Source organism: Palaemon carinicauda, chromosome 1, assembly GCF_036898095.1.
Source record: "Palaemon carinicauda isolate YSFRI2023 chromosome 1, ASM3689809v2, whole genome shotgun sequence".
Taxonomy (NCBI): Eukaryota; Metazoa; Arthropoda; class Malacostraca; order Decapoda; family Palaemonidae; genus Palaemon; species Palaemon carinicauda.
In genome coordinates, this window is record NC_090725.1 from 240,356,031 (window position 1) to 240,500,209 (window position 144,179).

The 144,179-nt window shown below is 44.0% G+C and overlaps 2 protein-coding genes and 1 long non-coding RNA gene across 4 annotated transcripts; 2 read left to right on the forward strand and 1 right to left on the reverse strand.

The window, feature by feature from the left end:
* Positions 1-29,449: 29,449 nt before the first annotated feature.
* On the reverse strand, positions 29,450-83,038 carry LOC137644394 (uncharacterized). Of its 2 annotated transcripts, none has more exons than XR_011045151.1 (3): positions 82,868-83,038; positions 29,816-29,998; positions 29,450-29,517 (listed from the first exon to the last, which is right to left on the reverse strand). It is a non-coding gene; the product is annotated as an uncharacterized lncRNA (long non-coding RNA). The 2 variants fall into 2 exon arrangements; XR_011045152.1 differs by having other exon boundaries at positions 29,712-29,998.
* Positions 83,039-95,003: 11,965 nt separating this feature from the next.
* Positions 95,004-97,335, forward strand: LOC137638576 (KRAB-A domain-containing protein 2-like). The gene is made up of 2 exons (XM_068370760.1): positions 95,004-95,259; positions 96,572-97,335. The coding sequence occupies exons 1-2, from the start codon at positions 95,004-95,006 to the stop codon at positions 97,333-97,335; spliced, it is 1,020 nt and encodes a 339-aa protein (XP_068226861.1).
* Positions 97,336-97,488: 153 nt separating this feature from the next.
* LOC137638582 (uncharacterized) lies at positions 97,489-98,679 on the forward strand. Its single transcript, XM_068370773.1, has one exon. It carries the CDS (start codon positions 97,489-97,491, stop codon positions 98,677-98,679), a length of 1,191 nt encoding a protein of 396 aa, XP_068226874.1.
* The last annotated feature ends 45,500 nt before the right edge of the window (positions 98,680-144,179 follow it).

Here is a 144,179-nt window from a genome sequence, read left to right on the forward strand (position 1 = left end):
TCCGACACATTGAACAAGAGGTGTGGAGCACACCAGGGGGGCCAAGGCTCTCAGGAGTGTTTAGAGCCTGTTATTCTTCCTTTCATTCTAGGTTAATACAGGAATGCTACTGTAGACAAAATGCTTCTCAGTTTCCTTAAGGAAGCTGGAGAAACTACACAAGCAGTTAATAAGCCACCACAGGACCATAGAAAAGAAATATTGTCCTAGAACCTGTGGACAACTTTATTAAAATAGCGGTTAATGAAGGTGGTCTAGCATTTATAGACTCCCCTTCATCATTCGATATACTGACAGGTTTGTTTTGAAGGCTAATAATGAGGCAATGCCCCGAATTTGAGTTAGCACCCAAACTAAGCATTTGATTTCCTCATCAGATTAAGTTTCATGAGGCCAGAAGGATACGGTTGTTCTTGGAAACTTTCTTCTTATTCCAGCTAGAGCAAAAAAAATAGAATCTATGTCATTCAGGCTAAGTTGCAGAGTACTCGGCACTGCAGGGCCTCACTAGGTACTAAAGCATCTCATTGTGATCCCCACCGGCAAAATCTCAGAGGGAGGTGAATAAGGGCGACTTGAACCCAGTCATGGAAAGGGGGAATTTTTATCCATCATAAAGATCTCTGACACAGAGTGGCCAACTTGGTAACAGTCTGTGAAGCTCGCCTACCCTCTTCACCAATGCTGAGGCTAGCAAGAAGACATTCTTGGAGGAGATCCCTGTTTGATGATCCTCTCAGAAGCTCGAAAGGCAAGTGCACCATAGGACGAAGGATACATCTCACAAAGGAGGTCTTCAGTTCCTGGGGAGAATAAAATTATCTTGAAAAACCTCACAAGCATGGACAACTTCCTCAAGAAAAAGAGGTCTAAGTCCTAAGCCTGAACACCTAGCTCAAGGATGAGCGATAGCCTGTCACTTTCGAGAATCAGGGGTTTCTCCTGGCAGATGTAGACAAGGAAGTCCATGATCTGCTGAAGAGTAGCTTCAACTTGGAAGACAATTTTTCATGACACTAGTTAAAGAATATGACCCTCTTTCCCTGGTAGACAACTGCGGAAGACCATCACAGGTATCTAAACATTACCACAAAATCCTGTCTCTTAGAGGAGACGTATAAGTCTCCAAGTGTGAAGTGATAGTGATGCAGCTGACACAGAAGAGTTAGTCTCTATGACATCTGGGGCCAGCCAACTAACACTTAAATTAACTGTAATAGACTGAACAAGGAAAAGGATGTATCTAGATTGTCCTATTGATACTAAACACTGTGAGCTTCCTGTTTAGCCAGATGGTTAACAGGTCAATCACAAGTGATACCCACAGCACAAAAATCCTTTCTGCCATGCAATGATATTCCTCCTGTCCAGAATGTACCTTACTGTCAACTTTGTCGACTAAATGGTGTGGTAAACTTTATAGGCATTCACCTGCCTCATGAATTGGTTGAGGGACAAAAAAGCATGCATTCTGGCTTGTTGATATTAGCCACTATTATTGTTGTTCATCAGCACCATCGAGTAGCCAATATGCCATTCCTGGAATACTTCAAAGGCACAAAACTGCAAGAATTTCCAAAGGTGTGTGCCACATCTCATGTTAGAAGTGTTGGAGAAGAGAAGTATCTCTTATTAGTGGAAAGTTCAGGGAAACTACCCTGGTGAGGGTCCTGTTGTCAGCTACCTGATGAGATTGTACCACACCACCTGATGCAATGGAACCGGATGGGAGGTAGAATCCATAGCAGATGACCAATTCCTCTTCAGACACCACCGAAGAGACCTATGGTGCCATGAGGCACGAGCTTTTCCAGAGATGGCAAGTGACAGAACTTTCTACCACCAAGTGGAGAATTCTTACCAGGAAAGGAACAGTTGCATCATCTACCTGAGCATGCTGAGGCGGAAGTCCCGAGGAAAGACACTCCTGCCATGTCAATATACATGCCTTGGTAGCTTGTCATCTGGTTTGGCATGAGATCAGATTTCTCCCAGTTCATCACTACTCCCAGATTGCAACAAAAGTGATTATGAAGCAGCTGCACCTCCGATGATGACAAAATCAACCAATTGTTGAAATGTATCAACCAATTTGGAGCATCAGCACAGGGCCTTGAACTGGTACACAAATCCTTTGAATACAAAGGGGGTTTACTTCTAGGAGGACAGATGAATGGAATTCTAGAAAGACCTTAAGTCCATTGAATAGTCTTATTCTCTGACTGAAGATAGTAAGGAAAAAACGGTCTCCGTCCTAAACAAAGTTTGACCAATAAAGATTGAATGGCGAGGGATAAAAAGCCCACGCCATTCCCCTACTTTGTTTCTCAGTCAGGAAGAGATAACTATAGGAACCTGGAGACTGGTTGTCAATGATATTTTGCATATTCTTTACCATCAATGCTTCCACATCTATCAACTAGGTCAGAGCTTTACAAAATCCTTTAAGTTAGACCCAGGACTGAATCAGCATAGGTGATAAGATAAGTTGGACAAATGTGGTAACTACCTTGAAGGACACTCATTACTCACGGCTCGGCACTGCATCACTGCCACGTACCCAATGGCACAACAGGAACCCCCTACTTATGGCCACTAGTAGATGGTCTACCTCAATGTTCCCATCTCTTCTTCCCCATACCACCTTTTCTGGACTGAGCCAGCCTGGAAGGGAAGAGCAGTGTCCAATGCCCTCCATGAAAAAGATGCTGAATTTCCTTACTGAGGTTGGGAGAAATCTGGAGCCCCCCTATCTGAACTAGAAGGCATTGCCCCCCCCCCCCTCCCCCTGTCTTGGTTGCAATACCTTTCAAAGACCCTTAAATACTAGGAGGAACTGCACAGTGAATAAGGATGAGAACCCCGCAAATACTCAGTTGCAACCTCTACACTCTGGGAAGAGTGATGGAGGATTTACTATTATTATTACCAACCTATGTATTCTGAAGAGCAGTACCACTCTAAAGAGCTGACTTGCTGAGGGAAAGTAATGCATTCCTTCTTTTCAATACAGTTGGCTCACTGATTTGCTCTCTAGTGAATGGAAACACTTTCCTCTTGACAAAAGCCAAATGAAACTTTGCTTTATCCCTTGAAGCTTACTTACCTCAAATTAACAAATTCTACCATAGTAAACGACCACTGGTCTACTCACGATATTATCTGGAAAGGAGCCATGGCATTGGTCTCCATGGCCATCAAATCTACAAGTGAAAAACAAACATCTTGCTCTGATCCAATCCAGTAATGACCCATCTTCAGTGTACTGACTAACAGATCAATCAATGTACAGAAGAGCAGTACCACTACCCTCTAGGCCTAGGGCATAGAACCCACTCTTCCAAGTGGATGCCGTAAGCGAGAGCTTTCCAGATTGGTTAGTAAATTCTCTGAAGTGCTCCTTAATGGTCAAAATCAACCTGGATAAAGACAACTTGGTTGCATCTTATAACCTCCAAAAAAATGTCATTTCTTCTAAGGCCAGGGTACCACCCAGCCCCTCAGTTTCAAAATTCCTGAGGGGCTTTATTGTTCCCTTCTGAACTGTCTCTCGTATCCCCCAATCCAACTTAAGACAGAAGCTGTACAAAGTTTGCTTCCCTCTAGGGAGGGGTGAATATATTCAGCACTGCTCAATGTACAAGAGCACTGCCTAATGTTAACTGATGACAAAGGCCTAGGACTTCACTCCCATTGCATCATGGAAATGCTTTGCCATCAACATTGAAGCAGATAGGGGTTGGAGACATTAGGTCTTGCCAGCCCCCTTCATGATTCCGAAGACCTATGAGACATAAAAGTAGCAGGGGCATTCCACTTAAAACAAGAACAAAGATGGTGTGCACTCATAATCTATCCTTACCTGCCTACAGTGTCAGTATTCTGACTAGGGAGGAAACAGAGACTGACAACCCATGCACCAGAATCTACAAGAAGTCCACTCTGTGGTAGACAAGACTTCAAGGGTACCTGTTACCAGGTAAGCAATTATGCCTACTCCCTTACAAGAAAGGAGGTTGTCAGAAACAAGCTTTCTTATAGTACTTGTCCTTATCACAATCATCTTCCAACAGTAAGAAGTGTAAGAGTTAAAAGAGGAGGAAGAGGTATCAGACTGGTAGAGAAGGAAGAAGGAAAGCAAGCTCACTGCTTCTTCCCCTTACAAACTGTACTCTTATCTACAATCACCAGAGGCGTTAAGTTCTGCAGAGCCAATGATGAAGGTTCTATCTTGGAGGGGTTAACAGTAAGGGAATCTATGCCTGCAACTATAGCCAAAGGAGAACTTTGAATACTCACTGGAAGCACCGACACGGACGATATAGGAATCCTGGCCAATGCACTGACAGATGATTTCCTGGAACAGTACACCAAATGAAGGCCACTTAGGATAAACATTGTCATCAACAATGGACAGATCAGATACAGGTATTTCTTGGGCTTAAAAAAAACCATAAAAGTTAATTTCCATGCAAGGTTGGTGGCAAATACTTCTTAACATTCTTCCTTTCCCACTAGGTAGGAAACCATGGCATTTACTCATCAGTGGGTGGAAAATTGCTCACAAGAATCCCCCAATAACTATTTCAAAGAGAATGGGGATCAACAGACATCAAACATAAACCTTCCACATGCCTTATATTCACCCATTGTGAAGTCCAAAGCATAAAGTCTACGGTAAAAAGAAAAAATCCAACCGCAGAAAGTTAAAGAGAGCATGGCCTAATTTGGTGTGGCCAAAGACAAAAGTGGCTTAATTCACTAAGACAGACTAGTGAGTGGGTCTCCATCATTTTCCAGTCATTACTCAACTAACTTTTTAATAATTCAATAGCTATATTATCTTGTACTAGACAATATTCCTAATTAAAAGGACTCTGGTTTTCTTCAAATAGGAACAATTTGCTTTTACTACATATAGTAGTGTGATAGGTACAATGTGACAACACTAGTTGTGAACTGATAAATATATACTCTCATAAGTGAAATGACATTGCTTTTTGGTTTATTTAAAATATATGATGTATCCAAGGTCTTGTGAGAACTAAACTGTAGTATAGTATATTGCATTATTTGTGTTCGAAGTAACCTTAAACTTTTTGTATAGTTTTGATGATACTTTATCATGATCCTTATTCAAGTCTAGTTGATGACTTGAGTTTAGCGAGTGTAAGACTGCCAGTGATTTTACATGAAATTTTGAACTGCACATTTATAGCTGTTCTATTCCAACTCTAACTGGGTGAAAATTTATAGAAAAAAAAAATGTGGTTACTATATTTTCAAATACGTATGATTCAGTCCAGGTAATTATTAAAGTTCATCAAATTATTTTTTTCAGTTAAGTAAACTAAGATTTTGCTATTACATGCCAAAATATATTAAGATGAGGGATTGGTAGGAGACCAATAGAAACCTGCTTAGCAAATTCAGGGCACACAATGCCTTTAATATAGCAAAATTAGTAAATTTAAAAAACTAAATACTGTACCAAAGAGAGCATATCACTAAATGCAAAGCTTAATCCTAATTAATTTGTTTGGTTTATTGGGAATTTCTATTTTTTCTTGATTAAAATTTAAAAGTACAAGCACGAGTAGTTGACAATCCAGGTTAAGATCTAATATATATTGAGATTATTAGTTAAACTGAAACTAACTAGTATTATAGTTGTGTAAAACTAAAAATAATTAAAAAAAGCTTTACCTAATAACATCATCCAAAATATTTTTCATATATTTTTAAAATTTACCGTTTAATTTTTACATTTTTACTGTCCTTGGGAAAGACTGTTAAATATGAGAACAGCACTAAGAAGGCTATGAGGAGAAATCAAACCTTCAGTGCATAAATTTTGCTACTGTTTTACTTCAATATTTTAATGGCCAATTAAAATGCTTTATTGTATTTCATATATGCTAATACAGTAGGGATCCCCAATTATGTGAGAATTTGGTAGATCCACGGCCTTGCAGAAATTGAAAATTGCATATTTCTAAACACAATGAAAATAACTCCATTCTAACATTTAGCAAGTTTTTATTATCTTGTCTAACTTATTCTTGAATTTATTTACCGTGTTAACTATTCACAACATCCACTAGAGATCTGTTCGATGTATCTGCTATTTCATATATAAAGAAATTACCACATTGAGTGTGTGCGGCAGTGTATCTTGTCAATATGAGAGAGAGAGAGAGAGAGAGAGAGAGAGAGAGAGAGAGAGAGAGAGAGAGAGAGAGAGAGAGAGAGAGAGAGAGAGTGTGTGTGTGTGTGTGTGTAAGATTTTTCAGTCGGGACAAAATACATCACCCAACTATTGAAAAAATTTATAATTTTTGTCCACAAGTTGTTTGCAAGAATGGTATATCAAATAACCCAACAAATAGACTGCAAATTTATAAATCAAAATCTTTATAATGATAGAATTAGCAACAAATAATAATATATTGAATTTACCTTCATACATAATTTTCCCTGCTTCCTCTACCATCACACCTCTTACAGCTCTAACAAGTACTCCTACCCCAGTCTCCCTTCGCCCTAACAACCAGATATGCACTTTTTTTACAACTGAAATTCTGGAATCTATAGATATTAAGGCTTACTGTCGAGTACCGGATATGACAGGACATTTGTATTGTACAAAGTTTCTAAAGCCTATGTTAAGATTGCAATTAAATTCTTGGATACATTCCGCATTTTCCCATTCATTTAATTTTTTTTTATTAAACCAAATCATAAATGCTGTACCTAACAATATACTGATCATTTTCCTTACGGTATTCATAAATTTCAAATACATACTGTAGTTTAGTTATTTCACATACATGATTGAACTATGCAATAATCTTAAGGGTGTACATTTTGTGATATCAGTTGCAAAAAAGTGTAGACATTGTACTGTACTACATTTTTTTTAAGAGGATTTATTTAAAATAATACTATCCACTAGGTTGTGTTTGAAGCATTAAAATGTAGTGTACAAATAAAAGTATGTTGACTATGTTTAATATTGTTTAACTTGAAATCCATTCTAACTATTTTGGTAGATTTGTAAAATCCAGTAATTAACAGGCTAATTAACAGCATTTACATGTAAATAAATACAAAGATAAAACATCAACTAATATATAAAACTCATATTTTGTCTTTAATTTGACAGTCAGGGTAGACCATCCTAGCAGGTAAAATATAAAAGGTCAGAAAGGAGAATGGAGGGCAGTAGGACCATAAAGGTTCATAAATAATGTTGCGCATGTTCCTTAACCAGTTCAGACAAGATTTGTAACAATAATACTATGAAGAATATTTTCATCTCAAGTGACCCAACTGTTATGAGGCCAATTTTACATGTAAAAATATATGAAGCAGAGAAAGCTACTAGGAATGAAAGAACTAAGACATGATCAAGATATGGTGAAAAAATAAAATAAAACATGGACAATTGTCCTGAGATAAAATTATTCATTCACCAGTGCTTTCAAACTATTATGGTTGGGATAAAAATCAGAAGTAAAACCGATTATCTTGGATGAAGTAATAAGCTAACCTTTCTTTCAGGTTAGAATATTTAAAATCAACATCAATTTATGGATTTATGAGGTAGCCAATGACTAGTAAATGGCAAGCTCAACTGGTTGGCTGAAAGTTCATTGTGCTTGTCTCAACTTCTTAAGAGAAACTGACCATACACACACATGATCAGTGCTCTTGCCTCCTCTCCAAGCACAGGACACGTAATGGCTACTGCCGATTGACTGATATAATACTTAGTTTATCCAAGTGGCATCAAAACAATAAAAAGGTTAGCATATCACATGTACAAGCTTATCATATTAATTTTATACAGACATTATAATCCTACCAATAGATTTTTGCTGACCATACATGCCTGATAAAATCTTCTGCTGGTCTCGCACACCAATACATATATTCAAAACCAACATCTTCAAACTGATATTGTGATTTAAAGGTCTCTGGCATCATGCCATTCAAAGTCATTGACACTAATATTCGTTAAAAAAATAATAAAATGCAAAATTTCATAAAAAAAAAAAAAAATTTTCCTAGCTATACAAACCAGAGTGGCTTAAATAAGAGAGAGCATAGAATAAGGTTGAATGACTTGATTCATTAACAAGTTGATCAATCACACCTTGGTAGGTGGCAGTCTCTTAAAAATAAACCGGGATGTTCTCATTCTTTTTAGTAATGGCATCTTTCCTTGTTACATACTGAAACAAGAAAGCCAACTCCAACAACCTCATAACAGCTAATCAATGCCATGTAAGGGAATATTGTCAGGAATGTGATACTAGGCATATTAAAAAAAAAAAAAAAAAAAAAAAAAAAAAAAAAAAAAAAAAAAAAAAAAAAAGATATATTCAACCATCCTCACTCTTGTTAAGAGGAACAGGGGAACAGAGGAGATAGATTTCCTCTATGAAGAACAGTTGTTCAGTTATGAAGCTCATGAGCTTTAGATGTCCTCATCATGTAATATTTGTGGCTGCTGCCACCAAGAGTGAGGTAAGAAAGGAGGCGACAAAAAAGTCAAATCGTTTAACCTCTCAATATCAAATTATGCCAAAAGTGGTAACTTCAATAAATGGTTTTCTATCATGTGTTGAACAGCCAAAGGCTCAAGGTGTCCAAGGATGTATGGGTATACAGTACTCCCAAAGGCAAAAGGTAGTGAAGATGGTCTGACATTATCTGCTTTCATCACCTGATAAATCAACAATTTCTTCTTTAAGGGGTCCGGCCGTACGCCTATTTATGGGGGTATTAGGACGAGATTGTTTAATGTGTTTTGTGTTGTCAATGGTACCAGTAGATTGGGTTTGTGCGTGTATTGTACCACTATATAAGGGTAAGGGAGATGTGCATGAGTGTTGTAATTCAAGAGATATTAGTTTGTTGAGTGTAGTTGGAAAAGTGTATGGTAGAGTATTGATTAATAGGATTAAGGATAAAACAGAGAATGCAATCTTGGAAGTACAGGGTGGTTTTAGAAGAGGTAGGGGTTGTATGAATCAGATTTTTACAGTTAGGCAGATATGCATGAAAAATTTAGCAAAAGGTAAGGAGGTATATGTTGCGTTTATGGATCTGGAGAAAGCATATGATAGAGTTGATAGGGAAGCAATGTGGAATGTGATGAGGTTATATGGAGTTGGTGGAAGGTTGTTGCAAGCAGTGAAAAGTTTCTACAAAGGTAGTAAAGCATGTGTTAGAATAGGAAATGAAGTGAGCGATTGGTTTCCGGTGAGAGTGGGGCTGAGACAGGGATGTGTGATGTCGCCGTGGTTGTTTAACTTGTATGTTGATGGAGTGGTGAGAGAGGTGAATGCTCGAGTGCTTGGACGAGGATTAAAACTGGTAGACGAAAATGATCATGAATGGGAGGTAAATCAGTTGTTGTTTGCGGATGATACTGTACTGGTAGCAGACACAGAAGAGAAGCTTGACCGACTAGTGACAGAATTTGGAAGGGTGTGTGAGAGAAGGAAGTTGAGAGTTAATGTGGGTAAGAGTAAGGTTATGAGATGTACGAGAAGGGAAGGTGGTGCAAGGTTGAATGTCATGTTGAATGGAGAGTTACTTGAGGAGGTGGATCAGTTTAAGTACTTGGGGTCTGTTGTTGCAGCAAATGGTGGAGTGGAAGCAGATGTACGTCAGAGAGTGAATGAAGGATGCAAAGTGTTGGGGGCAGTTAAGGGAGTAGTAAAAAATAGAGGGTTGGGCATGAATGTAAAGAGAGTTCTATATGAGAAAGTGATTGTACCAACTGTGATGTATGGATCGGAGTTGTGGGGAATGAAAGTGATGGAGAGACAGAAATTGAATGTGTTTGAGATGAAGTGTCTAAGGAGTATGGCTGGTGTATCTCGAGTAGATAGGGTTAGGAACGAAGTGGTGAGGGTGAGAACGGGTGTAAGAAATGAGTTAGCGGCTAGAGTGGATATGAATGTGTTGAGGTGGTTTGGCCATGTTGAGAGAATGGAAAATGGCTGTCTGCTAAAGAAGGTGATGAATGCAAGAGTTGATGGGAGAAGTACAAGAGGAAGGCCAAGGTTTGGGTGGATGGATGGTGTGAAGAAAGCTCTGGGTGATAGGAGGATAGATGTGAGAGAGGCAAGAGAGCGTGCTAGAAATAGGAATGAATGGCGAGCGATTGTGACGCAGTTCCGGTAGGCCCTGCTGCTTCCTCCGGTGCCTTAGATGACCGCGGAGGTAGCAGCAGTAGGGGATTCAGCATTATGAAGCTTCATCTGTGGAGGAATTGTGGGAGTTTAGGCTGTGGCACCCTAGCAGTACCAGCTGAACTCGGCTGAGTCCCTGGTTAGGCTGGAGGAATGTAGAGAGTAGTCCCCTTTTTGTTTTGTTTCTTTGTTGATGTCGGCTACCCCCCAAAATTGGGGGAAGTGCCTTGGTATATGGATGGATTAGGACGAAAAACTTAAAATCCTGAAAAAATTAACCGAGCTTCATATGGCAATGGAGAATGCACATATGAAATATTTTGTCAAAATTCCTCTTACCTTCATAGTTACAGGGTAATCAGTAAAATTAACTCAATAAGCCAAAAAAATTGATCCCAACAAGACGCAGTATTTCTTCTGTTATTGTAAATTTTTATAATTATTACATTTTAATATAGAACAAATTGTGAGAAATGGGATCTGTATAGATTCCCGGAGTCACAAAACAGGAAGTTATGATTACACCCTTCAGTGCTAGCACAAACCTCAGAGAGAGTACACGTTTGAGTTTGACCTCTGACATTCGCTTGCTTTTAAATATTTTTCTTGGTTTCAGCAAGAATTTCATCATGTCAAAGAGGAAAGAATTTTAACATCTCGCTAACATAAGGAAGAAGAAATTTTGCTCTAATAAGAATTCAGAAGTTCTCTCCAAGTATTGCTGTACGTACAGCAATAGCAGTGAACAAAAGCATTTCATCTCAATCTGTCAGAGGTGTATGGCTGGGAGGGGATGGAGAAGGTCATAAACCTGTATCATGGACCAACATTCAAGAAATGTAGCCACAAAACTGCCCACAAAACTGAGGGAATCCTCTCTCCATTCATAGAAGTGTTAAGACGATGGTACACTCTTTGCCAATGCATAGGTTAGCAAGAAGTTAGTCTTGAGGATCAAATCCTGGTCAGAATGGGACTTTTTCAGGTGCCCAAGGATGGGAACTGTAGAGAGGCCAAAGATTGGCAAAGCCTTGGCATTCAACCAGCAAATGGCTCCCAGTCAGGGAGAGCTAACAGATTTTACAAAACTGTTTTTGATTTCCAGCCATCAAGTCCTTATGAGTTAGGCAAGTATGACCAGTACTCTAATCAGCATAGTGCAGTTGCTCATCTTCAGGGCATCCTGCAATAAGGAATGGCTGATTGGCCAGCCCTCTCACCTTATGTTCATATCCCCAATTGAAGGAGGGCAAGAACAATCCTTCCCCACAATATTTAGTATTCCAAGACATTCATGCACGTGAGAATACTGTCTAATTAATAGGTTATCACTTTCATAATCAAGTACCCGATTAAGTTCTAAAATCTCACCATAGTTAGAACTAACAGGCTACAATTAGGAAACACTGTTTGGGTTTGAGATTCAACTAACATTAAACTGGTAAACTAATGCAGTTTCAATTAGATTTAAAAATATTCACCATGTAACCCCTCAGACAACCTCCAATGAGGTTATGCTAGCCTAATAGTTATAGATGCCACAAAGTTAACCTTCCTTCAAATTTCATACGAGACTAATAATTGGGGTCGGCAATTAAAACGACCCAACCTTTAGTAGTTACTTTATGAATTAAGATAAAATGGCTAGGCCAGTTACGGTATAAACAATCTAATTATGAACTAATTAAGAAAAGTAAACTAACATTTGGAAGGGGAATTAAGGGCCTTACTTGAAGAAAAGTTAAGACATGCATGAAAGCTAACGCCACCAATCAAGCAGGTGACCAACCAAACAATCTAATAAAGACAATTATTCAACTGCTGGCAGTTTAACCTAAAGCATGCTTTATAGTCATTGATTAAGCTGCAATAAGCATTTTCCTTTCAAATAGTGGTAAAAATTAATAAATTTGGAAATAATTTGTAATTTTCCTAACATACAAACTTGGAGCTATTTATAGGGTATTCTTTCGGCAACGCTGAAAACCAGCCAAGACAATTTTAGAGAGGGATAATTACCCCATCCGTTAGTTAGCGGGAGGGGTTGGGGTAGACTAGCTATCCTGCTCACTCACACCTGTCGGTTGAGTAACCACTTTTGCTTTCTGGCAGGACTTCTAGGGGGACAGGGTGGTGGGCCAATTTGTATAAATAACTCCAGGTTTGTATGTTAGGAAAAATACAAATTATTTCCAAATTTGTTATTTGTTCCGACACATACAAACCTTCGCTATTTATAGGGTGACTTACTCTTAGGAGGGAGGAAGTTCTACCAACTGACCTTGGTCATGACCCGGGGTTCCTTCTAATTGATTTTGATCTAATTAGTAGGAACCCTACCCTCACTAAAATCAAAGTAGTTACCAGTTAACTCACTGATAGCGGCCTGCAGAAGCTTGTGTGAGAGAGACTCGTGGCTTGTCTTTACGTAGGGACTCGAGGATTCTAAGACATATCCAATACCCTCCCTCATGAGGTATTGGTGACGTAACAAAGTATTCATTCATACTCAGGATGCACAAGGGAAATAAATCTTACCTGCAGAGTTGCGAGGTCAGCTATGCTTTGGTCTTGCAGAGCTGTTTCCCCAGGGGGGGAGAAGGAGAAAGAAAGAAGTGAGCCAGACATACTTTTTAATCACCCCAGACTAACCCGGGTAACCTCAGCCTTCAACCCTCTGCTACTTGTCCATCAAGGAGCCTGAGGCATTAGATCACTTGTTGTGCAGCCACCACAGGACCAATGGAGAAGGTTTCCATGCTCATGTGGGTTACGTCTTTCAGGTAGTGGGCTGTGAAGGTCGTCTGATGCTTCCACACGCCCACTTGCAATACCTGTGCCACAGAAAAATTCTTCTTGAACGCCAGAGACGTTGCAATGCCTCTGACGTCGTGAGCTCTGGGTCGGTTGAACAGAGGAGGATCTGGATATAGAGCGTATTCAATTACTTTCCTTTTCCAGGAGGAAATAGTATTCCTCGTGACCCTACTCTTGACCTTCCCCGTGCTAACAAAAAGTGCTCGTACATGGGGGCGAGCTTTTGCTGTTATTTTTAAGTAACACCTCTGACTCCTTACTGGACATAGTAACAGTTGGTCTGGATCTTCGGTTACAGAACGAAGACTCTCTATCCGAAATGGGCCGAACCTTGAGTCCGGCACACCCGGATTTTGAGTCTTGGCTACAAACTCAGGGACGTAGTTGAGAATTACTTCCCCCATCTCCTAGAGTGGGAGACATCAGCAGATAGACCATGAAGTTCGCAGACTCTCTTGGCCGAAGCCAGAGCGAGCAGGAACACCGTCTTCCATTTGAGGTGGCAATCTGAGGCCTGGCGTAGTGGTTTATAGGGGAAGCCCTTCAGAGACCTGAGGACCCGAACCACGTTCCAAAGGGGAGGTCTTAGCTCTGCCTAGGGACAAGTAAGCTCGTAACTGCGTATGAGGAAAGAAAGTTCCGAGGAGGAAATATCGACTCCTTTCAGTCTAAAGGCGAGACTCAAGGCTGAGCGGTAGCCTTTGACTGCCGAGACCGAGAGAAGCATTTCTTCCCGAAGGTATACAAGAAACTCCACTATAGTTGGAACAGAGGCATCTAGGGAAGAGATACCCCTTCCACTACACCAACCACAGAAAACTGACCACTTTGCCTGGTAGACTGCCTCTGTGGATCTCCTGAGGTGTCCAGCCATTCTTTTCGCAAGCGGTTGCGAAAAGCCTCTCTGTGTGAGGAGGTGCTGGATAGTTTCCAGGCGTGAAGTCGAAGCGAGGCTACGGCTTTGTGGAAGATGTTGGCATGAGGTTGTTTGAGGAGGTCGTGCTGTGGAGGAAGCTCCCTCGGGATCTCCGTGAGGAGATGCAGAAGGTCCAGGAACCATTCTGCGTGATGCCATAGCGGAGCTGTGAGGGTCATTTGCAAGTTGTTGCTTGCTCGTACCTGGTTGAGGACTTTTCTCATCAGACAGAACGGGGGAAACGCATAAGCGTACAGGTTTATCCACCGTTGTTGGAAAGCATCTTGCCAAAGAGCTTGGGGATCCAGGACTGGGGAGCAGTACAACGGGAGCCTGAAATTCAGGGCTGTTACGAACAGATCCGCAGTTGGGGAACCCCACAAAGTCAGGACTTTGTTGGCTATCAGAGGATTCAAAGACCACTCGGTGCCAACTATCCAAGTCCCTCTGCTCAGCTTGTCTGCTAGCACATTCCGCTTGCCCGGAATGAAGTGAGCTGATAGAGTCACCGAGTTGTCCCCTGCCCATCTGAGTATCTCTACTGCAAGATGGCACAGCTGCTGCGAAAAGGTACCGCCCCGTTTGCTTAGATAAGCTACTACCGTGGTGTTGTCACTCATCAGCATGACGGAGTGCCCCGCCAGGACCTAGTGGAACTCTTTGAGGGCCAGAAAGGCTGCCCTCATCTCTAAGATATTTATGTGCTGGTATCTTTCTGATTCGGACCATTGCCCAGAGAAAAAAGCATCAATTCCGGGGGAGAGATGAGAAGATCGACCCCTTTGCAGAGGTTCGGCTCCGCCAGCCACCACCTGAGGTCCGACTGTTCCTCTAGCCCTATGCAGACTAGGTGATCCCGGGAATCGGAGTGTTGGTTCCACTGGGATTTTAGTTGCCACTGGAGGGATCTCATCCTGAGGCCACTGTTGGGACCAGTCGGGTCAGGGAAGAGAGGTGACCGAGAAGGCGAAGCCAATACTGCGCCGGGAGCTCTTCCCGACTGAGGAAGACCTGTGCTACCTCCCTCAGTCTCTGGATCCTTTCGTCTGATGGAAACACTTTGTGCCTTAGGGTGTCTAATTGCATGCCTAGGTATATCAGTTCTTGAGAGGGGAGCAGTTGAGACTTTGAGGTTTACCACGATTCCCACATCCTGGCAAAACCTTAGAAGCTCGTCTCGGTGGCGGAGAAGGGCCGCCTCCGAGTCTCCCAGAATCAGCCAGTCGTCCAAGTATCTTAGGAGACTGATGCCGACTCTGTGAGCCCAAGATGATACTAGGGCGAATACTCTCGTGAATACCTGGGGTGCTGTGGAAAGACCGAAACACAGTACCCTGAACTGGTAATGCTTCCGATTGAACATTAATCTCAGAAGAAGGGCGAATTGAGATCTGGAAGTATGCGTCCTTCAGATCTAGAGTGCACATGAAGTCCTGGGGTCTTATCGCTTGTCTGTGACGGCCGTCTCCATCTTGAAAGGTGTCTGTTCGACAAACCTGTTCAGGGGCGAGAGGTCGATGACTGGTCTCCAGCCTCCAGATGCCTTTTTCACAAGAAAGAGTCGATTGTAGAAGCCTGGGGACCCGTCGAGGACCTCCTGGAGAGCGTCTTTCTCCAACATGGTCTGGACTTCTGCCCTGGGGGCAAACTCCTGTGCGGATCCCTTCACACAGGTGTTCGATGGAATCGGGACTCGAGTTAGTGGAGGGGGAGAGCGTGTGAACGGGATACGATACCCTGAACGAATCACCTCGACTGTCCAGGGTTCGGCCCCGTGGTGAAGCCACCTCTGCCAGCGGCTTTGCAGGCATCCCCCCACCGGGGGGCAATGGGAGGATTGCCTGTCTAATTGGGACCGGCCTCTGCTAGATCCCTTTCCTCCACGAAAGGACTTTTTGCTGTGAAAGGCCTGTTTTGCACCCTTTTTACCCCGCTGTTTTGGGTCTCTAGCCCTTTTCGGCTGCGGGTTTTGCTGTGCTTTCCGCTGTGGCTGAGAGGGGTAAGGTCTAGCTGTTAAGACCTTTTGGATGAGGGAGTCCTGACTGGACTTCCTCCACCTCTCTGCCATCCGCTCGACATCCTCGGGATGGAACAAAGAATTGCCCTCGAAAGGAGCATTTCTCAGTCTCGCTACTTCGGCCTGAGGGAGATGTCTATAGAGCTTGCCTATGACGGCATTTCTCCTCTTAAGGATAGTGTTGGCCCAAAGGTTCACTACCTGATGGGAGAGGAACTCGATGGCCCTTGTGCCAGACAATAGGAAAGTCCCCAAAGACTTCCTGGAGGACTCCCGAGACAGGTCTTTAGACCACATCAGTTGTCCTAAAGCTCCTAACCAGAAATCCAGCCACAAAGTAGCCTGCATGGCGTACTTCGCCACCTTTTCATGGTTTAGGATGTCAGAGGCCGAAAAGGAGACTGGAAGTCCCGTAAGTTTCTCGAATGGGGTGGCCTTCGAGAGTGGCTCTATAGAGTGGTCGAGAGGCAGCGTTGGAAGAGATTCCCCAAGGATCTCGTAGTGCCTCCTATGAAACACATACGGAGGAGGTAGGAGCTTGGAGGACGAGTTGGAGCGGAGAGAAGAGGTGGACCCAGTTGCCTGGGACACTGCCTTCTGTTGGGCACTCTTCAATCCCTTTGACCAGGGCAAAGCTGCATTGGTCCTAAGAGGTTTCTGAGTGCCATAGAACTGGTCAAGGACTGTTTCTTTTCCATACAGAGGGGCTGTCGATGGAGCTGGAAGTCCATTGATGGAACGGATGCAGGCTAAGACCTGCCAGAAGGGGTGTTCCGACTCCTTCCTCTCATCCTCTGGAAGATTAGGGCTAGCGGCTGCTGGCAGAGCGTCGTCCTCAAGATCGCTCTACCCTTCCAAGTCCGAGCTCTCATCCATAGGAGCCTGGCGTGGGTCGAAGTCGTCAACTGTATAGACTGGGGATAGGGAGACTACCGGGAAGGTGCTCGCTTCCGGCTGCCTGGGAGGCAGTGAGGAAGGAAGCCTGGCCGAGGATTTGGGGTTGGTGAACAAATCCTTCGGTTCCCTCCCACGAGGCCGGAGGTCCTCTGTCCCCAAGGGCCTAGTGGACTCCGTCGGCTAAGGTGGAATGTAAGACCATTGCCGTACGGGTCCAGTTACAGGTCATGCCTCCTTAGACACCATCTCGACCGGTAAAGGACGGAAGGAGTCTCCATAGGAAGTAACCCTATCCTCCTTAGGGGGCCAAGGACAAATCCTTTTCCTTTTCCCCTTTGGCCTAGCCTGTGGTGCCTTGAACTGCAAGGGGCTACCCTGAGGTTCATGCCTAATCTCCTCCAGAGGTTTTTTGCAAGGGGATAACCGTCTCGCCTTGCCTGAAGGACCCGCCTGTGCGGGAATAACCGTCTCACCTTGCCTGAAGGACCCGCCTGTGCGGGGATAACCGTCTCGCCTTGCCTGAAGGACCCGCCTGTGCGGGAACTTCCGAACTCCTCCTAGGACCGGAGGGAGGAGAGGACCCTGGGAAGAGAGGAGGTGACAAGGGAATCCTAGGTGTCACCTAAGGACTGGGAGTGGGGAATGACTCCCTTCAGGGCTTGGCGCATTACATTGAAAAAGGTGCTAAGCCTCGGGGGGGTCACGGGCTCCTTAGGAACTAAGGGGAAGGTCCTTAGGAAAGAACTGCTTCCTGGGTTTAGGAACCTTGGCAGGTTTCCTAACCCTCTTGTCTGATGGAGGCTTCCCTACAGGCAAGATCGGCACAGGCCTACCCTTCGGGATAGGGTCTGGGCTCGGTCGCGCAGGCGACTGTTGTCTCTGTTGAGGCCTAAGGGGCTCGAGAGACTGATTGTGAGCACCAAGATGGTCGTGCGCCCTTGCGCCGAACTGTTGGTAGGCGGAAGGAAGCTCGTGCGCGCGCCCTCCCCGATTGCGTGCACCTTTTTCGCGCTCGTGGAGCGCATGAGGTTGTTCGCGCTCGGGGAGCGCATGAGGTTGTTCGCGCACCTGCCGCGCATAAGGTTGCTCGCACGCATGGCGTGCAGTGTGTTTTTCGCGCACATGGCGCGCAGTGTGTTGTTCGCGCGCATGGCGCGCAACAGGATGTTCGCGTATAGAGCGTGCCATGATCGCCATTTTGTTTGCGTGCGCCAAGACGGTCGTGCGCGCCAAGTCGATCGTGCACGCCGATTCGGTCATGCGCGCCAAGTCGTCGTGCACGCCGATTCGGTCATGCGCGCCAAGTCGGTCGTGCGCGCCAATTTGGCCGTGCGCGCCAACTTTGTCGTGAGCATGAGAGCTCTCAGGTTGGTGAGAGAACTCACTGCTACGCTCATCCAAGGGTTCACGATAGCTTGTGTTGTGTGAGCGCGAACGATCAACACGAGAGTTTGAAAACTCTCTGTCATAAAAAGAATGACTCTGGTCACGAGAACCGAAAAGTTCATCGTGAACTGTGTTGCGCGAACCTGAAGGATCAACGCAACGAGAAACCGGAGTTTCTCCGTTACGATACACCAAAGTGTTACTGCAACTAGAGTTACGAGAGCCCAAGGGTTCAGCGTAACTCAGGTTACGAGAGCCCGAAAGGTCAACATAACGAGGAATCGGGGTTCCTCTGTCACGAGATCTCGAAGGATCAACGTGACATGACAGTACGAGAACCCGGAGGTTCAACGTTACCGTCGTTACGAAAACCCGAGGGTTCAGCGTAACAGAAACCCAAAGGTTTCAAGTCGTGAGAGCCCGAAGGTTCAGCGCGACAGAGACCCGAAGGACTCCTACTGTCATGAGAACCCGCAGGATCAACATGATTAGAACCCGAAGACTCACGATCACGCCAGCCCAAAGGGTGATCGTCACGAGACCCCGAAGCGTCAATGTGAGGAGAACCAGCAGGTTCAAAAAGACATCTCCTCACAGCCCGAGGAGGAGAACGTCCGGGATGGAGAGGGGTTACCCACCCCTCCACTCTACGAACCTCCAGAGAGGAGCGTTCAACAAACTCCACCCGAGGGGGAGACTGATTAAGGTCAACAGATAATTCCTCCGCAGGGGAGGAGAGCTCGCCCGAAGGAGAACTGCGCTTATAACTAGTTTCTCTTTCCGCCCCTGGCGGAGAACCTAAAGCGTAAGGTGATTGCCGACGCACAGGCAATCTTCTCTCGCGATCAAGAGATATGTTCCCCGGAATGGGAAGCTTGCCTTGGAGAGAGCCCTGCCACCACCCCTGGTGGGTTAGCTAACTCCTCGGCGTCGGAACCAGACTCTCGGCCTGACCGACAGGCAACAACGCCTGCGCCCAGAAGAGGAGGATCGACCTCCGCAGAGGAAGGAGATGACCGCCTTCTCTCTGCTCCCCTTTGGAGGAGTTCGAGGAGAACTTCCTTCGTAGGGGGACCATCGACGCCCAGCGATGGCCATAAAGACACAAGGTCTGGAAAAGAACAGGCGCTCCCTGGGGGAAGAGAAGGAGCAGACTCACTAGGGGCACCGCCGCCCTCGTCTATCCCACAGGGTTGACCTGGAGTCACAAGCCCTGCGCTACTGCTCGACCGTGCCCCAGAAGGGCCTGGTTGAGGATTAGCATCGGGCAGAGATTTGGGTGTAGAGGAAGCAGAAGCCCGCGATTTCTTCAATTTCGAGGAAGACCCCGAAAGCGAAGATTTGCATTTAGAAATCATCATCATCTTACGCGCAAACCTCTCCCACTGGGAGGCAGGCCACTCCCTACACTCTGAACAGGTGTTGTCCCGCGAACACCGAGTTCCCCGGCAAGCCGGGCATAAAGGGTGTGGGTCCGTCTCCACGGATGACATGAAAGTGCCGCAGCGGCGGCCTTCAATCCCTGGACATGTCCACATAGCGGGACAATAACCATACACACACCGATACACACAAAAGAAAAAGGAAAAGTAAAAAAGTCAAGGCAGTTTGTTTAACGGGAGAGAGAGTCTGCACTCTACCGAGCCCAAAGCAAAAAGTGGTTACTCAACCGACAGGTGTGAGTGAGCGGGGTAGCTAGTCTACCCCAACCCCCTTTCCGCTAACTAGCGGATGGGGTAATTATCCCTCACTAAAATTGTCTTGGCTGGTTTTCAGCGTTACCTAAAGTAATACCCCATAAATAGCGAAGGTTTGTATATGTGTCGGAACAAATGGTGATTGAGGATTTGTAGTGGCATAGGGATACTGGCAGTCAACAGAGAGGATGGTTCCATTCTAGGACACCGTGCATGACTATACTATTTCTAACTAGTGTGGTGCTGTGAAAGCCTGAACTTATGGGTCTCCTACATACCAAGTAGATATATTTCTTTGGTATTTATGTCTTATTGATTCCATGCTCTAGCATATTATCATTATCATCATTAATAGCTAGCTAAACTATAATTCTACTTGGAAAAGCAGGATTCTATAAGCCCAAGGGCTCCTTTGAAGACCACATCACTTTAACCAAAAAAATTATTAAAAAGACATACCATGGATTTCTGTATCTACTGTACTTTGTAGTTTATTCCTATGCGGATACAAACTTCTTAAGTCCTTTAATATGGTCACTTCTGGTTTTATTTCTTATGGCCAGAAAAAAAAAGAAAAAAAAAATAATGGTAGATTGCACTATGCTATGCTATGACGGGTTACGCTTGTCCCAAGTGTTTAGTCACACCACTTCTGGCAGTGGAGGTAGTAGGACGTCCCTGCCTTCACTCCTACGATCAGACAATCGCATCACCCACTCATCACCCTTATTTTTGTTTATGCTTGTGTCAGGACATTGTCACTTAAATGGTAAATATTTCCCATATAGAATGGGTACCTTTCGACTATGTCAACCTCAATGCGTTCCTGTCCGGGCCGTAATGGTCACCCTTGAGGAACCTTTATGAGTAGGATAGATGCAGATCCTCACCCCGGTATGCCCGGGTGTAGAGGTAAGAGATGTTCAGTAGAATCTCCATGCGAGTATTGTATGGTCATCCTCCCAATGGGATAGATATTCTTGTAGGAAGAAGCAAGCCAAGAGCGATCATTCACCTTCATTTCTCTCGCAAAGTGGCGAGAAGAAACACAAGGTGTGTGTGGCATTAAACGTTCTCCCCCATCCAAATTCTGTGTCAGAATCCCTCTGAGGTTTCTGTCACAGAGGACTATGGCCCTAATTTCATGAACATATTTTCTCCCAGTGTCAGTAATGAGCATTACGAAATTGAACCTGTTCTTATTGCTGATCCCCTGACTAAGGCAGTTGCGCTCCCTGAGCCAGATACACAAGATGCTTCTACTGTATTTCAAACTATGCTGCCTAGTCTAGATCCCCCTCAGCCCCACAATTGCACAGAGTGAGGAGTTATACCTTTCTGATTATGCAGACAAGATGTTACCATTAAAAGTGTTTCCAATAAAAACAGTAGAAGCATCTCTGATAGGAACAGTAGAAGCATCTTAGAGTTGAGCCTGTCATTTCTCCCTGTATTGAGGTGGCCTTATTGGCAGATCCTGATTACCAATCGCCAACTCATTCTACCGATAAAGGTTTGCCTTGTATGCTTACAGGTCTTCGCCATAGAGATCTCCCGGGATGAATCAAGAGATTCGTCATCTATGTACTATGACGGTGGTAGGACTGCTTCAGCAGTGTCCCCTCTCACCAGATTTGACAGTACCTTCATGGTCCAAGAGGCCTCTCCTCCCAAGCTTCCTAATGCTGGAGAGTGGAGTGTAACTATTTCTGCCAACCCTAGAATTTCGTCCAAGAATGCCGTCCAACCAAACGTTCAGATTCTTAAATCTGAATGTGCAGACAAATCAAAACATGATGACATCACTGAATGTGCCACCTTCGCTGTGCAGGAGGTTCTAGAATAGGCAGGCCGACAGGTCCAAGCAAGTTGTCACTCCCGAGTGTCATGACGTCACTGAACACGTCATCTTGATGCGAGTGTGTATTCCTCCATGTCATAATGATGCTAAGAAAATGGCTATCGGATAGTAAAAAACAAACCATAGAGAGTCCCACAAGAGTTTTATAAACTCTCAGCCATGGACCGAAGAGATAGAACCTCTCCCTACGCAGATAAGAAACCCTGTCTTAAGCTAGAGACAAAACCTTAATTGTCCGGATAGACTCCGTTCTTTCAATCTGTCTGATGATTAAAACTACTAGGACAGGCGTTCTTCAGAACGCTATTCTTTAATGGGAAATTCTTTTAGGCACAGAAAGCAGATTCAGGGTGCAGAAAATTCCTTTCCAAGAATTACCCCTACATCAGATGTAGATGAATGATCTGGCAGATGACAGACGTGGTCCTCGCCGCAGACGTTCAGAAGAACAGGGTACCAAGTACTCTCTCGCGCCTCATAGAACGAGTTCTGAGAGAGATTTCACCTCCTCTGTCTCTCGATCTAGGCATAGAAAAGACCGGAAAAGACCGCTTTTACGATAGGAGTAATCTAGACTCCTACTATTCCCATTATCACTCAAGGGAAAGGAAGGATAAATAAGAAAATCACCTACAGGACATTATCATGATTGATGATTCTCCTCAGGATAATGTGGTGCGTGCAAGTACAAGCTCTGCTAATGTAACCCCACATAAGGCCCTAGTACAGTGATACCTCTAGATAGTCTGTACTAAATACAAAAATTCATGGTTCAAAAAGAGATAAGATTTTTTCCCTTAATACAGTACTACTTAAAAACCCTCATGATACGAAGCGACACTCGCCTGGCCACCAAGAAACTAATTCTAAAATTCCCGTGACGTAAAACTGTATCCTATAGGTCAGTATTTTTTATATCATGCATCTAGTATCGGTGTTCGTCAAACATTTTGTTTCAGCAGCACTTTTGTTCACATTGAATTCATGTTGACGATTTCCCTTTTGTGCTTATAATTATCCAGTTGCATTATTCAACTCAGGCAGCATTAGTCATGGGTCCCAAGAATGTTATTGATGTTGAAGAAAAGAGGAGGTGACTTTCAATAGAGACGAAGCTTGAAAAAAACCGAGACATATGAGGCTGGCATGCGGTTAATGATTGCTAAGAAATAGCAATACCTCTTGATACGGATGTATCTGCATACAAAATTTTCATGATGCGAAACGAGATTATTTTTTTTGCCTCGTATTACGAAAACATTTTCCCAATACAAAGAGATTTGCCAGCTAGCCTGAAAACAAAAGAGATTTTGACAAAGGAAAAATCTATTTCTGGGGAGAGACCTGTGACGCCCGGTGAAAAGTCCTTCTTTCTACCTTTTCTGATATAAAACTTCCAAATATACCAGAGAAAAATAAAAGCATGGAATGCTGAGGTTACTACCCTCGCACGAGCACCTCGTGAGTGTCGTGTATACATCAGGGGCGTGTGAAACCCACTATTCACAGGCTGTCTTCCAATTAGATAACTCCTTCATCAAAGGGAAGGGCCGTAACAAAGAGCCCAGAAACCACACTTGTACCACGCCCCCATCACCCACACGAACGCCTTCTAGGTCATCCTTCTGCAAGAACATATGGCTTGGCAAGGAAAGGGTGGGTCCGTACAAAAATAATCGGGAAGGGTTTCACCGGGCGTCACAAGTCTCTTCCCAGAAATAGATTTTTCCTTCGTCAAAATCCCTTTTCTGGGTCGACCTGTGACGGCCGGTGAAAATGTACCAGAGAATGCCTTCCAAGCCCAATAAAGTAATAACATAATGAGGAGAATACAATCACCATGTACGACAATAATATAATACCTGTATAATAATGTAAGTAAACGTCCAATTACCAACTAGCCAAATGACATAGGGAACGTAAGGCTAAATAACTATGACGACAAGGAATCAATTGAGTGTCGAATCGCAAAAGACATCAAACCTTACATGTCTAAGCATATCTAAACATTAAAGGAACGGTAACTACAATAACAGTTAAACCATAGGAATTAAACCTGGCAAATATCATAGGGCTAACAAACTACCCAGGAGAGTGGCGACGTGGTGTAAGTGGCGGGTAGTAGGGAGAAGAGAAGAGAAGAGATGGAAGAAAGGAAGAAGGGCCTGTAAGATCTTTAGATAGTGGCGTTTGACAACCATAGGGGATTGCCAACCCGTATATTTTTTTTTTTTTTTTTTTTTTTAAATCATCAAAGTCCCTGTTTTGGAAGTAATTGATGGAGGTATCTACTGTCCGTATATCATGAGCCTGGGGAAATGATTCCGGATTAGTATGTTTAAAGAAGTAGAGGATTTGTTGCCCGATACCGTGAATGGAAATACAGTAGTACCTCCTTGTTCCCTGATAACCAAGGGGCCAGGCGAGCGGGTGGCAGTTCTAGTTAAAAAGGCCTTGAGAGTAGTGACTGGACACGGAGAAAAGATCCTGGTTAAGAAGAATAATCTTCCGAGGGGAGCACCTACTTTGCGGATCCTCATTTTTTAGCTAGGAAAGCTTTGTCTGGAGAAAGGAGTACTGCGGCTGAAGGGAGGAAATCTATGTTTTCCGGGTTTCGTGAGAGAGCTGCTAGTTCTGATATTCCATCACCTGAGGCCAAAGCCGTTAGAAATAAAGTCTTCCTAAGAAGAGTGATATAAGAGCAGGATTCATTGTCCGTGTTCGTCGCAAGTTTGAGGACACCGTTCAGAGACCAAGAGTCCTTTTGTGGCCGAACCGAAGGTTGAAGCAAGCACATGTTTTTGGAACAGATGAGAAATAGGAATCAGCTAGGTTAATGTTAAACCCAACAAGGAAGATCTTCTTCAAAGCTGACTTGATGGTGGTTAAAGTGCTAACTGTTAGGCCTTTGCCAAATAGGAACCTCAAGAAAGAGATGGCTATATTTGGAGACATACGAGTATGGTCTGAACTCTTAGGGAATCTGCTAGTTGTTAACGGCCGAATCATATTGGCGACTTGTCGAGTCCCTTTTGTCTGATTCGATAAAGAGATCGTTTTCCGGTTCAATGTTCGCGTCTCTACGAGCTGCAAACTTCCTGTAGTCCACAAAGTTAGAGTTTTGGCTATCCTTGAGTAATCTGACACAGTGAGTTTGGATTACTTGGGTCAGTTTGGGGAACGGGATCCGGAAGGGACGGAGTTTCAACTCGAGGAGGAGAGGAAACCAACTGTTCTTTGGCCAGTGAGGTGGTACTAAAGCCACTGCCCCTCAGAAGGAGCGTAGTTAGTGTAAAAGTTTCATTAGAAGATTCACTGGGGGAAATAGGTAAATCTTCTAATGGTTCCAATCCCGGGATAATGTGTCCATGGCATAAGTCTGAGGGTCCAGGGTTGGGGTCACATAACAAGGAAGTTTGTGATTCATCTGAGTTGCGAATAGATCTACCTGGAGGCCCGGAACCAGCCTGAGTATCCACCGGAATGAGATTATGTCTAGAGACCATTCTGACTCCAGTGGTTTCGTCCTGGCTAGTGAGTCCGCTCTCACATTCTGGACTCCCGCTGGGTGAGGTGCTGACAGGAACCATTTCTTTTCTGTTGCCCAGGAGAAGATAGTGCCCAGGATCCGATTCAGGTTGGGTGACTTGGATCCTCCCCTGTTGACGCAGTGTACTACGTCTGTGCTGTCTGACACTACTCTGATGTGGGTCGACCTCGGAGGAGAAAGTCTCTTCAGGGTCAAGAACACTGCCATGGCTTCGGGAACATTGATATGGGACTGTTTCATGGCGGGTAACCAAGAGCCCTGAAACATCTGATGTTCGGAGTAATCCCCCCATCCACTTAGAGACGCGGCTGTATGGAATGTCACTTGTGGAGGTGGGAATTGTAGAAGAACCGATTTGGAGAGGTTCTTCGGTTCAGACCATGGGCGTAGTCTCATTTTCAAGACAAGAGGGGATCTTCGAGACCTTGTCTCTTAAAGGTACTGTAGCTCTCTTTCTCCAAACTCGATTGATGTCTTTGTGTTTGGCTTTTAATAGGAGATCTGTTACTGAAGTGAATTGGAGAAGGCCGATGATACTTTCTAAGGCTCTTCTGGACACCTATTTGTGTTTGAGAAAATTCTTGATCTTGGAAGCTATTCCTCTTACCTTTTTGGAAGGGAGAGACAACGTGTGCTTCGAAAGGTCCCACTGAATGGCTAACCATTCTAAGTGGCCTGATGGTTGCAGGCGAGACTTTTGGAGATTGACCCGAAATCACAGGTTGTCGAGAAATCGAAGTACTTCCTTCGTAGCTCTGTTGCCTTCTATGGCCGACCGGGCCCAAATGAGCCAACTGTCCAGATAAGCAATGATCTGTAACTCTTGGTTCCCGAGTTGTTCTAACACTGTCTCTCCCAGTTTCGTGAATATCCTGGGATCAATGTTAAGGCCGAAGGGCATGTCTTGAACGCAAAGGCTTTCCTGCCTAGGCAGAAACCCAGATAAGAAGAGAAGTTTCGAGCTATAGGCACATGATAATAGTCGTCGGTAAGATCGACAGAGGTGGTGACGGCCCCACGGGGAAGTAAGGTCCGTACCTGAGAGATAGTCAACATCCGGAACTTGTCGCAGAGAATGTAAGAGTTTGTTCCAGAGAATGTAAGAGTTTAGCTTTGACAAGTCCAGGTCCACTCTTAATGCCGACGAGCCTTTCTTCGGAATTGTGAACAGGCGGCCTTGGAACTTCAGTGATCGGTCCCGTTTGATTGCTTTCTTCTTGAGTAACCCTGTGGTGTACTCTTTCAGGATGGGAGTGGATTTCTGGGAGAAGGTCACTGGTGGAGGAGGAGGACCTTGTGGCCATTTCCACCCCAAACCTTTAGAGATTATGCTATGAGCCTACGGACCGAAGGTCCAATGGTCTCGAAAGTTGTAAAGTCTCTCTCCTACCGGGACCACCCCGTTGTGAGGGAGTGAATCTAGGTTCTTTCCTTTCCCGAGCCCCCTTTTTTCTAGGTCCGCCTCGATGGCAGAACTGTCTTCTACTCCTGTAGCTTCCTCTCTGGTGTCCACGAGAGGAACCTGAGGGTTCGGAGCTAGGGCTGTATGCAGGCGAGGACATCCAAACGGGGTTGGGCTGTGTACCTGGGGAATCAGTGAGGTAGACCACCTGATGAGGGGGATTCGGATGCATAGACGTCGAATCAGAGGAAGACTGTGATGACGAGTGGGTAACTGACTATTAATGGCAGTGACCCTGGTTCGTTTTGTAGAGGGTAACTCTCTGCTTCTTCTTGAAGAAAGCTTGCTTTTGGTCTTCGACCTTCTTTTTAGCAGTGAGGCCCCGCCTCACCTGCAATTTTGGTTTGCTCTCGTATCATCTTGTAGAACCTTGTTCACCTCCTGAGGGAAGAGGGTTTTACCCCAGCAGGAGGAAGCTATCAGCCTGTTCGGTTCATGTCTTATAGAGGCCTTAGACAGAACTTATTTCCTACAACTAACCCGAGCAGACCACAAAGCGTGTAGGTCGAATTGGTAGGACAGAGATTGGTTCTTCGTGAATATCCGAAACAAAGTCTCAGTGGGATAAATCGAGGCTAGGGACTCCCCGAGGTGGGGTCCGTCTCTTTAAGAGCCAGCATGGCCGAACCTTCTTTGTCAGCTTGAATAGTAAGACCTGTCAATTTATCTGTAATAGTCAAGGTGAGAGCAGTTGTAGATATGGCGTAGGCCCCATTGTGTGGGGTGAGCTTGGAATTAGCGTACCCCCAGACCGACAACATCCTGGTCCAGACAGATTGGGACTGCTCTTTAGGAAATATTACCGTTACCTTCGGTACTTTGTCTAACCTAACCAAGGCATGCTCTTTCAATCGAACGAATCCGTTGAATGGGAATTCTAGTCCCCGGGAGTAAATTCTAGGACCTCCAGAGTTATGGTACCATCTATATATGGGACATGTATGGCAAATTTCTGTGTTGTTTTTATCGAAGGAGGTTACTTCGATGCGTCTGGGGCTGTAGGGGGAGACATCCGAGTTCCTGAACGGATCAGATTCGCCACCATATCTTTGAGCTCCGTCATAGCTCCTTGGCTTGCCCTAGAATGTGTTGTATCTGCTCTTTAACCCTATCCCTGACTTTTAGCAGTCACGGTTTTATGCAAGGTAATATGAACATCAGGATCCTTTGAGGGTCCTAGGCCGGTGACGCAGATAATGGCAAAGCTGAAGGCTCAAAATTCATCACCACCTACCTGCCCGTCCATGGGGTCGACGTCCAACCCTAGAGAGGACACGCCGAGGAGATAGGGTCCGCCAGATAGAGCATTCCTTCCAAAACTTGATACCCAAGGGCGGAGAGCCGCTCTTGCAGGCCGGAGAGATTCATCATCATCCTGAAAGAAGTGAGGGGATTAGTGATGAAGGAGAAGACCGTTCTCCTCAATAAGCAATGTATACATAAATCCAGAACAAATTAAATCATCGCCAAAGGATCCCAAAAAGAAACAAATTAGAACCAAATTACATCATTGGTCAGGAGTAGGGAGGATAGCTCGTAGCAGAGCGTGCATGACTCCGGGAACCATACCATGTAGACGGACCTTCTGTAAAAGAAAAGAGACATAAGTCTGGATGTTCCTTGAAACACTGGTTAGTGATCCTATTCACAGGCTGGGATCAACCAACTTATCTATAAATAATAATATATATGTTCATGTATATATTTGTACATGTATATAATACATATGTCTATATTTATGCATATATTTAATTATAAATATGTAAATATATGGATAAATATCCATACAACATCGTGTTCAAATAGAAATAAATTTCTACTCAGTACTTGGGATCGAACGCTAGCCCCTTCTAATGAAAAGCCAGGTTGAAACCAACCATGCCATGAGAGGCCATTTACTGTTCCTTGAGACTGGTCAGTGAACAGATGAATCAATAGAAATAAATAACATTAATTATGTGTGACTAATATGATTTTCAAAATTGTTAGCTAGAGCTACAAACTAATATACTAATATCCAGTAACCACGTAACATGTAACTATAAACCTCATCGGTAAAATAATGTTAACCCCGGTTCTGAACGTCTGAGTGATCTCTGTTGCCACCGGAGATCCGGTGACAAAGGTCCGTCATAGTGAAAACGTGAACAACAGCGGTAAGCTAATATTAACCTCAATGCTGAACGTCTGTGTGATATCCGGTGAAGCCGGAGATTCGGTGAAAAAGGACCATAATAATGAAATTGTGATTATTCATGAAAAAAGGTTCGTGTGCATAAGGCCGCAGCTGGAGTCTGAGTGCCGGATTTCTCCATTGCACTCCAAATATCTGACTAGTTTCCAACCCAATGAGTATCCATTATAGCGGAGTATAACTCAAGGCGGTGATTAATCATGAAAAAAGGTTCGCGTGTATAAGGCCGAAGCCGGAGTCTGAGCGCCGGGTTTCACCGTTGCACTCCATATAATTGACTAGTTCCCAACCCAATGAGTATCCATTATAGCGGAGTATAACTCAAGGCGGTGAACGTTCCGAAGAGAACGGAGCTACGGGTGTCGGCATAAAGCGATCCCAAAATAATGACTTGTACACTAACGGAACCTATTAATAATGCTAGCTATATTAACAGTAACCACATCGTTGTTGACGTGATAAAAATTTTGAGTATTTAGAGCTGTTGAGAATATTCAAGTTTCCAAGTGTACCTGAAACAAGTTTGCAGCTGTTAACTACCAACAAACATCGAATATACGGCTTAATAAAGCACCTTAGGCTTTGCAAATCAATACTCTAAACACACAAGAGTAAACAGCTATGTTCATGGTATCTTTCAAAGGAATTAAACACTTTATCAACATATCTGAAGGAGTGGTGATATGAAGAAAATAATTATATTTACCTTTTGTTGCAGTTTCATTCTTTTGAAATAAACTACTCTATCTTCAAATTATTACATCAGCTTATGATTTTGACAAAAATTAACTGTACATTAAAGCACTGTACCTGTATCCCTCTTGGAACTGGCTCCTTGACAAGTACTAACACATCGTGGCTCAGCACAAGATACATGCAAGCCTAGCTCTTGAAAGCAAGTCTTTCAAATGGACATAACCGTTTGTGGCAGAGATATCTGCATATAGCTTGGAAGAGCCTTCGAGAATGCCCAAACTGAGAAAGTCTTCATCCCTGGAATCAAAACAGTACTGAACATTTACTGTATATGAAAGCAAAGTTCTTTATCTCAAGAAAAACTAAATATGCTTTCATAATAATCATACATTTCATAATGAGCTACATATATTATGTATGTTTAATAGAGAAACTTAATGAGACTATACACCAAAATTTCTCACTGCTATGAATTTATTTGCATAAAAATCAATGGTTTTCAGACAAAAAAACTTATAAGGCAATCTAGGTACAATAGAATAGGACTAAAATGGAGAAGATTTGGGTATGCTCTTCGCTCTCCCTAAGAGATTAATTCACAAAACTTTTAACTGGGCTCCGCAAGGCACTAGAAGAGTTGGAAGACCCAGACATACATGGCTGAGAAGTATGAAGTGTGAAGTAGATGATGAATGGGGAAGTATTGATTTAAAAGCTCAAAATATGAGAACTGGCAAAATCTAACAGAGGTCCCTATCGTCAATAGGCGTAGGAGGAGATGATGATGAAAGATTTTAAATAACATTATCTCTATTCATAGAACAAAATGTGGAAAGAATTGACCAGACTATTCAGTGTATGTGTAGGCAAAGCAAAATTTAGTCGTAACCAGAGGGATCCAATGTAGTACAGTACTGTCTGGCCAATCAAAGGACCCAATAACACACTAGGGGAAAGGGATAACTCTATACCAGCTCAACTCGGTGCAGCATACCAAGTGCCAAGAAAACTAAGTGCCAGGCACTACATGTTGAGAACCATTTATTTTCACTTGACTATTACATTCCATATTTTCCTTTAAACTAATGACAAATGACCTAAGATGGAAAATCTTTAAAATGGTAACTTAAGAATACTTGATAACCAGATTTCTGGGTCGACCTGTGACGGCCGGTGAAAAGGTCCTTCTTTACACTTTTCTGATATGAATCTTCCAAAAATACCAGAGAAAGATAAAAGCACGGAATGCAGAGGTTACTACCCTCGCGCGAGCACCTTGTGGGTGTCGTGTATACATCAGGGGCATGTGAAAACCACTATTCACAGGCTGTCTTCCATTTAGATAATTCCTTCATCAAAGGGAAGGGCCGTAACAGAGGCCCTAGAAACCACACTTGGACCACGCCACCGACACCTAACACGAGCGCACCTCTAGGATATCCTTCTGTTTTGGACTTGCTCGCTAATTCGTTTTTGTTTGTGCTCTTGGTGTTTTTTCCCGTGTTTGGCATTAATTCATCATGACTGACGCTGCTACTTCACCTTTACCAATGTTAAGTACCATAGTTTGTTTTGACAGCTTTTTACAGTACCGGGCATTTGTTCTCTTTCCAGTAATGTGGATTTTAATTTTGGGAGCAGCTTGGCCTTCCTCGGTGTCGGCAGCCATTTTGGCGTTGTTCGCTTCGCTAGTATTTCAAGTTAATATTGCCCATCTGGTACGCTGTCATCTAGGTTATATCACTTACGATTTATGACCATTATTATTATCATTATTTTATTATTGTTTTTACACTATGGTATTTTTTTGCTAGCAAGTCCAATTTGGACGAACGAAGAATAAAGTTCTTGGCTTTGTTATAGTTTAAGTACCCGCCTCGGGAAGGTGGTCGTTTTTAGACTATATCTTTATATTTATTTGTTTTGCTGTCGTTATTCTTCGTTCTTGGTTTTTACAATTTTATTATTATTCTTATAACATATTATTGTGTGCTTTTGGTTCTTTATAATGTAACCATGAGAGCGTGAGCATGGAGTTCTCGTGTTCTGTTACTACAGTTACGAGTTACCCTTTCTCGTTTTCTTTCTTAATCTAGAGTAAGAAGAGGTGGATTTCGCGTTTTCCGTTTTATACGATCACGAGTTATCCCTTCCCCCTCTCCTTCTACGGGTTTATGATATTACGTTTGATGATATTTACATTTTATTGATGTGGTTACTGTTAATATAGCTAGCATTATTAATAGGTTCCGTTCGTGTATGAGTCATTACTTTGGGCTCGCTTTATGCCGCCACCCGTGTTCCGTTCTCTTCGGAACGTTCACCCTCTCCGCCTTGAGTTCTACTCCGCTATAATGGATACTCATTGGTTTGGAAACTAATCAGATATTTGGAGTGCAACGGTGAAACCCGGCACTCAGACTCCGGCTTCGGCCTTATGCACACGAACCTTTTTCATGATTAATCACAATTTCATTATTACGGTCCTTTTTCACCGGATCTCCGGCTTCACCGGAGATCACACAGACGTTCAGCATTGAGGTTAACATTATCTTACCGCTGATGTTCACAATTTCATTATTACGGACCTTTGTCACCGGAGATCACTCAGACGTTCAGAACCGAGGTTAACATTATTTTACCGATGAGGTTTACAGTTACATGTTACGTGGTTACTTGACTTTAATACAGTGGAACCTCTACACACGAACGTATCTACATCCGAATTTTCCAACATCAAAGGAAAATTCGAGCAAATTTTTGACTCTACACCAGAATTTTATTTCGACACACGAAGTAAACATTACGCCATTGAGCGTCGAGTGCTCAGTTCTCTATTCTTGTGTGTATCGTGTGGTTGTCCTCTGTTTGGTCTGTTATTAACAGCGCTTATTTTCTTCCTTTTCTCACAATTCCTTTTTGATTTTACCTATAATCATGGTGCCTAAGAAGCTAAGTTTCAGTACAGGAAGAAGGCAATTCTTTCATTAGAATTGAAGCAAGAAATTAAAGAAAAACATGAGAGCAGTGTGCATGTGAGTGATACTGTATGGCTAAACAATATGGCCGGAATAGGCCTATGATCTCGAGGATCATCAAGTTAAAGGCAGCCATTAAAGTAAATAACCATCGAAGGGGATCACCATTATTACAAGACATCTTAGCAATACCCTGGAAGAGATAGAACGCCTTTTGTTGATAGGGATAAAGGACAAAGAGATTGTTGGCAACGATCATTTGTGAGAAGGGCCAGCGTGATGAACAGAAAGGAAGAAAAAAGTGAAGCAAAGAAAACCATGATAGCATTAACAAGCTCTTTTAAATAAGACTTCTCTCTTTTTCTGTTTCTCTCTAAACATAGCATTAATATGTTCTTTAAATAAAATCTCTCTCTCTCTCTCTCTCTCTCTCTCTCTCTCTCTCTCTCTCTCTCTCTCTCTCTCTCGTTCTTCTTCGCTGTTATAGTGTTAGATACGTCTATTTTTTTTCCGAGAGAGAGAGAGAGAGAGAGAGAGAGATTAAACAAAAAATGTGTTTAGAGTACATATGATTTTTAACAGCGTCAACGAGTTGAAAAACAATTAAATGTAACTAAGAAAGTAATAACAGCTAATCTTAATTCCTTTATTAACTAAAACAAATATTGATACAAACACACTCGTGTGCGTATGCACAAACACACACAGGTGCAAAAATTGCTACGCAGTAAGAGACACGGTCGGAGAGGAGGTAGAGATGGTGACTGTGATAACATACCGTAACTCGTCACTGAAAGTGATGAAAATAAAAAATAAAAAGAAAAAAAAAGTAAAAAATATGAAATATGAAAAATAAAATAAATAAGCTAAGTTGGATTAAAATTTCCGTAGTGTAAGTTACGGTATGTTATCGCAGTCACCATCTCTACCTCCTCGCCGATCGTGTCTACTCGTGCGTGTGTGTGTGCGCGCATACCCACACTAGTGTGTTTGTATCAATATTTGTTTTAGTTAATAAACGGATTTTGAGCGAAGCGAAAAATCTATTTTTGGGTAAGGTGGCCATGTCGTCCTGATGGAAGTTCCTCTAAGGTAGCTTCCTAGGGTATATTACAACTACGGCGATATTCCCAGAGAATTTACCTTAAGGTACCCAGAATTCTAACTCCTGGAGCGAATATCCCTAAAAAAGACCCAGGGATATCGTAAATATCAGCGGACGTATTCTTGACACGCCACATGGCAATCTGTACCCCGAACAGAGTTAACACTTCGTAGGGGTCAAATGGCAAGAAAACGAAAACGATAAGAAAGGGGGAGCCGTTCGTAAGGCATCTCTCCTCCCCGTTTCGTAAGCGTGCCCTGCGCCGCTCGCGGCGCCATCTGTATTCCTTGTAGCGATACACAAGGTGCTACAGATACTGTATGTAGGGAGGGGTCCTACAGCCCTTTTCCTTTTTTTTTTTTTTTTTTTTTTAAAGGAAAGGGGCAGGGCAGGTCCATCAGGACGACATGGCCATCTTACCCAAAAATAGATTTTTCGCTTCGCTCAAAATCCGTTTTTTGGGCTCAAGCCATGTCGTCCTGATGGAAGTGTACCAGAGCATTACTGTATCTGTGGATTCTCAATACGTGCCGTACTCCTCAGAAATATTTCCCTAGTCAGCTCGACTGAAAGACCTAAGATGTTACCGTTATACATCCTTTCACTAACCATAAACCATGATAGCGCTTCCTGCCCCCTACAGGGAGGAGTCCTACTAGACTCTAGGAAGGAACGAAGAGTACATATACCTATGTATGAATCACTCGCAAGCCCATACAATATAGTGGTCTCACTCTATATGAAGTAAAGCATAGTCTGTAAGGAACTACAGCATCCAAAGGAAATATCGGCCAGCACCCTGGTCGAAATTGAATTGGACAAAAAGGTTTATATCTGTGTAAGAATAAACTTGCTGCCGCTACCGTCCTCTGAGAAGGATGGAGCCCTTTACACTAAGGAAAGTATAAACCAATGCAACAAGGCTTGCATCAAGGAACAGGCTATTATAGATATCCCCGATTAATATACATAGGCTGAATGCTCAATAACTGAAAAGAAATCAACATAGGTGAAGGAGACGCAAGGTTCCCGAGAACAAGTTTATTGACCAACAATAAATAGACATGGTTACCACAATTATATACATATGATAGGTGGATGACCAACAATTTGCACAAGTACTGTAGTAAACGGACATATGGTTATCTGAAAGAAAACAATAGAGTCACTTTTCACGTACCAAGGTATCAAAGTTAAAAGTTCATGTTACTAGCCACTGACATTAGCGTCAAAAACGCTCGGCACACATGTCTGTACTTATGCTAAAATCACCTTAACGCCGGAACAGTCACTGTGGGCTCCCGGAGCCCTCACTCCTAGTTATAGCACCGCATATAACTATACACTCACCCTGGAATTAAAAGTCCCGATTAAATCCACTGTTCCTCGCAGAGTTAAACAGCAGGGTTAACGACGCAACCAACTGCTACCACAGACCTCTAAGCTGCTCCACTTGCTTAGCATAGTGGCGAAAGAATACCCTGGAAGACTTCCAGCCAGTATATGAACGAAGGTGTTCAAAATCCATAAAGTTAAAGAAGTTTAAGGATGAAGCAACTTTCCTCGGATCATGACCTGCGGGTGAACTGTCAGGATCCGCTCTGCGAATAAAGTATGTAATTTTCGCCCTGAGTTGATTCAAAGATAAATTCGAGCCCGATGTTTCTCCTCTGAATAGTTGACCCCCATGGAAGTCTGAAGTTCTACGAAGATAGACCTTTAGGCATTCTACAGGACATAGAGATGCATCTTCTTTCAGAGGGCAGATTCTCCAGGGACCCCACCTGTTGGTGGGCAACTCGTTCTTAGCGAGAAACGTAGGGTCCGGAAACAGGTTCAGTTCTCCCCCATCCAGGAACTGAACGCGGCCCTCATTCCATGAATATCAAGTGAATTTCAATTCACATGTATATACAAGCATGTACAAAGTTTAAAGGAAAGACACATACTTGTGAATCCCACACAATCACCTGTGGAAGCCTTCCAGCAATTAAAATCAAATGGTTAGTCTCTGCTAGAATAATCAAAGAGAATATTTCCCAAGGGAAATAGGTGTAGCTCACACCTAAGGTAAGACTAACATTCTGGCTAAAGATGAAAAGAATTCTCTTTCCATCCCTGTAAGGCAACACCAAGTGACTGCACAAGGTAACACAAGCATGCTAGAAAATACAGTGTTGTAACCTACTATATCATGGTCCCTCCCGACAGAATACACTATACAGGGAAGTACTGATATAGTACATGGGGTGGCGTGCCGGCCGGCACTTGCCGGCCAGCACCCCCCCCCCCCACAGGTAGGTCTCAAGTATGCCACTTAAGAACACCAAGGCGGGGGGAACTCTAGTTCCTATGTCTGAGCCGGCCGGCAGTAGCTGCCGGTCTGTAGCTACCCAGGTGGCGCCTAGCTGCCGGCCACCACTCCTAGTGGCCAGCAGACAGGGCGAGGTAACAGGCCGGCCGGCAGAGGTAAACAAACCATGCCGGCCGGCAGCCACACTAGGTAGCGCTTGGCTGCCGGCCGCCACTCATAGCGGCCGGCAGGCGAGCGAGGAGACCGGCCGGCAAAGGCATATAGCCATCGCCGACCGACAGCAAGAGAACTAGAGAACACCCCCTACCCGACTGCCGGCGACTAGGCCGGCAGTCAGCAGAGGACAACACACAAGAAGACAACAGAATGGGTGCCGGGCTAAGAGGCTATATACCTCAACGCCCGACACCCGAAAGAGTGCTGAAAGGAAGGGGAGAAACTAATTCAGGCTTCCTAACCACTGCTCACTGTATCTACAGACAGCAGTGGGTGAGGGACCAAGGGAGGACCGGGCAGCACTCAAGGTAACAGGGCCTCTGCCGGCCGGCACACTCTGCCGGCCGACAGGGAACCAAGTCAGCTCCCCATCCTAACCTAAGCTAGGTACGGATGTGGGAAGGCTGACACTAATGGTATAACGGAAAGGACAGAAGGGAAGGACAAAAGGGTCCTGTCCAACCTTGCACTGGTTAAAGATCACCCCCAGCTAAGAAAGCCCATCTCAGCCAGGGGAAAATCCGGGGAGGGAGGCCGGCACTACTAGCTGCCTCCCTAAAACCAATGCAAGGAAGGAATTGCTATTCCCGGGAAAGGGACACATCCCGCACCCGGAACAGCAACAAGGACAAGTCTGAAGGGTCACCGAGCGAAGGGATCATAACTACAGAAACCTTCAAGGGAGATCCAAGGAGGATAAACCTCCTATGCCTGTGTCAGACAGCGAGGGAGACTACCCCACGCCAGACCAACACGGACTCAGACTTAAAACACTGCTGTACTGTCCCTCTCTGAGCCAGACAAGCTGGAACAGGAAGGTACAGTACCACTCCAATATAGTTATATTGAAAATTAATTCAAATAAACCACTAGAGTTAAGCCCAAGGCTTAAGCAGAGGGAAAGGGTTTGCGCACCTTCCCCGAAGAGAAGGGAGCAAACGGGGGGAACAATAAAACATATCAATAGCCTAAGACAACCTAGCCTAGGCACTAAGAGAATCGATTACCTAAATCACCGAAACTCACTCAAATACCATCTTGGAAAAACTCAGTATAAGCTTATATGTATAACGTTGCCTAACGCTTCAATAAAATTATAATTATCACACTTGGAAGACTAATTATCATGCAGGAAGTACAAGGGCCAAACGACTAGACTACAAGGACTAGCGTAGGCCAGCCTAGGCAAATCCTTCGCCAGGCGCTATACTACAGCATCATAAGAGTATTCCTAAATAAGCTAAGCAGCTAATTTTTTAAAGCGAGAGGGGGCTGGGAACGTCGCTCTGGCTAACCAAATAAATCCTATCTAGCGAGCGACAGCATCCAGGACGCCTCCAGCAGGCAACAGCTCTTGTATCAAAGATAACTCTTTTAATTACTTTAATTTTAACCAAGAACCTACATTTATACATAAAGGAAATGGTACTCAACTTATCCGAAGCAGAAGTAGTTGGAGAAAGCATAATCGAAAGAGTAAATCCAAGATATTTAGTAGAAAACACAGGGAAAACACCGAGTTGTATAGCTACGCAAAAAGGAATACAGATGGCGCCGCGAGCGGCGCAGGGCACGCTTACGAAACGGGGAGGAGAGATGCCTTACGAACGGCTCCCCCTTTCTTATCGTTTTCGTTTTCTTGCCATTTGACCCCTACGAAGTGTTAACTCTGTTCGGGGTACAGATTGCCATGTGGCGTGTCAAGAATACGTCCGCTGATATTTACGATATCCCTGGGTCTTTTTTAGGGATATTCGCTCCAGGAGTTAGAATTCTGGGTACCTTAAGGTAAATTCTCTGGGAATATCGCCGTAGTTGTAATATACCCTAGGAAGCTACCTTAGAGGAACTTCCATCAGGACGACATGGCTTGAGCCCAAAAAAGGAATTCAGATTCGCTTTTATTGGTTTTTTAGTTACATTTAACTGTCTTTCAACTCGTTAACGCTGTTAAAAATCATATGTACACAACACATTTTTGTTTAACTCTCTCTCTCTCTCTCTCTCTCTCTCTCAGAAAAAAATAGACGTCTCTAACACTAACAGTGAAGAAAAATGAGAGAGAGAGAGAGAGAGAGAGAGAGAGAGAGAGAGAGAGAGAATGTATTTATTTAAAGAACATGTTAACACCATGTCTACCTTCTCGCCGATCGTCCGTCTCCTCCTGGCGTAGCAAATCCTACACCTGCGTTGGCCAGTCTCTAAGGTAAAGTGGCAATAAAACACATTTTTTATTTATTATTTCTTTATAATTATCTTTTTTACATGCTTTCATATTATGCAGTTATGTTATTGTTATGTGTAATTATGTGTAGCCATTTATTAAGGATTTATTATGGGTTTTTAGGCTGAGGAACAAATTAAATGAATTACCATGTATTCTTATGGGAAAATTCGTTTCTACATTCGAACATTTTCTACATCCGAAGTTGGTTGTGGAACGAATCAAATACGTATGTAGAGGTACCACTGTATATTAATTTGTAGCTCTAGCTAGCAATTATAGAACCATGTTAGGCACACATAATTAATGTTATCCAGAATAATGGCCTCTCATGGCATGGTTGGTTTTGACCTGGCCTTTTCATTAGAAGGGGCTAGCGTTCGATCCCAAGTATGAAGTAGAAATTTATTTCTATTTGAACACTATGTTGTATGGATATTTATCCATATATATACATATATATAATTAAATATATGCATAAATATATACATATATATTATATACATGTACAAATATATACATATACATATATATTATTGTTTTCTAGATACTTTTGGTTGATCACAGCCTGTGAATAGGATCACTGACCAGAGTCTCAAGGAACATCCAGACTTATGTCTTCTTTCTTTTACAGAAGGTCTGCTGCGCTGCCAAGAGCTGCCCCGCTGCCTTTAATGATCCCCTGGACCAAGACCTATGCCGGTCTTATGCGCATTGTGCCATACCCTTCTCTCGGGAACCGGGACAAGCCCCCTACATGGTATGGTTCCCGGAGTCATGCACGCTCTGCTACAAGCTGTCCTCCCTACTCCTGAACGATGATGTAAGTTGGTTCTAATTTGTTCCTTTTGGTATCCTTTGGCGATGATTTAATTTTTTCTTTATATATGTATACATCGCTTATTGCGGAGAACGGTCTTCTCCTTCATCACTAATCCCCTCACCTCTTTCAGGCTGATGATGAATCTCTCCAGGCTGCAAGAGCTGCTCTCCGCCCTTGGGTGTCAAGCTTTGGAAGGAATGCTCCATCTGGCGCACCCTATCACCTCGACGGAGACAAGGCCTCTCGCTTGTTCCCGGGCTCTACTACTGCGGCAATTCCACCGGAGATAGCGGCCCCGTTAATTGAGGCGGTTAGAGCAACCATCCCAACGGAAGAGGAAGCTTTATTGGCGAGGGATGTCCCCTCTCTAGAGTTGGACGTCGAACCCATGGACGAGCAGGTAGGTGGTGATGAGTTTTAAGCCTTCGGCTTTGTCATTATCTGCGTCACCGGTCCCTGGACCCTCAAAGGATCCTGATGTTCATATTACTTTGCATAAAACCGTGACTGCTAAAAAGATGAAGTCCGCTAAGTCCAGGGCTTCGTCAGCGGGTCGTGCTCAGGATCCCTCCTTCCCCACCGACCTGATCAGGGATATGGTTAAAGAGCAGATACAACAGCAGATACAACACATTCTAGGGCAAGCCATGGAGCTATGACGGAGCTCAAAGATATGATGGCGAATCTGATCCGTTCAGGAACTCGGATACCTCCCCCTTCAGCCTCAGACGCATCGAAGTTAACCCATATATAGATGGTACCATAACTCTGGATGGCATAGGCACCCGCCCTCTAGAGGACCTAGAATTTACCCTCCGGGACTAGAATTCCCATTCAACGGATTCGTCAGTTTGAAAGAGCATGCCTTGGTTAGATTAGACAAGGTACCGAAGGTAACGGTAATATTTCCTAAAGAGCAGGCCCAAGCTGTCTGGGCCAGGACGTTGTCGGTCTGGGGGTACGCTAATTCAAAGCTCACCCCACACAAAGGGGCCTACGCCATATTTACAACTGCTCCCATTATTACCTTGCCTATTACGGATAAATTGACAGGTCTTACTATTCCAGCTGTCAAAGAAGGTTCTGCCATGCCGGCTCTTAAAGAGACGGACCCCACCTCGCGGAGTCCCTAGCCTCGCTTTATCCCACTGAGACCTTGTTTCGGATATTCACGAAGAACCTATCTCTGTCCTACCAAATCGACCTACACGATTTGTGGTCTGCTCGGGTTAGTTGTAGGAAATACGTTCTGTCTGAGGCCTCTATCAGACATGAACCGAACAGGCTGATAGCTTCCTCCTGCTGGGGTAAAACCCTCTTCCCTCAGGAGGAGGTGAACAAGGTTCTACAAGACGATGCGAGAGCAAACCAAAATTTGCAGGCGAGGTGGGGCCTCACTGCCAAAAAGAAGGTCGAAGCCCTAAAGCAAGCTTTCTTCAAGAAGAAGCAGAGATTTACCCCTTACAAGACGAACCGGGGTCAATACCATCAATCGTCAGTTACCCACTCGTCATCACAGTCTCCCTCTGCTTCGACGTCTCTGCATCCGAATCCCCCTCAACAGGTGGTCTACCTCACTGATCCCCCAGGTACACAACCCAACCACATTTGGATGCCCTCGCCTGCATAAAACCCTAGCTACGAACCCTCAGGTTCCTTTCGTGGACACCAGAGAGGAAGCTACAGGGGTAGAGGACAGTTCCGTCAACGAGGCGGACCTAGAAAAAAGGGGTGCTCGGGGAGGGAAAGGACCTAGATTCACCCCCTCACAATGAGGTGGTCCCGGCAGGGGGGAGACTTTGCCACTTTCGAGACCATTGGACCTTCAGTCCGTGGGCTCATAGCATAATCTCTAAAGGTTTGGGGTGGAAATGGCCACAAGGTCCTCCTCCTCCACCAGTGACCTTCTTCCAGAAACCCACTCCCATCCTGAAAGAGTACACCACAGAGTTACTCAAGAAGAAAGCAATCAAACGGGTTCGATCACTGAAGTTCCAAGGCCGCCTGTTCACTATTCCGAAGAAAGGCTCGTCGGCATTGAGAGTGGACCTGGACTTGTCAAAGCTAAACTCTTACATTCTCTGCGACAAGTTCCGGATGTTGACTCTCTCTCAGGTACGGACCTTACTTCCCCGTGGGGCCGTCACCACCTCTATCGACCTTACCGACACCTATTATCATGTGCCAATAGCTCGAAACTTCTCTCCTTATCTAGGTTTCCGCCTAGGCAGGAAAGCCTTTGCGTTCAAGACATGCCCTTCGGTCTCAACATTGCTCCCAGGATATTCACGAAACTGGGAGAGACAGTGTTAGAACAACTCAGGAACCAAGGGATACAGATCATTGCTTATCTGGACGATTGGCTCATTTGGGCCCGGTCGGCCATGGAAGGCAACAGAGCTACGAAGGAAGTACTTCGATTTCTCGACAACCTGGGATTTCGGGTCAATCTCCAAAAGTCCCGCCTGCAACCATCAGGCCACTTCGAATGGTTAGGCATCCAGTGGGACCTTTCGAAGCACACGCTGTCTCTTCCTTCCAAAAAGGTAAGAGAAATAGCTTCCAAGATCAAGAATTTTCTCAATCACAAGCAGGTGTCCAGAAGAGCCTTAGAAAGAATCCTCGGCCTTCTCCAATTCGCTTCAGTAACAGATCTCCTATTAAAAGCCAAACTCAAAGACATCAATCGAGTTTGGAGAAAGAGAGCTACAGTACCTTTAAGAGACAAGGTCTCGAAGATCCCCTCTTGTCTTGAAAATGAGACTACGCCCATGGTCCGAACCGAGGAACCTCTCCAAATCGGTTCATCTGCAATTTCCTCCTCCACAAGTGACGATTCATACAAGCGTGTCTCTGAGTGGTTGGGGGGGATATTACAACCAACAGATGTTTCAGGGCTCCTGGTCCCCCGCCATGAGACACTTCCACATCAAGGTACTAGAAGCCGTGGCAATATTCCTGATCATGAAGCGGCTCTTCCCTCCACGGTCCACTCGTATCAGGATAGTTTCAGACAGCACGGCGGGTGTGTACTGAATAAACAGAAGTGGATCAAAATCTCCCAACCTCAATCCAGTCCTGGTCACGATTTTCGACTGGGCAGTAGACAAGAACCGGTTCTTGTCGGCATTTCACCTGGCAGGAGTCCAGAACGTGGTAGAGGACTCACTATCCAGGACGAATCCACTGGAGTCAGAATGGTCTCTGGACATGATTTCTTTCCGGTGGATTCCCAGGCTGGTTCCCGGTCTCCAGGTAGATCTATTCGCGACACAACTGAACCACAAACTTCCTTGTTATGTGACCCCAAACCTGGACCCTCAGGCATATGCTATGGACGAATTAACCCTAGATTGGAACCATTGGACGAAGTTTCACTTTTTCCCTCCGGTGAATCTTCTGATGAAAGTCTTACACAAGTTGCGCTCCTTCCAAGGGACGGTGGCTTTAGTAGCACCGTACTGGCCAAAGAGCAGTTGGTTTCCACTCCTCCTCGAGTTGCAACTCCGTCCCTTCCGGATCCCATTCCCCGAGATGACCCAATTAGTCCAACGTAGACTGTGTCAGATTCCTCAAGGATAGCCACAACCCTAACCTTGTGGATTTCGTGAAGTTTGCAGCCCACAGGGACGGGAGCATTGACCCGGAAAATGTCCTCTTCATAGAATCAGACAAAAGGGACTCTACCATTAGACAGCACGTTTTAGCTGTTAAGAATTAGCAGGTTTCCTAAAGTAGTCAGAACATTCTCGCATGACTTCTAATCTGGCCATAAAGTCAGAACATTCTCGCAGGCCTTCTAATCTGGCCATATTCTTTAAGTCCCTATTTGACAAGGGCCTGGCAGCTAGCACTATAACTGTGATTAAGTCAGCTCTGAAAAAGATCTTCCTCGTGGGTTTCAATATTGACCCGGCAGATTCCTATTTCTCATCTTTTCCGAAGGTATGCGTTAGGCTCAGACCTTCGGTTCGACCACAAAAGGTCTCTTGGCCTCTGAAAGCCGTTCTAAAGCTAGATTCGGACACGGATATCGAATCCTGCTCCTACATCACTCTTCTTAGGAAGACCTTATTCCTAACGGCCTTGGCCTCAGGTGCTAGAATCTCAGAATTAGCAGCTCTCATGTAATCCTGAAAATATAGATTTCCTCCCGTCAGGCGAAGTACTACTCTCTCCGGACAGAGCTTTTCTAGCTAAAACGAGAACCTGCAAGATAGGCGGTTCCTTTGGAAGGTTATCCCTCTTCCTCGCGATACTACTCTGTGTCCAGTCACCACTCTCAGGCCCTTTTTAGCTAGATCCGCCACCCGCTCGTCTGGCCCCCTGTTCCTCAGAGAACAAGGAGGCACTATTTCCATCCAAGGCATCAGGCAACAGACCCTGTACTTTATTAAGTAAGTTAACCCGGAATCATTTCCCCATGCTCATGATATCCGGTCGGTAGCAACCTCCATCAATTACTTTCAGAACATGGTTTTTTGATGCCCTTAAGAAGTATACGGGTTGGAAATCTCCTATGGTTTTCAAACGCCACTATTTGGAGAATCTCCAGGCTCTTAAATTCCCCACGGTTGCAGCTGGGAGTCTTATCTCCCCCCAATAATCTCGTTGATCTTTCATCCGTCTCTCTCCTTCTCCCTCCTACCTGCCACTCCTGCCACGTCGCCGATCTCCTGGGTGGGTCGTTTAGCCCTAGATTTATGTTACCATTACTTCATTACCCTGGTTATTACCTGTTAGTATGTTTAACCTTACCTTATTTTATTTCATGTTACCATTCTTTAGCCATGCAAGGATCGAGTTTGTGTTGTGTTTTGATTCTCGGGTTGATTCCCTGCATTACATCTTATTGTCACTCCATCATTGGGATTCCTGTTTGGATAATGTGTTATATTTTTAGTTTGCCTACCTTAACATAGTATTTTGTCTTTGGTACTTGGTGTTTGACTTTATCCCTTTTATTTGATAGTGTTTTTTGGGCTTGGAAGGCATTCTCTGGTACTTTTTCACCAGGCGTCACAGGTCGACCCAGAAAAGGGATTTTGACAAAGGAAAAATCTACTTCTGGGGAGATACCTGTGATGCCCGGTGAAACCCTTCCCTTACGTTGTCCCACCCTTTCCTTTCCAAGCCATAGTTCTTGCAGAAGGATGTAGTTCAGAGGGCGCTAGCATCGGGCGTCGGTAGAGTGGCGCAGGAGAGGTAGCTAGGGCCTCTGTTACGCCCCTTCCCTTTGATGAAGGAATTATCTAAATGGAAGACAGCCTGTGAATAGTGGTTTTCACACGCCCCTGCTTTATACACGACGCCCACTGGGTGTTCGCGCGAGGGTAGTAACCTCTGCATTCCATACTTTAGATTTCTCGGGTATATTTGGAAGTATTTATATCAGAAAAGTGTAAAGAAGGACTCTTTTCACCGGGCGTCACAGGTATCTACCCAGAAATAGATTTTTCCTTTGTCAAAATCCCTTTTTTGGGCTCAAGCCATGTTGTCCTGATGAAAGTGTACCAGAGAATTACATATGACTCGGTAAGAAGCCTAAAAGAGAGGTGACCCAATACCGAAATGCACTTTCAGGATTATTCCGTCAAGGCATAGGTATCACTCTCAACTATATATCCCAGAACAGTTCGGAGGCAGTACTGAAAAGTATTATGGTCCAACAAGGAGGCAATAAGGACCAAAGGAATTGGAAAATCACCTGAGTTTAGTGTCGGGAACCCTAAGGAACCCGAAACTGAAGGAGGCATTGTAGGCAAGACGTATGGAACAAATACCCACCAGGAGAAATAAATCTAATTATGTTCAGGAAAGATAATAATAAGGAGGCACACTAAATTTATTGCCGCTAAGGTAATTATTAGCATAATAATAGGGCATAAAATGATATTTTCATATTTAAATAAATTTTTTAACATACTTACCTGGTAGTTATATAGTACTGTATACTGTATAGCTTTAGTCCCTGACGTCACGGCAGAATTTCAAAACTCGCGGCAATCGCCGATTGTGTAGCCAGGTGTACCAACGGTGCGCCCTCTACCCAGGTACCTGGAACCATTCCAACTACAGTGGAACCTGTACATACGATTGTCTTTACATATGGAGTTTTTATGATAAAACAAAGTTTTATGAATACTTACCTGGCAGTTATATAAATATAGCTGAGTCTCCGACTCCGGCAGAATTTAATCGAAAATCGCGGCAACCGCCTTGTGGTGGTTGTGTGGTTAGATGGTTAACAACCCTCACAGGGTGGTACTTGGAATCATTCCCGTTTTCTGTTCCTCAGATTATCCTTGCCCGACCTGTCTCCTGAGGAGAGGTGGGTGGGCTTTAAAATATATATATAACTGCCAGGTAAGTATTCATAAAACTTTGTTTTATCATAAAAACTCAATTTTTATGAATAGTACTTACCTGGCAGTTATATATATATATATAGCTGATTCACACATTTGGAGGAGGGAAACAGACAGAAAAACATAGTTGGGGAAACAACAAAAGAGTTGTAGGAGAAAAAACACCTTGATTCCTTACCTGCTAGGTAGCTGACTTCAAAGGTAACTGCCTCTAGAGTCGCTTTCCCTTAGGAGTGTTCAGCCAGGAGTAGACCTGCTACGCTGCAAACAACTCAATTGAGTCTGTCAAAGGGGTAGGACCAACAACTTGACTAGACTTCAGAAACTACCTTCGCCCCATAAAATAAAAAAGAATTGCAACATTACTAAAACTAACCATCTAATCTTGCAGAAATGACAAATTCGAAGATAATTGTATTTTTCCTAACCATACAAACCTTAGCTATTTACATAGGGTTTACCTTTTAGCGCAGCTGAAATGACGAGCCAATAGTTTTAACGAGGGTTAATTACCCCCGCGCTAGTTAGCGGGGGGGTGGGGAAGGGTAGCTTGCTACCCCTCCCCCCTCTACACACCGGTGACTTGCTTCACTTCACTTAGAGGTAGGACTTGACTTGGGGGTCAGGGATGGCGGGATGTGTAAATAGCTAAGGTTTGTATGGTTAGGAAAAATACAAATTATCTTCGAATTTGTCATTTGTTCCGTAACCGAAATACAAACCACGCTATTTACATAGGGTGACTTACCCCTTAGGAAGGGTGGAAAGTCCCCAGCCTTACTGACTTCGGCTTGCCCGGGGGCTCGATCCCTCAGTGAGCAGCACTAGAGAGAGGGAGCCCCTGTACCTCACAAGTTCCTAGCATCGCTAGGAACGAGTGGCCTACATAAGCAGTGTGAGGAGGAGAGTGTGACTCGTCCTATGAAGTTGACCTTGAGACCTTCAGATAGGAATTCTAGGATAGGACGTTCCCAATACCACCTCGTCAGGGTATGGGAGACGAAACAGTATTAAGCTTAATACTAGGAGCACAAAGAAGCATGGGTTACCTGCAGAGGTCGAGGTCAGCTATGCGAGGACCAGGATGCTGCTTCCCCAAGAGAGGGGAGAATGAAGAAAGAAGTAAGGGTCAGACATACTCTTTCATTCACGCAGACTAAGACCGGGTAACAACGCCCTCAACCTACTGCTACTTGTCCAAAAAGGAGCCTGAGGTTAGACCAGCTGTTGTGCAGCCACCACAGGGCCGATAGAAAACGTATCGAGGCTCCTGTGGGTCACGTCTTGCAGGTAGTGGGCTGTGAAGGTCGTTGTGACGCTTCCAGACCACAGCTTGAAGTACCTGCGTCACAGAGAAGTTTCTCTTGAAGGCCAGGGATGTAGCAATACCCCTGACATCGTGGGCCCGAGGGCGACGTAACGGAGGAGGGTCAGGATTCAGGGCATGGTGGATAACCCTTTGAATCCAAGCTGAGATGGTGTTCCTGGTGACCCTCCTCTTAGTCCTGCCTGTGCTCACAAACAAAGCTCGCACTTGAGGACGGACTGCAGCCGTTCTCTTCAAGTAGTGCCTCAGACACCTCACTGGACATAATAGCAGCTGGTCTGGGTCGCTTGTTACAGAACGGAGACTCGCGATCCTGAAAGAGTCGAACCGAGGATCCGGCACTCCAGGAATCTGAGTCTTGGCAACAAACTCAGGGACGAACCTGAACGTTACCTTCCCCCATCCCCTTGAGGGCGATGTCGTACGAGAGACCATGAAGCTCACTAACCCGCTTGGCCGAAGCCAAGGCGAGTAGGAAAGCCGTCTTCCAAGACAGGTGGCGATTGGAGGCCTGGCGTAATGGCTCGAAGGGAGGTCTCTTAAGAGACCTGAGGACTCGAACCACGTTCCAAGGAGGGGGTCTCACCTCCGACTGGGGGCAGGTAAGCTCATAGCTACGTATGAGTAAAGAGAGTTCTAGCGATGAAGAAATATCCACGCCCTTCAATCTGAAGGCCAAGCTTAAGGCTGAGCGATAGCCTTTCACTGCCGAGACAGAACGGCGCATTTCTTCCCGCAGATACACGAGGAAGTCCGCTATTGCTGGAATAGTGGCATCGAGTGGAGAGATACCCCTTCCACGACACCAACCACAAAAGACTCTCCACTTTGCTTGGTCGACTCCCTCCGAGGACCTTCGCAGGTGCCGAGACATTCTCTCCGCAACCTGTTGCGAAAAGCCTCTTTCCGCGAGGAGACGCTGGATAGTCTCCAGGCGTGAAGCTGAAGCGAAGCTACGGCCCTGTGAGGGACGCCGGAGTGGGGTTGTCTGAGAAGCTCGTGTCGTGGAGGAAGCTCCCTCGGGAGTTCCTTCAGGAGCTGCAGAAGGTCCGGAAACCATTCCGCGTGATGCCATAGCGGAGCTACCAGTCATCGAACAGTTGACCGATAGTCTGGTCCTGTTGAGCACCCTTCTCATCAGACAGAACGGTGGGAAGGCGTACACGTCGATGTTGTCCCACCGTTGCTGGAAAGGATCTTGCCAGAGTGCCTTGGGGTCCGGGACTGGGGAGCAGTACAGGGGCAGCTTGAAGTTCAAGGCTGTCACGAACAAGTCCACAGTCGGGGAACCCCACAAAGTCAGGACTTTGTTGGCTATCTGAGGATCCAAAGACCACTCGGTACTCACTATCTGCGAAGCCCTGCTCAGACTGTCGGCGAGCACATTCCTCTTGCCAGGAATGAAGCGAGCTGATAGTGTTATCGAGTGGGTTTCGGTCCACCTCAGAGTCTCTACTGCAAAATGGGATAGCTGTTGCGAAAAAGTGCCTCCCTGCTTGTTGATATAAGCCACTACCGTAGTGTTGTCGCTCATCACCACCACGGAGTGACCCGCCAGGGACCGTTGGAACTGCTGAAGAGCCAGAAAGACGGCCTTCAATTCTAGCAGGTTGATGTGTAGGCACTTTTCTGATTCTGACCAAAGGCCTGAGGCCCTCTGGTTCAGAACGTGCGCCCCCCACCCTTCTTTTGACGCGTCCGAAAACAGAATCAATTCCGGGGGGTGGACGAGAAGACTCACTCCCTTCCGCACGTTCTCGTCGACCAGCCACCACCGCAAGTCCATCTGTTCCAGAGACCCCATTGGGATCAGAATGTCCGGGGAATCGGATCCTTGATTCCACCGTGACTTGAGCCGCCATTGAAGGGATCTCATCCTGAGGCGGCTGTTTGGAACCAGACGGGCCAGGGAGGATAGGTGACCTAAGAGACGCAACCACGATTGGGCGGGGAGTTCTTTTCGCCTGAGGAAGGGTTCCGCCACCCTCCTTAGTCTTGCTATCCGGTCGTCTGATGGAAAGGCTTTGTGGAGATTGGGGTCTATTAGCATACCTAGATAAACCAGTCGTTGGGACGGCTGCAGAGAGGACTTCTCGAGGTTTACCACGATCCCCAGATCCTGGCAAAGATCCAGAAGCCTGTCTCGGTGCCGAAGAAGGGTCTACTCCGAGTCTGCTAGGATCAGCCAATCGTCCAGATAACGAAGGAGACGAATGCCGTTCCTGTGCGCCCAAGATGAAATCAGGGTGAACACTCTGGTGAACACCTGAGGAGCTGTGGAGAGACTGAAACACAGCACCTTGAACTGGTAGATCTTGTTGTCTAGGCAAAATCTCAGGTACTTCCTGGAAGACGGATGGATTGGGATCTAGAAGTACGCGTCCTTTAGATCCAGTGTGCACATGAAGTCTTGTGGTCTCACCGCAAGTCTGACTGTGTCTGCTGTCTCCATGCTGAACCGGGTTTGCTTGACAAACCTGTTCAGAGCTGAGAGATCGTTGACAGGTCTCCAGCCTCCAGTAGCCTTCTCTACAAGAAAGAGTCGACTGAAGAAGCCTGGGAAGCTGTCCACGACCTCTTGGAGAGCACCCTTCTCGAGCATGGTCTGGACTTCGGCCTGAAGGGCCAGCCCCTTTGCCGATCCCGTGGCATAGGAGCTCAACGACACTGGATTCGCTGTCAGGGGAGGTTGAGATGTTGTGAACGGGACGCGATAGCCTTGGCCGATCACTGAGACCGTCCAAGCATCAGCCCCGTGTTGCTGCCACCTGCGGACGCAACGCTGAAGGCATCCCCCCACAGGTGGACACGCAGGGGTACTGCCACCCATAGGGCTTGCGGCCGCGGCCGCCACCCCTAGGAGTCTTGCCTCCCCTGGAGGACTTACCGCCCCTCTTGACCTTGGCTGGAAAGGGCTGGGGCTTAGACACCACCTTCTTAACTGCCGGTGCCTGTTTGGGAGCCTTACGAGGCTGTTGCTGCTGTTGTGGCGGGGCTGGAGGCTTATAGGGCCGAGTTGTAAAGGCCCTATGGAGGAGGGAGTCCGTGCTGGATTTCCTCCACCTCTCAGCCATTCGCTCCATGTCTTGAGGCTCAAACAGGTTCTCCCCCAGAAGGGAAGCATGTCGGAGCCTACACACATCCACGGCGGGGACCTTCGGATGGAATCTCTCGGACACAGCATCTCGACGCTTCAACACCGAGTTGGCCCACAGGGTGGTAACCTGGTGCGCCAAAAACTCGATGGAGCGGGTGCCCGAGAGGAAGAAGGTCTCCAGGGCCTTCCTATTGGTCTCCTTGGACAAGTCCTCCGATCGCAATAGGATGCCCAGAGATCCTAGCCAAAAGTCCAGCCACGAAGTGGCCTGCATGGCACACTTAGCGAACTTCTCGTGGCTAAGGATCTCTGCCGCCGAGAACGACACCTGCCGGGCAGAGAGCTTCTCAAGGGGAACTCCCTTCGCCAGCTCCTTCACAGAGTGATGGAGAGGAAGAGCGAGGTTGTGCTCACCCAGGATCTCGAAATACCTCCTCTGCTGAAGACGAGGAGGGATGAGCTTGTTCCCGGCAGTGGAACGACTGGAGGAGTCAAGAAGTGCGAGCTGAGCGTTGGCCCTAGCCCTGGCACTCTTCAGCCCCCGAGACCAGGGCAGAGCTGCACTGAGAACAAATTAACAATAAATCATTCTAAAAACAAAAAGAACGTCAAAATAGATATGTCGTATAAAAACTATTAAAAACGTCAAAAACAGATATGTCATATATAAACTATCAACAACGCAAAAACAGATGTGTCATATATAAACTATAAAAAGACTCATGTCAGCCTGGTCAACATAAAAACATTTGCTCCAACTTTGATATTTTGAAGTTCTGCTGATTCAACTACCCGATTAGGAAGATCATTCCAAAACTTGGTCACAGCTAGAATAAAACTAGAATACTGTGTAGTATTGAGCCTCATGATGGAGAAGGCCTGGCTATTAGAATTAACTGCCTGCCTAGTATTACGAACAGGATAGAATTGTCCAGGGAGATCTGATTGTAAAGGATGGTCAGAATTATGAAAAATCTTATGCAACATGCATACTGAACTAATTGAATGACTGTGCCAAAGATTAATATCTAGATCAGGAATAAATTTAATAGACTAAGTTTCTGTCAAACAAATTAAGATGAGAATCAGCAGCTGAAGACCAGACAGGAGAATAATACTCAAAACAAGGTAGAATGAAGGAATTAAAACACTTCTTCAGAATAGATTGATCACTGACAATCTAAAGACTTTCTCAGTAAGCCAATTTTTGGTGCAATTGAAGAAGACACAGACCTAATGTGTTTCTCAAAAGTAAATTTGCTGTCGAGAATCACACCTAAAATTTTAAAAGTCATACAAATTTAAAGAAAAATTTACTTTCATCCGGATGTTGAGGAGCCACCGTCCTAGACCTACTTACAATCTTACTTTGCTTTTTGTTAGGATTAAACTTGATACCCCATAATTTGCACTAATTTTAGCTAAATCACTAATAAGGGATTCACCAACCCCAAATCTACATTCAGGGGATGGAATTGATGCAAAAGGCTCTTGTTCTCTGCGACAGCCTTATCCGTGACTTTCTTCACCAACTTCCGAGGAAACAGGTCTTTTCCCCAGATGCTAGAGTCAATGAGACTTTTCGGCTCGTGGCGAATGGTAGCTGTGGCAAGTACATGCTCTCTACAGGCTCTACGGGCCTGAAAGAAAGCATAAAGGTCCTTCATAAAGGTGGCAAGATGAGTCTTCGCCAACAAGGAAAAGACTGGAGCATCTGTAAAATTCCCGATCTTCATCTCCATGAAGAACTGCAGACATTGATGCTGACAACATTTCTCTGGCCTCCAGCTCAGCCTTAAGAAGGTGTTTGGGAATCCTGGGCAGCTTCACATTAAACTGGCGGCCGGCCACAACCCTATCCAGTTTACCCTCAGCAAAAGTGAACTGGACATCAGTCCAGTGGTAGGCATCATGTGGTAAGATAAGAGAGACTGGTTTGCACTCTTCCAAAGCTGGGAGAGGCTTACCCTCACGGATGGCTTTCTCCACTGCCACGTAGCCCTTCGAGGTAAAGGGGAAGACCATTTTGTCCAGAGCCACAAGGTGGTTAACCTCTTACCGAAGGCGCCAAGCTGTGTATTGATACACCCTGCCGTCTTCATCTCTTTCACCGCCAGGTGTTGGGTCCTTGTGTGTTCCAGGAGGATCGTTTCATTAGGGGTGGTATCATCCCTCAACGGAACCCCCTCAGCTAGCCTCACATAGCTGAAAGGGTCGGCATCAATGTCGGGTTAAAGTCCAGATCCGCCACCAGTCTGGAACCCAGCCCTTCGCCAATGTGGAGGATGCCCTCGGAGAACACGGCGTGGCCAGCATACCTCCAATGATTTTGCTGCGTGCAATAAGGTAGCTGGGAGGGCAAGACCTTGTCCCTAGCTGGCTCCTCTTTCTTCTTTAAGGTCTGGATCTCTTCACGGAAGGCCTTGAACATCATCAGCTGGTATTGCTGATTCCCCTCCATGAAGGCTTTCATGTTAGCCATAAGTACCGGATCCATTGTAGTACCCGAGGTACTCGGGAACTGAGGGGGTTCCGTGAGCCCAGCAGAAGATGGTGGGGGGAAAGAGGCAGGAACAGCTCCTGTCACGGAAGAGGTAGTTATCACCGTAGACAGGGAGGCCATTGTCGTAGTGGGGGCTGAAGTGGTAGACGCCACCGACTCCTTGATGATACCCAAACTTGCATCATCCACTTCGGGCAGGTAAGAGTCATCCACCGAAGGAAGGAGCTCTTCATCAGATTCCACTGTGGAAAGGAGAGCCGATTCCTTACCTGGGGAGAGAGAGGAGACTGTAGACATACTCTCGGAGTCTAGGCTCATCACACCCAACGCTTCGTCGACCTGTAGCTGGACCGTTGGGAGGGGTTTGGGCTTAAAGTAGCCCAAAACCGAATCAGGTGCCGCCTTGGGGAAGAGGATATCCTTCCACTCGTTAGAGGGGAGGTAAGGGGCCTTCGGATCCGAGTTCTTCTTGAACCCTCTTACCCCGGTGCAAAGGGACCGCTGGAAGAACACGCGGTCGCCATTGGAAGTATCCTTCGAGACCCATCCGGAGTTATGCAGGTCCTTACAAACACTGCAATCCTGAGGGTCCCAGTATGAGACCGGACCCTTCATCCTCCGACACTGCGGCAAGTATCGTGACCTCAAGGATGCCTCACGGTCCTGGCACAAATCTTAACTCTACAGTGCATCTCTGTCGTCAGCAAAGCCTGTAAGGAGAAAAAAAAAGTTTCAATGAGAATTGACTCCTCTAACAGTCACCAAAAGCTGAAAGAAATGGGTTAGTAACATTCTATGCTGACAATTGAGGGAATAGTAATCCCCAAATTGTGCGTAAATGCAGTTGGCGAGAAAGGAATTGAGAAAGTACAAAATGTCCACTTCCCTACTAAACGACGTCAGATTGGAATAAATAGCCTCCTTTGAGTCAGTTGCTTTAGGCCCAAAGAGGGGGGGTTGCTCATTTAAAGAACCATCGCTCCTATTATCTCAGCAGAGAAATAGCCAATTAGAAGGCAACGGTATGGGTAAAATTAATAGTTTAAGCAATCGACGCATTGATTAATGAAGCACGAGTCTATAGCAACCCGAGGGCTATAATTACAGGTTGATAACCTCACTTAGGGAAGACCTGGGATTGGGAACTAGCCTATAGAGCTATCACTCTTCTATCCAATCCACACAATAAGATGGGAATGGGAAAATTGATAGAAAACCAATAACAATATGTAGTGGTTATTTCCATGGCAGGGCCTAGAAGACCTTCTGTAAAATGGGTTCCCAGGTCCAGCACACAAAAGAAGCCTCAAAAGTTAAAAGAATAAGGCCTTTATGTTGATCTGTAGTTGAATTCAAATACAGTCAGTAGAGAACCCACCTTAGGTTAGGTAAGGTGGTCTCAGATAAAGAGGACAGAAAGGCATGTGCCCTAGAGGTACCGGCGTTGCCCGAAGTACCGGCAGCGCCAGGGGGTTAATGGCATTGCCGCCAGCGTCCTATGTACCCTAAGGCACTGGTACAGACATCCACTCCCATAGACTAGTACTAGCCCCGCCGGCAGTAACGACAATGCAGTCAGGGGCAATGGCGCCTAGGGGCGGCGGAGATAACCGGCAAGGGTTTCCGCAGAAAACACCTTGCCATAGGTGAAGGCAGTGTCGCCAGTGGCGGCACTGCTGTAAGTAGCAACGTATCGTCGGTACAGATACTATAGGAGAGGATAATGTGCCGATAGGGGGCGGCAAAGCCGTTGGGTATCAGCACCGACGTCAGTCTGACAGCTTACCCCCTCAGAGAGAAGCATGCTGGCAGCCATGGAGGGTCAGATCCCAGAGGGAACCAACCCCCACAATCAACAAATGCAAATACACAGCAGCATAATGATAAAATTCATGCAAAGTCTGCCCCGGAAAGGCTAGGATATAAAACAGATTTTGAACGAAGCAAAAAATCTGTTTTTGGGTGAGATAGCCATGTCGTCCTGATGGAAGGTTCCTTCAGTAGCTTCCTAGGGTATATTTAACTACAGTGGATATTCCCAGAGAATTAAACTAAAGGTTATCACAGAATTCTAACTTCTGGTGCGAGTACCCTAAAGGTTTCCCTCTAGGATATCGTATATCAGCAGGGGATGCATGTATTAATACGCCACATACCTATCTGCACCCCATATAGAGTTAACGCTTCGATATGGGAAGGAGGCTGAGAAACTGAGCAGCAGTTCCAAAGTTACTCTCATTCGTGGCTACTTTTGGTACTCGAGACGTAAACAAACGGGCGCCATTGTTAAATGACGTCACGTCCGTCCTCATCCTGAGCTCAGCTCCTACCAATCTCCGCGATACAGTAGGTCAGGGAGGGGCCTGAAAGGCTGAACTAGAATAGACGGGAGGGTCCATCAGGACGACATGGCTATCTCACCCAAAAATAGATTTTTCGCGTCGCTCAAAATCCGTTTTTTGGGCTCAAGCCATGTCGTCCTGATGGAAGTGTACCAGAGAATTAATGTATCGTGGATTTTTTCCCTTAATCCAAGTGCCTAGGGCTTCGAGCAATATTCCTATGGTCTGGAGACCGTAAAGACTATGACAATTTTTTAAAATTGTCCTTACCAGAGATTCTACGATGAACTGGCTTCCTGGCCCCCTGGCAGGGAAGTCCTGGTGGACAAGAGGAATATCTCGAAGTGATCGGTGAAGAACTACTCACCTGGTGGAGAGATCATGCTGGTCTCGGAGACAGATCAAAGGTTAATATTCGAGTAGGAATATTATCAGGACATAGGTGAGTATATAATATAAATACTTATATTATTCTTATGATCAGATAGGAAAGGGGTAAATGAAACTACGTATAACAATCGTATATTTCTTAATAAAGAATAGGAGCGAAAGGAGACGCACATGGTAAATAAAATAGACATTTTATTTCTAAGATTGCAAGTCATTATAGAAGAAACTACAATAATGATTATAGAATTTATTTACAATAATAATGAATAATGTACATAGAAAATGAAAGACGGTGATCTTGAGTCTGAAAAGAAAATATTGCTTTTCAGAAACACAAGTTCCCAGGGGAACGCCAGTCTTTTTATAGTCCAAAAACACTCCATGCTCGAGAGCATGTGGCACACGTGTAAAATTTCTGTGACATTTCACCTTGATGAGGAACAGTCTATTAGAAACACTAAGTGTCCATTAAATCACTATGTATCACGATAGGGTCAACACAGGCACCCGTAGAGTTAAGAGTCCCAAATAACTCACTGTTCTATGCAGATTTAAGCAGCAAGTTTCATTACACTACCTGCAGCTACCACGAAATGTTTTACTTCATGCACCTCTTTTGCGTAGTGCTTGAAGAACACGCGCGATGATTTCCAGCCTGTAAAGCTCTTGAGGCTTTCGAAATCCATACTCTGGAAAAAATTCAGAGAAGAGGCGACTTTCCTAGGATCGTGACCTGCGGGTGTACTGTCAGGATCCGCTCTGCGAATGAAGTAGGTGATTTTCGCTCTTAGTTGTTCCAGTGACAGGTCGCTACCCGAGGTTTCTCCTTTGAAGAGTTGTCCTCCACCGAAGTCTGAAGTTCTTCGAAGATAGACCTTAAGACTCTCCACTGGGCATAGAGAGACATCTTCCTTCAGGGGGCAGATTCTCCAGGGGCCCCATCTCTTGGTGGGCAATTCATTCTTGGCGAGAAACGATGGGTCGGGGAAGAGGGTAAGATCTCCCATATCGGTGAATAGGATATGACCCTCTTCTCTTGATAATGCCACTATTTCACTGACTCGGGCTCCCGAGGCGAGAGCTAAAAGGAAGATAACTTTTTGAGTCAGGTCTTTCAGAGGGCACGAATCGTTGTCCAGGCTAGAAGCAAAATGGAGCACCTTGTCCAGGGACCAGGAGATAGGTTTTGGTGGAGGTGCTGGGCGTATTCTAGCGCATGCCTTTGGGAGTTTATTGAAGATATCACTGGACAGATCAATCTGGAAGGCGTATAGGAGTGGTCTAGTCAAGGCCGATTTACAAGTGGAAATCGTGTTGGCCGCTAAGCCTTGTCCATGAAGGTGAATGAAGAAGGACATGCAAAAATCAATGGTGATTTCCGTAGGATTTTTTGCCTTGACGAAGGAAACCCACTTTTTCCAGGAAGATTCGTACTGCCTTCTGGTAGACTCTGTCTTGTACTCCTCGAGGAAGTCTAAGCTTTTCTTCGAGACCCCAAACCTTTTCTTTACGGCTAAGGAGAGAAAATCATGATGAAGGTCCCTGACTTTCAGTGATGAAGCGAAGACAGTCGACTTCTGTACTTGTTGAGAGAGGACTGGGCCCGGTAGGGGGATCAGCGTGGGCTGCAGCTCCAGGACCAGGGGATAACAATTGCCCCGGGGCCACTTGTGAGCCACTAGGGCCGATGTCCCTTTGAAGGTTCTCAGTTTGGATAGGACTTTCAGCAGAAGGTTGGGAGGAGGGAACAGGTAGATCTTGGACCATCTGTTCCAATCCAGGGACATGGCATCCACTGCTTCTGCCTTGGGGTCCTCGTACGGGGCCACATATCGAGGATGTTGATTGTTGTCGCTTGTCGCGAAGAGATTGATCTGAAGTTCCGGGACTTGGCGAGAGATGAAGGAGAATGATCTTGCGTCTAGAGACCATTCCGACTCTATTGGGCTTGTCCTTAATAGAGCGTCCGCTGTCACGTTGCGGAATCCTTGTAGGTGAACTGCAGACAGGTGCCATTTCTTCCTGTCTGCCAAACGGAAGATAGGTAGAAGCACCTGATTTATCTGGGGCGATCTCGAGCCCTGACGATTGAGACATCTGACTACCACCAAGTTGTCCAGAGTCAGACGGATGTGGATCGAGGGAGGCGGGGAGAGTTTCTTCAGGGTGAGAAGAACCGCCATGGCCTCCAAGATGTTGATGTGAAACGTCTTGAATAGGGGAGACCATGTTCCTTGAACCTGCTGTTGGTGGGAGTGACCTCCCCAACCCTCCAGTGAAGCGTCCGTGTGGATGTTGTTCGAAGGAGGCGGGTGATGAAGAGGGATGGACCTTTTCAGGGCCTTTGCTTCCGACCACGGCTTTAGAAGTGAGCGAAGTCTGTTTGGAAGCAGTCTCTTGAGGTCTCTTCGAGCGATGGATGCGAATCGTCTCCAGACTCCCGCAGCATCCTTTAGCTGTGCGCGAAGCACTGGGTTTGTCACCGAGGCGAACTATAAAGAGCCGAAAACTTGTTCCTGTTGGCGTCTTGAGATCCGTTTGGATTTTAGAAGCCTTCTGACAGACCCTGCTATTTCCTTCCTTTTCTTCGGTGGAATGGAAAGGCGGTGTGACTGAAGATCCCAATGGATTCCCAACCATTGGAACTTCTGAGCTGGAGTGAGGCGAGATTTCTCGGCGTTTATCTTGAAAACCAGATGCTCTAGGAACTGGGTGACTTTGTTGCAGGCTCTCAGACAATCTTCGGGCGATGTCGACCAGACTAGCCAGTCGTCTAGGTAGGCCATCACTTGGACGCCCTGAAGATTCGTGGAGCCACGTTGGGCCCGAAGGGCATGGCCCTGAAGGCGTAACTTTTCCTTTGGAGTCTAAATCCTAGGTAGGAGGAAGCGTAGTGATTCATTGGAATGTGCCAGTAGGCATCCGCCAGGTCTATGGAGACCGTGTAGGCCCTGTGAGGCAGAAGGGTCCTTATTTGTTGCAGAGTCAGCATCTTGAATTTGTTGTTCGCAATGAACTTGAGAGGGGACAAGTCTAGAATGACTCTTGAGTTTGTCTGAGTCTTTCTTGGGAACACAAAAGTCTCCCCCTTGGAACCTGGTTGACTTTACCCTCTTGATCACCTCCTTGTTCAAGAGCTCCAAGACATATTCTTCCAGGAGGGGGGTTGACTGTTGGAAGAATTGCTGGAAGGATGGGGGTGGTTGAGTCCAGCTCCAGCCCAGTCCTTTCTTGACGATGCTATGTGCCCAAGGATCGAAGGTCCAACGATCCTGGAATTGGCGGAGTCTTCCTCCCACCGGAAGCACTTCATTGCTTCCGGTGTCCTGAGGGTTTGCCACCTCGGTCGCTAGCTCCCCTTCCTCCTCTGCCTCTGGAGGGACGGCGAGAAGAATCTCTGCCGGAACCTCTGCCTGAGCCTCTACCTCTGGGACGAAAGGTAGTGGAATGCTGCTCATAGGCAGGGGTGAAGACCGGTGACTGCGACACTACCGGTTGGGGGGACCAGTTGGAAGGTCTGCTGTGGCAGTGGAGCCACTTGGGGAGTAGCGGGACCCGAAAACTGAAGTCTTGGTTGACGTTGCTGGGGCCTAGGCTTCAAGGATTTCCTCTTAGGCTGAGGGCCATCGTCCTGAGAGGACTTCCTCTTTCGGGACATGCCCCACTTGTGGAGAAGGTTCCGATTCTCCGTGGCGGCTTTGTCCACTATCTTTTTCACCAAGGCGGATGGGAAGAGATGTTTGCCCCAGATGTTGGAGGAAATCAGTCTCTGGGGTTCGTGTTTCACCGTTGCATTGGCAAACACGAATTCTCTACAGGCTCTGCGAGCCCTAGCGAAGCTGTACAAATCCTTGGTCACAGTCGCCAAGTGTGACTTTGCAAGGACCATGTAAAAGTCCGGGACTCTGGTGTCCCCGGCCATGAGTTCTAGCTGTACCTGATGTGACAGCGAAGCAGCGAGTCTCTCCTTGGTATCCTGTTCCCTACGAAGGAGATGATCGTTCAGTCGTGGGAGGTCCTCGTTGAACTGACGACCGGCCACATCAGGTTCTAGTTTCCCGACCAAAAGTAAGCTGGATGTCTTTCCAGTACCTGTCATCGGGGGGAAGAGTGAGGGAGAAGGGTCTGCACTCCTCCAGTGCAGGGCAAGGTTTCCCTTCCTCCACAGCCTTCATGACCGCTTGGAAGGCCTTTTCAACGAAGGGGAAGGTTGCAGTAGCTGGAGCAAGGTTGGATGCTTTTTGCTCAGTGCTGGCATCTTGGAGTTGGTGAAACCCCGACTCTTCACTGCCTGAGCCAGCATAGCTTGGGCCTTTGCGAGATCAAACACTAACACCTCCTTAAGTTCGGTCTCTTCTTTTGAGGCTGGTTCGGACCTTTGTCGGACGTAACAGTCCGGATAAGCCTCAAAGTTCGGGAAGAACTCCACTTCTTCCAGAAGAATAGAGCCGACCCTTTCACTAATAAAGATTTTGCCAGTTGTGATTGGCATGCGCTTGGCGTATCTCCAAGGGTTAGCTTCCGAGAAGTGGGGGAGGTCCTTAACCGAAATCTTTTTCGGTTGTTTGAAGCCGACGAGAGTCGTCCAGAATTGTTCCTGAGTCTCTCTCAGCTTCTTGTCCATGAGGGCTTCTAGCATCCTGAAGACCTCTTGAGTGGCCGATGGAAGTGGATCCGGGGTGGCGGAAGTCGAAGGAACAGGTTCCTCGGATGTCACTGGGGCTACTGGGGGAGCTGGAGCGACCTCGTTCTCCGAATCAGGATATTCCACCTGCTCTTCCTCATAGTCGAGCTCTTCGCCCATGAGGGTCTTCTCCGTACCTTCCAACACCTCCGACATACGTTCCACGTCGTCGGAATCGATATGGCACGTACGCATTGACTGTGCCATGACGATGTCAGGTTCGACCACCAGTTGGACGGTGGGAATCTGTTCTTGAGGGATCACAGAGTCCTTGGATGCTTTCGGGAAAAGCAAGGCCCTCATATCTTCATTTGGAAGATAAGGTCCAGAGGCGTTCTTTTGGAAGCCTCGCACCCATTTGCGCAGCTTCTCTCTAGCAGTGTCCCTTACCTCCATGGTAGGAGGATTATTGAACGCTTCATCGAGGAGACTCTTGCAGACTGAATAGTTCTGCGGATCCCAGTATTTAAGGTTGCCTCTCTTGGCGGCGCGGGTCCGGCACGCCTTGTGCCCATAGAAGTCCGGGCGTTTAACTCCACAGAAGTTGCTCTCACACTCCTCCTGTAAAAGAAAGAGATCATGAGTGCATGGAAGGCATAAGAATGACTTACATTACTCTAAGACTTAAGAATAACTTAATTTATAAATAGCATATTAATTATATGCTCAAGATAGATGAGCAGGAAGGGAGGTAGATAGACACATACTTGTGAATCCCGCCCAGCCGGTTACCGTAACCTTATCCGTAGACAATTCCTTAGGACCCGAGGGTTCCAAAGGAGGGAAAATCCGTATGGATGAGCCAAGCTAGGCCTCCTTAAAAGAGGAATTGTCCGCAGAGTGCAAAAGGATCTGAGACCGCTCAGAGCCTAGTGAGGGAGAGGGGAAAATAGGATAAACCCCTTAGTAATATGTAGGTTCCGGCAAGCGACTGCACTGAGATGCACAGAGTATGCTGGAAATGTTGTAATGTGCAACCATACAGCATAGCCACTATATTAGCTGGTATGACAATACCTATATGGAGGTGGCCAGGCTATCTGGCTGTATCAGATTGACTGCCGGCACGGTGCCGGCAGCCGAGGAAGCGGTGTATGTCCCTTAGCGCCTCATTAGGGGGCGCCGGCAGACCGACGGGACGCCGGAGACCGGTCCTGCAGGGTGTAAACATCAAGGAGGACACACTGAGCAACCGAGATGGACAACACCACAGTGGCGACCGCCGGCAGGGGCGGCGGGCTCCGGCAGCCGGCGGCTGACGGCATGGTGAACCTTAGTTCAACTCATAAGATATATATATATATAGGGCGGATACCTAGAATGCCGGCAATCAATGCCGGCAGGTGGGGGGAGGTGGCGGCAGTCTCCGGCAGTCGCTAGGTAAACCAGGGGAAATATAAGGGGTGGGACATCGGCGGTATGTCGACGGAAGGCGGCAGCCTCCGGCAGGCGGTAGGCTGACGTCCTAGAGGGGAGGTACCTTATGAATAGAGGTCACCTGAGGTAGTGGCGGCTGTCGCCGGCAGTAGAGGCGGCAAGGGACCAGCACCATAATAGAGAGAGAGAAAGGTAAGGAGGGAAGGGAGGGGTAATATCCAATACCCCACCGGCATCCCTCCAGAGGGAGTGCACTCATGATAGGAGTAGGTACTCCTATCATCCGGCGGCAGTGGGCCGCAGACGGCCGGGAGCCTGAGGTAACCTAAGGGAGGCATAGAGAGCACTCAAAGAGGGGGAATCCTCCACCGGCAACCACCCATATAGAACGCTATGAAGGGTAAGTGTACCAGCGCGGCCAGCTCAGCAGAAGAACAAGGCTAGCCCTACCACTCCACCCAAGGGAGGAGTAGTAGGACCGAGGACAGGGGTGTGTAGGCAGGCCTACACCAAAGGGATAGAGTGGGGAGGGGAGTAGGGGTCTTTCTTAAAGTGGGTAGACTGTATGAGAGAGGCCACCAAGGCAAGGGAGAACACTCCCTAACCTAGGATAGGTAGCACAGATAAGGTACAGCACTGATGTACTGTCCTAAACTATAATATGGCAGAATCTCCCCCCAGAGCCTAACCTAGATTAGGAGGACAATCTCCTAGGCTAGGAAGGCCTGGAAAGACACATTGCTAGCTGCAGGGAGGAAGGAGTAACCCAACCAAGTGCAACTGGGGAAGGGCAGAGCCCTTCCTAAGGTCTCAAGCACGACCCTAAGGGGGGTTCATTCCCTTAGGGTAGGCTGAGAAGCGATAAATACTCTGGGTGAAATCAAGATTCTCCCCATTATAGAATAAGGGAGAAGCAAGGTTACCCAGAGGGAATTACCCGTAGGTAAGGGGAATAGGAAGCATACAAGGGTTCCTACATAGGTTAGGAGGGGGTTGGTACACGAACCAACACAGTCCCTTGTATGGTTCCCGAAGGCGAAAATACTTACATCACAGTAACTAGTATGTTTAAAAATGCCTAAATCTTCATAACTTAACTTAGGAACACTTATATATCATGCAGTAATATGAGCACTAGGCTGTCAAGTCTAGAGGCTAGGCTAGCGATCTAGTATGGGGTCGGTCAACGACCGTTGTCTAACGAGCGCTAATACACGATATAATTACTTCCTAGCTATGAAGACTAAATAACTAATAATATTAATTAGTTAAAGGACCGGAGAAGGCTGTTCTGGCTAACTAAAAAAAACATGCGACAAGAACAGCGGCGCCGTAATGGCGCGTCCGGTATCGGCTTAGCTCCGCCACAAAACACACTATTTTACGAAAAGTAGAAGTTACTTTACGGCCAGAGCTTATTTAAACAATACTAGGACCTGGTACTCAACTTTCCAGAAGAAGGCGAGGCTGAAGGCTGAGACATAACGGCGATGTAAGCAGATAAAGAAAGCACTTGGGAAAAATCTGACTTAGCGTAGGAGCTACAGACGAAAGGATGAAGACGGACGTGACGTCTTTTAACAATGGCGCCCGTTTGTTTACGTCTCGAGTACCAAAAGTAGCCACGAATGAGAGTAACTTTGGAACGGCTCCTCAGTTTCTCAGCCTCCTTCCCATATCGAAGCGTTAACTCTATATGGGGTGCAGATAGCTATGTGGCGTGTTAATACATGCATCCCCTGCTGATATACGATATCCTAGAGGGAAACCTTTAGGGTACTCGTACCAGTAGTTAGAATTCTGTGATAACCTTTAGTTTAATTCTCTGGGAATATCCACTGTAGTTAAATATACCCTAGGAAGCTACTGAAGGAACCTTCCATCAGGACGACATGGCTTGAGCCCAAAAAAGGGGTTTGATGGCATGGTGTTGCTATACCCATGCACCATATGAGCACTTCCTAAACAATCCCCAGAACAGAGGCAACGGCAAGGATGTCAGGCTCTGAAAGAAATCTGGGTTCAATACAAGGGTTATCCCAACAAGGGAGAGTCTAGACACACACACTAGGCTGCCGCACCCTGAATCCCAGTAAGGTTAGAAAGACACTTAAAACAAATGCCACACCGTCAGAGACGCCGAAGCCAGTATAAAACTAATATAGGATGTCGCAGGTCGATAGAGAAATCTCAGAGGCTAGGAGGTAACGGCAGTGCAGGTAATTCGGCGCAACATCAAGTTGAGATCACCCTTCGCAAAGGGGAGCTCCAATGGACTGCGCAGTCCTTGCATGAGAGATCAAAAGCGAATGCAACATGGCGGATCAACGAATTCGCTGACGAGGGCTAGGCTAAGCTCAATAGGTCGAAAAAACCGGGGGATCGAGGGCAGGCAGGTATAGGGGCTCAGTAAACTAGTAAAACCGAGGAAAAAACCCTCTAAGGGTGAAATGGCCACTACCAACTAAAACTTTACCACTCTCTAAGCTAGGCTAGCCGGGACTGACACGCACTAAAACTTAAATTACATTATTGCATGGTAAATGTATTCACAAAACAGAGCCCAAGACATCGTAATGCTAAATATAAGGCTAGCTAACGGGATACTAGTGAAATAAGACTAAATGAACACGAAATAAGAGGGCGTTTGGGTACTCGACAAGGCGTCCAATGGCTTGCTGGACTCGGAGCGCATGGGTCTCTCATCGCCTAATAAACGGACTTTGAGCAAAGCGAAAAATCTATTTTTGGGTCAGATAGCCATGACGTCCTGATGGAAGGTTCCTTCAGTAGCTTCCTGAGGGTATATATGACTAAAGTAGATATTCCCAGAGAATTAAACTAAAGGTTTCACAGAATTCTAACTTCTGGCGCAAGTACCCATAAGGTTTCCCTATAGGATATCGTATAATAACAGGGGACGTATGCTTGACACGCCACAGCTATCTGCACCCCACATAGCATTTACGCTTCAAGGGGGAGTGTGGCAAGTATGGGAGGAGCCGTTACTAAACTCTCCTCCTTCGTTACTGTTACGGTACTCGGCGATGTCAACATCCGGTCGCCATAGCTGGCCGCCATCTTGATTGACGTCACCGTTGCACACCATTTCCTCATTCCTTCCGGCGTTTCTGTCAGCCTCCATGATACAATAAGAAAGGGATGATCTTGCCGGTCTCGTAGACAGATCAGGAAAGTTAAGTAATTGTGTTGGAACAAATATTTCATTTTTCTTTAGGTGAGTATATATCAAATAGGAGCAATATTATAACAGATTATAATAATGATCAATAATAGGGGTAAGAAAACTCTCTAACAGTAATTTATTTCATATAGTAGGGCGAAATAAGACGCATATAGTAGCGAAATTTCTATCTTACTCAATAAAATTTTGAGTTAATATGAAATAAGGTAAATAAATTTCAATGAAATTTAGTTAACAAACAGACTAAAGACTTCAGAAGACATGGGTGTGGAATCAGAAAAGAAAGAACTTGCCATTACTCTCACAAGTTCCAAAGGAACTATAAGGTCTTTTAAAGTATTAAATACTGTACACTTCATGTGGCACACGTGTTCAAGTCTATGTTACTTCACCTTGTAGAAGAACAGTCCGTCGTGTCACTAGGTGGCACTTAAAATCACTATGTTTCGCACTAAGGTCAACACAGGCACCCGTTGAATTAGAGTCCCGAAATAACTCACTGTTCTGCGCAGCACTAGGCAGCAGGCTTTAACACACTGCCTGCTGCCACCACGTAACGCTTCAGTTCATGCACCTGCTTCACATAGTGTTTGAAAAACACTCTTGAGGATTTCCAGCCTGTGAAAGATCGATGGCTTTCGAAATCCATTGCTTGAAAGAAGTTTAGGGAAGAGGCGACTTTCCTGGGATCATGATCTGCGGGTGTACTGTCAGGATCCGCTCTGCGAATAAAGTAGGTGATCTTCGCCCTTAGTTGTTTGAGTGAAATCAGATCCCGATGTTTCTCCTTTAAAGAGCTGTCCTCCACCAAAGTCTGAAGTTCTTCGAAAATAGACCTTTAGACTCTCCACTGGCCACAGAGACACATCTTCCTTCAGAGGGCACATTCTCCAGGGACCCCACCTCTTAGTGGGAAGTTCGTTCTTGGCGAGAAATGTTAGGTCAGGGAAGAGGGCAAGTTCCAGTTTCGGCGAACTGTATCTGGCCCTCTTCTCTAGACAGAGCCACTATTTCACCGACTCGGGCTCCTGAGGCGAGAGCAAAAAGGAAAATCACTTTTTGAGTCAAGTCTTTCAGAGTGCAAGACTTATTGTCCAGACTAGAGGCAAAATGGAGCACCTTATCAAGAGACCAGGAGATGGGTCTCGGTGGGGGTGCAGGACGGAGTCTAGCACATGCCTTTGGAAGCTTGTTAAAGATGTCGTTGGACAGGTCTATCTGGAAGGAGTAAAGTAATGGTCTCGTCAAGGCCGATTTGCAAGTGGAAATCGTGTTGGCTGCTAAGCCTTGTCCATGAAGGTGAATGAAGAAGGACAGACAAAAATCTATAGAGATTTCTGTGGGATTTTTTGCCTTGACGAAGGACACCCACTTCTTCCAGGATGACTCATATTGCCTTCTGGTAGACTTTGTTTTGTATTCCTCTCGGAACTCTAAACATTTTTTCGAAATTCCAAACCTTTTCTTCACAGCTAGGGAGAGAAAATCATGAGATGAAGGTCTCGGATTTTCCTTGATGAAGCGAAGACAGTCTACTTCTAAACCTGCTGGGAGAGAACTGGGTCCGGCAGAGGGATCAGCTTGGGCTGTAGCTCCATGACTAGAGGGAACCAGTTGCTCAGGGGCCACTTGGGTGCCACTAGGGCTGCTGTTCCCTTGAAGGTTCTCAGCTTGGTGAGGACTTTCAGCAGAAGGTTGGGTGGAGGGAACAGGTAAACTTTGGACCATCTATTCCAGTCCACCGCTCCCGCTCTGAGGTCCTCGTATGGGGCCACGTAAAGAGGAAGTTGATTGTTGTCGCTCGTCACGAAGAGGTTGATCTGCAGTTCTGGGACTTGACGGGAGATGAAGGAGAATGATCTTGCGTCTAAGAACCATTCCGACTATGGGGCTTGTCCTCGATAGAGCGTCCGCCGTCACATTGCGGAATCCTTGTAGGTGAACTGCTGAGAGGTGCCATCTCTTCTTGGCCGATAAGCGGAAGATGGGCAATAGCACTTGGTTGAGTTGGGGCGATCTTGAGCCCTGACGGTTGAGACATCTGACCACAACGGCACTGTCCAGAGTTAGATGGATGTGGATCGAAGGACGAGGGGACAGTTTCTTCAGAGTAAGGAGAACTGCCATGGCCTCCAAGATGTTGATGTGAAACGTCTTGAATAGGGGAGACCACGTTCCTTGAACTTGTCGCTGATGGGAGTGAGCCCCCCATCCTCCTAGCGAAGCATCCATGTGGATGGTGACCGACGGAGGTGGTGGTTGAAGAGGAACTGATCTTTTCAGGTTCTTTGCCTCCGACCATGGCTTTAGGAGTGAGCGAAGCCTGGTTAGTAGAGCTCTCAAGATCTCTTCGAGCGATGGATGTGTTTCTTCTACAGACTCCCGATGCATCTTTAGCAGTGCTTGTAGCACTAGGTCTGTCACTGAGGCGAACTGGAGGGAGCCGAGCACTTGTTCCTGTTGACGCCTTGAAATCCGTTTGGATTTTAGGAGTCTCTTGACAGATCCTTCTATTTCCTTCCTTTTCTTCAGAGGGATGGAAAGTGTGTGACTGAAGGTTCCAATGGATTCCCAGCCATTGAAACTTTTGAGCTGGAGACAGTCGAGACTTTTTGGTGTTGATTTTGAAACCCAGATGTTCCAGGAACTGGGTCACCTTTCTGCAAGCACACGAGCATTCTTCTGAGGATACCGGCCAAACCAGCCAGACGTCTAGGTAAGCCATCACCTGGACGCCTTGAAGGCGTAGCTGTTGGATGATCATGTCTGTGAGCTTCGTGAAGATTCTTGGAGCTACGTTGAGTCCGAAGGGCATGGCCCTGAAAGCGTACTGCCTTCGTTGAAGCTTGAGTCCTAGGTAGGAGGAAGCCTGGTGATTCATTGGAATGTGCCAGTAGGCGTCCGCCAGGTCTATTAAGATCGTGTAAGCTTTGTGAAGTAGTAGGGCTCTTATATGTTGAAGAGTCGGCATCTTGAATTTGTTGTTCGCTATGAACTTGTTGAGAGGGGACAAGTCCAGAATGACTCCGAGTTTGTCGGAGTCCTTCTTGGGAACACAGAATAGTCTTCCCTTGGACCTGGTGGTCTTACCCTCTTGATCACCTTCTTGTTCAAGAGTTCTAGGACGTATTCTTCCAGGACGGGGGTGGAGTGTTGGAAGAATTGGTGGAAGGTTGGAGGTGGGGTTACCCAGCTCCACCATAGTCCCTTCTTGATGATGCTGTGGGCCCAAGGATCGAAGGTTCAGCGATCCTGGAAGTGGCGGAGTCTTCCTCCCACCGGAAGCACTTCATTGCTTCTGGTTTCCAGAGGATTTACCACCTCGGCCGCCTGCTCCCCTTCCTCCCCTCCCTCTGGATGGACGTCGAGAGGAGTCTTTGCCGGAACCTCTACCTTTGGGGCGAAAGGTAGTAGATTGCCTTTCATAGGCTGGTGTGAAGACTGGTGACTGAGCCACCACCAGCTGAGGGACCAACTGAGAGGTCTGCTGTGGCTGAGCCACCAGCTGGGGAGTAGCGGGTGCTGGAAACTGGCGTTTAGCCTGACGCTGTTGGGGTCAGGGCTTGTTGGAATTCTTCTTAGGTTGGGGGCCGTCATCCTGAGAAGATTTCCTCTTTCAGGACATGCCCCACTTGTTGAGAAGGTTCCGGTTCTCAGTGGCGGTTGTCAACAATCTCTTTCACGAGGGCGTTAGGAAAGAGATATTTGCCCCAGATGTTGGAGGAAATCAGTTTCCGGGGTTCCTGTTTGACGGTGGCATCCGCAAACACGAATTCTCTACAGGCTCTCCGGGCCTCGATGAAGCTATACAAATCCTTCAACAAGGTGGCAAGGTGGGTCTTTGCAAGAACCATGTAGAAGCCTGGGACCCGAATGTCCCCGGCCATTTTCTCAAGCTGTACTTGGAGAGACTGAGAGGCAGTCAGCCTCTCTTTTGCGTCCTGCTCCAGACGCAGAAGATACTCGGTAGGCTTGGGGAGGTTTTCGTTAAACTGACTTCCTGCGACATCAGCTTCCAACTTTCCTACTGCGAAAGTTAACTGGATATCTTTCCAGCTTTTGTCGTCGGGAGGGAGGGCGAGGGAGAGAGGCCTACATTCCTCCAATGTAGGGCAGGGTTTTCCTTCCTCCACCGCCTTCAACACTGCCAGCAATGCCTTTTCGGCGAAAGGAAAGACCATGGTGGAAGGAGCAAGAAAGGACGGGTGTTTCTTGCTTAGGGCCGGCACCTTGGAATTGGTGTAGCCCCTGCTCTTGAGGCAGTCGGCCAGAAGAGCTTGAGCCTTAGTATGGTCAAACACTATGACCTCCTTAGGCTCGGTCTCCTCCTTGGAGACTGGTTCGGATTTGAGACGGACGTAACAGTCTGGGTAGGCTTCAAAGCTAGGCCAGAACTCCACCTCTTCAAGGGGGACGGCGCCTAGCTTGGGGTTGATGATGATGCGTCCACTTGTAATGGGCATGTGTTTTGCATGCCACCAAGGGTTTGTCACTGAGCAGGAGGGAAGATCCTTGACGATGATCATCTTCGGCGTCTGTTTTGACATTCGCATAATTTCCCTCTTAAGGTCCCCATGCCCCTGGCGGAACTTCTCATCTAGGAGTGCCACCCACGCTTGGAGGGTATCTTGGGTGCCCACCACTGCGGGTACTGGAGTGGCAGAGGTAGAGGGGACTGGTTCCGAAATCGCAAGGGAAGAAACAGAGGGTGCGCGGGCGACCTCGCCCTCAGAGTCGGGAGTCTCCACTTGGTCTTCCTCTTCTTGACCCTCGGCCATCAGGGTCCTTTCGGTATTATCCGACACATCCGACATAATCTCCACTTCGTCTATACGACAGTCTTGGAGAGCGTCCGAAACGTCCATTTCAACCGTCAGTTGGACGCAGGGGATCTCATCCTTGGGAATGACGGCATCCGCAGATGCCTTAGGAAAGAGCAAGGCTCTCATCCTTTCGTTTGGCAGATAAGGCCCCGTGGCTTGCTTTTGGAAACCACGCACCCACCTGCGCAGTTTCTCTCAGGCGATGTCCCTGGCCTTCGCTGACGGAGGGTTGTCGAACGCCTCATCGAGCAGGTTCTTGCATACAGGGCAGACCTGCGGGTCCCAATAACGAAATTTCCCTTTTGAGATTGAACAGCCGGCGTGGGTTCGGCACGCCAGGTGGCCATAAAAATCAGGGCGACGAATGCTACAGAAGGCGCTCTCACACCGTAGGTACTCCTCCTGTAAAAGAAGAGGAAAATGAGTCTTTGGAAGTCAATGACAGTATGACTTACAGTAATCTTAGATTAGTATTAAAGTTATTAAACTTATAAGATTCCTTTTCATATATAAGCTTAGGATAGATATGCTAGAAAGGAGGCAGGAAAGACACATACTTGTGTAACCCGCCCAGCCAATTGCCGTCGCCCCACACCATAACTAATTCTAGGAGCCGTTCATGAGCCCTGGAGGGAGGAAGAAACATCCACATTGGATGAGCCAAGCTTAGACTTCCTCCAAGGAATTAGATATAGTGAGAGGGGAAACTGAAATCATTCAGTGTAGAAGAAAAGGGGAGGGATGTTCTAATCCCCCTAATCAGGATAGGTCCCGGCAAAAGACTGCGCCTGGATGCACAGGGTATGCTGGAAAATTTTTACTGCATAACTATACGCAATAGTTTTCAGTCTAGGGTATATAGTATACCATAGATGTACTGGCTATTATCTATAGCTGCACAATAATCACCGCCGGCACTGGGCCGGCAGGGGGAAGGAGTGGCTGTTCACTGTATATGTAAGGTAGAAGGCGCCGGCAGCGTGATGGCATGCCGGAAGTGCGCCAGGCGCCGGCAAATCTCCATCAAGGGGAGACCTTTCCAAGCCATCAGTCTATGTGGCAGAAGGAAGGCGATACCTTTATATGATGGCAGATCGCTGGCAAGTTGGCGGCCCCCGGCAGCCGGCAGGTGACCGGCAAAGGTATACCAACACCGACATCATTCACTGAGACAGCGAGGATACGGAGGACCCCGACGGCTGATGCCGGCAGTGGACCGGCACTGAGAGAGAGAGATAGAATAGGAGGAGAGAGAGGGAAGGGTAGTACTCAACACCCATACCCATTCCTCTTCCGGAAGGAGTGTTCAAATGAAAGGGAGAGGGTGGCAACCTTTCATCCGGTCGCAAAAGAGCCGGCTACGATTGCAGGTGGCGGCCGAAGGTAGGACCGAAGAACACTCAAAGATAGTGAGGTCTTCCGCCGGCAGACCAACCTGTCGTATGCTATCCCATAGTTCGATTATATGCGGGAAGCGTAGCAGATCAGACTAACCAATGACAGGACCAGGCCGAACCCACAACCCGCCGGCATGCGGTGATGTAGGACGGCGGACAGGGGTGTGATGGCTAAGCCAACACAAAGGGATAGATGGGAGGAGGGGTAAGGGTCCTGTGGGGGAGTGTAGGGGGGGAGGCGTAGCTCCCACCGGCACTCCCAGGGGTGGGGATTCTGTTCAGGGCTAGCCTATCTAGGAAGGAAGAATCCATTCTCCAGCCTAGGGTAGGTTAGCACAGAGAAGGTACAGCACTAATGTCCTGTCCTAAACTATAAAGAAGCAGAATCCCTTAGGACTGCCTAACCTAGGGTAGGGGAGCTAGTCCCCCAAACCAGGAAAGACAGGGGTAGGACAAATCGCTAGGCCACAGGGAGGAAGGTTCTTAACCCAACCAAGTTAGACTAGGGGGAAGGGCAGAGCCCTTCCACCTTCGCCCACCAGCAGGGCCCAGGAGGAGAGTCCTTTCTCCTAATGGGGAGCTGGGGGTAAACGATTGGTACTCTGAGGTTCCGTCCCAAACTCAAAGGGCATGTAATATGGCAAGGAGTGGGGAAAGAGAATCCTAGCCTAACCTTACCCGAATGCGATTAGAGGTAAGGAGGACTAGGATGTAGCCTAGGCTACCTCAGAGGGAGGAGATTACCTTAGGTAAGGTAACTGGGGAAGTAAGAAAGTACACAAGAGCCCTAGCATTAGGTTAGGGGCAAGGGAGTCGACTACCAAGATCACCGAAACCCCTTGTATACTTCCTAAAAGGCGAAAAACATGTGCAATCACTGAATCTTATATGTATAAATGCCTATATCTTCATTTCATAATTAGCACTAGGAACACTTACTATATCATGCATGAAAGTAAACGAAAACGCCAAGGCTATCGAGCCTAGGGGCTAGACTAGCAAGCTAGCATGAAAATCGGCTACCTACACTCGCCGAAATGAATACGATTGGCATAATATAACTAATTCCTAGCAATGAAGACTAAATAACTAATACAGATAATTAGTTATAAGACCGGGAAAGCTGTTCAGACTAACTAAATAAAGCATGCGAGGCGAACAGCAGAGTCAAGGACGACGCCTCCGGTCGAGGCACAGCTCCGCCACAAAACACAGTATTTTAAGATAAAAAGACGTTACTTTACGGCTAGAGCTTATTTATACAATACAGTACAAGAATATGGTACTCAACTTTCCAGAAGAAGGCGAGGCTGATGATTGCGACATTACGAAAATACTTAGCGAACACTGGGAAAAACACCTAGTTAGAAACGCTACGTACGAAGGAACGGAGAAATGGCACACAACGGTGACGTCAATCAAGATGGCGGCCCGCAACGGTGACGTCAATCAAGATGGCGGGCAGCTGTGTCAACCGGATGTTGACATCGCTGAGTACCGTAACAGTAACGAAGGAGGAGAGTTTAGTAACTGCTCCTCCCATACTTGCCACACTCCCCCTCGAAGCGTAAACGCTTTGTGGGGTGCAGATAGCTATGTGGCGTGTCAAGCATACGTCCCGTTATTATACGATATCCTAAAGGGAAACCTTATGGGTACTCGCGCCAGAAGTTAGAATTCTGTGAAACCTTTAGTTTGATTCTCTGGGAATATCTACTTTAGTCATATATACCCCCAGGAAGCTACTGAAGGAACCTTCCATCAGGACGTCATGGCTTGAGCCCAAAAAAAAGCTAAATAACCACTCCCCGAGGGGATCCAAGACAGTGAAAGCTCATTCAAACTGTAAAAGAAGAGGTTACTCAACTTACACGCCTAAGAGGAAGCCATCATGCGTGGAAATACTCCAAAAAAGCTGAAATAAGCGCACTCGAAAAAACTACGCACAGAGTAGGACGCAGCAATAGATGACGTCATCAGTGACGAACAGTAGCACCATGAGGGGAGAGGATACGTAACGGCTCCTCGCCTATCCTTCCTAGTTTCCTAGACTGGGTTTAGTCTATTAGGGGTGCAGATATCTATGGTTATCTATGGATACGTCCCTGATTATATACGATATCCTAGGATAGTCGTTCCGGGGGTTAGAACCCTGTGATACTAGACAGTAATATCACTCGCAGAAATATTATACAGTAGGAAGCTGCTGGAAGGACCTTCCATCAGGACGACATGGTTTGAGCCCAAAAATCCTATACATTACTGGCAGAAACCACGATTAATGTAGTTGAAGATTTTAATAAAACATACTGTACCCCCTTTGCTCCTTTTTGTCATCTTAACAGACCACAGGAACCTCCTTCCATGCAGTAGTTCATAAAAACACTTGATAGGTGGTGCTTCTGTCTCGAGTTACTTGTTCGAACAGAAGAAAAGGCTCAACGTTTTAAGTTCTAAACCTCTCGATATATTTATTCTGATCATTGGAAATGGAAGGAAAGTCCATGTTCGAACAGATGATGGAGCGCAAAGCTTCAACTCGCCTCTTTGTTTAAGTGTGTATTAACCCCCCACAAGTTTGTAAGTTTGTATAATTGATAACGCCACAATACTAGCCCAATGGGCTAATGCTCGCAAGGAAACTTGTTCCATTTGCCAAAACATAGGAGCAAGGAGATAATGTTTAATCGTGATCAAACGGAAGAGCGAAAACAAAGTACTTTATGACTAGGACTGGCAGAAAGATCAAATTTTAAAATAGTTAATTCATATATCCCCACAATTAGACTAGTACACTATATTTTGATCTGAACTGCACCAGAACAAACCCAATTAAATTACAGGGGTGCATATCCATGCAGGTACATACAAAACTACTAAGGATTCTTAAGTTTGGCTCGACTTAAGGGGTATTAAGGTAATACAGTACTGTATAACACCAAGATTCAAGAATTTTGAAGAAAACGCGTGGTTTTCTAGCGAAAAAGTTGGTTTTTACTTGGAAAGGTTTCCCCGACCGTAACTACAATAACACCCTTTTAACCGTTCTGCTGCACATAATTGGGGAAATATATAATCTTTAAATCTTGGACATTGTAAAATTTCAGATGTTAAGAACCAAAAAAAAAATAAACATTGCAAGAGAAAAACACAAGAGCACCACCTAATGTGATTTAGGAGAAATTTCTTTTCCTAATTATTTTTCCTGGGGACATGAGCCCTTGGGCTTAGAGCATATTTCTTTTCCAACTGAGGTTGTAGCTTAGCTACTAATAATTATAATAACGTCCTCAGCAATCCTGCCCTTGCCCCAAACCAGAGCACCTTCATCCTTGTCTTACCGTAAGACAGTCATCAATTTTCTTACTGGCTTCGTTACTACTGTTAACCTTTGAACTACATACTAGGACTCAAGGCTGCGTTTTAGTATTATTATTACTATTAAATGCTAGGCTACAACTCTAGATGGAAAAGCAGAATGCTATAAGCCCAAGGGGCCCAACAGGGAAAATAGCCCATTGAGGAAAAGAAATAAGGAAAAATAAAATATTTTCAACTACTAACATTAAAATAAATATTTCCTATATAAACCATAAAACTTTAACAAAACAAGAAGAGAAACTAGATAGAACAGTGTGCTGAGTGTACCCTCAAGCAAGAGAACTCTAACCCAAGTCCTTGGAAGACCATGGTACAGAGACTATGGCACTACCCAAGACTAGAGAACAATGATATGATTTTGTAGTGTCCATCTCCTACTAGAGCTGCTTATCATAGCTGAAATCTCTCTTCTTCCCTTACCAAGAGGAAAGTAGCCACTGAACAATTACAGTGCAGTAGTTAACCCCTTGGGCGAAGAAGAATTGTTTGGCAATCTCAGTGTAGGATTGGGTAAATGTCCAGGAGAAGGCCGCACACGTTTTTTTCAAGTATTAAAGACAAAAACCGGCCAAAAAGAACGACCAGATTGGTGATGAACATTGCATAGAAACATGAGGAAATGACTAAAAAAGAAAGACTTACAGTGAACCCTCGCTACTTCGCGGTTCGACAATCGCGGATTCACCACTTCGCGTGGTTTTCCCATAACCCATATATATATACATATCGCGGATTTTCCGGAAAATTCGAAAATACCGCGAAATCTGAAGATAACCAAATACGATATTTTGTTACCTGTAATTCCATTAATACTGTAATTAGTAATATCTGCTCTTACTGATTGTTCATTGCATTACATATGATATATAATTCAGCACAGAAAGAAATAAAACACGAAAAGAGAATGTGATCATACGATAATTCAGTACGTAGTAAAATTAAATCGAACATGAAACGCAAATCAGATGCAGTCATACCATATTAGAATGGTGTGTACTGTAATGGACGTGCTTCTTTTCCATGAATCTTTTGTATGTATACGTACGTAGTACAGTACTGCATCCAATAATATTCTTTGTTGCAAAAATCACATTTCGAATAAGTACTGTAAGCGTACGAGAGAGAGAGAGAGAAAGAGAGAGAAAGAGAGAGAGAGAGAGAGAGAGAGAGAGAGAGAGAGAGAGAGAGAGAGAGAGAGAGAGAGAGAGAGAGAGAGAGAGGCGTAAAATAGCGTACGTACGTAAATTTTTATTATTATTGTTATTATTATTATTATTGTTGTTGTTGTTAATAAAATTATTATTGTTATTATTATTAATCATTATTATTATTATTATTACTGTACAGTATTATTATCATTATTTATTATTATTACGGTACCCTTGTACTTAATCTACGTACGTTCAGTATGCGCGGGGCATCTTCTATGAGTAACCAACGCACCATGTACTGTAAGACGGGTTGTGATTGGTTCAAGCGCTGACAGATGACGAATCAAAACTCAAGTTTTGTTATCTAGCCTGTGATTGGTGTTTTGCCCGCATCTTCAACTTCCAGCATCACAGTTCTCGCGGGTCTGCATCGTTCACTTTCTCTTTCCGCGTATTGCTGAGTAGACGTTCTTAAGTTTGTGAAGTTTAATCTGTGCTGTGTGCGACTGTTTTAAGTTGAACTTTTTGTTGAACTTTCTGTTACAATGGCTCCCAAGCGTTCTGCTTCTAGTAAGGCTGGTAGTGAGCCTAAACGCCACCGAAGAATGATGACGATAGCTGAGAAGGTTACGCTTCTCGACATGTTAAAAGATGGTAGAAGTTACGCGGCCGCCGGCCGCCATTTTGGCATCAACGAATCCACCGTTCGCTACATCAAGAAGGACGAGGCGAACATTAGAAAGACTGCTGCAATCACCTTTAGCAGATCAGCGAAGCGAGTCGTTACAACGCGTAATAAAACGATCGTACGCATGGAAGGTGCTTTAGCTGTGTGGATTGCCGACTGTCGGAAGAAGAACATAGCGTTGGATACGAACACCATCCGAACAAAGGCTTTGAGCTTGTATGAGAATTTTGCGGCAAAGGAACCTCATGACGACGATGGCGACCATGCTGAAGAAGATGATGATGTAGATGATCCTCAACCAGGGACCTCCACTGATTCCCAGCGTCAGAAACAACGTTTTTCCGCCAGCAAAGGATGGTTCGCGAAGTTTCAGAAACGCTTCGCCCTGAAAAGCGTTTCCCTGCATGGGGAGTCTGCTTCCGCTGACACTGCCGCTGCTGAAACTTACGTGAACCAGACTTTCAAGAACATTATCGCTGAAGGTGGATACAAGCCGGAACAAGTGTTTAATATGGATGAAACCGGCTTGTTTTGGAAGAGAATGCCGTCGCGAACTTTCCTGTTCAAAGAGGAAGCCAAAGCCTCTGGCTTTAAGGCATTCAAGGATCGCGTTACCCTCGTGATGTGTGGCAATGCTGCTGGATTTTTGTTAAAGCCGGGGCTTATTTATAAGTCGAAAAATCCTCGCGCTTTGAAAAACAAAAATAAGAATCTCCTTCCCGTGTACTGGATGCATAATCAAAAAGCATGGATTACGAAGATGCTGACCTCCAACTGGTTCCACCAGTGTTTCATCCCGCAAGTCCATGAATATCTCTTAGAGAAGGGCTTGCCATTCAAGATCCTTCTCCTTATGGATAACGCTGGTGGACACGCAACTGACCTGTCGCGTGAGGGCGTTCAGGTTGAGTTCCTGCCACCCAACACCACGTCATTAATTCAACCAATGGACCAGGGGGTTATCAGGGCGTTCAAGGCCCTCTACACGAAGAATACCTTGGCGGACCTCGTTGCGTGTGTGGATGCTGCCCAAGATGACGAGGATGAAGACTTCAACTTGAAGGCGTACTGGCGGCAGTACACCATAGCCACGTGCCTGCAGAATATTCAAAAGGCACTTCAAGAGATGAAACCTGCAACCGTAAATGCGAGCTGGAAGAAGCTGTGGCCCGATATTGTTTACGACGACAAGGGATTTACTCCGTCGGAAATCCAACACTCTGCAATACGGAAATCTGTGCAGTTGGCTGCCATAATTGGGGGTGACGGGTTTGGCGACATGACGACTGAAGACGTCGACGAGTTGTTGGACTGCCATTCCCAGCCCCTAACTGACGCAGACCTCGAAGACCTGACGAAATCGGCAAGTGAGGAAGAGAGTGAGGGTACCCAGGAAGAGACCCAAGAAAATGTAGAAGAAACGGGCTTAACATTAGAACGGCTCGCCAAGTTCTGCAACCATATGAAGGAGGCGAAAGAACTGTTGCAAGAGTGGGACGAGGATATGGTTCGCTCGATGCAATTCTGCAACAAGGTCGATGACATCACGACTCACTACAGGATGCTCTTGGATCGAAAAAAGAAGCAGCGGCAACAACTTCCGATCACAATGTTTTTTCAGCCTCGCAAAAAAGAGCCAGTTCCTCCTGCTAGTACGCCTTCGGAAGAAATTGAAGAAGTTGAAGAGGTGTCCCCGGAAAAGACACCTCCGTCTGAAGAGACGTAAAATACTATCATTGACTGCACAGTAGAACACATCATCAGCTTCATCATCATCATTTCTACTGTGCAGCAAATTCATCGCCATCGTCATTCAAGTTTTTCTTGAACTTCTTTCGTGGTGAGTACAGTAACAATCTTTATTTTTTACTTTAACCTGTTTTATAGTTTAGTAATGTACGTACTGTATGCATTAAGTTAAAGGGAAGGTTTTAAAAGTCTACATGTTGTAACCTATCATATTTTTTTTGTTTAAAATTTACATTTACGTACGTAAAACAATCTCTCTCTCTCTCTCTCTCTCTCTCTCTCTCTCTCTCTCTCTCTCTCTCTCTCTCTCTCTCTCTCTCTCTCTCTCTCTCTCTCTCTCTCTCAAATTGTTTTCCTGCTTTGCTACGTACAAGTACTGTATAATTTATATTTGTAAGGTAACATATTTTGTAAATGCTTTTACTGTAAATACTGTATGTACTGTATCATTATTTATCACTATCATCATGCGCGTTAAATGCCTTGTTTGTTCTGAGCGTGGTTGTTTACTGAGCGTACACGCCGTCGTTTCAGGCGGCGTCATAAAGAAAAAGATTTCATTTGGAAGTCCTAAGAAAAATACGTAAACTAAAACATTGGTAATAAAAAAATCAACATACAGTACTGTATAATCAATATAATCGATGCAAAAACTAACCATACGTACATATATGTGTACACTAAATGAGTTTGTTTCTTCATTATGATCAGAGATGAACGTAAACAAAACATTGGTTGCCATTTTTTATCGTGCTTTTTAGGTGTTTAGGAAACACATGATATAAAATCGCCTTTAATATTTGTGCCTGTTTTAGTTTAGGGTGCTGTAGTACATGCATTAAGTGTTCTGTACATTAAAGGGTGGTTTGTTAACAGTACTACGTACAAGGGAAGGTTTTAAAAGTCCGAATATACATGTTAAATAAATAGGTAAATATGCTGTCACTACTTCGCCTATTTTCACCTATCGCGCCCGCGTCTGGAACCTATCTACCGCGATAAACGAGGGTTCACTGTATTCTTACAAAATGTAAGCATAAACCTACTACTACCATTGTGGGGGGACCCCAGTGGGAAGTGGAGTTTTTGGGTGGGGGGAGGAGGAGAAAAGTTATTTTCGGGGCACTACTGAACCTAATACAACCACCTTACCTAACCTAGGGCCCTGTAACCCTACCTCGGCCTACAGTGGGAGGGGGGGGGCTCGCCCCCTGCGACCCCCTTAAGGCAACGGTTATTTTCGGGCGCAAACGTGTAAGACGTCATAGTGGACTAGTTTGTCTGCGGATTATAGTAGTTACAGGGCTCATTTGAGCTAAAAACAAGACAGTCAACAATAACAACACTTAGAAAAATTCTGGGAGAAAGACAAGAGTAGCGTGAGTTTGATAGTCGATATTTCGACTTATTGAATTTCGCTAAATTATCTCACTCTTATACCACTATTTACATACATTCCTACACATTCTAGTAAAAATACATTGAATACCACTGATATCATAGCTGAAGTCTCTCTTCTACCCTTACCAAGAGGAAAGTAGCCACTGAACAATTACAGTGCAGTAGTTAACCCCTTGGGCGAAGAAGAATTGTTTGGCAATCTCAGTGTAGGATTGGGTAAATGTCCAGGAGAAGGCCGCACAAGTTTTTTCAAGAATTAATGATGAAAACCGGCAAAAAAACGCCCAGATTGGTGTTGCACATCGCATAGAAACATGAGGAAATGACTAAAAAAGAAACTAAGACTTATTCTTACACACAAAATGTAAGCATAAACCTACTACTACAATTGTGGGGGGACCCCAGTGGGAAGCAGAGTTTTTGGGTGGGGGGAGGAAGTGAAAAGTTATTTTCGGGGCACTACCGAACCTAATACAACCACCTTACCTAACCTAGGGCCCTGTACCCCTACCTCGGCCTACCGGGAGGGGGGGCTCCGTCCCCCACCTCGCGACCCCCTAAGGCCACAGTGATTTTCGGGGACAACCGAGTAAGACGTCATAGTGGACTAGTTTGTCTGAGGATTATAGTAGTTACAGGGTCAGGGCTCATTTGAGCTAAAAACAAGACAGTCAACAATAACAACAGACTTAGAAAAAGGTAATTGTGTAGGAGACCTCCGCGCTCGATTTAAAAGTTTCTAAAAGTAGAAAACGAAAGAAAACAGTAAATTAGAGCTACAGTTACCTTGAAACTGTGAGATAATCCTCCTACAACCACCTAACTCTTACACAGAAAATGTAAGCATAAACCTACTACTACAATTATGGGGGACCCCAGTGGGAAGCAGGGTTTTTGGGTGGGGGGAGGAGAAAAGTGATTTTTCGGGACACTACCGAACCTAATACAACTACCTACCCTACCCTGGGGGCCATGTACCCCTACCTAGGCCTACCGGGGGGGGGCTCCGCCCCCCCTGCGACCCCCCCTTAAGGCCACAGTAATTTTCAGGGCACCACCGAACCTAAGACACCCACCTAACCTAGCCTATGGGGCCCTGTCCCCCTACCTAGGCCTACCGGGGGGGGGGGGGCGTCATAGTGCACTAGTTTGTCTGCGGATTATAGTGGTTACAGGGCTCATTTGAGCAAAATTAAGACAGTCAACAATAACAACAGACTTAGAAATTTTCAGGGAAGACAAGAGTAGCGTGAGTTTGATCGTCGATATTTCGACTATTAATGAGGTTATACAACGTTAACGTAAACTGCAAACTACCACATACCTTACTGTTATGGTGTAGGTGGATACAAATCTGCTGCTGCCAGGAGGAAGTGATGAAACCACACTACGATCACACCGGAATGCTAATTTGTTGTAATCTATACGGCACACATTTTCACAATTAGGGCACTTTTTCTCTGCCAAAATCAAACCATGACGTTGAGCAAATGCAATTAGCAAATCAACTTTCTCTGAATAATGTACACAAAAATCCCCATAAGAAATAAAGCAATTGTCACAAGTGACACAGTCGGAACGGGATGAAGGTCCTGCTAATTGCTCCATACTTCACGGCAAAATGAGCTTTTCAGTTTGAAGGGAGATCCGAGACGTGCAAAAATATTCCTCCGCGGAACTTCACGTAAACTGTGGTAACTGGTGGAAAAATAGCAGGGATAAGTGAAGTAATAAGTGTCAGCATTGGCTAGATTTGTAAAAACCGCCATGATTGGTTTTCAAACAGTGTGACGTCAAGAAAACACCTGTTATTGGTTAGAATAGCATTGAGAACTAGTCTGCCATACGCAGTAAGGCAGTGAAACAGCTCATTTTAGCCAAGACATCACACAGTAAACAAAAACAAACACTTAGAAAAAATCCAAGTGAAACATAACTATACACACGAATATCTTCGTTAAATAGAAGCTGCTCATATATTGACTATTATATAAGCGTTCTATATGATATAATAGTGAATTGTAGGTGTTTAAATTCTTCAAGATCTTCCGCGGAGCTCTCCTACACATTTACCTAGAAAAATTATGGGAGAAAGAAAAGAGTAGCGTGAGTTTGATAGTCGATATTTCGACTGTTATTGAATTTCAGGTAAATGTGTAGGAGAGCTCCGCGGAAGATCTTGAAGAATTTAAACACCTACAATTCACTATTATATCATATAGAACGCTTATATAATAGTCAATATATGAGCAGCTTCTATTTAACGAAGATATTCGTGTGTATAGTTATGTTTCACCTGGATTTTTTCTAAGTGTTTGTTTTTGTTTACTGTGTGATGTCTTGGCTAAAATGAGCTGTTTCACCGCCTTACTGCGTATGGCAAACTAGTTCTCAATGCTATTCTAACCAATAACAGGTGTTTTCTTGACGTCACACTGTTTGAAAACCAATCATGGTGGTTTTTACAAATCTAGCCAATGCTGACACTTATTACTTCACTTATCCCTGATATTTTTCCACCAGTTACCACAGTTTACGTGAAGTTCCGCGGAGGAATATTTTTGCACTTCTCGGATCTCCCTTCAAACTGAAAAGCTCATTTTGCCGTGAAGTATGGAGTAATTAGCAGGACCTTCATCCCGTTCCAACTGTGTCACTTGTGACAATTGCTTTATTTCTTATGGGGATTTTTGTGTACATTATTCAGGGAAAGTTGATTTGCTAATTGCATTTGCTCAACGTCATGGTTTGATTTTGGCAGAGAAAAAGTGCCCTAATTGTGAAAATGTGTGCCGTATAGATTACAACAAATTAGCATTCCGGTGTGATCGTAGTGTGGTTACTCGTGGGAAAAGGAAGAGGAGGTGCAATTTTTTCGTGTCTTGTTTCAAAGGTAAGTTAGATATTGAGACTAATTTGAAGTTTGTGTTCCTTTTTTTGCAAAAGGCATTTTCATTTGAATTTGTTTCGTTTGAACTGAAACTCAATGTGGCCTTAAGGGGGGGGGTCGCAGGGGGGGCGGAGCCCCCCCCGTAGGCCTAGGTAGGGGTACATGGCCCCCAGGGTAGGGTAGGTAGTTGTATTAGGTTCGGTAGTGCCCCGAAAAATCACTTTTCTCCTCTTCCCCCCACCCAAAAACCCCGCTTCCCACTGGGGTCCCCCATAATTGTAGTAGTAGGTTTATGCTTACATTTTCTGTGTAAGAGTTAGGTGGTCGTAGGAGGATTATCTCACAGTTTCAAGGTAACTGTAGCTCTAATTTACTGATTTCTTTCGTTTTCTACTTTTAGAAACTTTTAAATCGAGCGCGGAGCTCTCCTACACATTTACCGAATTTCACTAAATTATCTCATTCTTATACCACTATTTACATACATTCCTACACATTCTGGTAAAAATACATTGAATATCACTATCTTCATTCTGCCCTCTCCTAGACATTAACCTAGGATTATATTAATTCACAGTATGCTGGTAAAAACAAGTTACGAATATTGTGCTTCAGTTAGCTAAAACTAGGAGCTAACGAGACTAATAGGCCTACTATAAATGTTCATCACTGATCACATCACATATGTTAAATATCACTAAAATCGACATTAAACACCGAAGTTGACAATTACCGTACACCTCTAAGGAAGAGCAATATGATAGCCATTGTCAGAATCTATCTTTAGAGTCCGATCATCATCATGTATTGATTAAATTTCCAAGATCAAAGTTTCAACTGACTAGTTGCCAATCAAAGAACACATAGGTGCAGTTCGGGTTCGGAGAATCGGTCTTCGGGCCAATGGTTCCAGTCAAAGACTATATACTCTATTATACTGAAGGAAGATAGGAAGGCTGAGCCTAATACCACTCAAATGAGTGTGCGAATAAAAGATGCCAGATACTCCCATACAAAACGAATGGCTCCATCTATTGAGCGAGCGGTCAAACATTCAGAGCGTTAATGCTTACGGGAATATATGATGACATTTGATTGTAAATTTGCCTTATATTTGTTCATAATTTGCATTACTGCGTCAGTATATTATATTCTTATATTTATGACATTCTTAGATTTTAGATAACTAAATTGCAAGTTTACAAATAGGCACATATATAGATTGAGAATGCTTATCCTTAAGTTTTTTCACTTTATTTTATCAGAAACTTAATAGCTATATCTCTTATAATTCAGTTAATTTTCTTGCAAATTTGTGTATTGTATATAACAGTCATTTAAAAATGTTCTATAAAATATCACGCTCGAATAAATTAAAACATACTGTATATCTGATATGTTTAACTTAGCCACAAGTTCATTTGTGTAGGCATACATTTAATCACAGTTTGTAGGCCACTGTAGGATGGAGATATTAAGTGTATACAAAACACAATTGTAATTTTCTATTTATTGAAACGGAAAGGCATAATGCACTCATATATACTCTTTAGTAATATAAAATAATAAATGTATAAATATACAAACAAAAGGAACAAAATAACTCGCTAAATTGTATCACCCATAAAAATAATCTAAAGGGGGTTGGAAATAGAAATAAGGTAGCATACAAGCCACCCAAAAGTGCAAGATAGATCACATGCAAATGAACTTTAATAAATTATACACAAACAAGACAAAATAACTCAGTAAACAATATTGCACATATAAAAACTGTAAAAATATAACATAAACAAACCAAAATTACATTATGAATTACATGCAAATAAACTAACATGATTATAAATATGAGAAAACAATACTAAAAAAAGGTTTTCTTCAAAAATTAAATCCATAATGCAAACATAAGACAAAGCAAGTATGCAAACCTAGAAAGTACAGACAGCAAAAACACATTCAATGTTCATTAAAATACAAATACAGTATGAAAATACTGTAAAATGTTCGTCTTAATTTAGGAAATATAAAAAAAAAATAGAATACAAGGAACACTCACACAAAATAACATGTTGAAGCAGTATACTTCTGTAATGCTACTCGAGTGTGCAGACATGCGGAAATATTCATGCACTTATAAGTTAAATCAAAGTTAGATATGTTACATGCCACCAAACATGTTCCTAACGCCAAATATGTCAGCTCCTGAGAAATACAGTATATTATTTTAATAGCTTTATGACCAAAAATAAACAAAAAAACGTACTGCGGATGCCTTGCCTTAACCTTATATCCAATATCAATGGAGCTTACTCCTTAGTAGCACATATTTCATGTATTATGCTGTTAGTACTCACCATTCTTTGTCCTTAGGGAACCTGTGAAACACCTAATGAGGATAGGTTTCTTTTCGTTTATTGCAAAAAACACTGACTAATTCACTGTTGGCGCCATGATTTCGTGTTTGTCAAATTTTGAATATAAACAGACGACAAACGGTACCTATAACGCCATCTAAATTCTGAACGGTCAAACTTTTGTGTTCACTTTGGAGTTGCCAGCTAGTGTATTAACATTCTATTTTGAGCCTTGATATCTTCCTTCAGTATATAGTTTTTGGTTCCAGTTCCATCCAATAACCAGTTCCACAAGAGTTCACGCAAGCACGATTCAGTTTTTGTAAAAATAATCAAAAGCATCCTTTACTGTCGTTGATAAATCTTACAATTGCTGTTTTTTGGTAACAAATTTGACAATAGTTTAAAAAAACCTTAATTATTTTACTTAAGCTGATATGCGACTGAAAAACTAGCATTTATGAATTAATGAGCAAAATAATCAACAACCATAAATAGCGCCAATTGTCAAAAAATAAAAAATAGGATTGCTCCAATGTCAATATGCAAAGTAACTATAGTCTATTTTTTATAGCGGTGCATATTTGCACTTGACTCACAGGGGTGCCCTTTTAGCTCGGAAAGGTTCCTGATACCTGATTGGTCGGAAGTATTTTTGTCCGAACACCTTCATTGTTCTCGAATGATTACCAAGTAATATGAATCGAAACTTATTTATTAACCTATATTTCTCCATCAGATATATGTTTAGTCAATAAACAATGTGAAAGAATAAATATATTATAAAGAATCGTCTTGGTAAGTCTAAATTTAATAATACAATCCGCCGAAGTCAACAACAGCAGCTGGTTTTCGGATGCACGCTTTGTAATTTTGTAATTTTTCACATATTTTAACACAAATTGGGATAGATTACACTTAGCATAAGTTAAACATGTTATTATAAACTTTCTTTGAATACCAGAACTTACCAAACACATGGAATTAATAAAACCCAATATTTGTGAAAACTTATGGGGAGGTAAAAGAACAGCCTCTAGCGGCCTGGCGGAAAATAAACTTTCTTTGAATACCAGAACTTACCAAACACATGGAATTAATAAAACCCAATATTTGTGAAAACTTATGGGGAGGTAAAAGAACAGCCTCTAGCGGCCTGGCGGAAAAAAACGATCCCTTCTGACTCGTAGACGCAGTTTGTTTTTTTCTTTCGTAATATAGTTAGGCCTATTCCTTTCAGTTTAGATAGTCTTACATCGTTTCTCTTCGTATTATTTTGCTTAGTATTTTCCCACATTCCTGTTCCTCACCGAATATCTATCTATTTTCCCCGATATCCCTTCTTTCATATATGGGATATTCCTTATTTCTTATCCTCTGTCGAAAGTGATGGCTTGAAGGGAAGCGCGTGCTAGTCTCATTAAAATAGTGTAGAGGCGGGAATAAAAAAATACTATGCTTAATATCAGGTTTACAGAATAGGTTATACTTGCTACACAGCATAAAATTTATGTTGTTATTATTATTTACATACTTACTGACGTAAGGTGCAAAACATGTTAGAATATTAAACTTTTATTTATGATGCATTAGTGTTGTTGATTATGCGCTTGGGTACAATCATTTGTTTTTACCCATAATTCTTGTCATGATGTGCGTGGCGTGACGCCGCTTTCTTTTGTCCATATAGTGTAACCGGCAAGTTCATGGCCGAAGGAACTGTGTACTGCTGCCTCCCACATTCTCCATTAAAGTGACTCTTTTAGTGATAATCTTTTATTATAACCCACCATCATGTCCTTCGAGCTCACAGGTTATGGGCCCAGCTCAAGCAAGAGGAAGTTGTATTTTGATGGTGATGAGGAGAAATATGAAATGTGGGAGATAAAATTTCTAGCCCATCTGAGACTTCGAAAACTTACCCTAGACGAAAGTGAAGATCAAACTTCAGCGGAATTCAGTGCTAAAAATGCTGACATTTTTGCCGAGATCGTTCAAGTTCTAGATGATAAGAGCCTCCAATTAATAATGAGAGATGCAGTCAACGATGGAAGAAAGGCATTGGAGATTCTACGGGACCATTACCGAGGTACTAGGAAACCAAGAATCATCTCCCTCTACACGGAGCTGACATCACTGAAAATGAGAGGGAAAGAATGTGTAACTGATTATTTTCTTCGAGCAGAGGCAGCCTCCACTTCGTTAAAGTCAGCTGGTGAGACGATCAGCGACAGCCTTCTTATTGCTATGGTGTTGAAGGGTCTTCCAGAGGAATTTACTCCATTTAATACTGTTGTTATGCAGAAGGATACCGAGTCTACGTTTCCAGAATTCAAGTCTCTGCTACGGAGTTATGAAGAAAGCCTGAGGAGTCGAGAGGCACACAGGCCTGATGTGAAGAGTGAGAACGTCCTTAAGGTGAATTATAAGAAGAATCCTGATTATCAGTGTGGTGGATCTGCCAGTGGCTCATCAGTAAGATGTTATTCATGTGGTAAGACTGGACATAAGTCTTTCGAGTGTAGGTTGAAGAAAGACAGAGGTAAGTGGTGCAAAGAATGCAAAACCATTACACACAATTTTGATGAATGTAGAAAGGCTAATAGGGCTACTAGATTTTCTAGTGCAACTGTGAATGTTTGTAAGCCTAGATCCACTAATGATTATAGTGATGAAGAATGTTGTTTCAAAATAAGTTGCTCTGTTGATAACATATCTACAGATGTATGTAATGTTCTTGTTGATTGTGGTGCTACTACCCACATCATTACTGACAAATCCAAGTTTAAGTGTTTTGATGAAGACTTTGATGAATCAAAGCATATGGTTGAACTTGCAGATGGTGCAAGATGCAAGAATATTGTTAAAGGTAAAGGTAAGGCTAAAATTGTACTTTTTGATACAAATGGTATAAAACAAAATGTTGTTCTTGATAATGCATTGTATATTCCTACTTTTAAGCAGAATATATTTTCTGTACAATCAGCTGTTAGTAAAGGAGCTACAGTAAGCTTTAATCCTAATCATTCTGAGTTGATAAGTCCAAATGGTGTGTCTTTTGAAATAAATAAGAAAGGTAAGCTATATTATCTAAATAATGTAAACTCATGTAAATCTCGTTCACTAGAGGAGTGGCATAAGGTTTTGGGACACTGCAATGTTAAAGACATTTTGAAGTTAGAAGATAAAGCTGAAGGTATGAAAATTAGTGTCAAAAGTAAGTTTGATTGCATAACTTGTCATGAAGGTAAAATGCATTTATCTAGGAACAGATTACCAGATGAGAGAGCAAATAGTAAAATGGAATTTGTACATTGTGATCTTGCTGGACCAATGAGTATTGAATCAAGGGAAAAATCTAAATATTGTATTGTTTTTGTAGATGATTATTCAGGATCTGTTTTTGTTTATTTCTTGAAGCAGAAAAGTGATGCACTTGATGCTACTAAGAAATTCCTTGCTGACACTAGTTCTTATGGTGTTGTTAAAAGATTAAGGTGTGATAATGGAGGAGAATTTACTTCTTCAGAATTTAAAAAATTTCTGGTAAGTAATAAGGTTAAGCAAGAATTTTCTTCACCAAATTCACCACACCAAAATGGTACTGCTGAGAGAATGTGGCGTACATTGTTTGAAATGGCTAGATGTCTCTTAATTGAAGCAAAGCTACCAAAATTCATGTGGAATTATGCTGTTAGGGCAGCTGCTTATATAAGGAATAGATGCTACAATTCTAGACTAGATAAAACCCCATATGAAGTGTTAACGTCTAAGAAGCCTAAACTTGAAAATATGCATATTTTTGGTTCCCTGTGTTATGCTTATGTAGAAAAGAAAGCTAAGCTAGATCCAAGATGTGAAAAGGGAATATTTGTTGGTTATGATTCATACAGTCCTGCTTATCTTGTATATTATCCAGGAACTGACAGTTTGAGAAAGGTTAGGTTAGTACATTTTACTGATAAATTCAATTTTGATAAATCCCAAAGTCTAAAGGAAGATGGTGAATCAGAAGATAGTGAATTTGATTTTGATAATGAGAATGTCATTTGCAATGAAAAGAAAACAACTGTTAATGATAATCAAAGTGATCCTGTTTCTAAACATATCCTTGTTGAAGATGAGCATAGTGAAATTAATACAGATTTGACTGAAACTGAAAGGGAAGGAGAGTCCCGTTACCCAAGTAGGGAGCGAACTGCTCCCAAATATCTTGAAGAATATGTTGATCCTGATAATGTTGATTTACTGGGCTATTCTGTTCATTATTGTTGTAAAGTAACTGAAATTCCTGGAAGCTATAGAGAGGCATTAAATTCACATGTGGCTCACAAATGGATAGCTGCAATGGATGATGAAATTCAATCTTTGAGAGATAACAATACTTATGAATTGTGTAGTTTACCAAACAACCGTTGTATTGTAGGTGGACGATGGGTATATGCCATTAAAGAAGGGTTAGATGGTGAAGAGCAATATAAAGCTCGCTATGTTGCAAAAGGGTATTCCCAAATTGAAGGTGTTGATTATACTGATACTTTTTCTCCTACAGTGCGTATGACCTCAATTAGAATGCTTATGCAATTGGCAGTACAATATGATTTAATTGTGCATTGTATGGATTTTAAAACTGCCTATCTTAATTCTGATATTGATTGTGAAATATTTGTTCAACAGCCTGAAGGTTACATTGAGACAGGAAGTAATAATGAACAATTGGTTTGGAAACTGAATAAATCTCTGTATGGTTTAAAGCAATCAGGCAGAAATTGGAATAATATGCTCCATGATTTCTTAATTCAAAATGATTTTGAGCAGTCATTAAGTGATCATTGTGTGTATGTCAATAAAAGACATAACTTTCATGTAATTATTTTGGTTTGGGTTGATGATATGATCATTGCCAGTAGTAATGAGAAAGCTCTGTTTGACACTAAACGTGTATTATGTCATAGATTTGAGATGAAAGATTTAGGGAAACTTTCATGGTTTTTGGGTATTGAGTTTGTTTTTGATGGAGATTGTATAAAAATGAACCAGAGTAAGTTCCTTGAGAAAGTTTTGAGAAAGTTCAAAATGGATGAATGCAACCCAAAGTCAATTCCTTGTGATCTAAGTGTTAATAAGTGTACTTTTGAGGAAAGTCCTGAACTAGTTGATAGTACTCTTTACAGAAACATTGTTGGAAGCTTGATATATATCATGACTTGTACTAGGCCTGATTTAAGTTTTGTTGTGTCTAAACTTTCACAGTATATGGCTAGGCCAACTCAAAGTCATTTGGCTATGTGTAAATATGTTCTAAAATTTCTTAAAGGTACTAAACAACATTGCCTTGTTTTTAAGAGGTCTTACGATACTATTGAGATTTCTGGTTACTGCGACTCAGACTGGGGTAGTTCTGAAGATCGTAAAAGTATTTCAGGTTATTGTTACCAAATGAATTCTGATAGTGCTCTTATTTCTTGGAAGAGTAAGAAACAAAGCAATGTAGCTTTAAGTTCTTGTGAAGCTGAGTATGTTTCATTGACTTTTGCTATCCAAGAAGCAAAATTTTTGCAGCAGTTGTTAACTGATATGATTAATGTTGAAGTCAAACCCATCATATTATTTGTTGATAACCAAGGGGCAATTAAACTTGCTAAGAACCCTGTTTACCATCAAAGGTCTAAACATATAGACATACGCTATCATTTTATCCGTAATGAAGTTATGAGTAAAAATGTTGATTTAGTGTATGTCCCCTCAAGTGAAAATAAAGCCGATATGTTTACAAAACCAGTAACTAAAGCAAAGTTGATTTATTTTAATTTGTGTCAATAATGGTTTTGTAATATTGACCTTTGATAGCTTTGTATTTTGTTTGTTTTTGATTACCATGATGCATATATTTGTTTGATGTGTAGTAATTTGCAGATTGATGAGAATAAAAGTTTATGAGGGGGTGTTAGAATATTAAACTTTTATTTATGATGCATTAGTGTTGTTGATTATGCGCTTGGGTACAATCATTTGTTTTTACCCATAATTCTTGTCATGATGTGCGTGGCGTGACGCCGCTTTCTTTTGTCCATATAGTGTAACCGGCAAGTTCATGGCCGAAGGAACTGTGTACTGCTGCCTCCCACATTCTCCATTAAAGTGACTCTTTTAGTGATAATCTTTTATTATAACCCACCATCATGTCCTTCGAGCTCACAAAACATAAGGAATCGTAGTGCGGATATCACATAGGCCTATATGAAAGAAGGGATATCGGGGAAAATAGATAGATATTCGGTGAGGAACAGGAATGTGGGAAAATACTAAGCAAAATAATACGAAACGAAACAATGTAAGACTATTTAAACTGAAAGGAATAGGCCGAACTATATTACGAAAGAAAAAAACAAACTGCGTCTACAACTCAGAAGGGATCGTTTTTTTCCGCCAGGCCGCTAGAGGCTGTTCTTTCACCTCCCCATAAGTTTTCACAAATATCTGGTTTTATTAATTCCATGTTTTTGGTAAGTTCTGGGATTCAAAGAAAGTTTATAATAACATGTTTAACTTATGCTGAGTGTAATCTATCCCAATTTGCGTTAAAATATGTGAAAAATTACAAAATTACAAAGCGTGCATCCGAAAACCAGCTGCTGTCGTTGACTTCGGTGGATTGTGTTATTAAATTTAGACTTACCAAGACGATTCTTTATAATATATTTATTCTTTCACATTGTTTATTGACAAAACATATATATGATGGAGAAATATAGGTTGATAAATAAGTTTCGATTCACATTACTTGGTAATCATTCGAGAACAATGAAGGTGTTCGGACAAAAATACTTCCGACCAATCAGGTATCAGGAACCTTTTCGAGCTAAAAGGGCACCCCTGTGAGTCAAGTGCAAATATGCACCGCTATAAAAAATAGACTATAGGTGAGAAAATTTCTCTAGCCTTGCCGACATAATTACAAGGATAGTAAACACTACAGTAATATCACCGTGCAAATTTTCCAAATCTTATAGTAGCTATAGTTTGGTTCTTTTAAAGTGCTCTGGGTTAACAAGAATTAAGTAAATAAATACCCATTTCAAATTTATCCATTTCAAATTTTTAGTTGTGCTAGAATATGTAGTTCTTGAACAACTATTTAGTCAACAGACAATTATATTCTAAGTTTGTTGTTTTAAATGCTTTGCTAGAATTTCAGTCTTTGGCTAGAAATGATTGATGAGAACAAATATGTTATGCGTAAATTGGTACTTCATGATTTACGGTCCATCGATATTGAAGATAAGTCCTTTAATATAAGATAACTTTGTTAACAAACTATTATGTACAAATTAGGCACTCGTATGAATCAAATAAACAGAGGAGCCACAGTTAAGTGCAATAAGCCTAATATTCTGTATCTGCAATATAGGTCTATCAAAAGTACTACAGAGGAACGAAGTTTAATTTAAACTATTTGCGAATGATAGATATTTACTTCGCATAAATGACATTTATGATACTGCTGAAACTTTAACCCAGGTTGTTACCAGTGAAAGGGAATGGAGTATAGTTAAACTAAAACCAGATGAAAATAAAACAGTTTATGGTGGTTGGAAAGAAAAACAACAAGAAATTTGGCGACACCCAAATAAAAATTAACAGCTCTGCTAGATATCTAGTTAAAACTTCGTGACCTGTGGGTATCACTTAACTAATTTGCCTCTCAGTGCTCCAATAAATCATGTAGTTAGAACAGCTGGACATCAGCTCAAAAAAAAAAAAAAAAAAAATTGTGAAGTTTCTAGATGAATAGTGTAAAGAAATTTGTGGTACACATTAACAGGATTGACTACTGCAACTCAATCTACTACAATCTACACTCAAAGTACAAGACATGGAACAAATCAAATAATCAGAACCGATCATCCAACATACTATAATAAATATTAAAAGTATTTTCCACAGTTACCTACAGTCTAGGAACTACCTTACTCTTTTTAAACCGACATCTGAAGTTTCTTCAGTTGAAGGATTTTTATGGGTAACAAATTAAATTACGTGTATCAAATTCCTATGTAATAGTTGACGAGTCTTAGGGCTTTGACAATTCATATGTGCGCTATGTGACAAAAGTAGCTACTAAATTACATACAAGTAACCATGCCATTACCGTTTCAGTTGGTAACAGTGCATTTGTTTGCATTCAGATACTATTAATTGTTATTCAACATGTAATAACTATTATTAATTACACTGTATACTATTAAACTCCCCTACTCTTAATATATATTACTATTATATATGCATATTAACTATTAATGAATCAGGCTTAACCTTATGACTGATTGTAATGGTTATTATTATCATCATATTAACGGTCGTTATTATTATACAATTATATTTATATCTTATTTGTTATTACAGGTTCCACCTGGTTAAGGAATTTAGATCAATAAAGCTTAGATGTAGGCCAATGGTTCAATTATCACAATTATCAAATCTTCATATCAAATTTATTGATCTAAATTCTGCGAATCGTTGATGGCACCATTGTCAATACAGTATCGACTTTGGATGGAGCGTCTGTTAAAACCTGAACGACTGCAGAGATAGACCCAAGCTCACCAAAAGCAACCCAGGAGTGGAAACATTGGTTAAGAACATTTCAAAATTTTCTTCAGTGTAGCCTATAAGCCAGCCTGACAGTGCACAAATTGATTAACTAAGTTTTCTTACAAATTACGCTTCTCCTGAAGTATAGGTTTGTATATCTGATTGTACAACTTATGAGGTAGCAATTCATGTACTGGAAGCACAGTAAGTCAAACCCAAAAATTGAAGTGTTTGTCCGACATCTGTTAGCTACTCGTAAACAGCAGCGTGATGAAAAAACAGGACTCTTACTTGCAAGCGTTGAAGGTTTTAAGTAAAGACTGTAATTTCAAATCGGTTTCTGCTAGTGTATATTGTAGAAAGTATCCGTGATGCCTTTTATTAATGGTCTGCAATCATCCCTAACCAGACAGCGTTTACTGGAGAACAAGGTTTTAGACTTGTCGACAGCTGTTGACCAAACTAGGGCTTTGGAGTCTGCTCAGAAGAATTCTCAACGTTATGCTACAAATCATTGTACAAATCTAACGAGTGCAAATATTAGCTGCACCTCAGTTGATGAGGCCCCAAAAACTACTGTACTAGCTGCTGCTGCTTACGCCTCCGACAAATAATACAGCAACTAAATGTTATTTTTGTGGCTATCCTAAGCATCTCGAGAAGAAATGTCCAGCACATGAATAGATTTGTCATAAATGTCAAAAGGGCCACTTCTATGAAGTTTGCCGCTCGACTGCTACTGTTAGTAGACATGTTGGTGCTTCTTAACACGTACTACAAATAGAAACGAGTCTTTATTTCTCGTCGCTATTACTTCTGTAGCAGCTCCCTTATGCTTGTCCAAAGCCATTACTAAAATGTGTGAATAGAACCTCAGTGGATGGCTTGATCAATAGTGGGAGCTCAGTAAAGCTTTGTGCATCTGAATATTGTCAAGAAATTGTCATTGAAAGCGCAAAAGAATCGTAGTTAATAAGTGTTAATGGCATTGGCTTTCTTGTCGGTTAAAACTGAAGGTTTTTGTAACGGGAATTAGCACATTGGTGGCAGAGATTATCAGGATGTCACCCTGTTCATTCTTCCAAGGCTCTGTTCTGACAATGCTGGGTCAAGACTTTCAAAATTTGTTACATGATAGTGTAACCCTAAAGTATGGAGGTGATCTACCTGCTCTAGTTGTTTGTGGTCTAAGTACCATTGAAGTAGATCCTCCAGAACTATTTGCCAATTCGAAACCCGATTGCACACCCATTGCCTCCGAGTCAAGGCACTACTCACTTCCAGTCCAGCAGTTCATGGAAAAGGAAGTGCAGATACTTCTCAGAGAAGGAATCATTGAACCAAGCAACTCTCACTAGAGGCCTCAAGTTGTTGTAGTGAAGAATAAATCTAGAAAAACACGTCTAGCAGTGGATTTTTCTGAAACTATTAATAAGTTCACTTTACTTGATAGCTATCCATTGCCACGTATTGATGACACTTAAAATAGCTTCAAATAAGGTATTCAGTACCATCGATCTTAAAAGTATCTATCATAAGGTACCTATAATTGAGAAGGATATGTTCGGCGCTATGTTGGAATCTGCGCCGATTCCGAATTGGGTTGCGCGATGTTAGAATTCTTACTTTGTGCGGCAAAGTTGGAATGCAGTGTTGGGTTCACACGGGTGTTTACGCCTATATAAAGCACAAGCAGACGACATTAACGTCAAGTGCTTGTCAGTCAGTGTGCTGTCACGACCTTCTGCCAAGCTGCTAAAAAGTGTCCAATTGCCAGTTAAGTACTTATTATTATCTAGTCTAGGAATAACTAATAACTGAGTAATTTGCCAAACTTTCTAAATCATTCTTTGATTTGGTGACAATTTAAACCCTGAAAGAAGTAAAACTAGAATAGATTATTCACTGGCAAAATCAAACATGGATCTACACCGCGAACATATGACTGCTGAATTAGATCGTATTTCAGCTGCCAACAACACCACCATCCTGTCCACTGAAGAGCATGCAACCATCGTCGACATCCTCAAGCAACCTCAACCACAGGCATCAGACCAAGGCAACAAGGATCTCCCTGGAGATTCAAAGCTCAGGTGGTGGGTCAAGAACAAGCACTTCAAGCTCATCAACCTCCCAGACCTTGGACTGACGAATGTGCTTGTAGTCACCAAAAAAGGTTTGTCCATTTACCTTTAAACAATCAAAATAATATTTTTTTCCACATTATTCACCCCTCCCATATTTTATCAAAGTATTTCTTATGAACTAAGACATTATTCCGCCCCTTGTTGTATTTGGATAATGAATCCATGAACATTATCCTGGAAAGATTTGAGACAAAAACATCACAAATAGGGCTTATTGTTCATAGTTATGATCTTTAACCATACTAATGATGAAATATACCAAGGATGCTTATTCTAATGCCTTTTGGGGTTTTAAAAGGATTAACTATTGTTTAAATTAAATAGTGTTTACCCCTCTCTTTTTGTGAATCATATCTTTTTTCAACCTCTCCAACTATCATCTGATTTAAATCAAAACTAAACTAAAATGGCTATTCTTAGATATAGGCTTTGTTTTCATATTATCAAATATTTCTACTGATACCTAGTAGAGATAGAAATTGATTCAACTTTGTGCAGGGAGATTTTAAGAATTTCACCACATCTAAGCACTCAAACTGACTCTGGTATAAAAATTGGGTTACAAATCAATAATTTAAGAATTGCTAGACTATAAGAGACAGTTACGGTTTAATATGACCAAATAAAGTTATTATTTGAACACTAAAATGTAAAAATTCCAACTTTGTGCAGGAAGGCTTTAAGTATTTCACCACTTCTAAGCACGCAAACTAACTCTGGTATAAAAATTGGGTTACAAATTAACAATTTAAGAATTACTAGACTATAAGAGACAGTTAAGCTTCAATATGACCAAAGAAAGATATTACTTGAACACTAAAATGTGAAAATTACAACTTTGTGCAGGGAGATTTTAAGTATTTCACCACTTCTAAGCACATAAAATGACTCTGGTATGAAAACTGGGTTACAAATTAATAATTTAAGAATTACTAGACTATAAGAGAGAGTTAAGGTTGAATATGACCATAAAAGATTATTATTTGTGAACATAAAAATTTGAAAATTCTAACTTTGTGCAGGAAGGTTTCAAGTTTTTCACCACTTCTAAGCACACAAACTGACTCTGGTATAAAAATTGGGTTACAAATTAATAATTTAAGAATTGGTGGGCTTTAAGAGACAGTTAAGGTTCAACATGACCAACAAAAATGTTATTATTTGAACACAAAAATGTGAAAATTCCAACTTTTTGCATTCATTACTTTTACTTTGTCTGTTTTCCAGGATGCCAAGATGATGGTGCGTTTTCTTCGTACAAACGGGTCCTCCATGCTGGGTAGCTGTATGATGCCGTTCACAAAATTCATACATCCACACTTCATGCTGGCTACAAAAAAGTGAAAGATGCTGTTGAACGGGAATACTATGGCTGCCCACGTTCCTATGTACAGGCATTCTGCAAGTCATGCCCACAGTGTGAAAAGGCCCAACCCCAGTTGTCACGTCCCCCACTTCGCCCCATTGTTGAAAAGGGATTCATGCAGAGATTACAAGTGGACTTGATCGACATGCGTAGTTCCCCTGATGGCGATTTTCACTACATTGGCCATGCTGTTGACCATTTCACCAAGTTCCATGTTCTCTTCCCGCTGAAAACAAAGTCAATGCAAGAAGTTGCCACCACGCTAGAAGAGCGTGTGTTAGCGTACATGGGCCAACCACGCATCTTCCACTCGGACAACGGAAGAGAGTTCATCAACTCTGTCTTGCAGGCTTTGTTTGAAGAATGGGGAGGGGATACTTTGTTTGTCCATGGAAGACCTCGTCACTCCCAATCTCAAGGTTGTGTTGAGAATGGGAACAAGGTAGTCGAGCAGAAATTGGCAGCGATGAGGGTTGACAATGAAGGTGATGACTTCCCTTGGGCTGGCTGGCTCCCTAAAGTGATGTTTGCTATGAACACTGTGACTTGTGAGACAACAAAGAGTTCCCCATTCCAAGTTGTCTATGGAGAGGAATCAATGGGAAACATTCTTCCTGGAGCAAGAACCGGTGTGGCAGGAGAAGAGGAGATCTTTCAAGAGGATCCAGCTGAGGACATTCAACAACCAGTTGTTGTGCCTCTAACTGAGGAAGTTCCTGATACTGTTATGGACCAATGACCCCAACAGCAAAAAGAAAGCTTGGTTGATGGAAACCCTCCCTCTTACAAAGCAAAGCGTCTTCTCAGCTACGCTCGTCGATCCAAATGTGACATTCGCCGTATAGCTCTTCGACAACGTGTCCACAAAGAAACAAAGAAGAATGCAGAAAGGATGATTAGAAAGTATGAAAAGAAGCATGCATTGAATACTGTTGAATTTAATGTTGGCGACTTTGTGACTGTGGCAGTACCCAAACTAGACCGTACAACATGTGAGGATAAGAGGCTTCCAGCTCAAGTTCACCAGGTTTGTGGAGATGCAGCTAAGTCCTATGTTCTAGCATCCCAATTTGGCATCTTAAATGGCAGATATCGAGCCGGTGGCATTGCCCCCTACCACGGAAGCCTTGATGCAGATACAAGTCAGAAGGTTACCTTGCGCGAAGCTGCTCGCATGTCCAACCCCAGCCGCAAGTTTATCCGCAAACGCTGTACTTGTGCTGGAATGTGCAACACAAAACGCTGCCCGTGTTTCCGAGAAGGACAACTGTGCACAAACCATTCCAATCCCATCAAAGGATATGCAAAAAGTGAGGCAACATCAGGTCAGCTAAAACCCTCCCAGACAGAAAATGATCAACTCACACCCTCACAGAAAGCTGATGGATCCAAATCTCCCCCCACCAATGCAAGAGTCAGCCCCTCCAGAACAACTTCCACCCAAGCTAAACGATACATCAGCAAAAAAAGTGCTCTACCCACCCTTATGAAAGCAGTCAATAACCCTCCTTGTAAGCCTGACAATGCTGTTAATGGAGTTAATCTCAAGCTGAAAAGATCTCGCACAGCCATCTCAAACCAATCAACCTTAAAACCTAGTGTCAAAGCTGAGGGACAAAATCAAGTTCATGTTGCTGGATATATCTCAGCATCCTCCATTAAGGACATCTCGAATCCTGGAGAATGGCTGTCTGATCTCCATATTTCAGCTGCTAGCAAGCTACTGAAGAACTTTGCCCCTCATATTGAAGGATTACAAGACCTGACACTGCAACAAAACCAAAGGTTTGACATTCCAGTTTCTGAATTTATTCAGATCTTAAATGTAAATGGTAATCACTGGGTTACGGTTTCAAACATTGGCTGTGAGAATGGATCTGTGAACATTTATGACAGCATGCATCAAAATCCCACTGATCAAACCAAAAATACCATTGCAAAATACCTTCATACTGATAAAGAACACATGTCTCTGAACATCATGAAAGTGGATCGTCAGCGTGATGGTAGCAGTTGTGGTGTATATGCTGTAGCTTTTGCCACGTCTCTGGCTATCGGACAGGATCCTGTGCATGTCAGGTAGGACATCCCATCCTTGCGAAAGCACTTAGTTGGCTGCCTCACAACTCAGGATATACGACCATGGCCATCAACAGCAACTGTGAGAAGGAAGCGCTTAGTGTTGTCTGTTGATGTTGAACTGCACTGCACCTGTAGAGCAATGGATCTAGGCACCCACATGATTCAATGTGACTCATGTGACATGTTATCATATGGCATGCATCAACCTGGAGTCAGTTCCTGCCATTTGGATATGTGGGAGGTGTTAGTTATCACATAAATCAATTCATAATTGACGCTTTGGTTCAACTTGTTTTATTTCTCATACTTTGATTTGACACAACAAGTTAATTGGTTATGTCTTTATGTTTTTGCCTATGGATAAGAATTTCAATTTAGATAGATTGTGCATGATATATAAGTATTTTCTGGTTAGAGGAACTATGCAAGGATTGCTGAACCCAGGCATTGCTTTGATTTGCTATTATGTGATACAAAAGTGCCTTTCATTGTAAGTTTGTTATTATTACTGATTTCAATGATCAATTTTAAAATAAAACTATGGAAATTGATGGATTCTGGTAACATATTAAATGCATTTTTAACAATCTCAGAATAGAATGAGAAGGGAGTTATATTGGGTAAGTATTTGTGTGTTAGTTACATGGTAATTTATAGCAATAGATAGTTGCAGTTTGCATGAATGGTGGATAGGTGAATTGAGGTGTCCATTACAGAGAGGTTGTACTGTATGTGCATGATCAGAGTGTTCTTGTATATTTGCTGTAATGTGATGGATGTTTACTACTTACTTTTTTTACTTTTACGGGTTTATTTCTCGCCCTCCGTCAGACACTAAAAGTCTGTTCAGGCGGGCCTTGGTGTGTGAAAAAATAATTTCTTTCCAGTTAATATTTTGCTCTGTATCTTAACAGTTATTTTGCTAGCATTCGTATTCAGGCTTAATAGTTTTCAGGTCACTATTATAACACTTTCTAAAAAGATAAGTCTTCAGGTTTTTCTTGAAAGCTGCCACATTTTTGCTATTCTTGACATGGAGTGGAAGGTCGTTGAAGAGTCTCGGTGCAGCATAACTGAACATTCTTCCTCCTATTGCATGATTCACACTAATTTTGAATAGTCTATGTGGGTCGTCAGCATGTCTAACTTTTACAGCGGCGCTGGTAGCTTCAGGGTAGCGGACCAAGCAATCACGAAGATATTTAGGCTTATCACTTGTAAGTGCTTTGTGGGTCAACAAGCAAATCTTAAATTCAATTCTAGCCTTAACAGGTAACCAATGTAGATCGATCAATGCAGGAGTTATTCTCTCCCGTAGTTTAATGCCTTTTATCAGTCTAGCCGCCCGGTTTTGCACATTTTGAAGCTTTCTTAGTAGTGTATTGGGCAATTTGTAGTACAGAGAATTGCAATAATCAAGCCTTGATATTACGTGACTCATCACTAAAATTTTTGTACTGCCCTCTGTTAAATATTTTCTAATAAATGCTATGTTTCTCAGGTGATAGTTACACACTTTCACTGTGTTCACAATTTGGTCCCTCATTGACAAATTACAATCTATCAGTACACCCAAATTTTTCACAACAGGCACATTCCCAATTGGATTGGTTTGTAACGACTAATTGCATTACATTTAATGTGAGAAACTACCAGCAGATTGTATATCCTTTCTTGACTTCCCAACATCAAGATGTGGTTATTATTGCAACAAAAAATTGTTTGTAATTTATGACAATTGATAAGTGTGTTAAAGGTGTTTTGAATCATTATAAAATTAACATACGCACTGTTTAAAAAATATCAAATGCATAAAAAATGACATTAGTTAATTAACTACAGCACCCTCCCCATTGTTTGTGAATTAGAGGCTGACATTCAACAATTTTAAGTGGCCTAAACACAGTGACAGATAGGGGTGGCAATTCCATACTACAATAACTAACACGCCTTGGAAACAAATTAAACACACATAATGACCTGACTTTACATAATGGCCTGATCACTGCATATACAACGAGGAGATCACCCCCATAGAACCTAATACTGTTAACACACCTATTGCCATATAAGGTAAACGAGTCAGTCGGCGTATTTACGTGAATCTGTTTCACTCCACAGCAACCAAAATACGATTCCAACTTGGATGCGCGATCTGGGAATCTTCTCATTGCGCAGCGCCAAATGAGAATATTCCAACACGGTGCAGATTCTGAGATGGGTCGCAACAGATAGACGCTATACAGCATTTTAAGCCTGTGGTGGACTTTACCAGTTCACACACATTCCATCGGGAGTCACTGATGGAGTAGCTTGTTTTCAAAGAATTATGGACTCCTTCATTGCAGATGAGAAACTGAAAAATAACTTTGTTTATCTGGACATAACTATTTGTGGCTTGACCCAAGAAGAACATTATAAAAATTTTACCAGGTTTATGGAAGCAGCTAAGAAAAGAGGCCTACTATGGGTTTCACAGACAGTGCCAGTGCGATTTTTTGCAATTATTCTGTAACGAACACTCGTATCAGTACGAGATTTTACTATAGTGTATTATACCCAGTAAGGAAATTTATAGGAGTATCATGAATCATTTATTGTAAATAATAAAGACTTTTGTACCTATACCAAGAGGCAAAACTCATTAGCCAAGCAAGAAAACGAACACCAGGTTGGAAGAGCTCCGCCTGCCTACAACCCCCTTCACCTCCAACCCCCATTTTCTTCCTCCACTCTCCTTTCTTCCCTCACCTGCCCTACGTCTTTCCTTCTCTCTTTCTCTCTCTCTCTCTGAATGTTGCTTTGATTTAAACATATTTTTTTTACGATTTTTTTTTCTATCAATGTAATAATAATTGACACTTGTATAAATGTAACAGTTCAGTGATTGTTACCCTCCAGTTAACTTATTAATATCTATTTATACACTGATTTGCTCTCTCCCCCTCTCTGCCTGTCAGTTTCTACTAATGTGGGGAGTTGTACAGAGGCTTAACCAATTTTTCCTTTTGCCCCATGCTTCTGAAATTTAAAGTGTTAGTTAAATAGCAATATATATATATATATATATATATATATATATATATATATTGTCTTTGAGTTTGAACAATATGTAATTGTACACAATTATATCATTGTGTATTTCGGTATTGGGTATGAGCATAGATGATAGGTATCCATAGGAAATAAGAAACAAAATCTTTATTTCACCTAATGCCACATATATCCCCCCCCCCACCTCCTAATTGAATTTGATTGAATATTGGTATCGACCGATGACGGGACTCGAATGTGGGTAGGGCATAACCTTCATATTTAATTTTTTTTGGTTTACTTTTTTTGTGTTTTTATTTTTATTTCTTTTTTTTAGTCTTCATCGCTTTCTGATAGCAAGTCAACTTCATCTTCAGTGTCACTGTCAAGATTAATAATGACAGGATCAATACTGTCATGCATGTTATCTGTTGAACGATAACTATCCTCAAAAGCTCGTGATCGACGTACTGCCCCTGCCCATACATCGCGAGTGACAGATATCCTTGCCTCCTCTAATCTGGCATGTAGGTCGGCTCGGGTGAAACGGAGTGACGAGCGCACGTAACGTTTCATGTGTCCCCACACCTGTTCGATTGCATTGAGCTCGGGATGTGCGGGCGGCAGGCGGACGATTTCATGGCCCCATTCTCGAATGGTGTTATCTATCTTGTACTTACTTCTCTGGCCTATTTTGACGGCATATGTATAGGAGTTCAGGTCTTGTAGCATGTTGCGGGAAGGATATATTTCTGCGCTGTAACCATTCAATGAGGTCAGATTTCCTGGTAGCTGTGGTGGGACAACGACTATCTTCTGTCATTATACTGTGGTATGGGGCATTGTCCATCACTAATACCGAAGGCTCCTCCAGGAGTGGCAGGAGCTGAGTTGTTAGCCAACGTAGGAATATATCGCCATTCATTTCCCCGTGGTAGTCGCCGCTGGTATTTTTAGCAGGGAAACTGAGGAAGGAACCGTCAATGAAGCTATCGGCTGTACCACCTGCGACTACCAAGAAACGTTCCCCCTCACCTGGTGGCACCTGACGGCTGTAATTGGCACTGGTATTAGGCTGCGTGGTATCCACCCATTCCATGTTATGGCTCATTCTGGTTGTGAACCACGTTTCATCCAGGTACACTACCTCCCTGCCGTCTTCCCTATGTCTTTGAAGGTCCCGCAGGGAACGTATCCTTTGGCACATGATGTCAATTGACTCCTTCCTGACATACATCTTGCGCTGAGTGGTCTTATACTCGATTCCCATTTTGTGGAGTAAGCACCATAGCTTAATCTTTGAGGTACTCTCGTGGATGATGCTTTCTTCCTTCAGGTTCTGTGCCAGGGATGCGAGAGTAAAAGCCTTCTTGGCAACAAACTTTATATGGATGTGTCGACGTATGGCTCCTACAGAGAAACTGTCAAAGATAGGCTGTGCTGGAGGCGTTGGTGGTGTGACGGGACGTGGCTTAGTACTATGATACACAATTGAATGCACCGTACTCAATTTCATCCTCAAGGCTGCTGCAACACGGTGGTAAGGCCTGTATGAAGGAAAAACTTTATATAGATATGTATTATATAAAATAAAATCTTAAACATCCATCACTTGAAAATAAATGTATCAGTATAATCAAGGCTTTAACTCTGATGAATGTCCTGTGGAAAGGGTCAATAATTATTAGTAATTCATAGAGTAACTGTAACAAGTCACCTATGCAAACTAATCTGAAGGCAGTTGTCAGCTTTCTCTTTATTAAAAAAGTTGAAGAGTTGGGTGACAAACTCATTTCTGCAACCATACGGACAGACATCTTCTGAGGTGGCCATCACTTCTTTAAGCTCTCCCTCGTAATACCAGTAAAGGGCTAATGCCCTGAGTAGAAATAAGGTTTGCCAAAAGAAGGCAAGAAAACGCAGGTACGTATACAACAGCCATTTTCCTATCAGTCATAGTGTCTATTACTCAGCTACTCCAAAACCCTTCAGAAAGGTGTCAATCTAATAATTATTTACATAACCAATACCATAGAGAGAGAGAGAGAGAGAGAGAGAGAGAGAGAGAGAGAGAGAGAGAGAGAGAGAGAGAGAGAGAGAGAGAGATGAGCAAACCAGTGAATAAAGCAGTCAGTCATCTGATAGGTAACAACCGATTGAATTGTTCCACATCTACAACAATAAATATTATAATTAGATAAGATAAATAGATAGATAGAGTGCTTGATATATAAAAAAAATCATACAAAATAAGTTGCAACTTAAGCTACCTTCTCAGAAAGAGAGCATGAAGGGAAGGGAAAGAACGGAGAGGGATGGATGGCGTGGAGGTGGAGAGAGATAGCTTGAAGCAGGGAGAAAGCAGGTGAGGAATGAAAGGAGAGGGAGGGAGGGGCTGGAGGTAGAGGTTCTGTATATTATTGTTCGGTTTTGTGACTGGATGATTGAGATTTTGCCCTTTGGCATAGGGGCAAGTGTCTTTATAATTAATAATTAACGAGTCATTATACCCCTATAAATTTCCTCACTGGGTGTAATACCCTATAGCAACATCTCGTATTGATACGACTGTTCGTTACAGAATAATTGCAAAAAATCGCACTTGCACTGTCTGTGAAACCCATAGTAGTTTACAATAAATACAAGTGTGTGTTTTCAACAAAGTGCCTACACGACTACAACCGTTGTATGATTTACCAGTGCCTACAAATACGAAATCGTTACGAAGAACACTTGGACTATTTGCATACTACTCGCAATGGATAGTGAACTATTCAGCCAAGTACATCCACTCAGTTCAAGTACCTCATTTCCAAAAAGTGAAGCTGAAGTAAAATCTTTTCATAACCCGAAGAAAGATATTGAAAATTCAGTGGTAGAAGCTACTGATGAGTCGGTCCCATTTGAAGTGGACACTGATGCATCTGAATGGGCTATAGCTGATGTTCTAAATCAAATGGGTGGTCCAGTGGCATTCTCCTCAAGAACTCTACAGGGACCGGAGAAACATGCAGCCATCGAGAAAGAAGGCCAAGCCATCGTTGAAGCCATTCATTATTGGAGGTACTTCTTGACTCGTCGCCATTTTACAATTAGAAGATACAGAGAGATACAAATAAGTGTTTAAAATCGTCAAAAACATGAAACTGGGTATAGGTTATGTCATGTTTTTTATGATTATTATTCATAGTTAGGAAAAAAATATAACTGCTGAAGGTACATATCGTCTTAAGGCCACAGACTTTTTATTCGAAACCGCACCCGTGAAGTTGTTCTTATCACAAAATGAATAGTGTTGCCCAGTGAACGTCATTTACATATAGATTATGTATATAAGAGGGTTTCACGGAGCGCCGAACTTGTTCATGAGGCGTGGGACCAGATGAAGAACCCACAAACTAAGCCAATCATCAACACCAGCGGTTATATTTTACACCATAACCCAATATTTTAAAAATAATACTATAAGAGTACAAAAGCATACTATATCTAGTCCTACATTAATAATGATAGTTTCAATCATGTTGCTCTATTCTAAATCAAACATTTACTTCCGATGTACAATATCATGATTAATTATGGAGTTTCGGTTAATTAAGTTTTGTACAAACATTTTGGTAGTGATTTCTGATAAACCCGGAATATTTACTGAAGCCATAAGCGTGTGAGCTTGGCTGGTGTATAAATAAAATTCAACGTAGCAAACAAGTTTATATTAGTCTAGCGTGAAGTTCGTTTTCTGAGATAGTTTATGAAAGAAAATGTAATTTTACTGGTGTTTTCATGGATGACGTTGACTGAGGAATAACGGTGTTGGGATCAGGAACCTAAACATATAAAGCTCAAGAAAGGGACAAAAATAGTTTTTCTACGAGGATTCCGATACAAAAAAAAAGAGCCTCCATAAACATAACTAAAATCTAATAGAAACTCTAGAAATCAAAGCCTCACTTCCTATTCAATCGTTTGGCTTTAAACCATGGAATGCTTGGGAAGATGCTTTGTAGAAACTTACTCTTTGCCTAAATGGTTATCAAGGGGTTAATTTCGTTTCCGTAACCTGGCATAGTAGAGTTCAACGGTCAGAATTTTATAATTCTCATTTACAGCCTTTCATATAGAGAAATGCGACTAAACCATGCGTGTCAACATGATATTCAGTTACATCTCTACAAGATAATGCCTATAACTTACAATATAACTTCAACGATGGCTAATTGCGTCAGTTATCAAAGCTAAACCACTATTTTAATCCTGACAACTCCAGCAAGAAAATAAATAACGAATAATGAAAACGCTACAAAGGCTTAATAAATGACTTGGACTGACATTTTATGTTGAATGTAAATTTGAAACAGAAGGGATACTCAAACAATGTTAAAATTTTTTTAGACAATCGTCACGTTTTTTCAAATTCAGTATCGGCGTATTACTGAATAATTCAAGAGATTAGAGTAAAGAAATTAGACTAATTGGAAAGTCGTACCATTCCCACATAACATACAAATGAAAATGTATTATTATTATTATTATTATTTGCTAAGCTACAACCCTAGTTGAAAAAGCAAGATGCTATAACCCGAAGGAGTTCAACAGGGAAAATAGCAGCTAGGAAAGGGAATAAGGAAATAAACTACAAGCAGTTTAAGAATAATACACACATTAAAATAAATCTTTCATATATAAACTATAAAAACTTCAAAATAACAAGAGGAAGAGAAACAAGAAAGAATAGTGTGCTCGTGTATACCCTCAAGCAAGAAATCTCTACCCCAAGACAGTGTAAGACCATAGTACAGAGGATATGGCACTACCCAAGACTAGAGAACAATGGTTTGATTTTGTAGTGTCCTCCTCCTGGAAGAGCTGCTTACCATAGCTAAAGTGTCTGTTTTACCCTTACCAAGAGGAAAGTAGCCACTGAAAATTTACAGTGCAGTAGTTAACCTCATGGGAGCAGAATAATTGTTTGGTAATTTCGGTGTTGTCAAGTGTTTGAGGAAAGAGTAGTGTCTGTAAAGAATAGGCCAGACTATTCTGTGTATGAGTCGGCATAGATGAAATGAGCTGTAACCAGAGAGATTGATCCAATGTAGTACTGTCCGGTGTGACGGTCTGAACGATCCCCAAGTCTCAGAATTCTCCTTGATAATCTGCGCATGCGCGAACATTACCGTTTGCCAGTGCATATGGAATTGATATTTTATTTTCTTGTAATGCTAGCGTGAGCAGCTCAACATTACCGCTTGCCAGTACATACGAGCTTGATGTTTTATTTTCATGCGAGCGAAGCTTGCTAATGGCGGAAAAAAACCATTATATAATGTCAAGGAGAATTCTGAGACTGGGGGATTGTTCAGACCGTCACACCAGCCAGTCAAAGGACACAATAACTCTCTAGCAGTAGTATCTGATAACTTCAAAGTTTACTATGCACCTTAAGTACTAGGTTACCGGTCACAAATGCAATCAGTGGTGGAAGGCATATTCCATAACCACCTCTGCAGCCAAGCATTTGTGGGCCAAAACTGATAGGATGCCATTCCAGAGGAGAGGATAAGTTTTTATTTGAAAAAAAAGAAAAAAAAATCCTACCATAAAGCTATAGCCTGCAATCACAAGCCCCAGAATAGGAATGATTCCTTCTTTTTTAAAGGGAAAGAGCGGGATGTATAACTAGAATTACACTCATAAAGGATGCTCTTATGTAATCATCCTGCATAATGCCATGCGTTACTAGACTAATTGAAAATCCTGTAGGAGTGTCATTCAGTGACCAATGTAAAATTACCTCTAATTTATATGTTTGAGCCTTGGATAGAGAAAAGCCTCCTTCGCTAAATGACTCCACATTGTGCCTGCCATGACAACTGAACAGGCTTCAATATCAAGTTTTAGTCGTCCACTTTTCCACAGGTAATACCAAAATGTTTCTTGAATCTCCAAACAATCTATAGTCCATATCTACATTGTCAAGGGGAGGAGGCATTCACTTTGAATCTATCATCAGGGACATTAGGCTCCGATATTTGCTATAAAGTTAAAATAACGAGAATATGGGAATTCCAATTTCTCTACCTTTCACACAAGTGAGAGCAATCATGAACCTCTTTCTCTAGGGTATTAAGATAAACAGTGATATTCCTTTTTTAAAAACTTGAAAGTTAATGACCTGGACTTAGACTAAAGAGGTGTCATCCCAATATAGAGCCATATACCAGAAGTAAAGAAGCCAATCAGGTGTGAACCCCACCCTTTCTTTAATGTGTATGGAGCATGTCTAGAAATGGAGAGAAGTTCCTGACATAACCTCACCATGCACGATCAACTCCCCCACCTCCTGGTAAAGGAACAGTTTAAGAGTTTAATGCAGATGGCAATCATTGTTTCTGACAACTAAGAACAGACTGTAGAGTGCCTCAGAGGACTAAGCTTCTCTGGAGACAGCAGGTGACCTAATAAAGATGAGCTGGTTGTTTGCGATTCCTCAAGGAAAAGCGTTAATCTCAATCGAAACCACTAGGGAGTACTTCCAATATATAGCCTAAAAGTAAAAAAGCCTGCTCTGATCACAGCAACTAAGTCATTACATTAAAGATGAATCAAAATGTATAACAAATATGGCAAAATAAACATTCCTATTAGGAGAGAAGGAATATTTTGATTAGAGGGAGTTCTAGAAAAATATCTACGCCTTACATTCATAATTTCTGTAATTTTTTTACAATTGAGATATGAAGTACCAATAATGCAAATAAGAACCAAAATATTCTTAGCCCATGAAAACATGGAAAATCTCCCTTGCACCATTTGCTATACAGGTGCTCCGTAGAGTTTAATTTTATTGATCACACATGTCTCCTGCTTCAAGACAAACTCATAACCTTCACATCGTATGTTTAACATTAATATCTTTATCAGATTGAATGTAAAAAAATGGAGGACATGTGAACAATCCAAAATTTACATTAACTTATATTAACACTAAAGTTGCTGACTCATGCCCCATCAACAGTAGAAAGCTACCTACATAAAATTTTGGGTAAATTTCTGAAGGCGCGGCATTGGGGCCTGGGAGGCCACTAGGTGACCATATGTAACAAAGCATAACCTCACATTTTCAGTATAAAGGAAAATTTAAGAGGCTCTGGGATGCATAATAAATCCACAAAATATTACGCAAAACACGGGCATCCTATTCACCTTATATAATGATTGCACTTCTGCTAAGCCTGTGCCCTAGAAAATACTAAATTAGGTAGGTTTGTTAGGTTTTGTGGCCTTTTACAAATCTCATAAGTGTTAAATAATGAATTTTTTCCTGTTGTCACCCACCCAAAGTGCCATGTTCACACTTGTGTTTGTCAGGAAGGAGGGGGTATACAGGGAGAATGGTTTATTTGCTATGGAAATAAAGGCCAAATTTGTTTGAGGCACACTTACTGTGGGAGAAAAGCTGTTTTCTCTTGGAATGTAGTAAGGCGTTGTTCTACAAGGTAATTCTATACAATAGCTCTACCACTAATAATTTTGATAATTTTTTCTTCTGATGAATTACATAGTGTTTTATCTAAAGCTGACCTTTTTTTGAGAAGGAACAGTATTTTTGCCCCATTTGTTAACCTTTACAATCTTGGGTGACCACCAGTGGGAAACCTGGATTTTTGGGTGGGGAATGAATTAAAGAATCCATTTTAACATACAAATTATTATTATTATTACTTGCTAAGCTATAATCCTAGTTGGAAACGCAGGGTGCTATAAGCCCAGGGGCTCCAACAGGGAAAATAGCCCAGGGAGGAAAGGAAACAAGGAAAAATAGAATATTTTAAGAACAGTAACAACATTAACACATATTTCCTATATAAACTACAAAAACTTTAACAAAACAAGGGGAAGAGAAATTAGATAGAATAGTGTGCCCGAGTACACCCTCAAGTAAGAGAACTAACCCAAGACAGTGGAAAACCATGGTATTACCCAAGAATAGAAAACAATGGTTTGATTTTGGAGTTTCCTTCACCTAGAAGACCTGCTTACCATAGCTAAAGAGTCTCTTCTACCCTTACCAAGAAGAAAGTAGCCACTGAAAAATTACAATCCAGTAGTTGACCCCTTGGATGAAGAAGAATAGTTTGGTAATCTTGTTGTTGTCAGGAGTATGAGGACAGGAAAATATATGAAGGATAGGCCGGACTATTCTGTGTACGTGTAGGCAAAGGAATTGTGAACCGTAACCCGAAAGAAGGATCCAATGTAGTACTGTCTGGCCAGTCAAAGGACCCAATAACTCTAGCGGTAGTATCTCGATGGGTGAGTGATGCCCTGGCCAACCTACTACCTAAGGAGATTTAAGGAGAAGATCAATGGTACATGTAGAATTAGCAATAAACAAGGCCACCATCTAACCTACACAAACTACCTAACCTAATTTAGTAGCTGTATTCTTTCTTACCTAGAACCCCCCTTACACAGCCATATTAAATATAAGAAAGCCTAAAACCCTTTGTATACTTAGGTTGGAGGGAAAAGGTGAGCTACACCTTTCCGACTCAATACTCAATGCATAATAACCTCACGAATGAATGAGCAATCATAGTTTTGTGAAAAATTCTTGATTCTATTTTCATCAAATTTCTAACTAAATTTAACACCAATATAATTATATACAAGTAACAAATTAGACTATCTAAACGAGACTTTTTAAATGGTATTCTTTTAAAAATGGATACGTAAAAACACCTTTTTTGGGCTCAAGCCATGTTGTCCTGATGGAAAGTTCCTTCAGTAGCTTCCATAGGGTATATATGACTACAGTAGATATTCCCAGAGAATTAAACTAAAGGTTTCACAGAATTCTAACCTCTGGCGCGAGTACCCATAAGGTTTCCCTTTAGGATATCGTATAATAACAGGGGACGTATGCTTGACACGCCACATAGCTATCTGAACCCCACATAAAGTTTACGCTTCGAGGGGGAAGTGTGGCAAGTTATGGGAGGAGCCGTTACTAAGTTCTCCTCCTTCGTTACTGTTAAGGTACTCTGTGACGTCATAACCGCCGCCATGTTGGCCGCCATCTTGGTTGACGTCACCGTTGCGCGCCTTCCTCATTCCTTCTTACGTAGCGTTTATGACCAGGTGCTTTTTCCTAGTTGTTCGCTTGTAAATTCATCATGTCGCAATCTTCTGCCTCGCCTTCTTCTGGAAAGTTGAGTACCATATTCTTGTATTGTATAAATCAGCTCTGGCCATAAAGTAACGCCTTTTTATCTCAAAATACCGTGTTTTGTGGCGGAGCTGTGCCTTAACCGGAGGCGTCATGACGCCGACGCTGTTGTTCGCTTCGCATGCTTTATTTAGTTAGCCAGAACAACCTTCCCGGTCTTATAACTAATTATCAGCATTAGTTATTTAGTCTTCATTGCTAGGAATTAGTTATATTATGCCGATAGTATTCTTTTTCGGCGTGTAGGTAGCCGAATTAGTAGGCTAGATTGCTAGCCTAGCCCCTAGGCTCGATATCTTAGGCATTCATGCATGATATAATAAGTGTTCCTGGTGTTGAATTACGAAATGAAGATGTTAGGCATTTATACATATAAGATTCAGTGATTGCACATGTTTTTCGTCTTCTAGGAAGTATACAAGGGGTTTTGATGATCTTGGTAGTCGACTCCCTTGCCCCTAACCTAACGCTTAGGGCTTTTGTATACTTCTCACCTCCCCAGTTACCTTATCCAAGGTAATCTCCTCCCTCTGAGGTAGCCTAGGCTACATCCTAGCCCTCCTTACCTTGAATCATATTCAAGTGAGGTTAGGCTAGAATTTTCTTTCCCCACTCATAGCCATAGTACATGAGCTTTGAGTTTGGGACAGAACCTCAGAGTACCAGTCGTTTGCCCCCAGCTACCCAATTAGGGAAAATAACTCTCCTTTTGGTCCCTGCTGGTTGGCAAAAGGGAGAGGGCTTTGCCCTTCTCCCTAGACCACACTTGGTAGGGTTACGATCCTTCCTCCCTATGGCCTAGCGACTTGTCCTACACCTGCCTTCCCTGGACATGTTCCCCTAGTCTAGGTTAGTCAAGCCCCGGGATTCTGTTTCTTTATAGTTTAGGACAGTACATCAGTGCTGCTCCTTCTCTGTACTAACCTACCCTAGGCTGGAGAATGAATTCTTCCTACACCTGGGATAGTGCCGGTACTGAAACAGAACACCCCCCCCCCCTGGAGTGTTGGTGAGGGCTCACGCCTTCCCCTACACTCCTCTTCAGGACCCTCTCCCCTTCCCCTCTGTCCTTTAGTGATGTCCTAGCCATCACACCTCTGTCCACCGTCCTACAACTCGACCGTGTGCCGGCGGGTTGTGGGGTCGGCCCGGTCCTTTCGTTGGTTAGTCCGAACTGCTAGGCTTCCCGCACATAGTCGAACTATGAGATAGCATACGACAGGTCGGTCTGCCGGCGAAAGACCTCACTATCTTAGAGTGTTCTTCGGTCCTCCCTTGGGCCTTTCATTTGAACACTCCTTCCGGAAGAAGACGAGGTTTGGATATTGAGCTACCGCCCTTCCCTCCTCCTCCTCCTTCTATACTTTCTATCTCATCAGTGCCGGTCCACTGCCACACTACTCTGCCGGCAACAGCCGTCAGCTTAGTCCCGGTATCCTTTCTGTCTCATTGATTGACGTCAGGGTTGGAGTACCTTAAGCCGGTTGCTTGCCGACTGCCGGGGGCCGCCGACATGCCGGCGATCTGCCATCATCTTGAGGTTTCACCCTCTCTCTGCCACATAGACTGATGGCTGGGAGGGGTTCCCCCTCAACGGAGATTTGCCGGCGCCCGGCGTGCTTCCGGCATGCTGTCATGCTGCCGGCGCCACCTAATCATACTACTTCAGTGGACTGTCACCACTACCCTGCCGGCACAGCGCCGGCAGTGTCTATTGTATAGCTATATACCACACCCAGTACATCTATGGTATAGTACATACCCTAGTCAGAAAACTATGGTGTATAGTTATGCAGTAAATACTTTCTAGCATACTCTGTGCATCCATGCGCAGTCCCTTGCCAGGACCTACCTGAATCGGGGAAAATCATTTCCCCTTTTCTCTCTATGCTGAATGAACACTGCTCCCCCTCTCACCATTACTAATACCCCGGAGGAAGTCCAAGCTGTGCTTTATCCCTTGTGGATATTCCTTCCCCCTCTTAGGGCGCTCTTAAGGAGCCCCTAGAATTAGTTATGGTGTGAAGTCACGGCAATTGGCTGGGCGGGATGCACAAGTATGTGACTTTTCTGCTCCATTTCCAGCTTACCTATCCTAAGCTTACACTTGGAAAGGAATCTTATATTGTAAGTAAAATTACTTTAAGACTAATCTATGATTACTTTAAGTCAATGATATAGACTTCTGTAAACTCATGTACCCCTTTCTACTTTACAGGAGGAGTACATCCGGTGTGAGAGCGCCTTCTGCAGCGTTCAGCGCCCGGACTTCTATGGCCACCTGACGTGCCGAACACACGCCAGCTGTTCCGTTTCCCAAGGGACTCTTCGTTATTGGGACCCGCAGGTTTGTACTGTCTGCAAAGACCTGCTCCATGAGGCGTTCGAAGACCCCCCCCCCCCCCCGTCTGCGGAGGCCAGGGACATCGCTCGCGAGAAACTACGCAAATGGGTGCGTGGTTTCCAGAAGAACGCCATGGGGCCCTATCTCCCTAGTGAGAAGATGAGAGCTCTGCTCTTTCCCAAGGCATCTGCGGATGCTGTTATTCCCAAACAAGAGATCCCCTGCATCCAGCCGACGGTCGAACCGGACGTATCGGACGCACTTCAAGACTTCCATCTTGACAAGGTGGAACGGATGTCGGACACCATCGAGAGGACCCTGATGGCCGAGGGTCCAGAGGAGGAGCATACGGAGGCTCCTGACTCAGAGGGTGATGGCGCCCGCGCCCCCTCTGTCACTTCCGTTGCTATCTCGGAACCCGTCCCCTCTACCTCTTCCACTCCTACGCCTGTGAGAGTGGACACCCAGGATAACCTCCAAGCCTTGGTGGCACTCCTGGACGAAAGGCTTCGCCAGAGGGATGAAGACTTCAAGAAAGAGATTCTACATCTGTCGAAACAGACTCCGAGGATGATCACCGTTAAGGATCTTCCCCCTTGCTCAGTGACCAACCCATGGAGGCATGCAGAACACATGCCGATCACGAGCGGACGTATCTTTGTCAACGACAAGTTAGGCGCCATTCCCCTTGAAGAGGTGGAGTTTTTGCCTAGCTTTGAAGCCTATCCGGACTGTTACATCAGTCTCAAGTCCGAGCCAGTTTCCATGGAGGAAACCGAGCCTAAGGAGGTCATTGTCTTCGACCACGCGAAGGCTCAATCTCTTCTGACCGGCTGCCTGAAGAGTAAGGGCTACACCAACTCCAAGGTGCCGGCCCTGAGCAAGAAAACACCCGTCTTTTCTTGCTCCTGCCACCATGGTCTTCCCCTTCGCCGAGAAATCCCTGTTGGCAGTGTTGAAGGCGGTGGAGGAAGGGAAACCCTGCCCTACATTGGAGGAATGTAGGCCCCTCTCCCTCGCCCTCCCTCCCGGCGACAAGAACTGGAAAGACATCCAGTTAACTTTCTCTGTGGGAAAGTTGGAGGCTGACATCGCTGGACGGCAGTTCAACGAGAACCTCCCCAAGCTCTCCGAATACCTTCTGCGTCGGGAGCTGGACACGAAAGAGAGTCTGACTGCCTCTCTCTCCCTTCAAGTCCAAACGGAGATGATGGCTGGGGACACATGGACCCCAAGCTTCTACATGGTCTTGCCACCCTGACGAAGGACTTTTATAGCTTCATCAGGGCCCGGAGAGCCTGCAGAGAGTTCGTGTTTGCGGATGCCACCGTTAAACACGAACCCCGGAAACTGATTTCCTACAACATTTGGGGGAAAGATCTCTCCCCCAACGACCTCGTGAAAGAGATCGTCGACAGAGCCGCCACGGAGAACAGGAACCCTCTGCAGAAATGGGGCATGTCGAAGAAGAGGAAATCTTCTCAGGATGAGGGCCCCCAACCTAAGAAGAAAACGAACAAGCCCAGACCTCAGCAGCGTCAGGCTAAGCGCCAGTTTCCGGCATCCGCCGCTCCCCAGTTGGTGGCTCAGCCCCAACAAACCTCTCAGTTGGTACTCCAGCTCATTCACCAGTCTTCACGCCAGCCTACGAAAGGCAGTCGACTACCTTTCGTCCCAAAGGTAGAGGCGCCGGCAGACTCCTCTTGACATTCATCCAGAGGGAGAGGAGGAAGGGGAGCAAGCGGCCGAGGTGGTAAACCCTTGGGAAGCCAGAAGCGATGAGATGCTTCCGGTGGGAGGAAGACTTCGCCTCTTCCAGGATCGTTGGACCTTTGATCCTTGGGCTCACAGCATCATCAAGAACGGACTAGGGTGGAGCTGGGTAACACCACCTCCAGCCTTCCACCAATTCTTCCAACACTCCACCCTCATCCTGGAAGAATACGTCCAAGAACTCTTGAGCAAGAAGTTGATCAAGAGGGTAAAGTCCACCAGGTTCCAAGGAAGACTATTCTGTGTTCCCAAGAAGGACTCCGACAAACTCAGAGTCATTCTGGACTTGTCCCCTCTCAACAAGTAAATAGTGAACAAGAAGTTCAAAATGCTGACTCTTCAGCACATAAGAGCCCTGCTGCCTCAAAAGGCATACAGTGTCTCGAAAAACTTGGCGGACGCCTACTGGCACATTCAAATGAATCGCCAGGCGTCCTCCTACCTAGGATTCAGGCTTCAAAGAAGGCAGTACGCATTCAGAGCCATGCACTTTGGACTCAACATAGCCCCAAGGATATTCACGAAGCTCGCGGAAACGATCGTCCAACAGCTACGCTTACAAGGCGTCCAGGTGATGGCTTACCCGGACGATTGGCTGGTGTGGGCGGCATCCTTAGAAAAATGCTTGCAAGCTTCCAGAAAGGTGACCCAATTCCTGGAACATCTGGGTTTCAAGATCAACACCAAAAAGTCTCGACTTTCTCCAGCTCAGAAGTTCTAATGGCTAGGAATCCATTGGAACCTTCAGTCACACTGTCTTTCCATCCCTCTGAAGAAAAGGAAGGAAATAGCGGGATCTGTCAAAAGACTCCTAAAATCCAAACGGATTTCAAGACGACAACAAGAACAGGTGCTCGGCTCCCTTCAGTTCGCTTCAGTGACAGACCTAGTGCTACGAGCACAGCTAAAGAATGCATCGGGAGTCTGGAGAAGATACGCATCCATCGCTCGAAGAGATCAAGAGACCTCTGCCAACCAGGCTTCATTCACTCCTAAAGCCATGGTCGGAGGCAAAGAACCTGAAAAGATCAGTACCTCTTCAACTACCGCCTCCATCGGTCGTTATCCACACGGATGCATCGCTAGAAGGATGGGGGGGTCACTCCCACCAACGACAAGTTCAAGGAACATGGTCTCCCCTATTCAAGACGTTTCACATCAACATCTTGGAGGCCATGGCGGTCCTTCTTACTCTGAAGAGGCTGTCTCCACATCCCTCAGTCCACATCCGTCTGACTCTGGACAGCGACGTTGTGGTCAGATGTCTCAACCGTCAGGGCTCAAGATCGCCCCAACTCAACCAAGTGTTGCTACCCATCTTCCGCTTGGCGGACAAGAAAAGATGGCACCTCTCAGCAGTTCACCTACGAGGATTCCGCAACGTGACGGCGGATGCTCTATCCAGGACAACCCCGATAGAGTCAGAATGGTCCTTAGATGCACACTCATTCTCCTTCATCTCCCTACAAGTCCCGGAACTGCAGATCAACCTCTTCGCAACGAGCAACAACAAACAACTTCCTCGTTACGTGGCCCCATACGAGGAACCCCGAACGGAAGCGGTGGACGCCATGTCCCTGGATTGGAACAGATGGACCAAGATTTACCTGTTCCCTCCACCCAACCTTCTGCTGAAAGTCCTCATCAAGCCGAGATCCTTCCAAGGAACAGCAGCCCTAGTCGCACCCAAGTGGCCCCGGAGCAACTGGTTCCCATTAATCTTGAGTTACAACCCAAGCTAATTCCCCTGCCGGACCCAGTTCTCTCCCAGCAAGTTCAGAAATCGACTGTCTTCGCTTCATCAAGGAAAACCCGAGACCTTCATCTCATGATTTTCTCTCCCTAGCCATAAAGAAGAGGTTTGGGATCTCGAAGAAATGCTTGGATTTCTTAGAGGAATACAAAACAAAATCTACCAGAAGGCAATACGAGTCATCCTGGAAGAAGTGGGTGTTCTTTGTCAAGGCTAAAAATCTTACAGAAATTTCTATAGATTTTTCTCCGTCCTTCTTCATTCACCTTCATGGACAAGGCCTGGCATCCAACACGATTTCCACCTGCAAATCGGCCTTGAAGAGACCATTACTATATGCCTTCCAGATAGACCTGTCCAATGACATCTTTAACAAGCTGCCAAACGCATGTGCTAGACTCAGACCCGCACCCCTACCGAGACCCATCTCCTGGTCTCTTGACAAGGTGCTCTACTTTGCCTCAAGTTTGGACAATGAGTCTTGCCCTCTAAAAGATTTGACTCAAAAAGTGATTTTCCTATTTGCTCTCGCCTCAGGAGCCCGAGTCAGTGAAATTGTGGCATTATCAAGAAGAGGGCCAGATACAGTTCGCTGAAACAGGCGAGCTTGTCCTCTTTCCTGACCCAACGTTTCTCGCCAAGAACGAGCTACCCACTAAAAGGTGGGGTCCCAGGAGAATCTGCCCTCTGAAGGAAGATGTCTTTCTGTGGACAGTGGAGAGTCTAAAGGTCTATCTTCGAAGAACTTCAGATTTTGGCAGAGGACAGCTCTTTAAAGGGGAAACATCGGGGTCTGACTTGTCACTCAAACAACTAAGGGCGAAGATCACCTACTTTATTCGCAGAGCGGATCCTGACAGTACACCCGCAGGTCACAATCCCAGGAAAGTCGCCTCTTCCCTGAATTTCTTCTACACCCCTAACAGCGTTTACGCTTCGAGAGGGGAAAGTGGCTAGAATTGGAGGAGAGCCGTTATTAAGGCATACACTATCTCCTACTGTTGAGTACCTGTATGACGTCACGTACGGGCGCCATCTTCTTATTTTTTCTTTCGTAGCGAACCTTACTCGGTGTTTCCCAGTGCTCTCTCTCGCTATATTTTGGATTATTTACTGCTATGATGCTTTCTCCAGCCTCATCTGCCTCTGGAAAGTTGAGTATTATCTTTATTTTGTATAAATGTAAGCTCTTGCCAGTTTTTTCCTTGATTCAAGGTTTAATTAACGTAACAAGAGCTGTTGCCTAATCGGAGGTGTCATGGACGCTGGCGCTCGCTATGCACGTGTCATTTAGTCAGCCAGAACGACCTTCCCGGTATATTTCGCTTTAATAAATTTAGCTATTTAGCCTTCATTGCTAGGAAATTTTATATTATGCCGATAGTATCGTGGTTTCGGCGATTTAGGTAACCGATCCTCACTTACGCTAGGCTTCCTAGCCTGTCTAGCCCTTGCTTTCATGCATGATATAGTTTTCCTAGTGTGGTAATTTTATTGAAGCTTTAGGCAATATTTTATACATAAGATATTACTGCATAAATTTTCCTCTTCCAAAGATAGTATACGAGTGTGTTTCGGTGATTTAGGTAATCGATTCTCACCGCTCATAGGCTACTAGCCTAGGGGCTTTAGTATACTTTCATGCATGTCCCCGATTGCTCTTGTATCGCCTTATTTAAGTGGACTCTGATACCTTCTAGTCTTTTATAAGGTGATAGTAATCTCCCTAGGAGATTTAAGAGCAATCTCTTCTCCCTCTGAGTTAGCCTAGGCTGAACCCTAGTCAGCTTTACCTTGAATTGCATTCGGGTAAATCTAGGCTAGGGTGTTTCTGCCCCTTCCCTTAACAGCAGATTCTGGTTTTGGGTTTGGGTCAAAACAGAGTATTCGGTCGGTGGTCAGTCGCCGACTGGCAAGGTGAATTGAATTCCCCGGGTCAGATTAGGCTACCGACGCAGGAGGCTAAGACCTCCCTAGGTCTCACCTGAAGGCATTAAATGATATGATGCCTCCTCCCTGTGGCCTAGCAGACAGTCCTGTGCCGGCAGAACCTAAGCTGAAGAATAGAATTCTTCTATTGCTTGGGGGACTCCAACACCAGACTCTGTTCTTACTGTCTGAGACAGCAGCGAGGGTGGTGCCAATCTCTTTCTGTATTGGGCTAACCCTAGGCTAGGGAATCAAATTCCCTAGCCCCTTGGGATAGTTTTAATACTGGAACGGAGTCTTGTTAGGTGAGGTAGGAATGGCTTGCTGCCGGCTCCTCCCTCACCCTACAGGACCCTCACCCCTCCCCTCTCTGTCCTTTAGTGATGGCCTAGCCTTCACATACCTTGGCCATCATCCTACAATCGACCCTAGTACCGGTAGGTTGTGGGATTAGCTCGGGTTTTCTGTCGGCTGCTCGTCTGTGCCGGCTGCCGGCTGAGATCCTTACCCCCTGTTGAGTGTTATTCAGTCCTCTCTTGGTCTGCCTTCCATAACCCTGCCGGCAGAGATCGGTGGGGTTGTGGTTGGATGGAAGCCTGAATGTTGCATTTCCCACTTCCATATGAACCCTCATTCCGGATGGAGGGCAGTAAGGCTGAGCCTTTACACGCCTCCTCATCCATGCTCTCTCTCTCTCTCTCTATCTCTCTTACCACTAGTATCCTGGGTCCCAACTGCCGGCAGACATGAGGCCGCCAGCAGCCGGCTGGACTACAGACCGCTAACAGATTGTACTGTCACCGGCTAGTATGGATTGCCGACGGTCAGCGATCCACTGGCAGCCGGCGACCCATCAGCTACCTGCCGGAAGCTATGCCGACTGCCGGCAGCCGGTCGAACAACTGCCTGACGACATTTCTCTAGCCGCCGGCTGACGGAGACCGCTGTATGTCGGCGGCCTCCCGGCGGCCGGCGACCTACAACAGCCGGCAGTCTGCCGCCCATTACCATTAGAAGGCAGTACACCTAACTTGAACCCAGGAACTAACATGCCGGCGTATGCCGGCAGGTACTACAGTATATGACTGTACAGTGGTCAGTATAATTGCGATATAGATCATACTGCAATCAGAAAACTATAGTATAGTTTGTACGGTAGCCCATACATTTCATAACTTACACTGTGTTTCATGGGCAGCCTATTGTGAGGCCACTTGATATAAAGTGAGTTCTTTCTTTAATTTACAGTGATCACTACATTCAATCCCCAATATTGAATTCCAGAATGTGTCAAGTTACACCTCTATATATCCTGAGGGATAAGGATCTAATAATATTTCTATCTTTAGAAATACCCCGGAATTCAATTTTGAGGGAGGTCATAGCAATTGGCTGAACAGGAAACACACGCAAGTGTCTTTCCTTCTTCCTTTCTAGCTTACCTATCCTAAGCTAAATATATACATAACATTGTATAAAGAATTTTGTGAGATAATTCACCGAATACTCGTCTGCCTTTCCTTTCTTTACAGAAGGACCATCCCAAGTGCGGAAATCACTTCTGTAACGTCCGCAGCAAGAACTTCTGCGGCCATGGTCTGTGCAGGACGCACGCGCGCTGCGCAACGATGTCAGGTTCTCTGAAGTATTGGGACCCCCAGGTATGTCACGTTTGTTCCAATCTGGTTAGTGAGGCTTTTGATGACCAAAAGTCTACTGAGTCAAGGGATGCAGCAAGGGAGAAGCTGCGTAAATGGGTCAGGGGTTTTCAGAAGAATACCACCGGGCCATACTTTCCTAATTTAAAGAGGAGGGCCTGTCTTTTCCCTAGGGCATCTTCGGATGCAGTAATCCCGCAACCTCACACAGAGATCCCCCTCGTCCAGATTCCGATAAATTCAGATGTATCGGATGCCATGAAGGACATCCAGCTAGAAGACAACATGTCAGTCGTTTTAGAAAACACTGAACGTAGTCTTCTTGCCAAAGATCACCGAAGATCAGGAGCAAGAGTCTGTATTGGCTCCTGAGATCGACGACGAAGGAACCGAAATAGTTTCGGTTTCATCGGCTCCAGCGGCAGAGCCCGTCCCCTTGACCACCTCTGCCCCTCAATTGACTGACATAAGTCAAACGTTAACTTGTATCCTTTCTATGTTCCAGGATTTGAAGAAGCAGTCAACCGAGAAAGAAGCTGCGCTACAGTCGGAGATGCATCAACTTGCAGCTTCTTGGGTAGCTCCAAAGAAGCTAAATGTTAAGGACCTTTCCCCTTTCTCGGAAGTCAACCCGTGGAGGTATGCTGAACACACGCCCATGTCAGGAGGTAAGATCTTCCTCTTCGACAAGCTGGGCATAGTCCCAGTCAAAGACGTGGAATTCTGGCCAAGTAAAGGGGCCTACCCAGACTGCTACATTCGTCTGAGGACAGAACCTCCTTCGAAAGAGGAGACAGAGCCGAAAGAGGTCATAATCCTTGACCTCCCAAAGCTCAGGCCTTGTTTACCAGCACGTTGAAGGAAATGGCCTTCACTAGCTCCAAAGTACCGGCTCTGAGTAAGAAGCACCCATCCTTCATTGCTTCTTCCCATGCTTTCCCCTTTATGGAAAAAGGGTTTAAGGCGGCCTTAAAGGCAGTCGAGGCGGGAAAACCTTGCTCCACACTCGAAGAGTGTGGACCATTCTCCCTTGCCTTACCATCAGACGATGCTGACTGGAAGATCGTTTTTAGTACCTTCTCAGTCGGGAAGTTGGAGGCCGACATTGCCGGACGTCAGTTCGGTGAAGACCTCCCATTCTCCCTTGCCTTACCATCAGACGATGCTGACTGGAAGATCGTTTTTAGTACCTTCTCAGTCGGGAAGTTGGAGGCCGACATTGCCGGACGTCAGTTCGGTGAAGACCTCCCTAAGTTGTCAGACTTTCACCTGCGTCGGGAGCAGGAAACTGAAGACTTGCCGCCTTAATGTCTCTTCAAACCGGACTGGAGTCGATGGTAAGCGTCTCCACATCCCCAGATATGTACATGGTCTTTGCCAAGGTTTACTTGGCAACAGTGACGAAGGACCTGTACAACTTCATCAAAGCCAGACGGGCTTGTAGAGAGTTCAAGTTCGCCTCGGCTGCAGTGAGACACGAACCAAGGAAGTTAATATCCTCCAACATCTGGGGTAAAGACCTCTTTCCAAGTGAAGTGGTCAAAGAGGTCGTCGACAAAGCTGCCACGGAGAATAGAAATCTTCTCCAAAAGTGGGGCTTGTCGATGAAGAGAAAGTCTTCGCCAGATGAGGGTCCCCAACCTAAAAGAAAGACTAAGAGGCCAAGAGCGCCCTCTCGCCCACCTAGACAACAACAACTTCCTGTGGCCACGGTGTCCCAGACGGTGGCACAACCACCCACCACGTACCAATTGGTACCCCCAGCAACTAGCGACACATTCGCCTGTCTTTGAAAGGCAATCCATGACCTTTCGGCCGAAATCTAGAGGCTCCTCTAGACGCCCCGCAAGAGGCAGGGGCAACAAAGGTGGACGTGGCCAAGGAGGCAAGTCCTCCAACCAGCACTCCAAGTGAGATGCTTCCGGTAGGAGGGAGACTCTTCTCTTTCCGGGATCGTTGGACCTTCGATCCCTGGGCCCACAGCCTGATAAAAACGGACTAGGTTGGAGTTGGAACACAACTCCACCGACTTTCCCTCAATTCTTACAACACTCAACCCCCATTCTGGAAGAATATGTCCAAGAACTCTTAGACAAGAGAGTCATAAGGAGAGCAAAGTCCGTCAAGTTCCGGGGAAGGCTGTTTTGTGTTCCGAAGAAAGACTGAAAAACTCAGTCATTCTGGACTTGTCACCACTCAACAAGTTCAGGATGCTTACTCTTCAACACATAAGGACCCTACTGCCCAAGCAGGCATACAGTCTCCATAGACATGGCGGACGCATATTGGCATGTTCCAATCAATCGACAAGTTTCCTCCTACCTAGGATTCAAGCTGCAAAAGAGACAATACATCTTCAGAGCCATGCCCTTCGGACTAAACATAGCCCCAAGGGTATTCACAAAGCTTGCAAACGCAGTCATTCGTCAACTACGCCTAAAGGGAGTTCAGGTGATAGCCTACCTTTACGACTGGCTGGTGTGGGCAGCATCCGAAGCAAAATGCACGCAAGCCTCCAAGGAAGTGATCCAGTTCCTGGAACATCTAAGATTCAAGATCAACTTGAAAAAGTCTCAACTATCTCCAGCTCAAAAGTTATAATGGCTTGGCGTTCATTGGAACTTACAGTCACACCCGCCTCTCCCTTCCATCAAAGAAGAGGAGAGAGATAGCGGGATCTGTTAAGAGACTTCTACGATCCGACCGGATATCAAGACGGCAACAAGAGAGAGTACTGGGCTCCCTCCAGTTTGCCTTAGTGACAGACCCAGTGCTGAGAGCACAATTAAAAGATGCATTAGGAGTCTGGAGAAGATACGCATCAAACGCTCAAAGAGATCTAACAAGACCGATACCAACTCGTCTGCGATCACTTCTCAAGCCATGGTCGGAGGCCAAGTACCTAAAGAAGAAGGTACCCTTGCAACCACCTCCACCCTCGGTCACCGTTCACACGGATGCCTCAAAGGAAGGATGGGGAGCCCACTCTCACCAACGGAAAGTCCAAGGAACCTGGTCCTCCCTCTTCAAGACCTTCCACATCAACATTCTGGAAGCCATGGCAGTTTTTCTATCGCTGAAGAAACTGAAGCTTCGCTGCTCGATCCACATCCGACTGGTCCTGGACAGCGAAGTGATAATGAGATGTCTAAACCGGCAAGGTTCGAGATCGCCCCAAATCAACCAAGTGATGTTGGCCATCTTCTGCCTGGTGGAAAAGAAGAGATGGCACTTATCAGCAGTTCACCTTCAAGAGTTCCGCAACGTGACGGCAAGACGCTCTATCCAGGCTCACCCCGATAAGAGTCAGAATGGTCCCTAGACGCAAGATCATTCTCCATCTTACGCAAAGTCCCAGGACTGCAGATAGACCTATTCGTAATGAGCGACAACAAGAAGCTACCCCGGTACGTAGCCCCGTACGAGGATCCTCTAGCGGAAGCAGTAGACGCGATGTCCCTAGATTGGAACAGATGGTCCAGGATTTACCTGTTCCCTCCAACCAACCTCCTACTAAAGGTCCTCAACAAACAGAGATCCTTTCAGGGAACAGCAGCGATAGTGGCTCACAAGTGGCCCAACAGCATCTGGTTCCCTCTGAGAACGGAACTGTGACTGAAGCTGGTTCCGTTGCCAGATCCAGTTCTATCTCAACAAGTACAGAAGTCGACTGTCTCCGCTTCATCACAGAAAACCCAAAACCTTCATCTCATGATTTTCTAGCCTTAGCAGTCAAGAAAAGGTTCGGGATTTCGAAGGACAGTATAAACAGTCGAAATCTACTAGTAGACAATATGAGTCTTCCTGGAAGAAATGGGTTACCTTGGTCAAGGCAAAGAAACCAAAAGAAACAGATTTCTGTTTATCAATCTTTATTCATCTCCATGAACAAGGTTTAGCAGCCAACACGATTTCTACGTGTAAATCTGCCTTGACTAGACCCTTGCTATACACCTTCCAGGTGGACTTTTCTAACGAAATCTTCAATAAGATCCCTCAGGCCTGCACTTGGCTTAGGCCCGCAGCACCTCCGAGGCCCATTTCTTGGTCCTTGGATAAGGTTCTTCATTTAGCCTTAACCCTGAACAATGAAGACTGCTCTTTAAAGGATTTGACCCCCAAAAATCTATATTCTTATTTGCACTAGCCTCAATACCCAGGGTTAGCGAAATAGTGACCCTTTCGAGGGATGAGGGCCACATTCAGTTTACAGAGTGTGGAGAACCGAATCCCTTTCCTGACCCAACGTTTCTCGCTAGGAATGAGCTGCCCACTAAAAGGTGGGGTCCCTGGAGAATCTGCCCTCTGAAGGAAGATGCATCTCTATGTCCAGTAGAGTGCCTAAAGGTCTATCTTCATAGATCTTCAGACTTTAGGGGAGGACAGCTTTTTAGGGGAGAAACCTTAGGTTCGACATTGTCTTTGAAACAATTAAGGGTGAAGATAACCTATTTCATTCGCAGAGCGGATCCAGACAGCACACCCGCAGGTCATGATCCGAGAAAAATTGCTTCGTCTCTGAACTACTTGCAAAATATGAATTTTGAAAGTCTTCGCTCGTATACTGGATGGAAGTCATCCAGGGTTTTCTTCAAACACTACGCGAAGCAAGTGCAAGAGAGCAAGCATTTCGTGGTGGCAGCAGGTAGTGTACTTAAACCTCCCGCTTGAATACTGCGATGAACAGTGCACTAATCAGGGACTTTTAGTGAAGGGTGTACATGATCCCTCCCTACGGAGTGACATGCTTAGTGAAGTATCACTGTAGTGACACTATGGACTGTTCTAAGTATAAAGGTTAAAGAAGCATAAAAGATTTACACGTGTCATGCGTATAATTATGCAAGTGTTTATAAACTGTAACGACAGAAATAAGGAAACATGAAATATGATATTTTCAATTTAAAATAAATTTTTGAATATACTTACCCGGTGAATATATAAATAGCTTACGTCTCCGACGGTCGACAGATTCCAAAAACTCGTGAGCGATCGCCATGAAGGCTGCCGGGTGTGCCCACCAGCGCCGACTATCGGCCAGATACCGTATATACTTCTCAACCAAACCAGTTCTTCTCAGTCCGTAGGGTCTCTATCGGGGAGGAAGGGAGGGCCTTCAATTATATATATTCACCGGGTAAGTATTTTCAAAAATTTATTTTAAATTGAAAATATCATTTTTAAATATTAAACTTAGTCGGTGAATATATAAATAGCTGATTCACACCCATGGTGGTGGGTAGAGACCAGTATTAAAACAATAAAGGCGTATATGCTCAAGAGTTTTTGACAAATATTCAAAAAAACAAACTTAAGTATAGGTACCTGATAAGGAAGCTGACTCTGATGATTACTCTGCCTCATTAGTCCGCTATCCTCACGAAGCCCAGCGATCCTCTTAGGATGCTGAAAGACTTCCCAGGAGCTGCTATAACCAGGGTGAACACCCCTACAACAGGACCTCATCAATACCCTTAATCTGGGAGCTCTCAAGAAACAATATTTTGACCCCCCGCCAAATCAAAAGATTGCGAAAGACTTCTTAGTCTCCCGTACAACCCAAAACAAGATTAAAAATTTCAAGAGTAGATTAAAAGGATATTGGGATTAAGGGAATGTAGTGGTAGAACCTTCACCCACTACTTCACTCGCTGCTACGAATGGTCCCAACGTGTAGCAGTCCTCATAAAGAGTCTGGACATTTTTCAAGTATTATGAAGCGAACACCGACTTGTTTCTCCAAAAGGTTGCGTCCATAATACTTTTAAGGGATCTATTTTGCTTAAACGCTACCGAAGTTGCTATTGCTCTAACTTCATGAGCCTTGACTTTAAGCAAATTACGATCCTTCTCACTTAAATGAGAGTGTGCCTCTCTAATCAAAAGTCTAATTAAATAAAACAACGCATTCTTCGACATGGGCAAAGAGGGCTTTTTAACGGAGCACCATAAAGCCTCTGAACAACCTTGCAGCGGTTTAGTTCTGGATAAATAAAATTTAAGAGCTCTAACGGGGCACAGCACTCTTTCAACTTCATTCCCCACAATCTCAGAAAGACTGGGGATTTCAAATGATTTAGGCCAAGGACGAGACGGAAGTTCATTTTTGGCCAAAAAACCAAGCTGAAGAGAGCATACTGCTTTATTAGCGGAGAAGCCGATATTCTTGCTAAAAGCATGTATCTCACTAACCCTTTTTGCAGAAGCCAAGCTCACCAAGAAAAGTGTCTTGAGGGTAAGATCCTTCAGGGAGGCCAAACTTAACGGTTCAAACCTGTCTGACATAAGGAACTGCAGGACCACGTCCAAGTTCCAAGCAGGAGTAGAAATATGACGCTCCTTGGAAGTCTCGAAAGACTTAAGAAGGTCTTGAAGATCTTTGTTATTAGATAGATCCAAATTTCTATGCCTGAAAACAGAAGCTAACATGCTTCTGTAGCCTTTAATGGTAGATGTAGAAAGGGAGCGACCATTTCTCATAAAGCAGAAAATCTGCAATCTGCACTGCAGAGGTACTGGAAGAGGAAATAGAAGAGGACTTGCACCAGTCTCTAAATACCTCCCATTTAGATAGATAAATCCTGATGGTAGAGGATCTTCTAGCCCTCGCGATTGCTCTAGCTGCCTCCTTCGAAAACCCTCGAGCTCTAGAGAGTCTTTCGATAGTCTGAAGGCAGGTAGACGAAGCGCGGGGAGGCTTTGATGAAATCTCTTTACGTGAGGCTGACGCAGGAGATCCATCCGCAACGGTAGACTTCTTGGAATGTCTACTAGCCATAGAAGTACCTCTGTGAACCACTCAATCGCGGGCCAGAGGGGAGCAACCAACGTCAACCTGGTCCCTTCGTGAGAGGCGAACTTCTGAAGCACCTTGTCTAGGATCTAGAATGGTGGGAAGGCAAAGATGTCTAGGCGAGACCAGTCCAGCACGAAAGCGTCTATGTGGGCTGCCTCTGGATCTGGAACTGGAGAGCAGTAAGTCGAGAGCCTCTTTGTCAGTGAGGTCGCAAAAAGATCTATGGTGGGTTGACCCCATGTCATCCATAGCTTCTCGCACATAGTCTTGTGCAACGTCCACTCCATGGAGATGACTTGTCCTCTTCTGCTGAGGCAGTCCGCTAAGACATTCATTTCTCCTTGCACAAATCTCGTCAAAAGAGAGATGTTACTTGCCTTAAATGGAGTTCCTTCTGATCCGTGGACCAAAGACCCGAGCATTCCAGACTGTCCAGTGGCGCACCCTAACCCAAATCCGATGCATCTGAATACAACACATGGTTTGGGTTCTTGATTGCAAGAGAAACACCTTCTCGAAGTCTGATGTTGCTGTCCCACCAAGTCAGACATGTCTAGACTGAGTTGGAGATTGGGATAGAGATACTCTCTAAGCCCTTCTCCTTGTTCCAATGGTTTAGGTGAAATTGGAGAGAGCAAAGGTTGAGTCTCCCCAGAGAGATAAACTACTCCAGCGATGAAAGAGTTCCCACGAGGCTCGTTCAAACTCTTACAGAGCAACTGTTTTTCTCTTGCAAGTAACGGACTTTTAACAGAGCTTGTTCCATTCTTGTGGGAGACGAAAAGGCCCGAAAAATTTGACACTGTATATCCATCCCCAAATAAAGAATAGTCTGGGATGGAGTACTGTAAGTTACGACTTCTCTACGTTCACTATGAGACCTAGCTCCTTGGTTAGGTCTAATGTCCATTAGAGGTTCTCCAGACAGCGATTTAATGACGACGCCCTGATTAGCCAGTCGTCAAAATAAAGGGAGGCTCTGATTCCTCAAAAAATGTAGAAAGCTTGCTACATTTTGCAAGAGCCTTGTAAAAACAAGAGGAGCAAGAATGAGGCCGAAGCACAGTGCTCAAAATTGGTACACTACTTTCCCGTCCACAAACCTCAGATATTGTTGAAAGTTTGGATGAATCGGGATGTGGAAGTATGCATCCTGAAGGTCGAGAGAGACCATCCAGTCGCCTTCCCTTACTGCTGCCAAGACAGATTTGGTAGTCTTCATCGTGAACTTTGTCTTGACAATGAACACATTGAGCGCACTTACATCTTAAGTACTCCTGCAGTGAACGTGGCTGCCAGTTCATTGGAGCCATCCCTTATAGCCTTGTTCGTGCATGACAATTTGTACAGTAATACATTGACAGCTGGAGAGACCTCCTTACTTAAGGCTCCCAGGGACCAATCCAACAAATAAATACTTCAAACGCTTGAAAAAACTCCTAACAGGAGATGGTCTAGCTCTGAAGCAGACCATAACCGTACAGTGCCTTGGGATGAGAATAAAAACTAGAACGTTTTATCCTCTCTCCCCGTACAGAGACTTGGGACGAGAGTAAAAATCTGAATCGAGAACAACGTTACTCACTCCCAAACTCCTTGTGCAGAGACTTGGGACGAGAATAAAGATCGGATCGTTCTCTCTTTCTCTCTCTCTCTTGTCACTCACAAGAGAAAGGCTCACTCACTCTTCGTCAATAAAAGGTTATTTGACTAAAGGAAAAAACTAAAAGGACTAAGAAATTGAAAATTAACATGTTCCTTTAAATTAGTATCTAAAAAACTTCAGTTTGCAAGAAGAATGAACAAAACGTCAAAATCGATTTACTCTTTCTGCAAAGTGAAACCGTGATTCTCTCTTTCTCTATCGTAACGATAGAGCGCAAACTGCGTAGCATAAATAAACCAAACGTTAGTTCATCTTTGAAAAACAGCACGAAGACTATTCAAAGAATAAATTTCTTAAAATATTTTCTAAAAAATTCATCTCATCAATCTAAACAAAATAAAAGTTGAATGGGCTCAACGTTGTTTAACTTCGTTTTCCGAGTCAGGACCGCCTACAAAGAATACAGTAGGCAAAGGTCGCTTATAAACAAAAACATAAAATTTATCTCAGTGTTTAGTATAAATGGAAAGCGAATCAAAGAGGCCTAATAAAGGCGGGTGAGACATAAAATATATAGAGGTAAATCTATAAATATCAACAATAATTTATAAAGTGATAAAATAATTACTAAAAGCCTTTAACACACTTCCGTACACTGAGGGAAGGGTCGGCCATCTTTTCTCTATGGAAAAACCAGAGCGAGATTAAAAAAGCAAGGGTAAAAAATTTTCCTCTCCTTTCAAAAGCATTTCTTTTGAAGATCGTATTGCTTGAGAATAATCCAACACGGCGAAAGCAATAAAACCAAAACCAAGTACTTCACCAATCGGTAGAAACTTGAGGTCAAGCGCGAGTGGAACCAATGTTGTCTGGACCACCGACAGAGAAGAACTGGTTTGCTTGAGAAGTATATGCGGTATCTGGCCGATAGTCGGCGCTGGTGGGCACACCCGGCAGCCTTCATGGCGATCGCTCGCGAGTTTTTGGAATCTGTCGACCGTCGGAGACGTAAGCTATTTATATATTCACCGGCTAAGTTTAATATTTAAAAATTACAATATTTCCTTTTAAAGTGGCTTCACGTTTCTTTTCAGGTGAAACAAATATTTCTGTTATTACCATTTTAATTATGCTTTCCACTATATTTCCAATTTTCGTTTTATATTATATTATAAAATGCACTTTAACCTTGTTATCTATTGTTTATCAATAAATACATATCTGAATTTTGAGTCTTTTCGCCCCAAAAATTCTAAATAAATAAAGGTGCAAGAGCAATTTATTTTATCCTCTTATATTGAAAATATATCCTGAACAAGATACAATATCTGTTCTAGAGCAAGCAACCCTCATAATTATGTGCTTTTATCAGGTTTCAGTCCCGGGTTACGACTGATTTCATATACCTGATTGTATTACTGACTTATGCAATTTTCCTACATAGATGAAAACCTGTCTACCTTGCTTACAACACACCAAGTAAACAGGGGGAGGTGTCAGTAGTCAATACATACATTTGTTCCTTTTGGAATACAAACTCTGTTTTACAAAGTATATGAGGAGACCAATATACCTGTTTGTTGGCTAGATTGTTCATATGAACTTACAATCCTCAAGTTTTTCCTAGAGTCTACCATGACTCTTCCCTGTAGGGGGCAGGAAGCACTGACATAGTCCATGATCAGCTGAAGTGATGTATGACGGTAACACCATGTGTCTCTAGGTCTAGATGACCAAGGAAAATTTATCTCGCGGTTATTGGCACTAATGGGAAATCCACATACAATAATGCTCTGGTAAACTTCCATCAGGACGACATGGCCTGAGGCCAAAAAAATGGATTTTGAGCGCGAAAAATCTATTTTTGGGTGAGGTAGCCATGTTTTCCTGATGGACCCACCCTCCTTTTATAAAGGCTGAAAGAATCCCTCCCAAAAGTACTGTATCTGTAGCACCTCGCTACGCTACAAGGAATAATAAGATGGTGCCCGGACGTGACATCATACAGGTACTCAACAGTAGGAGATAGAGCATGCCTTAATAACGGCTCTCCTCCAATCCTAGCCACCTTCCCCTCTCAAAGCATAAACGCTATTAGGGGTGTAGATAGCTATGTGGCGTGTCAAGAATACGTCCCGATATTATGCGATATCCCTAAAGGCGAAACCCAGGGATATTTGCGCCAGGAGTTAAAATTCTGGATACCTTAAGTAAAATTCTCTGGGATATATCACTGTAGTTAAATATAACCTAGGAAGCTACTATAAAGGAACTTCCATCAGGACAACATGGCTACCTCACCCAAAAATAGATTTTTCGCTTCGCTCAAAATTCGTTTTATAATGAAAATCCATTATTATTGCAGTGTCTTACCGAACAATTATACAGCTGATTACCCATTGCAAGGATGGGGGGCTGTGGATGTAAGTCTTACTTCAACAATCGCATACGATTCTTGAAAATAAAGTATACCCAAAAGCACTGTTAGTGCCTGTTGTACCTTATTTTGTAAGAGCTGCTGCAGGAGAATACTGCCTCTGGACGGTGCTCATCTTACATAGTAGAAGGCTTGGAATATGACCAATGGGTGCCTCTACATGGAGTGGAAGATCCTCGTAGTCATGGTGTTCACCGCTGACTGAACGAAGATACAAGAAAATATCACCCTTGCCCTGGGCTAAGACCAGAAATAACCAACATGAAAAAACTCACCTACACCGAAATAAAAACCTTTACCCACCAAAACTAACACTAAAATGATTGGCGAGTACTCCAGGTACATTGTACCCCCAGACTTCCCTTTAACTCGCCAACCTTGGTATGAGGCGAAACATAGGCTAACAGAAGGAGCAACCCCCTATGTTTTTCCTTCCAACACCATGCCAGCTACCGAAAGTGGACCGAGAAACTTACAACCTTCAAACACTGTTTCGATTTCTTTCAAATAATGCGTAGCAAACACATATTTAGACCTCCCAACGGGTACTTTGCAGGATAGCGGATAGCGACTAGTGTCGAAAAGCGAGAGAAGTCACTACCGCTCGAACTTCGTGCGCTTTTCACTTTCAGTAAAGGAAAAACTGCGTCGTTAGCTTGAGAATGTGCTTCTACAATTAACTCTCTCAGAAAACACTGTTCTGCGGAGATAATATCTTAATGCCCACTGGGGACATAAGAGACGTTCTTCTTCCTGGCCTATCAAGTCTGTCAGGTTTTTTAGAACAAATTTTCATGGCCACGGATTAGAAAAGTTGCGCAAATAATGTATGTGCGACGAATCGCAACATAACTTACTTTTACTTTTACTTTTAGGGGTGTATTTCTCGCCCTCCATCAGACACTAAGAGTCTGTTCAGGTGGGCCTTGATGTGTGAAAATAGTTTCTTTCCAGTTTTATATTTCGCTCTGTATCTTTTCAGTTATTCGCTAGCATTGTATTCAGGCTTAATAGTTTTCTGATCACTATTATAACACTTTCCAAAGAGATAAGTCTTCAGGTTTTTCTTGAAAGCTGCCACAGTATTGCCGAAAGAGTTTTGATTGTTGACTAACTAATATTTTCTTGAATGAGAGCAAACATGTTCTCAAACAAAATATACAGTTATAGAGGCGATCATTTCACCTTTGGTTTACCCCTCCTCTTTATGTGAGGAGCTAGCCAGTGTTCATTACACAGAAACGGATGTCTGGTTACCTGTGGGTGGAGTTAGAAATGTTCGTAAACAATGAAAAGTTGCCCACGCTGTTGCTATCATTCTTTTAACGTTAGCTAATAACGTTCCTTTGGGACTAATTGTTCAACACAGTAACCCTGTAAAGATAGAATAAAAAGGTCTCGGAAGCCTATCGTATAAAAAGCAAGTCGTTATACCCAGGGTACAATGACTGGGGAGGCTGCCTCCATCAAACGGTAGACCCCAGTTTAAGACAATAACCTCACGGTTTTGTCTTGGCTAGAGCGCATGCTCCAGGACGGCCTACGGCCTTCATGAGATTTAAACACCACCCATTGAAGTTCTTACAGAACTTCTCAGGAACGAGTCACCCTAAAAGGGTGAAGTCTTGTATGTGGGAGTTTGCTTCAAGAATGCCAAACATAATTGCCATCGACCGCTTACCCGAAGGGGTTGCCATTGAACGCTTTCTCACTAGTGAGAAAAACTACCGTCTAAATCAGGCAAGGCCTGCCAGGGAAATGAACTGGAATGTAAATTTTTTATTCCTCGCTCATTTCCGTCTGCTAACTAAACCACTCGAAGTGGGAAGGTGGAGGAAAGATGATAGTGGTTCGTTCGAAAACCAAAGGATCGGTGCTGGCGAAACCAGACTAGCTGATATAGTAATCAGCGGGGAGTGTAGAGTGACATAACAAGTCATACCTTTGGAAGACCCATCCTGTAGAGGGGGGGAGGTCGACCATAGAGTTTTCAGAAACCTCTGGATCGTGGAAACCGAGAGATTCGGATGAGAACCTAGGGGTTCAGAATCTATTTGTGAATAACTTTCTCACGACCTTAAAAATGTTGTGCCGAGAACCCGCAGGAATTCTGTCGCTTATTCCTGACGGAATTTTCAGGATTCTTGTTACGTGACCAGGACCCAAAGGAACTGTGTCATAGTTACCTGTAGAGATTCGTAAACCCTTAGGCAGCAGGCATCCCTCTGTCATCATAGTAAAACTCTTGATGACGATGGGCGCGTGAACAATTCACGGGACGAGAGTTCGAAAACTCTGTCATAAGAGTAAAACTCTTGTGCACTCACGAACACTTCACGCAACGAGACTTAAAAAACTCTGCCATAAGAGTTGTTCGTGCACTTCAACTGATTGCATGTGCCTAGTTGTTCACGCGCACCCAGTTGGTCGTGCGCGCAAATATGGTCCTGCGCGCCACATATCCATTCTAACGGCAGTACTTGAAGAAGGCGACTTAGTCCGTCCGCCAACACGTTCATTTTCCCTTTAACAAATCGAGGGATCGGCGTAACCTGACCAGGTGTAACCACTTTCCCAGAGGAGTCAACGCTCGCGTAAATACTTACTGTGCTGTCGAGAGGCCGAAGCAAAGAGCTTGAAACTGGTAGATCTTGCCCGTGAACACACACCGAAGATATTTCCTGGAGTTCTGATGAATCAGATTGTGGAAATATGCGTCCTGCATATCCAGGGATACCATCCAGTCCCCTTGACGATGGGATTCCAACTCTGAAAGAGTCGTTTCCATATTGAATTTGGTCTTCTGGATGAACAAATTCAGTGCACTTACATCCAGTACGGGCCTCCAGTCCCCCAATGACTTTGGGACTACGAACAGACAGTTGTTAAACCCTGAGGATGGTCTGTCTCTTATCTCCTCTATGACCGCCTTCTGTACGAGAATCTCTATTTCTCTGGTTAAGGCTACAAACTTCTCCAAGCCTGGCGAGTAGGCGGGTAATGCGATGGGAACATTGGATAGAGGCGGAGTGTCTTTGAAAGGAAAGGAGTAACCGAACCGGAGGACTTGTGTCACCCAGGCCTCTGCCCCTCTGACTCCATTCCTCCCAAAAAAGGCTCAACCTGCCCCCTACCAGCGCATGAAAGATTGAAGAATCACTTGGATGATTTCGTGTCGGGTTTGGTCGAGGACTTGGTTGGGTGTCATAAATTAAATAAAGGCCTGACGAACGGTCTAGACCTACCCCCTCAAAAGGGTTTCTTCTGCTAAGGTGATACCGAGGTGGTAGTCGCCACAGTCGAGGGTTTAACCCGCTTAAAAGACTGTGCAAGCAGGTCATTAGTAAACTTCTTCTCTAGTGCGGAAAAAATCTTGGTCACTATTTCTTCTGGAAACAGATGATCCTTGTCGAGAGAAGAAAACAAAAGGGCGGACTCCTGAGACGAAGCGACTCCTTTCGACACAAACGAACACCAGAGCTGTCTTTTCTTGAGAGTCCCAAATGTAAAGAGGGGCTAGTTCATCGTAACCATCCCGAACTGATTTGTCGACACATGACAAAACCCCAAGCCAGTCCGATGCCAGGTCTTCCTGAAAAGTAGTGCAATCTTCTATTTTCGTAGCGAGAGCTCCGGTCGTCCAGTCCAAGAAACTCAATTTCTAAAATCTTGAAAATATTCTTTACCACATGGTCCAACTCGGGCGATGTAATGAATACTTTAGCTGCTGCAAACGCGGATCTCTTACTTGCAGCCACCAAGCCAGAGAAGTCCCCCTAAGAGGAGGCAGACACTCCCATAGAAGGGGCTTCCCCGGTTATGTAGAACCTATACCTCTTCTTAATAAGTTTCGACGGAGGATAGGCGAAAGTTGCTTTCCCAAGATCTCTCGACCTTCAACCAATCTTCTATATCACAAAGCGAATGTTTAGCAGCCTTGGAAAGAACGAGCTTCGGGAGAAGAGGATCGAAATTCTTCCTTCTCATCAGGAAAATGGAAGCAGGCGACCTGGGAGCGGCTGCTACGAAGTAATCCGGGTACATGTCTAGAAGGCAGCGTAAAAGCTTCGAATAACACAAGAGAGGAATAGTGTCCGCTTCCAAGTCCTCCTCGTCATCCGAAGAGATAGGCGATAGAGACGGTTCTTGATTCGACTCCTTGTTCTTTGTACATTGTTTATTTTCTTTCATCCAGTTCATCAGTTCTTGCAACTGTCGACGTAACTGAACTAGATTCTCTTCTTCTAGTGTTGAAGTCGAAGCAACTGGAGTCGTGGATTTTGACACGATCGCCACCGGAGGTGTCGCGCCAGTCGAATCATCTATCGCATGCGAAGTCAAAGGACAAATTTCGACAGTTTGAGGAGTCAAAGATCTCGAACTCAGAATCGGTCGTTCCACAACCGAGTCAAAGATCTCGAACTCAGAATCGGTCGTTCCACAACCGAGTCAAAGATCTCGAACTCAGAATCGGTCGTTCCACAACCGAGTCAAAGATCTCGAACTCAGAATCGGTCGTTCCACAACCGAGTCAAAGATCTCGAACTCAGAATCGGTCGTTCCACAACCGAGTCAAAGATCTCGAATTCAAAATCGGTCGTTCCACAACCGAGTCGAAGGCAGCTGTCGCTGTTGTAAGAATACGAGGCTAAGTCCACGTAGCTACGCTACACGACGGGCAAGCGATATCTACTTCTCTGTTCCTTTTGACAGGAGGCGAAGAGAACACCTCTTCAGTCGAACGTCTATTCAACGGACGTGAGACTGAAGAATCACGCCACTTACGACATCTAACCGAAGGCGAATCACTCGACTTACGACGTCTAACCGGGGGCGAATCATTCGACTGTCGATAACTGGTCACCAAACAACACACCTTTCCAATGGTGTTTAGTCGAATCCTGCTGTCGCACCACAGGATTGACTGAGGAAGCGACTGTCTGTGGGCAAACCCCAATAGTCTCCCTTGGACCTCCAGTATGTCTTCACCCCAAGGCAGGGGAGCGGGACAATGACCTTCGTCTAGGAGAACTATCGGGACAAACAGCCACCCCCTCAGATGTACTGCACCGACACTTTTCACTTTACTAGAAGTCTTTCCTATGAAAGACTTTACAGATAAACCTAACTGCATCACCGTATTAGCTAATACATCAAATTTCTTTTCAAATTTAGACTCCAGGCTGGCAATGGTGTCAGGAGAAACTACGGGAAGTTGGCAAAGGAGTTACAGGAGCAGGAGTAGGAGGACTCAACATCGAAGACATAATAAGAGGAGGAGGAGAAGGAGAAGGAATAGGAGCTTCAATAGAAGAAGCCAAAGAAGCTAAACTAGTCTTACTTTCAGCTCTGAGAGCCGCCTTTCTCTTCCTATCCTTAATTATCTTCCCCGAGTGAGAAACAAAATCTTTACACTGTTGTTCACTCCGATCCTTGCATAAACACAAGTAGATTCTCTAGAGCACTCACAACCCCTAGACTTAATTCACTAAGTGTGCGAATCATAAACTAATTCAACTAACCTAGTTTTGCACCTACCAGTGCAGGGTTGCCAGTTTGGTCTTTTTTCAGGCCAAAAGACCTCAAGTAGGCATTTTTTAAAAAACTGGTTGGCCGTTAGCAATATGAAAAAATTAGTCAAATAATACTGAATATTTGGCCTTTTTCTACTAATGGATTGGCCTTTTAAACCTTCTGTTGATTAGAAGTTGGCCTTTCCTCATTCAGAAAACCTGGCAACTCTGTACTGGTGCAAAACCTAACTACAGGTACTAAAGGACTACGAGTCCAACATGAAGGTAAGACCACAAAATTGCAGAAAAGAAATTCAGCTTCAATCCTACAAACACGGAGTTGAATACTGTACCGGTAATGGAGAGATAATACTTCCCAACAAATGAAGAAAAAGTCTGCACCGACCACCGATGTTCACCAGAAGACGGCAGAGAACGAATTAATGTTACCTGGATAGTTGTACCTATAGCTCCCTCGAATGGAGGGAGATGACGTCACCTACATCAGTGATGCGGCGCTACCGCGGTAGTTTTGAATCTATAGTCTGCCATTCTTAGGGAACCTAAAGCTGTATAATTGTTACACTGCAATAAAAAATAAAAATACACACTGCAATAAAAAATAAAAATACACTTTTTTGTCAATTGTAAGGTAAGGAATTAGTTGGGATTTACTTTTGCGTAATGTAAAGATTTATTGCATAATGTATGTATTTATTTGTGATCTACTTTATCATAATAAAAGGATTTGTGATTTAATTTTAGTTTGTGACCTTGGAAGGGGGATCCGGGTAGCAGTTGTGACTTGGGAAGGTTTGTAACCTGTGAAGGGGGGTCCAGGGGGCTTGCCTCCCCCCCACCCCGACTAGGGGTTGTGGCTTGGGAAGGGAGTCCGGCGGCTTGCCCCCGGCTAGGGGTTGTGACCTAAGAACTACTAGGTTAGGTTAGGTGGGTTTGTTAGATTCTGTACCCTTTTACAAATCTCAAAAGGGATAAATAATCAGGTTTTGGCCTGTATTCAGTCACATGAACAATATATATTTCCACCTGGTTATCTTATGCATATTCTGCATTTCTGACCATTATTATTGCTGTAAATCACTCTTTAATAACATTTCCCCACCGAAAAAACTCTGCGGTTTCCAACTGGGGTCCCCCATAATTGTCTTCACATAAGGGGGTCCAAAAACTCATGAAAGGGTGGTTTCCCTCAATAATCATGGTCAGAAATGCATAAACCACAAGATAATGAGTAGGAAAAATATATAGTTCATGTATTAGGCTAGAAATTAAAGTATATTTACCTATACAAGTAATAAATATATTCTATATCTAAGTGAGACTTTTCAAACCAAGTTCCCTTAAAAATGGATACGTAAAAACTGCACCTTTTTTCGTTTCTTGCTTTCCAATACAGCTGCTACAGCATGCCTTGTCACAACAAAATGTTTTTTTGTTAATTGTTAATGTCAAGTCGGCACTTATAACCACAGGTGGGGCAAATGGTGTCACTTTCACTTTTAATAATGCCGTAATCTTAGCAGTACTTTATTATCCTTTTGATGTTACCACAAAAATGCTAAACAAAATCTTCATAATCCACTGAACAATTGAGACAAGAACTTGGGAGAAAATCCACAGAAATTGATGTCAAAGTAGATGGCAAAAGCAAAACAGCACCAGAAGTTGAAGGTTCACACGCATCCATGGCTATCAAAAGACAAACATTAACGGTGGAAATTGTGTGAAAGTGTCGTGTCGAAAAGGTGTTAGTTTTCTAGTAAAACCCACCTGATTTGGTATTTGTCACGATTCTAGTTTAGTTAAAATGCTAGCCCCAAATGAAATGTGGATAATCATCATTAGTTAAAAAACTATGATGTTTGGGCGACGTCTTGCTACGTAGAATATAGTCTATGATGTAATAATGACATTCTACATTTTTAACGTACAAACGAACAAACAAGAGCTCAGTCTGAAGAAGAATTCGAGAGAATTATGAAGTTGAGGGACTTGCGTTTTTTTCAGGTAGTCAAATTGAATTTTGATTTTTAAACCAATTTTAGACCTGGCACAGCTTAGATTAATATGTTATAATGGTAAATATATGATACTTTAATTTCTAGCCAAATACATGAACCATATATTTTTCCTACACGCTATCTTGTGTTTTATGCCTTTCTGACCATGATTATTGGGGGCAAACCACCCGTTAATGAGGTTTAAGACCCCCTTGTATAAAGACAATTATGGGGGACACCAGTGAGAAATTGGGGTTTTTTAAGGGTGGGGAAATGTCAAACGAGTGATTTGCAGCAATAATAATGGTCAGAGATGCAAAATAAGCACAAGATAAATCAGTTGGATAAATACATGGTTCATGTAAATGGCTGAAAACAGGCCAAAACGTGATTATTTAAATTTTGAGATTTGTAAAAGGATACACCTAACAAACCCACCTAACCTAACCCAGTAGTTACAAGGTCACAACCTCTAGCTGTGCCTCAAGCCACCCAAACCCCCTTCCTAGGTCACAACCACTACCCGGGGGACATGCCCCCCAGACCCCCCTTCCCAGGTCACAAATAAATCCTTACAATATAAGTAAATCACAAATAAATCCTTCCATTATGGTAAAAGTAAATACAAAAATAATTCCTAACCTTATTGACACCAACTTTTTTTTTCTCCTTGGGCAATTTTTAAAAAAGCCTTGCAGTAGAAAATGAGCTGTGCTTCCCAAAAATTAAATCAGAATCGGACCTTAGAGGCATTATTTCGCTTTTATTTTTTCATTTCATATGAGTAACAATTGCTTTACATTGAACGGAGAGCATTTCCATCATAATCAATTGCCGACAAACTAAATTACACTAAATTTTGAAAGATTGATGTGCTTCCCTCAAGTTTCTTCTTCATACGTCTTTACGAGATGGTGGTCAAGTTTAAACTGACAGCGAAGTTGGGAAAAAAAATGGCTGTTGTAGAACAACATCTAGGAACTTATGAAGAAAGACTTATAAGCTGTTAATTGGTTTAAAAAAAAAAACGCAGATAAATACGTCACTGTAAATGCACAGAAAGCTCCCTCGAAAGAGCCACTATTTCGCTAACTCTGGCTCCTGAGGTTAGTGCAATTAAGAATATAACTTTTTGGGTCAAATCCTTTAAAGAGCAGTCTTCATTGTTCAGGGTTGAGGCTAAATGAAGAACCTTATCCAAGGACCAAGAAATGGGCCTCGGAAGTGCTGCGGGCCTAAGCCGAGCGCAGGCCTTAGGGATCTTATTGATGATTTCGTTAGAGAAGTCCACCTGGAAGGCATATAGCAAGGGTCTAGTCAAGGCAGATTTACACATAGAGATCGTATTGGCTGCTAAACCTTGTTCATGGAGATGAATAAAGAATGATAAACAGAAATCTGTCGAGATTTCTTTTGGTTTCTTTACCTTGACAAAGGCAACCCATTTCTTCCAGGAAGATTTGTATTGTCTTCTAGTAGATTTCGACTTATATTCTTCTAAAAAGTTTATACTGTCCTTCGAAAACCCGAACCTTTTCTTGACTGCTGAGGCGAGAAAATCATGAGATGAAGGTTTCGAGTTTTCTGTGATGAAGCGGAGATAATCGACTTCTACACTTGTTGAGTCAGAACTGGATCCGGCAACGGGACCAGCTTCAGACGCAGTTCCATTATCAGAGGGAACCAGATGCTGTTGGGCCACTTGTGAGCCACTATCACTGCTGTTCCCTGAAAGGATCTCAGTTTGTTGAGGACCTTTAGCAGGAGGGTGGTTGGAGGGAACAGATAAATCCTGGACCATCTGTTCCAATCTAGGGACATCGCGTCTACTGCTTCCGCTAGAGGATCCTCCTACGTGGCTGCATACCGGGGTAGCTTCTTGTTGTCGCTTGTTGTGAAGAGGTCTATCTGCAGTCCTGGGACTTTGCATAAGATGAAGGAGAATAATCTTGCGTCTAGGGACCATTCTGACTATCGGGGTGAGCCTGGATAGAGCGTCCGCCGTCACGTTGCGGAACCCTTGAAGGTGAACTGCTGATAAGTGCCATCTCCTCTTTTCCACCAGGCGGAAGATGGCCAACATCACTTGTTTGATTTGGGGCGATCTCGAACCTTGCCGGTTTAGACATCTCATTATCACTTCGCTGTCCAGGACCAGTCGGATGTGGAGCGAGCAGCGAAGCTTCAGTTTCTTCAGCGATAGAAAAACTGCCATGGCTTCCAGAATGTTGATGTGGAAGGTCTTGAAGAAGGAGGACCAGGTTCCTTGGACTTTCCGTTGGTGAGAGTGGCCTCCCCATCCTTCCTTTAAGGCATCCGTGTGAACGGTGATCGAGGGTGGAGGTGGTTGCAAGGGTACCTTCTTCTTTAGGTGCTTGGCCTCCGACCATGGCTTGAGAAGTGATCGCAGACGAGTAGGTATCGGTCTTGTTAGATCTCTTCGAGCGTTTGATGCGTATCTTCTCCAGACTCCTGATGCATCTTTTAATTGTGCTCTCAGCACTGGGTCTGTCACTGAGGCAAACTGGAAGGAGTCCAGTACCCACTCTTGATATCCGGTCGGATTGTAGAAGTCTCTTGACAGATCCCGCTATTTCTCTCCTCTTCTTTGATGGAAGGAGAGGCGGTGTGACTAAGTTCCAATGAACGCCAAGCCATTATAACTTTTGAGCTGGAGATAGTCGAGACTTTTCCAAGTTGATCTTGAATCCTAGATGTTCCAGGAACTGGATCACTTCCTTGGAGGCTTTCCTGCATTCTGCTTCAGATGCTGCCCACACCAGCCAGTCGTAAAGGTAGGCTATCACCTGAACTCCCTTTAGGCGCAGTTGACGAATGACTGCGTTTGCAAGCTTTGTGAATACTCTTGGGGCTATGTTTAGTCCGAAGGGCCTGGCTCTGAAGACGTATTGTCTCTTTTGCAGCTTGAATCCTAGGTAGGAGGAAACTTGTCGATTGATTGGAACATGCCAATATGCATCCGCCATGTCTATGGAGACTGTGTATGCCTGCTTGGGCAGTAGGGTCCTTATGTGTTGAAGAGTAAGCATCCTGAACTTGTGGTTCACTATGAACTTGTTGAGTGATGACAAGTCCAGAATGACTGAGTTTTTCAGAGTCTTTCTTCAGAACACAAAACAGCCTTCCCTGGAACTTGAAGACGGACTTTGCTCTCCTTATGACTCTCTTGTCTAAGAGTTCTTAAACATATTCTTCCAGAATGGGGGTTGAGTGTTGGAAGAATTGAGGGAAAGTCGGTGGAGTTGTGTTCCAGCTCCAACCTAGTCCGTTTTTTATCAGGCTATGGGCCCAGGGATCGAAGGTCTAACGATCCCGGAAAGAGAAGTCTCTCCCTCCTACTGAAAGCATCTCACTTGGAGTGCTGGTTGGAGGACTTGCCTCCTTGGCCACGTCCACCTTTGTTGCCCCTGCCTCTTGAGGTTCTCTAGAGGAGCCTCGAAAGGAACCTCTAGATTTTGACCGAAAGGTCATGGATTGCCTTTCAGAAGCTGGGGTAAAGATAGGCGACTGTGTCGCTAGTTGCTGGGGTACCAATTGGTACGTGATGGGTGGTTGTGCCACCGTCTGGGACACCGTGGCCACGGGAAGTTGTTGTTGTCTAGGTGGGTGAGAGGGCGCTCTTGGCCTCTTAGTCTTTCTTTTAGGTTGGGGACCCTCATCTGGCGAAGACTTTCTCTTCATCGACAAGCCCCACTTTTGGAGAAGATTTCTATTCTCCGTGGCAGTTTTGTCAACGACCTCATTGACCACTTCACTTGGAAAGAGGTCTTTACCCCAGATGTTGGAGGATATTAACTTCCTTGGTTCGTGTCTCACTGCAGGCGAGGCGAACTTGAACTCTCTACAAGCCCGTCTGGCTTTGATGAAGTTGTACAGGTCCTTCGTCACTGTTGCCAAGTGAGCCTTTGTAAAGACCATGTACATATCTGGGGATGAGGAGACTTGCCATCGTCTCCAGTCCGGTTTGAAGAGACATTGCGGCGGCAAGTCTTTCTTTCGTTTCCTGCTCCCGACGCAGATGAAAGTCTGACAACTTAGGGAGGTCTTCACCGAACTGACGTCCGGCAGCATCCAGTCAGCATCGTCTGATGGTAGGGCAAGAGAGAACGGCCTACACTCTTCAGGTGTGGGGCAAGGTTTTCCCGCCTCGACTGCCTTTAAGGCCGCCTTAAACCCTTTTTCCATAAAGGGGAAGGCATGGGAAGAAGAAGCAATGAAGGATGGGTGCTTCTTACTCAGAGCCGGTACTTTGGAGCTAGTGAAGGCCATCTCCTTCAACGTGCTGGCAAACAAGGCCTGAGCTTTGGGGAGGTCAAGGATTATGACCTCTTTCAGCTGTCTCCTCTTTCGAAGGAGGTTCCGTCCTAAGACGAATTTAACAGTCTGGGTAGGCCCCTTTACTGGGCCAGAATTCCACATCTTTGACTGGGACTATGCCCAGCTTGTCGGAGAGGAAGATCTTACCTCCTGACATGGGCATGTGCTCAGCATGCCTCCACGGGTTGACGTTCGTGGGAAGGTCCTTGACGATTAGCTTCTTTGGAGCTACACGAGAAGCTACGAGTTGGTGCATCTCCGACCGTAGTGCAGCTTCATTCTCGGTTGACTGCTTCTTTAAATCCTGAAACAGAGAGGATAGAAGTCAACATTTGACTTACGTCAGCCAATTGAGGGGCAGAGGAGGTAGAGGGGACGGGCTCTGCCGCCGGAGTTGATGAAACCGAAACTATTTCGGTTCCTTCGTCGTCTGTCTCAGGAGCCAGTACAGACTCTTCCTCCTGATCTTCGGCAAGAAGACTACGTTCAGTGCCTTCTGAAACAACTGACATGTCTTTTAACTGGATGTCCATCATGGCATCCGATACATCAGATTCTATCGGAATCTGGACGAGGGGGATCTCTGTATGAGGTTGCGGGATTACTGCATCCGAAGATGCCCTAGGGAAAAGACAGGCCCTCATCTTTTCATTAGGAAGGTATGGCCCGGTGGTATTCTTTTGAAAACTCCTGACCCATCTACGCAGCTTCTCTCTTGCTGCATCCCTTGACTCAGTAGACTTTTGGTCATCAAAAGCCTCATTAACCAGATTGAAACAAACATCACATACCTGGGGGTCCCAATACTTCAGAGAACCCGACGTCGCTGCGCAGCGCGCGTGCGTCCTGCACAGACCATGGCCAAAGAAGTTCTTGCTGCGGACGTTACAGAAGTGATTTCCGCACTTGGGATGGTCCTTCTGTAAAGAAAGGAAAGGCAGATGAGTATTCGGTGAATTATCTCACAAAATTCATTATACAATGTTATGTATATATTTAGCTTAGGATAGGTAAGCTAGAAAGGAAGAAGGAAAGACAACTACGTGTGTTTCCTATTCAGCCAATTGCTAT

Bases quoted from the DNA above. Each gene is read 5' to 3' on its own strand.
- LOC137638576 (XM_068370760.1), top strand. From the start codon at position 95,004: ATGGATCTACACCGCGAACATATGACTGCTGAATTAGATCGTATTTCA. The intron at 95,260-96,571 runs GTTTGTCCATTT...GCTACAAAAAAG, and splicing joins GCTTGTAGTCACCAAAAAAG to TGAAAGATGCTGTTGAACGG.
- LOC137638582 (XM_068370773.1), top strand. From the start codon at position 97,489: ATGATTAGAAAGTATGAAAAGAAGCATGCATTGAATACTGTTGAATTT.